This window comes from Anastrepha obliqua, chromosome 1, assembly GCF_027943255.1.
Source record: "Anastrepha obliqua isolate idAnaObli1 chromosome 1, idAnaObli1_1.0, whole genome shotgun sequence".
Taxonomy (NCBI): Eukaryota; Metazoa; Arthropoda; class Insecta; order Diptera; family Tephritidae; genus Anastrepha; species Anastrepha obliqua.
Window position 1 is genome coordinate 35,672,619 of NC_072892.1, and position 144,179 is coordinate 35,816,797.

Sequence of the window (144,179 nt, forward strand, 5' to 3'; positions counted from 1 at the left end):
CCATGCAATGCAGACAAACTCACAAGATGCCAACTGCAGACTAAGTAAAGCAAGGATGGCGTTCGGTCGACTTTACTCCCAAATTGACAGATTATCAGAATAATGATGGATAGGCCACACTCTCTGAAGCGCTCCAGATAACTAAACCCAAATGGTCCTAGACTGGGATCCCTAAGGAAATGTGTAGAGCGCGGGATCGACCCAAAACTAACTGGCGAAGATCGACCTTCGACCTCGATATCACGTGGGATAATGCAAAAACAACACCAACCAAGCCGTCTGGCCTTGTTGAGGCACCTGCAGATTTTGCTGCAAAGATGAGGAGTCCACAGAACATCTCATCATCGAATGTCCGGGGTTGACGCATAGAAGGAAAAGGTTTTTAAACAAGTTCATGCTTACAGATAAAGACCTTCAATAAGTCCCTCAGAAGGAGCTGGTACAATTCATAAGCATACTTAACAGTCAATAGACAGCATAGGGTTCACAATAGGTCAATATGATCGCAGTGCTAAAGGCCCATACCTTAACCCTATGTGTCCAAGTCGAGTGATGAAGGAATAAAACAAATTATAATTTAATAATTATGTAGCGAGTACTCGCTATTAAAGAACCATCTGAGGTTCGAAATTAGTTTAAAATTGTACCTCCGTCCATTTGTAGCACAACATCAAAACGCACACCACAAAGAGGAGGAAGAGCTTGGCCACACACCTCACAGAAGTGTGCGCGCCAATTACAATAGTTATTTTTATATTTTTTTTTATATTCGTACTACAAACTATTAGATCATTTACGCCTACCATTAAAACGCAATCACTATCACTTAACATATCTGAAGCTATCAAGGAACGAAGCGCGTTGAACCGTAAAATAAAAAATAAAAAAATCTAGAGAATTACTCTAATCTTAGTATCATTAGAGAGTTTAGCTCTTTGGAGGGTGTAATTATTCATGTTCTGGTTGGAGTCGATGGTCGATCCGTGAAGCTGCGCCCTACAATATGTGGATGGTAGGATAAGATTTGCTCTTCTATTCTCTCGCTGAATTTTTAAAAGTGACTCAGAGACCCAATGAGAAGAACCCAATAATCTGTTCCGTTGCTTTTTTCACTTTGACCTGAGTTAATGGCCGGCATATTGGGACTCCTACCATCTTTCTAATAGTTCTGCAGTATAACTCTTGTCTGAATAGGCTCTATACAGACGCCTTTGGGATACGCCCTTTGCGGGATCTTAACACTTTCGTGGCTTCAACACCCTTCACGTAATGGAACTAACCACAATGGGGGACCTAGAAAAGATAAAGACCCTTAAGATAAAATACTTTTTAACCCAATTTTAGGACATAAGCAGAAATTTTCAATAGGGTTTTGAAAAATGGGGTTGGCGTGAGGAGCTACAGCGAAGCAAAGACAGCCAAGGGGGCCAGGTGGATAAAAGTGTGTTTCGAAAATGTTGTCAATATTTGTCTTTGTAATAGATTCTAGATTTTCGTTAATAATATTGTAAGTATAACACTGTTCCAATTTTTACTACAGGGTAACCACTTGCATGTTTGAGTAAAATATAAGTATGTATATATCGGATTACGTAGGCTGGTATGTGTAAGCGTATTTGCTACCATTACTGATAAGTGTATTTGTATAGGGGGCTTCAGTTTATTTATTTGTTTGTGACAGCCGCTCAACGAGTGCCAGCCTCTGCGCCAATAAGTATGCAAGCGTACATGCATTTACGTGACGGTTGTTTATTGGCTTGACGCCTACGTATGTATATCTACTCGCATGTGTTGGAATTGCTATTATTTGCTTGATGCCTAAACACACTCATGTGCGTGTGTGTATGTGTGTGTGCGTGTGTACATCAGTTCGACTTAGTGTTGTTGTTGATTTTATTTCATTATTTAGGATTTGTGTAAATGCCCGCAGCCGGTCAAATAGCTTATCAACATTTGTGACACACAACCATACTTGCCTGCTTGCGCACACATAGCTATGTGTGCATGTTTTTGTATTTGTGGTTTTGTAATTTTGCACTTGAGGTTTGCATTTCGTATGTGTGTGTGTGTGTGTGTGCTCATTTACATTAATATGTGCAGTATAAGCATTTGCGGACAATAATAAGCATGCCGGAATTTGGAATTTGGCTTTGAATCGACGAGCAGCCAACAATTTCAACGAATATCAAAACAAACAAAAATTTAAAACTTTCGAATAACCATTTCTTCAAACTCAAACGGCCAACAAATCGTTCGAGCCAACAATTAGGTGTGCTAACCCATATTTGGTAATCGAGCGCTGACCGACTATGGTTTTATAATCGGCATTCAGCTGGTGAACCAAAAACTATCGCCGGGCAAACTTGCGGGAATTCGTTTTAGGAATTTAAAAATTATTACACCGTGCAATAGTAAAAGTTATACAGAAAAATTTCATATGTAGACATAGAAACATCGTTGAACTCTCTTCCTATGAAATAAGGTATGCGCAATGGATACTACAAGGTGGCGCAAAATTAGTGACCAATCGTGATTTTAAATAACTTTTTACTAAATAAACAAAAATGAGCTTGACTAATGAAGGTCTTTATTTTGACCTTTACACGTTGCATTGCTTGTCTGTGTGCATACTGCCGTCTGATTCACAAGTGTCAAGGATGTTTGACGTACGACACCATTTGTAAAAATTATAAATCTTCCGATAGAGTGTTTAATTTTGCGCCACTTTTTATGAAAAGTCTATATTTATCTTTGCGAAAATTAAGCAAACTATTTTTTTCAAAAGCTGAACATATTCGCTTTCATTTGATATCCATATTAATATTACAGAGTGAGTGAAATATGCAAATAATTTAGCTCATGAGCTTCGCGTGCTTATGCCATTTTTCCAGTTCTTCAAATAATAGAATTTGCAGACTTATTGACCCTTATTGACTTTTATAGATTTACTGATTTCCCCTTGTATGTTAAAATTGTTTGCTTCTATTTGTGCTTTGTGACGCTGGAAATAATTCCTCAAAAGTATAGACTTTTTCGTTTAATATCAGTGTACGACACTTTTTATGACTACTAAAATCAGCCCAGACTTTGTTAATATTTTCTCAAAAAATATACCCTCTCGTGCGCCTAAGAAGCACGCTAGTAAAATTATCCGAAGAGTAATTTTCTAGAGCATTTTAGTTCTTCAACGACTTTCCAAATTTATTTTTAAGCTATTTCTTGAAATAGGGAAAAAAGCGAATCTTTTAGCAGGGAGCTAATGGCACGAGAATATTTCGCGTGAAATTTTACTGTGAATATCTTAACATTTCATTTCACTCAGACATATATTTGAACAATTTTTCCACTTTTTTGGAAAAAGCATGGCCGGGAAATGTGAACTTTATAGTCCGGGAGCCAGGGGTCGATTTTAGACTGCGTTTTTATACCGTTAAACTCTTGACTATACTTGTGATTTAGCTTTCATGAAGAACGAAAGTGAACGTCAGCTGGCGCACCCGCGGTGGGTGTGATTGTGGGATGGTACGAAACGTGTCGAAAAAAAAATTTCTACCAACTCATTTAATACCGGCTGACATTTTTTTTGTGTATTGTTGTCATTTAGTATCATAAAAAAAAAATAGTCAGCTACGCCATAGAGAGGGGGAAATACGTCAGCTGAACAGACGAACTTGTAAAATAAATTAAAAAGTAAAACTACTTTACGCCGATTGAAATTTTTTACATAATTTTGGACACATATGAAAATATAATAATGATGGTCAGCTGCGTTTATAGCGGTAGAAAGACCGTCAGCCGAAGCAAGAATGTATCATTGCGTTCATACATCTCGGCGGCGTCTGCCTTCAGTATTAAAATCAGTCGGCATGAAATTATGAGGTCAAAATGACCCCTGGCTCCCGGACTATTAATAAAACATTGAAAATATTATCAAAAGCAAGACAAAGGTAGATACTTATGAAATGAGACTTTCAGTTATTAGTCCATAGATGTCGCTAGGAGTATTTTTAAACCTTCCCAAATGTCTTGTTTTTTTCGTCTGTCATCTGTCAACAATATTCAGTTCATTGTTTGTTACGTTTCATACAACAATGCATTTTTGTCACTCTTAAAAATGTCGAATTTTGTGCCTTCAAATTACGATTTGTGGACATCGTTGATTTTCTGTTATCAATTGAAGAAAAATGCTTCTTAAGCTCATCAAACGCTTCTAGAAGCTTATGGTGGACATGCTCTAAGTAGAGAACAGTGCTTCAGGTGGTTTGAAAAATTCAGAAATGGTGATTTTAGGGTGGAGAACGAGGACCGTGGCCGGCTAGCGAAAAAATTTGAGGACGTCGTATTGCAAGCAATGTTGGATGAAGGTGATGGTCAAACGCAAGAAATGATGGCAGAGCAGTTGGGATTGACCCAAAAAAGCCATTTCCAAACGTTTGAAAGACATGGGCATGATTTTAAAGGTCGGAAGATGGGTGCTGCATGAACTGACTGAAAGGCAGCAAGATAACCGAAAATCCACTTGTGAAATGTTGCTCTCCCGGTTCAAAAGGAAGTCTTTTTTGCATCGAATCGTTACGGGTGATGAAAAATTGGTGTATTTCTCCAATCCCAAGCGTAAACGGTCGTAAGGTCCGCCCGGCCACAATCCAAAAACAACGGCCAAACCAAATCGGTTCGGCCGCAAGGCAATGCAGTGTGTTTTCTGGGATCAGCGTGGTACGATTTGGTACAAGCTATTAAAACCAGGTGAAACAGTTGACGGTGCACGCTACCAACGACTACTGGCTGCTATACACCGAAAACGCCCAGAATATGGCGATCGGCGTCACAAAGTAATTTTTCTTGATGATTTTCTTGATGACAATGCACCGCCATATCGAACAATAACGACCCGGGAATTGGTGGAGACGTACGATTGGGAACCGCTGGTGCATGTGGCTTACTCACCAGACTTGGCGCCTTCCGATTAGCTTTTGTTTGCATCGATGGGCCACGCACTTTCCGAGCAGCGTTTCAATTCTCACGAAGAAGCCAAGAAATGGCTCGATGATTGGCTTGCGGCCAAAGATGGCCAATTTTTTGGCGCGGCATCCACAAATTGCCTGAGAGATGGGAAAAATGTGTCGCTAGCGTTGGCTATTATTTTGAAAATTAAATTTGTAACCATTTTTTGTTAATAAACGTTTGAAATTGAAAATAGTCTCGTTTCATAGGTATCTACCCCTTCTAACATTTTTTATGGTTCAGAGCGCACCTTAGTACCAACGTCGAAATCACCACTTTCGAAACATTTGAGCCAATTTTTGTTCGACGCCGGCCTCCTCGAGCAAACGATGTACATCATGTTTGCTGTTTTTTTATGTTTTCAAAAATGGAAATGAAAAAAAAAAAATTGCGAAATGTGTTACTATCACGATGAATTTATGTGCAACCTATAAAAAAATTCCAGATATTATAATCATTTATGCGAGTCGCTAGCCACAACTACGTGTCAACCTCGGAAAGTTAGTTTGACACCTAATATTTATTGTAATCCCATATTGGTGGATCGTGTTTCCTGAAAATGTATTCGTCTAAGGGAAGCTGCTTGTAATTTAAATATAGTCTCAAAAAAAGTTTTCAGCTTTGCTAAACCTCTTTCTCTATATATATAATTGGCGCGTAAACACCCTTTTTGGGTGTTTGGCCGAGCTCCTCCTCCTATTTGTGGAGTGCGTCTTGATGTTGGTACACAAATGGAGAGACCTACAGTTTCAAGCCGACTCCGAATGGCAGATATTTTTATGAGGAGCTTTCTTCATGGCAGAAATACACTCGGAGGTTTGCCATTGCCTGCCGAGGGGCGACCGAAAAATCTTTTTTTTAATGTGTTATTTTGATATGCAAAGAAAAATGCTATTTTTAATATAAATGATCGGATGTTTTTTTTTCATTATAAAATGGAAGGTATGCCGTTAATAGAGGAAAATAATATCAGGCAAATGACCACCACGACCACGCTTACAGGACAATATCCTTTTCATGAAAGTTTCCATGACCCAATTGCAAAGTGGCTGCCCTATGTCCTCGATAGCCTCACGAATTCCGAATTCCGAATTCCATCTTTGAGGTCTTGAATCGACCCTGGGCTGTTGGCGTAGACCTTCTCTTTCACGTGGTCCCAAAGAAAAAAGCCACAAGGTGTTAAATCACAAGATCTCGAGATCTCCGTGACCAAGTGTGATCACCTCTTCGTGAGATAACACGGTCCGAAAACTTTTCCCGTATAAGATCAATGGTTTTGTCGCTTGTGTGGCACGTAGCGCCGTCTTGTTGAAAATAAACGTTGTCCAGATCAATACCATCCAATTCCGGCCACAAAAAATTGTTAATTATCTCTCAATAGCGCAATCCATTCACCTGTAACACCTGTTATTGGACAACCCTTTATTTGAAACCTACACTGATTGTTATAGAAAATATTTTTTAAGCTAACTCTTTCATAAATAAAAAAAAAAATAATAATTAGCGCGTACAGTTCTGTGAGTTGTCTAAATAAAATCACCGAGATCTTTCAATTGATATATCACATGTATCTACAGATACTGTGGAGATATACCACTTTGTAATAATGTAACGGTTCTAAGCATAAAATCAGAATCCATCATTTTATTTTGAATTGCCATTTTGATTTTGGTTACGATCAACAAAGAATGCCAGTGGCTTTACCTTTCCCGCGCCAACTACAGACATCAACCGATGTCAAGTTCTTTGCTCAAATGGCCCATTCACTGCCAGAATACTCGCGTTTATACGAAAGACATCAGTCCAAAATAATACTTGTCGGTGTAAGCTATGCTCCACTGGATTTTAAATCTGGATTTTAACAGCACGATTATTGAAGCTGAAGACAGTGATGTTTTCGGCAAGCTTTAGCTTTCAGTAGGTTAGATTACGTTGGACTTGGCTGACCCTGTAGATCGCAAATGCACCAGAAAAAGATCCGTAGTGATACCGAGAGTTTAAGAACTTTATATTTCGTCTTTAATACACAGTTTAGATAACTGAAATAGGCTGCTAATTTTTTGATCTGCCACGCTTTCTAAGGTTGCAAATGATGCAGAACCTTAATAGTTCATTCGTGTTATTGCTAAGTGCAGGTGAGTGGCAGAGTAGGTGTACTAGAATTCCTCTCTTGGTTAGCTTTCAGTAATATGTACTATAATGGTCAAATAGCTTGAAAAGAAGATGCGAGTATGTGTTTGTTAACTTATGGAGAGGGGGTGAAATCTAGGATTTGGGAAGTGTTACTTGAATTTTTCGGTGAACTCCTTTGCGGGTTTATATATTTGAGCTTCATAATGCAGAAGGTTTGTTGGTGGAAGTACTGTGGTTTGGTTTTTATGGCTTGGGGACTCTGCGGAGAGCTATAGCGATGTGCTCGACAATTGAAATGGCATACAAAAGTGCGATTTGCTCCATCTTACAGGCGGTAAAGAAATTAAGCGTTAAGAGACAGAGTTCTTAAGCAATTAATACAAAAAAAAAACGGAAAAATTAGTTATTTTGTACAGACTGTGTCAGTAAATTACAAATATGTATGCATATATAAAGGGTGATTTTTTAAGAGCTATAGGAAAGTTTTTCAATTTAATTCAAACTTTTTTCTTATTTAAAGAATAATTTCTGGAACTTTCAAAAAAAAAAAATTATAACTCCTCCATTGTGACGTCATTTCCTGTGACCCCTCGAAAAAAAGGTGCGTCCGCGTTGTCAGCATAACTCCTGACAGGCTCATCAAAGACATTTTTGCAAAAAAATGAAAATTTCTGTCAAATTTGCTTAACATTCTGTTTTTTTAAATACTTGTAATTTAAAAAAATCAAAATCCTTCGTTCAGGCACGAGTAACATGTATCTCGAACACCTGTGTAAAATTTCATCAAGATCGGATGAGTAGTTTTCGAGAAAATTTGACAACCGACTTTGAAAACACGGTTCCGAGAAAAACGCGTTTAAAGTATTGACTAACAATAAAAGTGGCTTGGAGCGCACACATTCCGAAGGCTGTATCTCCGAAACTATTATTCCGATCGACTTGAAAATTTAAGATAATATTCTAGAGATGTTGTAGAAATTAATAGCAAAAAAAATCGATTTTTTGAAGCCACGAAACCCATGTAACCTCTTAAGATTATTTCATGCAAATATTGACCGCGACTGCGCTTCAAATGGTCCATCCGCTTAGTCTAATTTTGGCATACTCTTTCCAATGTTTCGGCCGTTATCTCACATATAAATACTTTAATGTTGTCTTCCAATGCGTTAATTGAAGCAGGCGTGAAATAAAATGTTCACCGAACTCGCCTCTCAACAAGTCCATTATTACGTATACTGTGTGGCATGTGGCACCGTCTTGCTGAAACAATATGCCATGCAAGTCAAGCTCTCACCATTCACAGTTACGTTACGATTCACAGCATCTTTGAAGAAGTACGGGCCATGATACCTCCAGCCCATAAACCGCACCAAACTGTGACCTTTTCTGGACACATTGGTAGCTTTTGCAGTTCTTCTGGCTGATCTTCACTCCAAAATCGACAATTCTGCTTATTTACGTGCCCATTGATCCCAAAGTGAGCTTCGTCGCTGAACACAATTTTTCGATAAAAAAGTGGGTCTTCGGCCAACTCTCCAAGAGGCCATTCACCAAAAATTCTGCGTTGCGGTAGGTCGTTCGGCTTCAATTTTTGCACCAGCTGTATTTTGAAAGGCTTCAAAGCTAAATTCTTTCGCAAAATTTTCCATTTGTTGAGTAACAGAGGCCCAATTGCTGCGAACGGCGACGAATCGATAATTGATGGTCATCATTAACACTGGCCGATGCAGCTGCGATATTTTCTGCAGTTCGCACTCTACGTAAGCGTGCTGGTGGTTTGATGTCCAATAATGTAAATTTGGTTCTAAATTTAGTCACAATAGCCCGAATAGCCGCTTCAGTGGGTCGATTAAACTGACCATAAAATGGAAGAAGCGCGCGATAAACTTTCTTAACAGAACACACAGTTTTATAATAAAATTCAATGATTTGCAAGCGTTGTTCGTTTGTAAGACGATTCATGGTTAAATTATAGACCAAACTGAAGATGTTTGACAGTGAAACAAAACACGAAACGTGCGTCAGCTTTTTAAACCAACTGTTTAAAAAGATAATATTAGCTAAAAAATCACCCTTTATATAGATAAATATTTATATTATACAATATATAAAAAATAGATACTAGGATTCGACTAAATGTTGAGATAAAAGATAAAATTATTATCTATTTACATGAAATGTTATTGCTTTGCATGTACGAGTAATTTATTTATTTATCTCCAGAATTACTTGAAAACTTGTATATTTTTTAAATTCACCAAAAGGTATGCTTGCTGGGTTTATTTAGTTAGTTAGCCATATAAACACACATACACACGCGACCAATTTTTGATGCATACCACATCGGTTGCCGCGTTGACTAGCCGTTAAATTTCGTGTGGTTGTCGCTATTTCTATTTCTCTTTATGTTGTTTTTGCTATTGCTATAGTTTTCACTGCTACTTAGCTCGCCGTGGTGGTTGCCGAATGTTGTTGTTGCTTGATTGCATGACAGTAAAAAATAAAATTATAATAGCTTTAGTAGTAATACAATATTACAGCCACAACGATGCTCAGCCACACTTGCCCTGGTCGTGGTTTATTGGTTGGCTGCTGTCGGTGTGGTTGTAATACGCGTACATTCATAGACATATGCATACATGCACACACCCATGCATAGTTTGAAGTTATTATTACTACAAACATAGCAAAGCTTTTTGTTATTGCCGCTCAGAGTGCTGCTAAACGTTAAATGGCACTATTTTTATGCTCTGCCCAGTTGTTGTTGCTATTTTTATTTTGGCATTTTAGGCAGTTTATGTGTTTGTTGCTCATAACGACATCAATACTAATACTCGTAGTGCAACCAATTCCAATACCAATTGTACATAGTAATAGAAATAGGAGCCATAACAGTAATGCATAAATAGCAGGCGATCAACTAGAATGAATCAAAGAGCATGACGTAAAAGTGTATAGAGGAAAAGAGGAGAAATAATAAACGATAAAAATCGAATGCTAACGCATATAAGCACGTACGACAATTGAGTATTGACACGCTTGCGAAAAGTAACACAAATGCGTGTGACCACATACACACACATATACATGCATTTGGACTACATTGGCTATAGTTTTGCAAATTTACGCACCCTCATTTAGCACGAATAAACTATATGATTTTTTGGATTTCGTTTCGTGCTTTTTTCTTCGTTTTTGTTATTTTCACTATGTCATGAATGGATGATGACCAAACATCGTTTAAGCTGAAATCAATGAGGAAATTGGTGCTTCAACTGAGATAGGCAAATAATGGAAAAATTAGTTTAGGTTAAGAGCTTGTTTTTGACCCCAAAACCATTTCGTTCCTAAGTTGATGAAGGAGAATCTGAAGACTTTATACTTGTATATACATACAGATATACGTCAAGCTCCAGTCTGCCATAGTTAATGTTCGAAAAGTAATTTGCTAATCGACTTAAAAAATGAATGCAATTCAAATACTTGCATGTTTTCGACAATGTAACTCATGAGAAGCTTACAGGTACACTTTTCGACACATTAGAAAGATATATTAAATTATATTGAAATGAAAAGCGACTGAGAAAGTCATATTTTTGTATATGGTTACCCTAAAAATATTTAAATGTACTAGGTAATTCAGTTAGTTAATATAAATAATTTAATATCAGTATCAAACGCAAGGTATTTAAGGGGGTAGTATGGTTAATTCGGTGTAAAACAAGCATATTTTTCGAAATTTTTTTTGTCGACACAGTTGATTTATTCAAAATTTTAAAATTACTTCATTATAAAGTCATATTTAAAGAATATTGTGTGAAATTTTCATTGATTTTTATGAAGAAATGAGTTGGTGGCAGCGAATCTTCGCGGACGTCTCATAAAAAAGTTGTCCCTCAGAACTCATTACTGGATCAACTAAAATCAAAAAACCAAATTGATTTCATCAGCTAATAAAGTTTCGCAGGTAAAAACGTCGAATTTTTTTTTTTTTTTTTTAATTTTTTAAAGCGCTTTGAAGTCAAAACACCGATTTTTCATAAAAAAAAACTTGAAAACTTTGTTGTTTTAAAATATGACAAAATTTAAAAAAAAAAACTCGACGTCATTACCTCGTGAATAAAGTAAAGAAACAAAAAAACCAAATTTGAAAAGAATCGGTGCAGTAGATATGAATCTGCAGTGGACACCGACCGTAAAAAAGGCAAGTGTGAGAAAAACGCGTTTAAAGATTTTCGGCAGCGTGAAATCCGGTTGGAGAGGTAGATACTTAATCCTTTGTGTCTTTGTCAATTTTACTCTAATGCACTTCAAACTTTCACACAATAATCTTAAGATGTTATAGAATAATTTAAAAAAAAAAAAAAAAAAATGAAAAAAAAAAAATACCATACTACCCCCTTAAGAGGAAGTTACTCCAAAAAATTGTTCAAGTTCTCTAGACAAAGGGTTGCCACCTCTCAAGAGAAAAAATAAATTCATTCATTCAATTTGTGAGTATTGCACTACGGCTTTTAAATGCAATTAAATTTCAAATATTTTTAATAGGGTCTAAAAAACTATAAAATGTAGTAGTTTTTATTGGTATTAAAAGCGGCTACCATTCGTTAGTGCCCAGACTAGTAGTGACCCCAAATAGGAGAAGGAGTTCGGCTAAACACTCAACAAATAGTGCAAGCGCCAGTTAGGTTAAGTTAGGTTTGGCAGCCGCATCGCACATGGAGGGAGCGATGCCACTTAAACCACGAAATGGGTCCGTTGTGAGCCGCGGGGGCTGGGCACAATTTCCCTTTCCATATTTAACCATCCTGAGCTTTTGACAAAGCGTAAAAGGTTGTTGATACCTAAAGTGTATAGATTATCTATATTCGTTAAGAAGCAGGATTTTAAAAATCGGTTCCTGCTTCTGGCTAGAGCCAAGCATATGCAAGAAAGGTGTCGAATTTTTTCCAACTCTTCCTCATTCCTACAGCTATGTCAGAAATCATGCGCCTAATCTCCTTGCATGAAGTCTGCTCAATTTTATAATACTCTCGGACAGACATAGATTTAGCCTTGGCCATGTTTGTCTAGCAATTTCACAGGTATTAACGCTAATCCATCTTTGATTCGCAGAACTGATTAGTGCGTCCTTAATGAGAAGCTTACAAGTTGCGAGAGGCATCTCCATAAAATTACCTCTTTCAACCAACCCTGATCCTCCATCGTGAGCTCACTTTGAGCCTTAAAGCGGAGCAGACCGCTGAGTATTTGCAGAAGAGATCTAGGGGTGGCAGATGTAGCATGATGCCCAAAGCCATGGATGGCGTGGTTTTCATGACCCCCCTGATCTCTGCACCTTATTCAATAAATTAGAATAGGTTTTTTTCTGCATAGCACACCACCAGACAACATTTCCATATAGAAGAATAGGTCTGACGACAGCAGTGTAGAGCCAATGAGCAACCTTAGGTTTAATTCTCCAGGTCTTACCTAAAGCTCTCTTACAGGCATAAAAAGCTAGGTTCGCTTTCCTGACTCTTTCTAAGATGTTTGACTTCCAAGTCAGTTTCCTATCTATGTTTAGTCCCAAAGACTTGGTTTCTACCGAAATCACAAGAGTTTCCTCTTGAGCGTAATTTGACTTAGCTGAGGGATTCTGTGTTGCCTAGTGAACAATATGAGTTGTGTTTTGCCTGGGTTGCTTCTTAGACCACACTTTTCTACCCACCTAGAAAGTATATCTAGAGGATTTTGTATTAGGTCTCTTAATGTAAATACAAATTTACCAGAGACAGCAATAACAACATCATCGGCGTAAGCTATCACCTTACAGCCCACCTATTCCAGTATTAACAGAAGTTTATTTACAACTGCGTTCCATAAAAACGGTGAGAGGACTCCATATTGCGGTGTACCTCTACTTACCAATCTCCTGAGCACCGATTCTCCTAGTTTCGCTTCAATGATTCTGCTATTTAGCATTTTGCCAATGAAGCCTACCAAATAGAGTCTACCCGAAGATCAGGGAGTGCTGCAGTAATTGCACCTCCTGTTAAAGGCCCCTTCAATATCAAGAAAAGCGGCTAAAGTAAATTCCTGTATGTGCAGTGAACTCTTTGCCGTGTAAATAAGGTTATGTAAAGCTGTCTCTACCGATTTCCCTTTCGTGTAGGCATGTTGTGACGTGGAGATAAGATTTCTATCATAGTTAGGCTTAAGTGAAATTCTATCAACCTCTCCAAAGTTTTCAATAGAAAAGAAGAAAGAGATATCGGTCTTAAGTCTTTTGGATGGGTATGTGAGTTTCTACCAGCAATCTTTGAAGATTGCTAGTAGCCAGTGTGTTAGATATCCGGCGGCCTTTTGCAGTTTCGCCGGGTAAAAACCATCTGGACCCGGTGATTTAAAAGGTGTGAAACTTTCAAAAGCCCATAAGAGTCGATCCTCGGATATAGCGTCTTTTCTGACTTCACGACAGTGTACTGTATCTTCCATGTCATGCCCAGTAATGTCTGAGCAGCCTGGAAAATGAGTGTCTAGTAAAAGTTCTAAAGACTCGTTACTGGTTGTAGTGAAAGTACCATCACTTTTCTCTAGCAGTTTCCAATTTCAAGGACTTCCCGCTAAAATCTTACGAAGTCTGGAGGTCTCAGTTGCCCCCTTAACCTCTTCACAAAAGGATTTCACAAATTGCCTTTGGGCATTTCTGATTTCCTTCTTATAGATTCTCAGAGCATCTTTATAGCCTTTTCAATCTTCTGCGAGACGTGTTTTCTTTGCCTCATTAAAAGCGCTTCTGCTTGTTGTTAGTCAGTTATTTATTTATTTTATTTTATTAAGCAAAAATATACGATGCACACGCGCCGAAAAAATTTTAACAAACATAAAAGTTTATTGGTAGTAAATGAAATGGGCTTGAGAATAATTCGATAAGGACATTATTATTAATAGAGTTACAACATATTTATGTATTTAAAAATATATACAAAGTGTAAAATCAATATAAGTATCAAACTAAAGGTATCGGGAAAAGGTCAAAGGAATTGTTTAGTCTCTCAAGAGACAATATCCCGAAGGTCGTGGCTTGTTTAACCGGTCATTGGCTATGTGGCAGGCATTCCTCAAGACTAGGAGTTTTCTCCCATGAATATTGCAGAAGTTGTAGAGATGAGGAAGATGAAGAAACAGTTGAGCACCTCCTTTGCAATTGTCCAGCCCTAGCTAAAATCAGGTTGTCTAGGTAAATATTTTTTTAATTCTTTTACAGAACTGTCTGGCGTGGGGTTGGGATAAATTCTATGTTTCATAAGAGCCACAGAATGGTTCCACGAAGGAATATAAATGGGGCCCCCGTGTAGCACAGTGGTATCAGAACGGACCGGACAGACCGACTACCACCATAACTTAACCTCGGGGGGCAATTCAATCGAAAAATACTTCCAGTAGGGGCACTAAATATCTATAAAACTAAAGCTTATTAAATGTGGTAGTTAACTAAAATATTGCAAAATTGGGATTAAATTAAAGGAGTTCGAGCAAGCTTTAGTACCCTCGATTCATTGAATAGAGTTGCCACAGTTATAAAAAAATGTAAGTGAATTAAATATTTGAATATCGAACGAAATTTATTTAAGAACAATACAACCCACAAATTTTCTTAGCAAAGTTGTCACCTATCTATATATTAAAACTAGAGCCTTTTAAATGTAGTAGTCAGTTAGTATCATACTTTGCTCTCAACTAGCTTACAATAAAGAAGTGTTTTTGGTTTATTATAAATTTATATGTAATAAAAGCAAACTATCTTAATTTTTGTTACAATAAATTCATTGTATTTGTTTGTTGTAATTACTATTATGAATGTCTTGCGTAGTGCACTTAACCTTGTCATTTACCTTCAATATAAAATAAACATTGTAAATAGTATCAAATTAAGTAACCAAAATTAGTGCAAGTGCATTAAGTTTGAAATTTGTATCAAGTGTTTAGTAAAGACTTTGAACTCGATTTAATCACTCTTGCTCGGCTCTTTGGTTTGATATCAATGTCAGGCATATTGACAATTAAAACTGTTTGAAACCAGTTTGGCGGCAGAGAAGGTTAACTGCATACTAGAGGTGGATGCAGTCGTTTGTATGTGTATGCCTGTTTATGTGCATGTGTATGTAACATAGCAGTAGTTTACTAAATTAATTGTGCTGCCAGATATTGCCAGAGATATTAATTTGATAAATATCAGAATTTATCAGTACTTAAAAAATTCTATTTCTTCTTTTAAATTTAATTAAATGTCGTTCTATTGTGTTGCTATTTGTAATGGTTTTTGTCATAGTTATAGTGTGAATTTAATTTATATATATTATTAGAGTGCCAAAAAACAAAAAAAAAATTTTTTGTTACCTGCTAAATTTATTGCTCTATGGTCAAAAAAAATATACTCCTAGTTCTACTTATTTGTTTCTTCATATTCTAGAAACACAAGGGTTCGTACAGACATTACAATATTTATTCGCACAATTATAAATAACTACATAAAAACTTCTTTAATAATAACCTTAATTATATTTTATCAAAAAAAAAAAAACAAAATCTTACAAGAATTTCAGAGTAAATTATTTAATATTATATTTACTTCCTCGTAGCTCTTAGCTTGTTTCTGCTCGTTACAGAGGAAGAATATCGTTCCATGCGGAATTTAAATATTTTAATATTTTATTTTTCAATTGCTATTTTTAAAAATTCCCTTAATTAAAGACAAAAAAAAAATAAATATTTCTTATAAAGATTCCGAAAGTCCAACAAAATTTTAAAAAAATATATATCAAAAATATATATAATATCTTTTTCTTGCATTTTTCATATAATTTTCTAGGCATTTGTGAAGAGAAATAAAAGAGTAAATTCCACCCGTACCATCCGTTTTATACCGAAATTAGCTAAACCGCATTTTTCTCATAGAAATTCAATGAGAATTTTCAAAAAAATATGTGCCGATTCCTGTTGCCATTTTAGGGGGGAGGCAAATCTAGGAGGTATGATTAAAAAAACCTGTTTTTAGCCATTCTACTGAAGATTGAGCTGCAGTGTTAAAGAATGATCGTGCATGTGATGAACAGTGATTTTGAATTGGTGTGAGTTTTCCGAGTAAAATGAACAGCCGTTATCTCGCGCCTAGAAATACAGCTCATGTGATTAGATGGAATTCTCAAAACAAAAAAAAGAAAAAAAAGCTGTTTAATTGAGATAACTCCTAAGATTCGACTTGCCATTGATGTAATTGAGCTGATACCAAATTATTCGTCATATCTTCGGCATTCACAGTCGGATTTTAGGGTATGATTACCGATAGGCTTGTCTTGAGAATAATTGTTTTTTTTTCTTGTTTCAAAGTTGTTTAGCTCAAATACCTCGTTCCGGTATTTGCCCTCCAGATCTCAGAACGGACTATCCTAATGCTAGTAAATTTAAGAGATCGTCAAAAATCATTCAGCTTTTGCGCAAGAATTTTTTCATTTCGAAGGCAAGTGTTTTTGTTTTTATTTAAATTGTTCTTCAAGTTTTCATGGGTATAATATACTAAACTGATCTCTAATGAAATTATGTCAGGCGGTAGTGCTCCGGTCCAAAGACCACCTTCTCGATTTGAACTATTTTGGAACTGAAAAAAAGTCGTTGAGCCCGAGATGGTCATTTTAAAACTTTTGCATTTAAGAAAATGTAGTTTGTTAAAAGAAATCACATATATAATACTACAACATGGGTTCCAAGATAAACATTATTAAGAAAAATCTTTTACGAACACAATTTTTTTTTTGTAGAATTTTTTTGTGATACTATTGCAAAAATAACAATTTATATATATAGATAGTTACAATTTTTCTTGGATAACAAACAAAGTTGATTTAACCGCACGGTAATATGTATAAATAAATATAACTATATATATTTTATACAATGCAATTCTTTTGTGGTGAGGGTAGGATATTCAACCTTTCTATGGGCAGCATTTCTTCCACAAAATATTTTCCCAGAGAAATTTATTTTCAGGTGGTATAAGCCTGTAGGCACCTCCAGGACAACATCACTACGCATACTGCAAATTGATCAATCAACAGTTGCGAACACGAAAATAACAGTACCAAAAATATATTAGATTTTTTCAAAAAATTTTTAATCTAAGATGTGTTTAGAAAGTTTTGAATATTATTTTGAAACATTATTATATTTTTTTAAATGAACACATATTTAAATCAATTCTAGAGTTTGGCATTAAGAGCTCGTTTTAAGTCACCCCACAGATTTCCTATAGGAATGAGGTCGAGCGCTGAGGTCGCCATTCCATAACCTCAATTTTGTTTGTGCGAAACCAGTCTTTGGCCTTCCGATTCGTCTGCTTAGGAACCTTGCTGGTAGACACATTTTATTGGCATTTTCTCTCTGCAATATGTCAATATAATATTCTGCATTATTTTTACATAGTTATTGGTGTCCATTATGCCATTAATTTTTGTGTAAGGGGCCATGTGCGTCATAATATAAGACGCATCCACATACGATTATTTTTAAGCCCCCATGTTTAATGGTCTTTAGAGTGTATTGTGGCTGACGACTTTCTGTGTCAGGTAAACGTCTAACACATTGTCGTGAACCGGTGCCGCCATACAAAACTATTTTAGACTGGTCAGTCCATAAAATATTACGGCATAGGTTGGACAGGTTTTCTTGCAAATTCCAAACATTTTGCCTTACGTTTTGGTGTAAGGAGTGAATTGTTTTCGTGGGCTGCGAGCTGCTTATCCTGCTTCCCGTAGTCTTCTTGTCACAGTCATGTCATGTCAACCAAAATTTATGTTCGCCTCTTTTTGATTTGTATGGCTGACTTCATGGGATTCTCTTTGGAGCACCTTGCAAGTCTACGATCGCCTTGCAGGGAAATTTTTCATTCTCCTCTTCTTTTTTCGGCTTTTCGACAAACTCAATTGCATTTGAAATCGTTTTTGCTGATCATGAAATATTATGTTATATTTTTGTGTAAGATCTTCCATCTGCTCTCAATTTCGGAATCTGCCCTCCTTGTTTTGTGGTGCAATGTTTCGCTCGACCCACTATAGTCAAAACATAAGAAACATACGAGCATGCATGACATTCACTGCAATTTAAAAAATATGTAAATAAAAAATGAAAAACGTACTTTCGTTTAAATCTGTGCAAAATTTTATTAATGTCCCTTGTATAACCTCAAAAAACTGAATGCATTGCTATTCCAATGCATTGAAATATTTTCATCACATCACAGCATATTTTTCATAGCTTTATAATAAGTAGATATATATATGTTTCCACACCCTGTATGAGCATATTATTGTCACGCCATAAGATCACAAAAGCAAGAGTACACATTTTGAGACAGATCAGTAAACGAATATAATTTTGAAAGCCGGAAATTTTGGATTTCATTTCCCTAGATTGTTTGTATGAGTTGTATAAAATATTTTAATGGGGTTGTCTACCTCATAACCTCTTTTCTTTCAACTTTTGCTATACTTTTTATGCGATTTATTTATTATTATTTTTATTTATGATATTATCATTTTTCTTTACTTGCAGTGACATAACGATTTATCAGCTTAAATGTAAGTAACGAAAAATTATTGTATATATTTGGAAATTTTTGTAAAATTGTTTAAACTTCGCAGCTTGTAAATTTTATGGAAGGGCTAATGTTTCAATGCTCAACATTTTTGACAACAGATTTGTCCAAACCTTCCGAAAAAAGAAGGAAATGATTCTTCATCTCCTATGTAAATAATGTTCAAGGACTGTGTAAAAGCAAGTTGCGGTAGTCCCTTTTTTGAATCAGGTGGCGAATATTGACTTCAAATGCCTGATGATGTTTATAATTTATGTATGGTTCAGCAAATGATATTAAATTAAGGTACTACTACGAGTCTTTATTACTGGTCTAAGGGGCTGTTAACAGGGCGAACGACCTGTAATAGTCCTGCGGTGAAAAGTAAAAATACTTAGCTAACATTCCAGTTCATGTACTGGTGTCTGATGGAAGCACTCATACAAGTTCGAGTGTTACTAGAATTGTGGGGTGGGAGCTGGCTTCCATTCGAAGTCCCTCAACCTATCTCAGTCAATTCGTCTTCCTGACTATGCCAGCGTGTTCCAGGCAGAACTGTTAGCGATCAGAGAAGCATGCCAATCACTAAAACTCTACAAGGAAGTTGGTGCAAGAATCAGACAGTCAAGCAGCTATAAAGGCCTTTGACTCCAACTCCATTTCATCCAAACTAGTCGAACAGTGTAGAGAGGAGCTGGAAATACTTAGTCATTGGCTTGAAATCACTTTGATATGGGTTCCCGGTCACAAGCACATACGGGGTAATGAGATAGCGGATGAGCTAGCAAGAAAAGGTTCGACACTAGACTTAGCGGAGGTGGTGGCAGTCTCCACCCCACTGAACACAATAAAAACAGCCATGGTTTCACACTACCATGCTTTAGCCGAAAGAAGATGGAAGCAACTAACTACATGTATTACAAAAAAAAACACATGGCCGTCATACAAAATCTAAAGGACGAATGATCTGTTAGGATGTTCTCGGCCAAACATCTCACGCATCACTGCAAACCTTTCAGGCCATTGGAAGGTAGGGGATCATGTAGTTAGACTCAATCTACCCTTCAATCCCATCTGCAGAAGCTGTCAAGCGGAAGGAGCGGAGGAAAGTCTTTTCCACTACTTATGTGAATGTCCAGGGCTAGCTATGGCACGACTCCGCTCCTTTGGTAAGCCTTTCTTACAGCAAATTAATGAGATCTCAGTCATCGAGATAAAGAATTTGCTGCTATACTTGAACCTTACTAAATGAATTTGACTTAGAACAAAAAAAAAAAATAAATAAAAAAGAAAAACATCATTCTACGAGGACGGTGGTAGTAAAACGGTGCTGGTCACTAATTAGGATAACTTCAGTGGAAATACTCAACCACTTTAACAACAACAACAACAGTATTGTGCCAGTTGCAAAATGACTAATTTGCTTTCGGCATTTTTCGATAGCTGACTGCAGTGGTTAGCGCTACTCGAAATAGACAGATTTAAAATTTTTCAAAGTAAGCTTGAGCATTTGTTTACATGATCGTATGAACGCGTTGATGAATTTGTGTTTCCTTATAAATTCACTCAAATTCAGTTCTCGGTTAAAGAAATCAATGTTTTGATTTTGAGTTTGCATTCGAAGAAAAACGACCATAGTTTCAATATATAAACGGCAAAGCTATCATACGGTAAGCATATGAGTACATATATAGCCATACATCAATGAGTACACATAGACGAGTGCAAGTTTTTCCATATCATTCATTAATTTTGTCTTACCAAGTATGATAAGGCTTGGCCTCATGTTCTTAAAAGGGTGAATACCTACTCGATACAGATACAGCGTTTTCACTCTTATAAAGAAGTTAAAAAATAAAAAAGTTCTTCCGGAACATGGAAAAAAGTAGTGGCAAGCCGCTCATAGTACTTCGAAACGCAAACATGTTCGATCTTTCTTAAAATAACGCATAGGTTTTTGTGGAAAAATGGCGGAAAAATGTACTCTTAATAAGCAAAATAAATACTCTTCTACATATTATATATATATATCTATACTAATATTATAAAGAGGAAAACTTTGTTTGTTTGTTTGTTACGAATAGGCTCAAAAACTACTGGACCGATTTTAAAAATTCTTTCACCATTCGAAAGCTACATCATCCACGAGTAACATGGATCATATTTTATTTTGGAAATAGGGCTCGAGATATAGGTCAAAACGTGGACCCGGGTAACCTTCGGATGTGTATGTACAATATGGGTATCAAATGGAAGCTGTTGGTAAATGCTTTAGTCCAGAGTATCTTTCATGCCGCTCCGTGACTAGGGTCTCGAGATAGAGACCAAAACGTGGACCCTAGAATGTGTTTGTACAATATGGATATCAAATTGAAGCTGTTGGTGAATGCTTTAGTACAGAGTATTTTTCATGCCGCTCCGTGACTGGGGTCTCGAGATATAGGTCAAAACGTGGACCCGGGTAACCTTTGGTTGTGTATGTACAATATGGGTATCAAATGAAAGCTGTTGATAAGTGCTTTAATACGGGGTAATTTTCATACCTATTGATGACTGGGGTCTGGAAATATATGCCAAAACGTGGACCCGCCGTGTCTTTGAACCGAATTAAACCAAACTTACACACATTGTTAAGGAGGTATTGAAGATGGTTTCCGTATAGTATGGATACCTATTGGTAGATAGGGTCTCGAGATATAGGTCAAAACGTGGACCCGGGTAACCTTCGGATGTGTATGTACAATATGGGTATCAAATGAAAGCTGTTGATAAGTGCTTTAATACGGGATAATTTTCATACCTATTGATGACTAGGGTCTCGAAATATATGCCAAAACGTGGACCCGCTGTGTCTTTGAACCGAATTAAACCAAACTTACACACATTGTTAAGTAAGTATTGAAGATGGTTTCCGTATAGTATGGATACCTATTGGTAGATAGGGTCTCGAGATATAGGTCAAAACGTGGACCCGGGTAACCTTCGGATGTGTATGTACAATATGGGTATCAAATGAAAGCTGTTGATAAGTGCTTTAATACGGGGTAATTTTCATACCTATTGATGACTAGGGTCTGGAAATATATGCCAAAACGTGGACCCGCCGTGTCTTTGCACCGAATTAAACCAAACTTACACACATTGTTAAGGAGGTATTGAAGATGGTTTCCGTATAGTATGGATACCTATTGGTAGATAGGGTCTCGAGATATAGGTCAAAACGTGGACCCGGGTAACCTTCGGATGTGTATGTACAATATGGGTATCAAATGGAAGCTGTTGGTGAATGCTTTAGTTCAGAGTATTTCCATCCGCTCCGTGACTAGGGTCTCGAGATAGAGACCAAAACGTGGACCCTAGAATGTGTTTGTACAATATGGATATCAAATGAAAGCTGTTGATAAGTGCTTTAATACGGGGTAATTTTCATACCTATTGATGACTAGGGTCTCGAAATATATGCCAAAACGTGGACCCGCCGTGTCATTGCACCGAATCAAACCAAAGTTACGCACATTGTTAAGTAAGTATTGAAAATGGGTTTCGTAAAGTTTGGTTGTAATTCGGAGCACTGGCAACGGGTACAGCGTTCTTTTGAGCCAGCCGTAATGTCGCTTACTTTTTTAACGCTTGGGGCGGAACTGAACTGTCAAATTGACAGTGTGAGTTACAATGTGTCAATATTTCTTTCTGATTTGGATGCCATAAGGAAAAAGCGTAAGTGCAACATGTAAAAATTGTTTGTGAATTTTTTTGGAGTGGATTTTGGAACAGTGAATAATTTCTTACGAAATTTGAGAATTTAATGTGAAATCCGAATGAAATTATGTGTTCGTGGAAAAAACAATTTTTTTCGTTTTTTTTTTTTTTTGAAAAATATTAATGGATAATGGTTAAAAAAGCTCCAATGCTTAATAAAACATATAAATTGAAACGAAAAATTCATGGATGATCAGGAAAAAGACGGTTGTTTCTTAGTTATTCATTTGCGTTGATTTGAAATTTAAAAACAATCTTCTTTTTTCCTGATTTTCAATTTGTATTTTATATTTACTCAAAAACAAATAGAAAAACAAAAAATATTGTTTATGCCAAAGCGATTGAATAAAGAATAAAGAAATAAATAATATGAAAACCATATATTTTCTGTTCTAAACCATATCTATTCTATTTTAGTGTGCCCAGCGAAGGGGGCGGGGTTTGCTAGTATATATATATATGTATATACATATAATATATAATTGGCGCTTACACCCTTTTTGGGCGTTTAGCAGAGCTTCTCCTCCTATTTCTGGTGTGCGTCTTGATGTTGGTGATGATATATTTTTATGATAAGTATTAATAAAAAGGCTCTTCAAACGTTCATAATACACGATGTGAGGATTATATGAATTTATACATACGTCGATGGAGTCAATCATTTACTTTTTGGTCCATTATGAACTAGTTTGTAAACTGATATATTGCTGATGCAGAAGCTGAGAATTGACATATGTATAATATAATATTATCTGGTAGAGAATTTCATGGCATTTATTTTTTTGAACACAATATCCGACATATGTCCGCCGCGGCTACGAGTTACATGGTCCATTCGGTCAGTCCAACTTTGATTACTTTTTTTAATAAATTCGGCAGTGTGAAGCCAATGGAGGCTTGAATATTGCAATAAATGGATTGTTAAGCGCGTTGTAGGGCCGTCTTGCTGGAACCAAATGCCGTCGATGCTTAGCTGATCAATTTTTTGAAATGAAAATTCAGTCAGCAATGCTCGCCACTCACCATAACGGCAGCTCTACCCTTATTTCGACAAAAATATAGACCGATGATGATGCCGCCGATGCTCTATGAATTACGCGAGCAGAGTTTTTTTAAGTAAATTTCCACAATTTGGAAGAGGTTCTGGCGTTAAACGATTTATGATGACTTGCCAAACCTCATTGAACAGAAATGTCAACACAGTTAGCCATTCTCAGATGTCAAACCATAGATATCGAAGTTTTCATGCTGCTAAAAAAACACCCGATATAAGTATATACAAAGTGGCACAAAATTAATCCTTCAATTTGGTTTTTTAAAATAACTTTTTTACTAAATAAAACAAAAATTGATGACGGAAACCTATTTTATTTTATCTTTACGCGCTTCACTATTTTTTTTTTTGTTTTTTTATCGGTGAGGTTGGGTTAAAACCTACTACGTGTGTTGGGACTCTACTAAAAATATCCCTCCTCTTCTCTTGGATTTTTTTTGGTAGAGGGCCAAGACGGCGTCCTAAGAAGGACACTTACTTACTCACCCTGCGTCCAGGATCGCCTGTTTTGAGATACCTATTCTCAATGCTCTTCGGCGTAACTTTCCATTTCGCGCTTCTTTTTTCGGATAATATCCTCCACAAAATTTGCGACGGCATTCCATTTTTCTTCGCCTATCATCATCCACTGTTCGCCTTTTTGTATACTGCAGCTGTCTAGCAAGTTTACAAGTGTCAAATATAATCGACAAAAATTATAAATATTCTGGCAGGGTGATTAATTTTGAGCCACCTTTTGTATTGGGTTGGGAGAATCCATAACTTTTGCGTAAATGGTTTAAAGCTGTTATACTCGATCTTTAGCTCCGGAGAGGATCTACGACTACTAACATGCCGGTAAACTTCGATTATTTCTGTGATGCTATACTCATTTTTTTTAACATCAAAAATGCCTGAACGGAATCGACGAAATCAAAATTGCCCGTAATTATCTGTTACAGTAACGGCACCATAAACACCATTCTCGGTTTCAACGGCCTGGCTCGCACTTTCGCCTTTATCAAAAAAGGCCTGTAAAATGTACCGAATTTTTGCTTTGTTGACGTCCATTGTTAACACCCTGTAACTCCAATCTGAATCTTCTTCTTTTCAATTGTTTAACAAAACGCGCCAGTCGTTTCTTTCTCATGCTAACCGGCGCCAGTTAGACACACCAAGTGAAGCCAAGTCCTTCTTCACCTGATCTTTCCAACGCAGGGGAGGCCTTTCTCTTCCTCTGCTACCACCAGCTGGTACCGCCTTAAATACTTTCAGAGCCGGAGCGTTTGTATCCATTCGGACGACATGACCCAGTCAGCGTAGCCGCTGGATCTTTATTCGCTGGGCTATGTCTATGTCGTCGTAAAGCTCACACAGTTCATCGTTCCATCGTCTGCGATATTTGCCGCTGCCAACGTGCAAAGGTCCAAAAATCTTGTGCAAAATCTTTTTCTCAAATACTCCAAGCGTCGCTTCATCGGATGTTGTCATCGTCCAAGCTTCTGCGCCATACGTTAGGACGGGCATGATGAGAGCCTTGTAGAGTGTTAGTTTTGTTCGTCGAGAGAGGACTTTACTATTCAATTGTCTACTTAGTCCAAAGTAAGAGAGATTCTACGTTGGATTTCAAGGCTGACATTGTTATCGGTGGTTCCTAACTATACGAAGTCTTTTAAAACCTCGAAATCGTAACTGTCAACAGTGACGTGAATGCCGATACACGAGTGAGCCGACTGTTTGTTTGATGACAGGAGATACTTCGTTTTGTCCTCGTTCACCACTAGACCCATTCGCTTTACCTTTTTATCAGTTTGGCGAAGGCAGAACTAACAGTGCGGTTGTTAAGACCGATGTCATCGGCATACGCCAACAATTGAATGCTCCTATAAAATATTGTACCTGAGCGATTAAGTTCTGCAGCTCGTACGATGCTCTCCAACATCAGGTTAAGGAATTCACACGACGGCGAGTCACCCTGTCTGAAACCTTGTTTGGAATCAAACGGCTCGGAGAGGTCCTTCCCAGTTCTGACGGCGCTGCTGGTGTTGAGCAACGTCATCTTACATAGCCGTATTAGTTTTGCGGGGATACCAAATTCAGACATCGCGGCATATAAGTAACTCCTTTCCGTACTGTCGAATGCAGCTTTGAATTCGGGGAAAAGATGGTGTGTGTCGATTCTCCTTTCATGGTTCTTTTCCAAGATTTGGCGTATTGTGAATATTTGGTCGATGGTAGAATCCAATCTGAATAGAACACAAAAAAAAAAGCAAAAGAGGTTTTTTAGGGTGAAATGTCACTTTGAAAACGAGAATAAATTTTAAACTGTTCGATCGGTACTTTACGAGAATAGGAATTTTTAAGCCACCCTAAATTCGCTTGCCTTAGTAATGAGACGTGTACAAACAAATGCTGCAGTGGTACTATTAAACAATTCTTATAACCGTAAAATATGTGTATGTACCTAAAACCCGTATTGTTAAATTCTAGAATTTTTTTATGAAAATATGATATAATTCATTCTAATACAAAACCGTCTAAATCAAAGTTTCAATTTTTGTGAAAATTGCAAAAATAAAATAATTTCTTCAAATTTTCGAACTTAGGAGTCAGAATTTCTATAAAAATTATATAGAGTACACAGTTCTAAGAAAGAGTACACATCTTTATAGCCCATTGATTTTTGGTACAATGAAGTACAAACTCCAAGCAGGTAAAAATATCATTGATTTTTGACAATTTTTTTGATGGCGTGCTTGTGCATTTTCCTCATATAACGTATGCTCGTTATTTAATACCGTAACTGTAGTGACCTTTGTTAATATTTGATCATTCAGCCAAGCAGAGGTAACTTATAAGTAATTACTAATACTATATGAGAGCATTAACAAAGAATTGTAGTTTCATTGAAGGAAGTGACTAGTTGTTATTGACTTTTATTAGTCGGACTTTTGATGGCGCCTCGCACATTACGCGGTGATAATTGGCCTAATAGTTTTATTCAACATTTTTCTAAACAAAATACCATTGAAAATGTCTGCATGTGCATTATATTGATCATGACATTGAAATGTTGAGAGATAAAAATATGTGCACAAGAATGACATAAACATAAAAGTAAATAGCCAACTAACCGCAAACAAGAGGACTAATGCCAACAAACTCAAATAAGTTTTGATATAACTAAAAAAATAAATATGGATAGTTGTACTTATGACTAATTTGTCGCGGCCATTTTGCATTGTTTTCCACTTTGAGGTTTTTTGTTGCGTATTTTATTTAGTATTTTTTTGCTTAATTTTAATTTTAAAGTTTCAATAGCATCAGCATTCAATTGAAAATTTTCACTTATCGAAAATAGTTTTTACGCTTCACGGTTAGTTGCAATGGCGACGCCATTAAGAGTTCATGGCCAACGGTTGGATTTCAGTTGCAAAGCCAGCGCACACAATCAAATAATAACGCAAGCATACTTGTACTCAACGAAGAGTACCAGTTTATTGAACTGGTTCGCTTATATTACATTCGGGACCATGACTAGTTCGCGTTCCTAATATGTTGCCCAAATATGGGTAGGCGATAACTTATACATGTCTGTGTATGTGCTAGGAAGTATCAATTGTCCCTACGAGTGATAAGCTTTTTCTGGCAGCTCGGAATTAGAACTGAACTAATAGTTCAGAAGTATCAGTAGATAGCTGAGATCTAGTACGCTCTGCATTGCTTTTTCTGATCAGTTCCATCGCTGAACTAAAAAAATCACCGTAACCGAATACATAGGCTTGGGTATGACTACCATATGGAAGGCCTAGGATTCGAAACTCGCTATGCGCATGAAATACAAAATAATGGAATAGTTTTTTCTAATAGCAGCCGCACCCGAGAGGCAATGACAACACAACTCTCCGAGCGTATTTCTGCTATGAAAAAGCTTCCTTTTCGAGGTTGGCATACAACTGTAGGTCCCTCCATTTGTTGAACAACATCAAGACGCTTACCATCGTTTGGCGGCTCGGCCAAATATCCAACCAAGTATGTACGCTCCATTTCTGACAGTTTTTTCATGCCAGACGATACTTCGATTTCTTACGGTCTTTTACCTACAGATTTATTCGCTTCGGCTTTTCATCCTCTTTGCCGAATGTAGAGTAGTTGGAAATTATGCCGGCATATATGTATTAAAAGTTGGCCGCTCCTATAGAAAAGGCAGTCCTGCAGAAAAAGTGTCTGAACGATTCAGTTCAGCAGGTCGAACAATCTTTTCCAGATGCCGATTGAATAAATCATGTTTATTGTATAGCTCAGGATGTCAGGTTCGCCAAATCCCACATTTTTCCTCATGACTCCATTGCCCTCGATGGTCGTTTATTGATTAATATTTTCTGAGAGCGGTGCTCAGATTCGGGTGGTGAGCTCCTGGAGTTATGCTACGATCGTAGCTTCTCGACGTCGAGCTTTTCCGATGTATCTAGCTTTTATTTTGCTATATATAGACATGAGCGAATATTGCTTGCAAGAGTGCAGTGATCTGAGTCGCATGATCGACATCGTCACTAGTTTTTCTTTTTTTCCTTTCTTTTTATTGAAACCTGTTGTTATGGGAATCGGCGAAGTCGATCAGCCTCAGGTTATTGGGTGCTTCAATTCATTTATTCCTTTTTTGTTCTTATTGATCTTGCAGGCATGCAAAATGCTTAAGGAACGCGGGAGCGAGGGAGATATCAACATTTTCTCCGATAGTCAAGCCTCGATTAAGGCTCTGACGCCGCCGTGGTGCAGAACGAAATTAGTGAACTCCTGTAAAGAAGAGATCAAATCTCTTGGGTGTGCAGGTAACATTTCTCTGATCTGGGTTCCAGGACATAGGAACATAGAGGGAAATGAGATGACTGATGAGCTTGCCAGGAAGAGGACTGAATTGGCCTCAGAGACCTCCTACCCGGTCATCGGCATCCCATTAACAGCTGTTAAAGGAAAACTGCACAAATTATTTCTCAGAAACGCGCAGAAAAGATGGTGCTCCTTTGCTGCATGTGCTATTTCGAAAACCCTTTAGCCCCAATACGATATACGAAGGACTGAGAAAGTTCTTTGGACTCCTCGCCATTCAATTACCAAACTCGTAGCTGTGTTTACCGGTCACTGGACGATCGGCACACACGCAGAAAAGCTAGGGTTAGCATTTAGAGGAGGAGACTGTAGAGCATTTTCTTTGTAAATGTCCGAGTTTGGCAGCTAGAAGACTAAGGTCACTAGGAGCTCCTTTCTTCGACAGCCTGGAGCAGTGCGCCAAACTTCAACCATTTCACCTACCTACCTACCTGCCCTTATTGAAGTCGCCAAGCATTTCTTTTGCATAAGTGCTCTCAGCGCTCTTAGAAACGGTTTTTAGTCGCATTTGCCTCCTATTCCATAGTGGCGTGGGCACAATTGAGCGAGGTGCGGACAAGCCGGCCGCCTATCGGACTGCATTAAAGTAATTCCACAATCATCGAGGTATACTTCGTTTTACACGACTGTTGTAGCAGAAGTCGCAAGCTCCAAAGGTCTTCTTATCTTGCCGAATATAGACATTATCCATTTTGTGGTACTGGACATTCCTGGAGCATGCTTACAAACGTTTGGCGAGATCTTCAGAAAAAAAATTTCTCTCACACGCGGATTTATGATATTTTTCATTGGAAGTATGTTTTTTTGTAGGATAGAACTTAAGCGCAGTGGTGCAATCTTTTTCTAAAACGCTTTATGTGAAAACGTGAAGAAAAATGTTTCTCAGGCAATTGAAATAAAATGAAGTACCATATTAAGGCTGTGCGGTGGATGACCCTATACTTCGAAGGACATTGCCATGTCAATCGCTAATGTCAAAAAGAGAATAAATATGCACTACTAATGGTTCTAAATTCTCTGCTGGGTATACGTATTTGCATGTATTGGTTATTACTCCCAAAACGGCGTTGCGGAGAGGCTTGTGCGTTAGAGTCGTGTAAGCCACTGTTTGCCGTGTTAATGACGTGTGAACAATCAAGTGTAATTACTCGTACTTTATGTAATTATTTCTACAATATTTATTATCGCTATTGTATATATGCTCGAAGGCAAGCGTGTGTGTGTGTGTACTTGTATTTGCCATTGTGTCGAGTTTTTTGCTTAAATGCATATGTGTTACAGCCGCGTAAACGGCTGCAGCGGTTCGCATATCATTTTTATGCGTTTGCCACAGTTTTGTGGTTAGTTGAGTGGCACAGTGGAAAAAATGATTAAGTAAATAAAGAAAAAAAACTATTGATTATATTTTGATGGGAAAGTATGTAATTTGAAAATGAAAGCGGTTTTAAGAAAAAAGTAAACAAATAATATACAAGTTTTCCACGCAAACACCTCTTGGATAGGAGGCGAACCAGGATCTACTATTAAATATGCAAATCAATCAAATGCATCTCGCTGGACGTCGCCAATCTGTTCTAGGTACCGGGGATGTAATGGGTTTTCTCGCACGGAGCAGACGAGTGTGCAAAGAAAGAATCTGAGACAGGATCTTGGGAATTGAATTTAACCATACAAATATTGCTCGGTTTTCGATTTCCGTAAGTTGCAATGACTGCTAGAGTAACTGCTAACTAACAGGAAGAAAACTTAATATATTTGAACTCATATACTTAAGGCATCGCTTTTCCTTTGCTGAGTTATTTATGATTGAAGAACGTAGAACTTCCTATGACTATCTTCCCGAGAGTGTTAGGGGGAACTAAACTAATGGCTATATGACCATTGGTTTCGAGCGCAAATAACGCACAACGATTTCTGTAGGAGCTGCATAGATGAGAAAAAGCTACAGTATATTCTATACGAATGTCGCACATTTCAAAACATACTTTTAAAATGGATATCTTTTTTCTTCTTAGACAAAGACTCGCTGGAGAGAGTAATTCAATTCGCCAAAATATCGGAATAGGAATCAGAATATCTTTCTAAGACACAACAACGGGTCTCTGTAGCCAATGAGAGAACTCATTTTTTAAGAGCAGATTCTCTAATCCAACTAGGCGTCAGGGTGTGTTGACTTACAAGTATAATCGAACTTCCTACGCCTGTAAATCTATGTTCGGCAAAAAATGGGATATCAGTTTGGTGGGTAGCTCTTCAGAAGGGCTACAACAGCACCAAACTAGAGAGAGTGCAGAGAACTGCATGTGTGGGCATCACTGCTGCTTGTAGAACATGCCCTACTGCTGCGCTCAACGTTATTCTGCACTTACTTCCTGTGGATCTGCAGGTTAAATCCATTGCTGCTCAGAGCGCTATCAGGTTGAAGGAGCTTGGCCTCTGGAGACAATTTCCTATAGGACATAGTAGCATCTTGAATCAGATCTCCCCTTCCTTCTCTGTTCTTTGCACTACTCTCTTCATTCGCAAACTGTGTTTTGAGGGTTGTGCTAGGGCTATCTTTCCGAGCAGGCAAGACTGGAAGAAGGGGAGAGTCGGCACGGATATAGGTACCTCTGTTTTCACTGACGGATCCAAAATGGAATCTGTAGTGGGAGCGGGGGTTCTCTCTAAATCAGCCAGCATGTCGGTCTCCTTTAAACTGCCTGAAAAAAGCAGCGTTTTTCAAGCAGAGGTCTGCGCAATCCGGCAGGCATGCAAAATGCTTCGGGATCGCTGTTGGGAGGGAGACATTAATATTTTTTCCGATAGTCAAGCTGCGATCAAGGCCCTGTCGTCGCCGTATTGCAGCTCTCTTCTGGTGAACTCCTGTAAGGAGGAACTCAAACATCTCGATCGAGCAGGAAACATCTCCCTTATCTGGGTTCCTGGGCACAGGAATATAGAGGGAAATGAAATTGCCGACGAGCTTGCCAGGAAGGGGTGACAGAACCGGTTTCAGCTGCCCCCCTCGCAGACATCGGTATCCCTTTGTCCGTTGTTAAAGGGAAAGTACACAATTTCTTTCTAAGAAAAGCGCAAGACAGATGATGGTCTTCTCATGGTGCGCTATTTCGAAAACACTATGGCCCCAATACGATACGATAGAAATAGAACGCTTAAGGTGATGGGAATCCCCCGCCATTCAATTTCCAAACTCATTGCGGTGTTCACTTGTCACTGGGTGATCGGAACTCATGCGAAGAAGCTTGGAATTCCGTACAACCCGTATTGCAGAAGCTGTGGGGGGGAGAGAAAGAGACTGTGGAACACTAGGCGCTTGAGATTCCTTAGCGTCCGCTTTGGGGATGACTTGAAGAAATTCTCCAGCCTAGATCCCTTTCTCTCCTCCACTACATCAACAGCACTGGATGGCTGTCGAAGGTTCTCTTCCCAAAAATTTTTCTTTGCACAGGTAATGGTCCACATTATGGTATCAAAATGGCACGTAAGTGCTACGTGAAGTGGGCCTGTGGCACTCTTGCCATTTTACCTACTTACCTACCATAATGGAACTTTTTTTTGTAATTCGCTTGCTCTAGCAAAACTCGTGGGCTGCTGTAGCGCAGTGGGAATCTTGAAGCTAAAGTTCTAAGTCTGTTTAATTAACAAACCGGTCGTGAACTGATGGCATAATTGATTCCACTTCCAAGTCGTACAAACAATGATCCTCTATACAACTCCTACACTGATAATTTTTGGTGGTATCTTAAAGCTTAGCTTCCCAAATATTTATTTTCATTGTTCGAGCTAAATAGTCTTTAATCTCTTTTCGTTTTTTGTGTATACAGAATAGGGAGACCCGCGTAAGCTTAATTGCCAAGTCTTAATCCTATACAAATAACATGCGCCTTCCCGTTAAAAGTAACTTTTACCAAATCAGCATTTTAAAAAACTTTAGGATCTGCTCAGCAGCATAAAAGACCTACTTCCAAGCTGATCACTTTTTCTCCATTAGCCAGTACGCCACATTCAAGATGGCATAGACTTCCGTAAGGAATAACGTGGCCATCTGTCCTGTGGCATAGGAGTACTTAGTGTCTTTGTCTAAGTACCATCCAGAGCCGCTTCTATCACTGGTTTTGGTTCCGCCGGTGTAGAAAGTGTGCTAATATCCCGTTAATAGGTTCTCTGGACTTAATCATTGATCTCTATCTGGAATCACAACATCATACTTCCTACCGAAGCTAACGACAGGCACTGGCATCGAGAACAGTGTGTACCGCTCTGACAACTGGTGGTATATCTGACAGTGGCCAGTGATTACTTCATTTCCTCAGACTCCGTTTAACTTGAGCCTGTACGCCGCCTTTATTGCTTCCTCTCGAATTTGAAGATCTAGAAGTGGCAAGTTCAGAATGGCATTAAGGGCATCACCAGATGTTGTGCTCATGGCACTTGTGATACCCAAGCACACACTTCTCTGTAGCCTGTTTAGGGGTTTTACTCTGGAATTAACTATTCTGGCTTTTCACCATACTACAGAGGCGTATGGAATAATCACCATACGGGTGTGCTTAGGTTTGAATCTCCGTGCATGAACATGAAATAATAGAGCAAGTTTTTTCTGATAGCGGTCGCCCATCGGCAGGCAATGACAAACCTCCGAGAGTTTTTCTGCCACGAAAAAGCGCATAATAAAGACCATTTGCAATTCGGAGTCGTCTTGAAACTGTAGATCCCTCTATTTGTGGAACAATATTGAGACGCACTCCAAAAATAGGAGTAGGAACTCGGCCAAACACCAAACAGAAGCGCACGCGCCAACTATTTATTGGATTTTTTCTTTTATTTCCGGATAGGAATAATAATTGTTTTGTATGTAAGCAAAGCGATAGTTTTGACGCTCGTCCGATTAGCCAATTGCCGGTACTTATACATTAAGTCTACCACGGCACGCACTGTCACAATTAGTATACAACTCGCAGCCGTACAGTAACGTCGGTAGTAAATACGTTTTAGTCAGAAGCAGTTGAATTGTCACTGGTGTAGAGTGATGAGCAGTTCATAGACTTCGGTGCATTTCGATTATTTTGCCCGCGATAAATATATAGCAAAAATGTATTAATATGTGGTGACCTTAGAATTAAGTCTCTCTCTTTAGTTTGCCAAAGTTTGGCAATTCTGTGGAAAAACGTCAAGTTGTAGATTGCGACAAAACGAAAGATCTGCCGACAAAAGAATTAATTGACTTAAATTAAATAATAAAAACTATATTATAAGTGTAAGTATTAATTTCGTGTACCACGCCACAATATTATGTGTAATTAATTAACGTCCACAACTTTTTAGTAGTAGTAAGAATCATAATAGTGCTAATAATTTGCTCTTACGCCTTTCATTGGGAGTTTGGCTGAGCTCCTCCTCCAATTTGTGTTGTGCGTCTTCATGTTTTTTTTTATAAGTGGAATCAGAACTTTTCACTTCCCCTAAAAACGTTTGTAGTGCAATCAACTTAAGCAACAGTTATTTCGTTACAATTTAATTAAAGATTCAATACCTAATGCGACCTAAAAACTATTTTACGTGACCTGAATCAAATTACGATCCTTTCCTAACGTATGCCATTTGCTTCATAAAAAAAGAAACCGCGAAACCTAAATAACAAACACAAATTTGTCAATGAACCAGCGTAACATTGTCGCCCGGAATGGCGGGGGGGCGTAAATCGTAATAAGTTGTGACAATAATAGTTGAGAAAGCGATTTGTTAACTAGGTACTCGTACATGCGCATGCGCACACGTACAGTTACTAGCGCAAAGTGAGGTTGATTTGCGCTGCTTCATCGACAAGTGCTGCGTTGTTATTGCTGTCACTTAGTTATAATATATTTTGAATGCGGCAAAAACCGGTTTACATCCCACAGCCAACAGCCGCTTACCTTTTAACGCTTCGATGTAAATTTGCTTACTTTCTTTATTTTTACATTGCTTTGACTGCATTGCTGCTTCTTCTTCCTCAATATTCCACATATTTTTGGCAGCGTAAAATGCCAGGTGTTTACCGTAGGCGTTGCGCGCAACCTGTGGCAAGCAAAGTGGTAAATATGCGCTAATTATTTAATGAGCTGTAAGCGTTGCTATGAAATTTAATTGAAAATAAAAAATAATAAAAAAAACCCACTTCAGCTTTGTGCGGGTGTCCAATTGTTGTGAAAAAAGCAAACGCAAAAAAAAAAATATTACAAAACAAAATCAGCTGTAAAAGTCAACAATTGCAATACTTGAAAATAAAAATGGGGAAGCAGCCATTTAGTCATGCAACAACACCAAACAACAGTTGGCAAATATATGTATGTATGTATGAGTGCATGGACGAGTATAAGTGAATGCGGTAAGTTGCAATGCATTTTTTATTCCTCACTGCCGCCGTAACCGACACATTGTGTTGCAGCGCCTGTGTGTGTGCATGAGTGTTTTAGTGAGCAACGTCGACGCCAGCATTTTTGCACTGCCGGCGTTGTGTAAAGTGGCTGCCACGCCACAATAAATACAATGCATACATTTTACGCTATACAATGCGGCAACAAATAGCTATAGAACAACAACAACAACAATAGCAACAGTGCACACTTTGTATGAAAGTGCGAGTATTTGTTGTTTTGTACGAAAAGCGAAATGCCCATGGCAGCAAACCAACACAAACAGAACTATCAACGAGAGCAAAAAAAAGCATAAATGAAAAAAAAACAGCAAAAACAAATAATGCCAAAAATCGCGCGAAATTGGCGCGAAAAGAGCAGGGGCTCCATTTAGTAACAGCAACAACAACAATGTATGCATAAAATACGCCAAAAATGCAGCAGTACAATACAATGGACCAAACCTGCGAGCGAACGAACTGTGTAACTGTCCGACCGGCTCTGGTCTGAGGCGGAATGAGAAAGAGTGAATGCTTGGATACGCTAAAGAGTACAACGCAGCAGGATTGTGGTGCGGTGTGTATGAATGGCAGCTATTTTGGTGGACGTGTGTTGCACGGCTGCGGCTTGCCGCTGGCTGTGTAACTTTGTTGGTTGGTCGTAGCAATTCTTTGGTCGTTGAATTGGTTTGGCGCAAATGTCGTTTTGTAGCATGTTCCGAAAGTGCCGTTACAACGGCGATGGCGACGGCGACAGCGGTGATAACGGCGTCGGTGGCCATAGCATTATTTTTGTTATTGGCGCGCTTTTGTGTTGATTTTACATTGGTCGTCATTGTGTTGCGGCGTGTTGCAGTTTTTATAGCCACTAATGCTCGCTCTTTGGAGACATTATGCCTTTATTGCAAAAACTTACAGCAGGTATGCAATTTTACTACAGCGAAAGCGATTAGGGATCCCAAAAATTAATTTTAAAGTCAAGATGCCAAGAGTATAATGGCAAGGGAATATATTTCTTCTGTTAGATTTATGTTTAAATTGCTTATCGAACCTTTGACCTGCTATCGGTTGATATCTACAACCACACACGACTGCTGCGGTCGGCTATCAGCAAATTACAGATAGCAATATGATGTAGTTTATTTGGCGCACCTTGAAGTTTGCTTAATTTTGCGGGTGACAGATTCAGTTATGGTGGCTGCCAGTCTCTATGACGGTGTAGAATACCTGGAATAAGCCTCCAGTTGCCACAGTGAAATTACTAGTTTGCGCTCAAGTTCTCTCTCCATTTCTCAATGCAGTGAAACCACCTGTTCTCTCTAATAACCGTTGAAACACAGTGGATGAGTGCGAATTCTAAGACTGGCAGATAAGCAAAGAAGTAAAACGTGTTCAGGGATGTCTTGTTCTGATGAGAGCGGGACAGTGTTAGAGAAAATGTTCAACGTAATATTCACTACCGCGTTCCTGCAGCTGCAAAAGAACATTTACCATATCTTCCCATCAGTCAGTGCGGGGTGACGGTACCAACTACTCTACTTGAAGTTCAATTTATGAGATCGTGCCTCTCCCTCGGCTGATTTCCACCCTGGGATGGCTGTAAGCATTTCGTGAAAGTGGAACAGCGATTATATAATATCTATTAACAGAACCAGGTACCTGCGTTGCTGCGTCCAGATACCTATCTTGTGGACGTATGGAGATTTTACGCCGGCTAGTATTCACTCCTCCCTCTGTTCTCATAAGTGCTTCTGGAAGAAATGAACTATTGGAAAATTTTCGATAATGCAATATTTACGAACTATCGTTTTGTATTCTGTCTGTTGTTATTGTGAGTGATTTACTCAAGTGTCTGTGTTTATCGTCGCCCTGTCCAGAAACAGTTTATCTCCATGCCATACTTGCAACTGTAGCCGGTGGGCATTGCGCTCCCATTTCATTAATTGAAATCGTAGCCATATTTTTTCGCCTCCAACTTAGCACTGAACGAGCAGGACTAGGGGAGGGTCCCAAAACTCTTTGAAGTATTGCACGTTCTCCTGCGAGGCGATCACAATGTAAAACAACGTGTTCCGCCGCGCTGTCGGTTGCCTAGGACAGGTTGGGTATTTTATTGCCTCCTGTAGAGGGTAAAAAAATGCCTTAAATTTGATAAGCGGTCCCTGAAATTTTAGACTCCTGTGCCCTTCTATGCATTTTGTCTGAAGCTGACAAATTTACAACGGAAGAGATAAGTTTCAAAGTTTCCAAGCTCAATTTTCGAGTCTCTTATTAAAACACGATTTGCTGAAAAAGCTCCTATAGCGAGATCTATGCAAGAATTTGATATTATTGTCGAAAGTATCATCCCTGAAATTTAGTTCACAGTGCTTTATTTCCTTTGTTCGGTCTATTTACCTGCGCCCACATTATATCAAGTGGGGTATATAAACTGAAACTCCATTCAAAATTGCGAAATATTCTTTTTTGTAGCAATTGCGTTTCTTGTTGTTGCTAGGACTACCTACAGTTATTGGTGCTGATATTGCTAATTTCATTTTATAGGGGGTTTCAATAGGTGCGTTTGAATTTTGATAAGTGTAAAATGCAGGAATACTTATTTTGTCTTGACATTTAACCAAGGATTGTTACGAGATGCAACAACGCATTGAAATTGCTGAAAGTTATTATGAAAATAAGTCAAGCATTCCGTAGCTCAGGGCGTTTGTGGCCATAAAGAAAAAGAAATTTAAAAATTACTTTACGTTAAGCGGTGGAGGAAACCCAAGGTTGAGCAGAAATTATGACATTTTATTTATAAAAGTACGACCTGCTATGAAATGCTCTATATAGATAATATATTTATTAGCGTAAATACTCAGATATATATATTTGATTTGACGTTTGCACTTCGTCCTCGTGGTCTTTTGTGCCCTGTACTCGTCACAGTACCTTATCCAAGCCCAGTTCTCTTAATAAACTTAAGATAGGGCTGGGTTGAGCTGTGTGTGTATGACTTTCTTCTGGTCGTATATGGCCGAGATGTCTCAGGCTTCTCCGCGTTATAGCTCTGCATTCGAGGAGAGGTGTATTGGAGTCTCCTGGGATTGGTCACAAAAACGACAAAAGTCTCTCGATACACTCAAGGACCACTGAGGACTCAATTTTTCAGGGAGACAGTGTCTTAAGTATCGCCTGATTATCGTTTCGAATGGCGATTCGCGGATGGCATACACCTCCGCTTGGAAGATGCATGGAAAACTACCCATCGGCAAAAAACGCTTGGTTCTGGGGCCATATATTCCAGCGACTATGGCTTCTGGTGTCTGCGAGCCATCCGTATTCCAGTGCAGGGTACATTCTTGGAGTTTCTTTTCAAATGCAGGTATACTCCTGTTTACCTTGTCCTCCAGTTCAATACTGAACTTCTTTTCGAATTTGTTGACTTTAGTAATATCATCTTTGGGTAGCTGGGTGAGTGGGAGAAATGACTCAGCAATTCCATGTTTTTAGATGACATCAGTTTTTCTTTATCGAATCCTGCCCTAGTAATATTCAACAGGGAACGCTTGGCTGATTGCTGAAGCATCACCTCCGTCGTAGGTGTAGGGCCCTTATCGTCCCCTCGACACGCTTGCTAGGCGCTGCCCCTCGGTTAGAGCTGGTTTCCTTAAGTGAGGAGATTTTGGGGTTCGGCTCCGAATTCCTACTGCCGCCTAAAGTTTTTGGGTTTGTTATTGCGTTTTGAGTGCATGTTTTATAAGGGTGCCCACTCGGAGCCGCTATCCAAGACTCGAACGTGTAGTCGTCTCTAAATGATCCCACGGTTATTTGTGCCGAGGCAGGGAGGCCGTGCTTGGGTTGACGCATACCCTTATAAGTCATGCGTTCAGAGCCAGATCGGACGGAGTCATCACAACCGCACCTACACCACTAACCCAATGGCGACGAGTTTGGAACGTACTCCGAGGCCTGCCAGGGTTTAAACGGGACGGGGGCAAGCACGGTATTGGCCCACCAGCCATTTCGGTTGAGTTTCACCCCAACGTACGCAACCGGCAGCTCAGGAATCAAAGTTCAGGTCCAGAGAGTATAAACGTAGCCAAAGAGAATGCAGGGTCACCACTGTTCAGGTTTAAGGCCGTTAAGGCCGCAGATCATTTGGCGTTACCCAGGGTGCACCACGCGGAGGCGATCTGCCTCCGAACATTTTTGGGGATATTCATCAGGGGCCTCTTAACTCTGAAAAAGGTACTGCCTGGGTGTGAATTTTGGTTCGGCGGTATCATTTGCCTCTCCCTCTTTTGCGAGTATGCACAAAGAACAGGGCTCACTGCCCATGGCTGCCATCTTAAAGTGGCCCACTACGATAGAAGTAGATCAGAGCAGCAGTAAGTAAGTAAATATGTAAGTAATAATGCCATCGAATGCATAGGAGTATAAATCATCTTACCAATAGGGTACGCCTTAACAATTTTGCCGATGAGTTTTTTCTCTTTGACTCTTTTCGTGTTCTCAGCAATTCGCTAAGCAAAAATTTGTCATACATAACATACATAATTACACAATTCTGAAGGTAATGCCAACCAAAAAAATAAAAAAATAATAGTCCCGTACATTTCTGTTAGGTGCATGGCCCAGTTCCTCCTCCTATTTGTGGTCATTTGTCTTGTTTTTGTTGCACAACTGGAGGGACCTACAGTTTTATACCGACTCCAAACAGCAAATGGTTCTTATGAGCAGCTTTTTCATGACAGAGATACACTCGGAGGCAATGCCAATTGGCCTTTAAATATATCGGTCTGAGAGTTTTATAAGCGCTTGGGAAAATGAAAATGCGTTTACCGCCATTTTAAGTTGGCCTGCAGAGTTAGAGGTTAGTTGAGAAAACGGACTTCAAGTTGTTTGTTTTATTTAATTTTAAATTTTTAAGCACTCATAATAAAATACCCTATATTATGTTCTATTTCTTTGTGCTTTGTCTGCTTTATTTTCACTTTTTGTGCTGTTGTTGTTGCCGCTTCTTGCTTGCCATTTTATTTCAATTTTTTCGCTGCACGCTACACTGGCATAGTCCATCAACAAAAAACAAGAATAAAAAAAATTAAATCGTTGTTGTTTTTGGTTGTGTTTGCCATTTTCCTGCCACATTTTACACTTAAAACATATTACAAAATTATAAAATAAAATAAATTTCACGCCACATACATTTGCCAGCGGCTGCCACAGCTCATATGGTGCGCGTGTGCACACACACCCATGCAGCCATTTACATAAACGCGCCCATGCACACTGGCGCACACATATCCATGCATGTGCATATCTCTATTTTTCACACATTTTCATTTTCATGCTCGTCGCGTTTGCGTTTCGCGTTTGCTCGCCTGCGCCCACTGTAACACTCTTGCAAACAAGCACATTAAGGCGACGTTGATGACGATGCAAGCATGCAATGTTGTACTGTTGTTGCTATTGTACTACTTTGCTATTTTTCCAATTTTTCATTTGCTGCTGTTGTTGTTGTCGGTTTTTTTTGTTTTTTGTTTTTTGTATGATCTGCACGCGAACACAAAAGCTATTTGTGGCTCTGGCATGTAACTGTTTTGAGCTGCTGCCTGCTGCTACTGTTGCCTGTCGGGTCGGAAGAGGAGCTGCCAACATTAGCAATGGCGGGTGGGGAGTGTGCATTGTAGCGCCATTTAAGCGACCATTGAGCGCGCGCCACTCACACTGTCACACATGCACAAATACATATACAAAAAGAGCAGAAAAATAAATATCGGTGTGTGTAAAACCAAAAGGGCAGTTCGTGTGTGTGTGTGTGTGCGGCTGTGTAAGTGGCTCAAAGTTCGCAGCTGTCAAACTGCTTTGTGTCGCCAAATAGATGAGCTCATAAAAGTAGGCTATTATCTATGAAAGTTTCAATAATGCATTATTGAGTGAGTTGTGGCATTGAATGGATGCTATTTTTATGAACTCTGCACTGCAAAGGAGCGCTTATTTTTGAAATATGTTGCTATGCAATTTAGAAGTAAATATGATGGCAGGAGATAAGAAAGTTAATCGTAATAAGTTTGAGTAATAGGAAATTTTGCAATTATTTGAAGGAGTAAGTAAACAGAAGAATATTAGTAAATGAAATAAACTTTCTACTTAAGAAATTGCATTATGTTGTCGTGCACTTTGTAAAGTAAATACTGAGGTCTAACAGGACAGAAGAATGGAGCAACGGAGTGCAATACAAACGGTTATCTATTTGAAAAAAGGAAATTCAAGACTGCACTAGATAAGAAGCACGCTAGTGCGAAACACCAGAAGAACAGAGTAAATGCGGTACATGGTAAATGTGCTATAGAGGTGGGTTATCTGCTAAAGCAGCTCTTTTTGAAGACTAAGAACATTGAAGTAACTTTACTAATCAGGAAGTTTGACATTATCAGAATATTAACAAAGTAATTCCTATTGGTGTGCGTCTTGATGTTGTTCCACAAATGGAGGGACCTACAGTTTCAAGCCGACTCCGAACGGCAGATATTTTTATGAGGAGCTTTTTCATGGCAGAAATACACTCGGAGGTTTGCCATTGCCTGCCGAGGGGCGACCGCTATTAGAAAAATGTTTTTATTAATTTTGCTTTCACCGAGATTCGAACCAACGACCTCTCTGTGAATTCCGAATGGTTATCACGCACCAACCCATTCGGCTACGGCGGCCGCCATTTGTGGAACAACATCAAGACGCACACCACAAATAGGAGGAGGAGCTCGGCCAAACACCTAACAGAAGTGTACACGCCAATTATTTATTTATTTTTTTTTTTAATTCCTATTGGTTTTTCACGATCTCTGCCATGCGATCGTGCAGTAGGCTTTTTTTTGACCTCAGCAACAAATTCCTGCCATTATAAATTGAATATTGTAAACTCTGCCCAAACATTTTTAAGTAATGAGTGAGTCAAGTAGTGAAGATAAGTAACAAATATCGGCATTGAGTAAATGTCTTTTTAATTATAATTATTTCAATTAAACACTAGATTGGCTTAAGTGGCTTAGGTAAGGTTAGGTTGACCTGGCTGACTGAAAGCGATCACATAAATCTATCGGTAGCAAATGGATCTTGACCTTTTCGTTACTTTGTACTAGAATTCTAGTAAAGCCCTGAAACCCCGAGAGACGTTCTAACTTCTCATATTGTAGAGCTTCTAAACATTTCATTCGGGTTCTAACTAATGCAGGGCAAGAACATAGAAGATGTTCAAGAGTTTCCCGATTTGAAAAGAATCTTTACGGCATGCCTTGCGCATGCTTATGTTCCACAATTGTGGCGTTTGGTGAAAGTTGTATTTGTCCCAAAGCCAGGCAAGGACAGCTACGCTTTACCGAAAAGTTTCAGACCTATAGGCCTGACATCGCTTATGCTTAAGGGTCAGGAACGTATGGTGGAGAAGCACATTAGGACGAGGGTTCTAAGTCGAAACCCTCTCAACATCAGACAACATGCTTATCAAAGTGGGAAATCTTGCGAATCAAATCTCTGCACGAGTGCGTTAGCATAATCGAAAAAGGGCTGGAAACAAGAGAGTACACTCTTGGTGTGTTTGTGGACATTGAAGGGGCTTTCGACAATGCTACCTTTGACTCTATGTGCTCTTCTATCAGAAGTTTTGGAGTAAAAGAAATCATTGTCAGATGGATCCACTCTATGCTATCCAAAAGACTGCTTACCATGGATAGAGAAAGCAATGAAGGAGTCAGGGTTGAGGTTAAGAAGGGTTGCCCACAAGGCGGTGTACTCTCTCCCCTTCTCTGGTGCTTCATGGTGGACTCTCTTCTTAATGATCTGCAGAAAATTGGACACATCCAAGCCTACGCAGACGATGTGTGCGTATTAATCTCAGGACGACCACTTGAAGTTATATGCAATAAAATGCAGGTAGCTCTAAATAAGATTGAGTATTGGTGCGAATTACATGGTTTTTCGGTGAATCCTGCAAGAAGTACCTTTTCACTAGGAAACGCAATATGAAAGGTCTGTTACTACCCACATTAAAAGGGGTAACACTGCAACTGTCTTCTGAGGTTAAATATCTAGGAGTAATCCTAGATAGTAAACTTACCTGGAAGAAGCACGTCACGCAGAAGGTCTCTCGAACACTAAAAGTCTTCTGGCAGTGTAAGAGAACCTTTGGCAAGACATGGGGTCTAATACCGGCGATAGTACACTGGCTGTATATCACCCTGATTAGACCCATTATTACATACGCCTCTGTAGTATGTTGGAAAGCCACAATGGTTAATTCCAGAGTAAAACCTCTAAACAGGCTACAGAGAAGTGTGTGCTTGGGTATCACAAGTGCCATGAGCACAACATCTGGTGATGCCCTTAATGCCATTCTGAACTTGCCACCTCTAGATCTGCAAATTCGAAAGGAAGCAATGAAGGCGGCGTACAGGCTCAAGTTAAACGGAGTCTGGGGAAATGAAGTAAGCACTGGCCACTGTCAGATATACCACCAGTTGTCAGAGCGGTGCACACTGTTCTCGATGCCGGTGGACAATCGGGTGCCTGTCGTTAGCTTCGGTAGGAAGTATGATGTTTTGATTCCAGATAGAGATCAATGGTTAAGTCGAGAGAACTTATTAATCGGATACCAGCACACTTTCTACACCGACGGATCCAAAACCAGCGATGCAAGCGGATCTGGATGGTATTTAGACGAAGACACTAAGTACTCCTATGCCACAGGACAGAGGGCCACGGTATTCCTTACGGAAGTCTATGCCATCTTGAATGTGGCGTACTGGCTAATTGAGAAAAAGTGGCGGGGCAACAGTATTGGAATTTGTAGTGACCGTCCAGCTGCACTGAAAGCCCTTGCTAACCCACGCTACTCTTCGAAGTTAGTCGGGGAATGTAAAACAAAACTGAACAGTGTTGCAAAACACAACAAAGTTAGTCTTATTTCGGTGCCTGGACATTCTGGTATTGCAGGGAACGAGTTAGCTGATAAATTGGCAAATGAAGGCTCTGCACGTATGCCACTAGGCCCTGAACCCTTTGGGGGTCGTAGACAGCCCGATATGCCTATCCTGTCTTTAGAATGACGACACTGCAGAGCATTTTCTCTGTAGCTGTCCCGCATTTTCCAGAATCAGACTTTGGATATTGGGTTGCAATACACTCAGTATGGGCAATGTTCATACTCTTCCTTTTCCGAATCTCTTAAAATTCATCAATGAATCCAAGAGATTTGTGGAAGAGTGACCTTAAACCAATTTATCCGTTTTTACCATCCACCTTTTATTTTTCCTATCTTAATTCTTTCCACTGATTTCTATCCGGGTGTAGTACAATGGTCTACTGACTGAGTGCTTGGACTTGTCCAACCCCCCATAAATCTAAGCTGATCTAATCTATAAGTCAAAAAGCTGTTGCAGATTTTCTTTCCCCTAAGCTTGGTCGAGCTCCAACTTTAACCGGAGCAATTGAAAACTGCTCCAATTACCAAGTTTTTTAAGGCCTTGTTTACGCGCTTCGCCAATTTTTTTTTAGTATTAGGCAAATTTTTTTTATTTGCTGATCCATACATACATGCAATTCAAATATTTGAAGAATGTTATCGACTGGGTTTGATTAAAATCGAGTAAAAGTTCTCAGTACTACAGGCGAAAAATAAATTAATATACCCAAATCCCGTACTCTACCTTGTCGAAATATTTGGTTACAAGGCAGCTTTCCGTATATCCTTAAACCAGATAATATGAAATATGCCTGTAAGTAAAGATAAATCAGCAAACAAACTTCTGTCAGCAACATTATGAGCAGTAAGCTGTACTTAAGAGGCACTAAACTCTGAAGGGTGGGCTCTCGCATTTAGCACCTATGGGTTGCGGCCGATAATATCATATACGAGAATGAGGTAGCAGATGGTAACTACTAAACTTGTAGGACCTGCGGGCTTAATAGAGAAGGAGACAGAACCTGCATTGGGTTAATGTCAAATTAAAAAAAAAAATGCAAAATTTCTGAAAGAAAAAATTCAACAAATCAACTAAACCTTGGGTAGGTTAGATTAGGTTGAAAAATACAACAAATCAACTAAACCTTAGATAGATTAGGTTAGGTTGAATCTATTGTCCACTAGGGGGCACATTGTACTTGTACTTTTTTCTCCTGAAGCCAGCGTGTAGAAGGTCCTGATTTCTATAGTACTATGATCGGAGGGTCGTGAAGGTATCTGTGATAAATAACCCAGTAAAGCTGTGGAAACCATAAAAGCAGCCTTCGCCTTTTTGCAGGTAAGCCCTTCCATGAGAAAGATATCATATATGAAAAACAGACAACTCATAGTGATAGAATGATGTCCATAAACCAAAGGTAAATTTTGGACCCATTTGTGGCGTAAATTGTTTTGCTATCTAACCATTGGGACATCTGTGGGTGACCACAATTCGAAGGCCGCTGCTCACATTCCCAGTCGCGCCAAAAGCTGGTGATATTTGTGATTGATTAATATTCAATACTCTTAACGATTATTGTCATTTTAGGGCATCACACTAAGTTTGGATGATAAGATTAAATCATCACAAAAGTAGTGAGTGCTGGCCGCATAGATAAATGATGCAATAAATTATTTTGCAAAGCCTTTTGTGTATTAATTCTATTCAATTGTGTAATTGGCACTCCGTAGGTGGTGCATCACAGTGCTGTTGAAATCTCATTTGAAATTATTTAAATAGTGGAATGCTTTGTGTTGATAATAATTATTCGGCCTAGAACTTATATACAAAGTTCGATCTAAATATATGTTAGCCAAAGCGATTTTTAAAGAATATTAGCAAGATTAGAATTCACTAGTATTAAAACCAGTGGCTTTTCATATACGATATAAGCTTATGAATATCGCATTACACGCACGACTATACATATAAATATACACCATACACTGAGTATATATGTAGGTATTGTTTATAAGCCATCAAAAGCATTGGCGTCTCAGTTTTGTTGAATTTTTTTTTCTGTGATGGAATTCAAACGTAATAGTGTGATTGCGTTATATTTGGCTGGAAAATCACAACCAGCCATTGTTCGTGAGCTCAGTCACCTCAAAGTGAAGAAAATGTTTGTGTATCGCACTATAAAACGTTACAATGATACCGGTAGCATTGCAAAACGCTATGGAGCTGGACCAAAAAAAAAACCGCAACAACGCCAGAAATGGTTCGGAAAGTGAGGTGCTCGACTTGAACGAAATTCATGTCAAAGTGGAAGAAAAATGGCCAAAGAACTGAAAATATCGCAAGACAGCTTTCGACGCATATTGAAAAATGAGCTCAAGGTCAAGGCTTACAAGTTCCAAAAAGCACACGATCTTTCACGCCAGAAAAAAAAGTTCGGTGCGAAAGACCAAAGGAGTTCTTGCGCTTGCACGAACGTGGCGAATTTCCTAACATTGTGTTTTCTGATGAAAAAAATTTCCCAACTGAGCAGTTCATAAACACTCTAAACGATCGTGTTTACTTGACCGAACGCTCATACGAGAATTTGAGCCTACGTATGGCCACTCGAAGCAATTTCCCATCGCAAGTAATGGTTTGGGCCGCAGTGACCGCTGATAAGAAGCTGCTTTAGAGCCATGGACACGCAAACATTTCGGTCGTAGACCATGAACGTTCCAACAGGACTCGGCACCGTCTCATAAAGCTCGTGTGAACCAAAAATGGTTAAAAAATCATGTTCCACACTTCATTTCGTCCACACAATGGCTTTCGAATTCGCCAGACGCAAATCCGGTGGACTATTCCATCTGGTTCATTTTGGAGAACAAGGTGAGCACTAAAAAATATGCCAGTATGGATGCGCTGAAAAAAGCGATTATACGAGAATGGGCCAAGATTACATTCGTGCAGCATGCAGCTAATTTTTTGACCATTTGAAGGCTATAGTCAAGGCAAAAGGTAGTCATATCGAGGTGAAAATGTCGATAAAAACAAAAAAAAGAAGAGTGACAAAAGAGTTATGATATCACCCAGAAGATAAAGATCGACCATAAAAAAGTTTTCAGCCATTTGCCCGAAAAATTTACATAAAATACTAATATTTTAGTTTCAGTATTTCAATGGTATATTTCACACCAATGAGAGAATCAAATTAGAGTTGAGCGCTATGCTTTTATCAGCTTGAGAAACAGTGTCATTTTCATACAATGAAAAATACGCTGAGAACGCTATCATTCACTACTTGAGGTCCTATTCAAAAACATTTTGGAGATTTTAGGATTTCCTTTTTTTCAACTTAACCTCAAGTTGAGCTCAAACCTAAATGTTTGTTAGGATGAAATCAAAGTAGAGAAAGTAGATTTGTCATCAAGTGCCGTAATTCGTGAGCATATTCTGAAAAATTTGTCTTCACCGTAAGGCCAACGATGAAAATATTGGAATGAAATTATGTGCCATGTTTAATGCAAAGTTCACTCTTTAAAAAAGGCAGAAAAAGCTTTTTGAAGTATACTCAAAATTCGTTTACTTATAGCAGAGTTCAATAAAACTCTATGCGATAAATGGACCACCCTATGTACACATGTATAATTTCCCAAAAGGTTATGCAGTCGATTTCTACCCTTGTTTTTTATGTTAAGGTTTTAGTTTAAGTTTTTATAAATTCACCAGTCGTTGTTGTTATTCCTGTTGTGGTTATTGTTGCTGTACCACTTTTTCTTGTTTTTTGGCTTTGAGTTTTTATAAATTCACCACTTGTTGTTATTGTTGTTGTACCACTTTTTTTTATTGTGTTTGAGTTTTGAGTTTTTATAAATTCACCACTTGTTGTTGTTGCTATTATTGTTGTTGTACTACTTTTTTCTTGTTTTTTTGTGTTCAAGTTTTTATAAATTCACCACTTGTTGTTGTTGCACTACTTTTTTCTTATTTTATTTTTTGTCTTCAATTTTTATGAATTCACCAGTTGTTGTTGCTATTGTTGTTGTAACACTTTTTTATTGTGTTTTTGTCTTCAAGTTTCTATGAACTCACCGGTTGTTGTTGTACTACTTTTTTCTTGTTTTTTTGTGTTCAAGTTTTTATAAATTCACCACTTGTTGTTGTTGCTATTGTTGTTGTTGCACTACTTTTTTCTTATTTTATTTTTTGTCTTCAATTTTTATGAATTCACCAGTTGTTGTTGCTATTGTTGTTGTAACACTTTTTTATTGTGTTTTTGTCTTCAAGTTCCTATGAACTCACCGGTTGTTGTTGTACCACTTTTTTATTGTGATTTTTTTTTCAAGTTTCTATGAATTCATCAGTTGTTGTTGTTATTGTTATTGTTGTTGTACCACTTTTTTATTATGTTTTTGTCTTTAAGTTTTTATAAATTCACCAGTTGTTGTTCTTATTGTTGTTGTACCACATTGTTTTTTGTCTTTAAGTTCTTATAAATTCATCAGTTGTTGTTGCTATTGTACCGCTTTTGCGCGCTTTAAACACCTACAATTACGTTAAAGCTTACAAGAGTTGCTACTGTGCGGCTACTGCTGCTGTTTACATTGTTCATGTTGTTTTTGTTGCTGTAATTGTACGCTTTCATTGTTGTGCACTTTTGCGCACTTACACTCATGCATTTTCGCTATTGCAGATTGTAGTGCATTTTTTAGGCGCATTCGGTTATATTCTTTGTTGTGGGAATCTGCATGTGTATGTGTGTGTGTGTGTGTGTTTACCCCACTTGCTTGTTGTTGGTACTCGGCCTGTTTGTTGTTTAGCTCACTTGTCAGTCACATTTATTGCTGGTTGCTAGCGTTTTCAATGTGATTCAATTAGCCAACAGCAGCAGCAGCAGCAAAAACTAAATGCATGGGAGGGAATATCCAAACATATGCATTTATTATAAGAATCTATGTGGGTTTGTATGTATTATATTTTGAGATGCAACAGCGATAACAACAAGTGACCATGTATGTATGTATGCATGTGTGCGTGTATGTGCGGAATGCTAAATATTTATATGCATGTATGCACCAATCATTTCATATACAATTACATACATACATACATACATATGGTACATACATGCATGTTCACACATATTCGCATTCATGTCCGTTTCTGTATATAAGCATAAATAAGCATGCGAGGCATAAAACCTACTGGCACACTTCTACGCATACTGACATGCAAACAAATACATCTACATATGGGCTAACGCTATTCACATGCCAATGTTTTTTAAAAGTATTTGTGCGCTCATATCTCTGCCTCATATATCGTACTACTCCTATCAGCCCTCTTTGTTTTACTTTACAACAGTCATACTGCCCTCCTTTGCCACGCTTCCTGCCCTGTGTCTGGAGCTGCTTTGCTCTGGTGTCCCAAATTGTCTGGAATGGATTGCCGACTGCCTGACTGCTGGTCGACTACTTTCAGTTCATTTGTGTGTGTGCTTTTGTGTTAATGGGTGTGGGTGTAGGTGCGTGCAACATGCTCGCTACTTTCTTCTGCTGCTTCGCCACCCATCCTCAAATAATCTCTGCTCTTGCCCTTCTTGCTGTTGATGCCTTGATGCTCCTGTTGCCGCCTTCAACGATGCCACTGTGTCAGTCTGTTAATGGGTTTTTAGTGTTTTAGTGTAGGCTTTAGTTTATATGCCATCGTCATTTCTGCCAGCGTTTACGCTATCACCATTATTGTTGTTATTGCTCTTGTCATCGCTTGCTTTTTGGCAACTTAGTAATTCAACGTCAGCACAAAGAAGCGGCAACAGTCGAAATACCAACAAAAACTTCTATAACAATAACAGTAATAACTAACATGCTGCGCGCCACACTATCAACAGCGGCATTATTGGACCAACGCCTGCTCGTCGTCGAGTGCACTGTCTGTCTGTTCGCTTGCCCGCCTGGTCAGCCATCAATGCCAGCGCTCACACCCACTCACACCGCCACACACAGCAGCCTCAATTAACGCAAAATAATCGGCTCAGCCTTTCTAGTGGTCGACGGTTAGTTCACTGTTGTGTTGCTCAGGATCTGCTTCATCTTTTCATTTTCCTTTTCGTTTGCCTTTTTTTGTTTGCTGTTGAAACGAAGCGCGTAGACGCGTTAATTACGCGGCTTTAGTGATGATCTCCCTCATTCATTCGTGAATTCATCTTCAACATTATTATTTCACTTACAGCTTATGTTTGTGAGGCTTCGTTGTTTTGTGGCGGAGAAAAAAACTTATTATTAATATTCACTTATATGTCTTTGCTCATTAAAAGAGGCATCATATTTTATATAAAGTTATGAGTAAATTACTTGTTAAATAGTTTAATAAATATAAATATTTATTTGTAAGTCCAGAATTTCTGTATAGTCGTGAAAAGCCAAAGTATTGAAAAGGGATTTCGTTCAAGCAGCAGCGTATTTAAGCCAAGAAAAGGGCGCAGAATACAAAGTTTGGTTTTAGAAAGGCGATAAGTTGTTTCTTTGTCACTAACCAATGTGAACACCTATAATTAGTTTAGGTTAGGCTAGGTGAAATTTCTGTCTTTCGACGCACCTAGAATAGTAAGAGGCCCCTTGTGATATGAACGGTACTATGATATCCTTACTATACTTGGTTCGCTCTAAACCAATGTGTGGCTTTTAAAAAGCTGGCTAAACTAGCTAACTTAAGATTCGCAACATTCGCAATGTTGTCCAGAAAAGCGTGACCGAGCAAACTCAACTATCTTCTACACAGAGCTGTACACCCGCATAGAAGGTGTTAGACTGTACCTTCCTCTTCTTTATCCTAACAGCTTCTACAAAAGTCATTGGATCATGGCCCTAATCTGCTGAGATGTCTTCCTATTAGACAGTGCGCAGATAGGACACCTACTACGATTCTTACATCCTTCCTACTTAAGGTCTGGAGCTCGAAAATTTAGGGTATTTTCACGAATTTCTTTTTACAATAAAAAAAATGAAAAACGATATTTAAATTTAGGTTTTCATTTAACTTATTTTACATACAAAAATTAAAAAAAATTTATTAAAATTAAAAAAAAAAGATGACGATAGCCATTGATGTTGTGTGAATTAAAATTTCAGACGATTCGGTTGAATAGTTTTTTTTCTGACAACAACAGATCGAAAAGAATAGTTTCGAGATAATTGAGTTTAGGGTTTTCAGATTGTCCGCGTGACGAATCTGCCTATACCTGCTATAACGGCTGTAGCACCGAAAATACTGGGAATTTCCTTCCAAAAATGTCACACTATATTCTTAAATCTATACTTTCACAACAACAAAAAATCGATTTTTTGAAAATTCTAGACCACCAGAACCCCTTAATTTAAGTAGACTCTTAGTGCGACTCGGGCCACGTTGGCTACTGATAGCGCAGCTGTTTAACTGGTTCCAGTTGAAATTTGCAAAAGTAATCATGTGTCTGTCTATTAAAGTTTACATCGTGCCAAGAGCATGGATATGTCGACGCCTATGCTTTCTATACTCGTATTTAGACGTTTTAAAGCGTTTGCGCGAGAACATTCGTCTAAAAAGGAAGGAATTGTGGGACAACAAGTCATGGTTCTTGCATCACGATAATGCACCAGCTCATACATCACGTCTTGTTCGCGATTATTTGAACAAAAATAATGTTAATATCGTTCCGCAAGCACCGTATTCGCCTGATATGGCTCCATGTGACTTTTTCCTGTTTCCCAAGCTCAAGTTGCCGCTCCGTGGAAAACATTTTGAGACAATTGAAGTCATAAAAGAGAATTCGAAGAAGGAACTGAAATCCATACCGAAATCGGCCTTCCAGAAATGCTATGATGATTGGAAAAAACGTTGGCATATGTGTATCGCCTCCAATGGAAGGAGGTTACGTCAAAATAGTTGCTAGAATATATTGTACACATCCTATGGGTTTCAGGGTGCGCAGGAATTACTGGAAACGAATTAACAGATAAATTAGTCAGGAAAGGGGCGTCACCATTTAAAGGTCCACAACCATTTTGTGGCCATAAGTGGCACAAAAAGCGAAGTAAATATGTTATATTTTATCGGAGATGGAAATAAAACTCAATAAAATAGGATAAATACTAAAATTTACAGACGGCTCAGAGCAATACTTTGAATCCATGAAGTGAGCTCAATAGTCCTTTTAAGTGGCAGTGCTAAATCCCTTTAATAATAATAATGTCGTGCTCACATTTTTCCAAACAGGAAAATTTTACATATCGAGTTTGACATTCTAGAAAATTCAAGCAATAGCAGAATACACGTTTTTGTTGTGCTGCCTCTACTCTACCTTATTGATGTGCTTTGGTTGAAATCTAAATAAATTCATTTATTTTTCGCGATTTCATTCAGAGTCGTCTGCCATTTATTGAAATATATTCACCAGACAGACAAATATTTGCAGCTGAGGTGGATAAATACAGTGAACTAAGCCATATACAAAAATATACAAAAAAAAAAAAAAAAAAAAATCAAAGGGATTTTTCAATTTTTTGCGAAGCTTTTTTAATGGCATAGGTTTATAATACCTATATCCTTATATTTTATTTTAATTTTTTATTTTTATATATTTTATGGAAAAAATGCTCCTGATGGTATTTTATATATGTATACAGATTTTAATCTCAGATTTTTCGAACAAGATAATTTTACCGTAAACAAAATGTTGACCTCCATGGCCCGGATTCTTTGAGAGTTTTAATATCTATATTCACCCGACGCCACGTTCTGAAATGCAATATCTCACCCGGCTTAAAAATGGTTCCTCACAGTGATCGGCTGTTTCCATTTGCAAAAAGGTTGAGTTTTTTTGGAATAGAGGGTGTACATTAAGGTGGCCATGATTTGAATGAGAAACAAACACATTCATTTTTTTGGAACACCCTCTAGAAATGATCGGTTATACGACAAAACAAAAACAGTAATAACAATAAACATGAAATGTTAAGCCATTCTTCAGTTTTTTCCTTATTTTTTCAATAATAGCTTAGACCTCAGTAGCTACTTAATGCATTCAAGTTTTATAATGGCATTTCCATAATTTTTGGAGTTATATTCAATTAGGAGCAGTGAATAAGTGAAAAATATCGCTCTAGTGAAGCACCAGTACCCGTGCTAGAAATGAAGACACCGTTTTTTTTCAATTATTTAATTTTTTATTTTCCCCTCCTAGAAAGATACACTTCTCCAAACGCTCCGACCATTTTTTTAATCCCTCGAAGAAACAGGATATGTCGAAATCTCCAAAATATACCTCGGCCTCGGCGACTGACTTCCTCGTTTGAACTAAATTTTTTTCGGGCGAGCCATTTCTTCATATTAGTGAACAAGAAAAAGTCACGGGCAGTCAGATCGGGTGAATACGAGGACAACTTCGGATGAAGGTGCTGGTACGTTATCGTGGTGAAACAGCACCTTATTTTTCGCCAAATGCGGACGTATCTCTTTCAATTTTTGGTGAAAGCGGTCTAATAACTCACTGTAGTATTGTCCAGTGATCGTTCTTCCTTTTTCTAAAAAATCCATGAGGATGACGCCATTTGTATCCCAAAAAATCGTCACCATGACTTTTTCGGCCGATGGGACAGTCTCGCCTACTTTGGGGCAGATTCACCAGGAGAAATCCATTATTTTGAATGTTGCTTAGTTTCTGGTGTGCAATGATGAGTCCAGGTTTCATCAACGGTGACAACTCGACGCAAAAATTCCTTCGGATCTTGCTTAAATTGCTCCAAACATTTCTTCGAAGCTAACAGCCGCATCCGTTTGTTGTTGCTTGTGAGCAATTGTCCATCGGGGTGACCATTTTTTTAGCGCCAACTTGTCATACAAAATATTAATTGCCATTCCGGCAAACACACCTATGCGTTCTGTTACTTTGCTCACTTTCGTTCACAGCGACAATCATAACGTGAACTTTTTGAATGATTTCCTCGGTAACCACGTGTGCCGAGCGTCCTAGATGTTCGGATGTTCGCCCACGTTTAAATTCATGGTCAGAGATGATAAAACGTCTCCATAGACATCATCCAACTTTGCTTTTATCTCCTCGATTTTTTTCCATCCCAAAACAAAAACGAATTACCGAACGATACTGCTTTTTTTCCATCTTAGCAAAAATCACGAAACAAGCCAAATCCAAACTAGTACATCAATCAGTCTGAAATTTGTTTTGGCGTCGTTTAAGGGGTTGTATACCTTGTGAGCCCGAAAAAATGGACGATTGTCATAATTTTTTTTAAATATTTTTTAGAACTTTTATTCAAATGAAGCATATATCATACTGAAGGGGAACTCTCGAAGAATACATTTGGTGTTTTTATTTTAAAAAATGTTACTATTTATTGTAGAAATCGCCCCTCCCCTGAAATGTCGTTTTTTAGAAGAGGCTTGCGGTGGTCACGGTAGCGCATGAGCAGCTCAACTGAAATCAAAAAAAATTAAATGATTATTGTAGAAAAATGTTTTTTTAGTGAATCTGAACAGTTTATTTACCCAAAAAAATTTTTTCTCGATATGAAAACCGCTTTGCACCAAAAACACGATTTTGAGGGGTTGAAAATTAAAAAGAAAAATTAATTCCAGCGAACTATGCAAATATTTATAAAAAGTGAACCGTTCAGATTCACGAGGTTGTAACTTCGAATAATTAAAAAAAATTTTATGCAAATCGGTCAAATAGTTTTTGATAAATAATGATCTCCGCGACGGTAATTTTCAAAAAACACGACTTCGAGATAATCGCGTCTAAAGTTTTGCGTGCACTTCATTTATGGATAAGGTCGCGCGCTTCCATGGTCTGTAACTTTCGTTCTAGTGCTCCGATCTTTATGATTTTTTGAATTTATATTTTTAAGATGATGCTTTTAGAATATGCCATAAAAAAGTTTCGATTTTTTAGTCCAACACAAGGTATACAGGGTTTGATTGAAAAGTAATGAGCCTTATTGTTTTACGCAGTTTTATTAAACCTTTTGGCTTATACAACTAATATTCTTCAAAATTTCTTCTCCCTTGAGCGTCAATACACCGCTGGTAGCGGCCCTTCCACTACAGGAAACATTTTTTAAACTCGCTTTTGTGAATTTTTTTTTTGTCGGCATTTCGTTAGTTTGCCAACGACCTTAACACTGTAAATATATACTCAGAAAAACCCAAAAAAAGAGCTGGCAAAAAGTCTACAAAAATAGAATTTTGAAAACGTAAAAATTGAATGGATTAGCTAAAATGTTGCTTACAAAGTAAAGGAAAGTTTTAACAATTTTTTTGTTTTTTAACTTTAAAGGCTCAAGTCGGGGCCTCCAAATCTAATCCGATTGACTTCATATTTCATATCTAGTAGTTTTTCTGATAATCGCATATTTCTAGAGGGTGTTTCCAACAATGTCAACAATTTCCGAAATAGGGGACACCCTAGTATACATGGTATGTATGTGCACGTTCGTTTATGTTTGCATATTTAATTGACGGTTTTTATTATCATAATATTTGCGCAGTAGCAATTGCAGGCAATACTGTTAATTGCATTTACCGCCGCTCCGCACACGCACACGTGCACACGCACATGTACGCCTACTGCAACGTGCTCATCTCTTTCTTTTTATGTGCGTTTTTTTTTATTGCAATTTTTGCCCTTTGTTTTAATATGGGTAAATACAACCAATTGGCCGCGAATAATGAAGTAACCGCTTTTGTTTGGTTAAACGCAACCACAAACAGAAACCACACATAACGAACCGTTTGTAACCGCATTCACAACCACATTTCCCGCATAATAAATCGCAAAATAATTGTACATTTTAATTACATGAAAATCCTTCAAGCAGTCAATTATATACACACATACATACACTCACGCTTGTGTGTGTGTGTGTATGTACATACATCCATACATAGATGCGCTTAATTCTCCAAGTATATAACAGTATGTGCCAGTTGCTTTACTTAAGCATCCAACGATGTTTATCTGTCTGTCTGCGTTCCTCTCTCCCGCCTAACTTTAACATTTAACTATCCGCCCTTCACTCATTCATTCCTCCTTCTTCGTTCCGGCTAAATAGTTGTGCATCTGCCGTTTTCTGCTTGTCTACCAATTACTTTATTTAATTACAATAATTTCCCATTCTCAAGCATTGTTTTCCTAACTCAACATTCAGCTAAAATACATACAAACACACATTCGTACTCGTACATTTTGGTTTATTTGCTTTAGTCAGTTGCGTTGACATTTTTATTACTTTGCTAATCCTATGAACATCTTCTTCTTCTTCTTCTCACATTTAAATCAATTTTTAGTTTTTGTTGCTTTTTGACATCAATTTGTAAAATCTGTAATTTGCAGTTTCCGCCTTGCCCATGAATTTGCATAATGTTTTGTTGTTGCCGCTTGTAGGTGGTAGGGCTTCAGTTGCTCTGCATTAACTGCTCTTTCAAAGCTATGTATGTATATATAATATATGTATATATATATATATATGTATGTGTGTGTGCATCCATTTAATTTTGAGGCTTTACAGCTCATTGGCCATATTCTTCTAACTTTATAACAGGCAGCCGCTTTATTTGCTTGTTGGTTGGCAATTAAGTTTTATTACGATTTTTATGCGCTAATAATTGTGACATTACTTTATTTACTTAATTAGTTGACAGTAATTAAGCGCGTGCATTGCTCATTTGCCTGTCGACAGAGTAGCTGTCATTTGTGCTTTTTACTCTGTTACAGGCCGTACAGTGTTTTGGTAGCTTCCACAAGGACAGTCATTTTCATTTAATCGGGCTGAATTTCTATTCTATGCAGATGACTTGCAAATTCTTGGCATAATTCGACTGGAGTATCAGAAACAAATCATCGCTTAATATGAGTAAATATTTCCACCTGACACTCGGAAAATTTCTAAGTTCAATGACTTTTATTTATAACATTTGAAATGCTAGTCTTTCCGTTGTAAATGAGTAGGTGTTGTTTTTTACTCAGGATGCTGCTGTTTTAATCACATTAGTTGCATTATCGCCTAGCGCCAATTCCAACTTGGGCTTTCTGTGACGCTATACCCGAGACTTTGTTATAGGAAAACGATTTATAATTCTCTCATTTGATGAATAACGCTTTCCGCGCATGAATTTTTTAAGGTTTGGGAACAGATGGATGTGGCTATTGGCGAAATCTGGTGAATACAGTGACCCGGGCATTGTTCGCATGAAAAATAATTTTTTCTTTTGCAAACTGGGTCTTTTTCAGCTGATCTAAGAGGTCACAATAATATTCAGAGTTTATTGTTTTACGAGTTTGCAAGTAACCAACAAAATTCCTTTCCCATCCCAAAAAACTGATGCCAACATCTTTTTCTTGGGCGTTTTCTGGATGCGAACTCGTTCCGGAGCCGAAGAACCAGGTTCACACCACTCTTTAGCCTCTTGTTTTGTTTCAGAATCATGGTGATAGACGCAACTCTCATCCATAGTGAGGAATCAATTTTGTGCGTCGATTCATCATATCTATCATGTTATCCTTTCGAAAACGCTCGAAATGTTGCTCAGAATGTCGCATTCGAATGTGTTTTCATTCCATTGTTAGCGAATGCGGCACCCATTGTGCACACAGATAGACTCAAAAAACCCGAGTGTGGTCTGTTAGCCCTTTTCTATCTTCGATAAGAAAAAACAAGAAACTGGTTCTGTCGACAGGAAAATATGTTGAGGCAAATGCAGCAAAATGCAACACTGGAAGCACAAAGTAAGCAAAAAAATTGTATTTTATTGATTCACACTAAGCAAAAACCCCATCTTACATCTATCAAGTTGAATGTATAATAGTATTTAAAAATATGCTTGAAAAATTACATATTTTTCTTACTGGCCCGCATGTTTGAAGAGGCGAAGAAAGGCTATTTGATAGATCGCAAAGAAGATCAACAACTGAATCAAGAGTATCAAGCTGCCGCAGCTGATAGCTCTTCTGCTGACGATCCAGATTTCAGTAATTTTTTCACCAACTTATATATAAATATATAATTAGCGTGGACACCCTTTTTTGGTGTTTGGCCGAGTTCCTCCTCCTATTTGTGGTGTGTTTCTTGATGTTGTTCCACAAATGAAGGAACCTACTGTTTCAAACCGACTCCGAATGGCACTAAGTTTTTATAAGGAGCTTTTTCATGGCAGAAATATCATACACTCGGAGGTTTGCCATTGCCTGTCGAGGGGCAACCGCTATTAGAAAAAACTTCACTTCACTATGGTATTTCACCGAGATTCGAACCTACGTTCTCTCTGAATTCTGAATGGTAGTCACGCACCAACACATTCGGTTATGGCCGCGAATAAGTTTCAGTAGTTTTAACGTGTTGTTCTATTGTGTAAAATTCTATATCTGCCTACTCGTCAAATGTCAAGGATGACATAAAACAAAAGGTAGGAAGTACAAGGAATTATTCACCATTCGTCCCTTTTGAAAGACCATTTATAAGTATGCATATTTATTTATTGTAATATATTCAAATATACATAGTTCTTATATAAAGGGTGGTTAAGTTTCAAGGGCCGGTGTTGACTTTGAATAAAATACAATTTTTTTAGGAAATTATTATCAGTTCTCTTTATTGTGATAATATTATTATGACTCAGTTACGTTTATTGGCCAAATGGCCGCCGCGGCCTCGGCGGCACACCTCCATCCGATGGTCCAAATTTTCGATGCCGCTGAGGCATAATTGAGGTTCTATGCCGTTAATGTGCCGAATTATCTTATCCTTTAGCTCTTGAATTGTTGCTGGCTTATCGGCGTACACCTTTTCTTTGAAATAACCCCAAAGAAAGAAGCCCAATGGTGTCAAATCACATGATCTTGGCGGCCAATTGACATCGGCGTGACGTGAGATTATTCGGCCATCAAATTTTTCGCGCAAAGGAGCCATTGTTTCGTTAGCTGTGTGACAAGTGGCACCGTCCTGTTGAAACCACATATCGTCCACATCCATATCTTCCAATTCGGGCCATAAAAAGTTCGTTATTTATCATCTCACGATAGCGAACACTATTCAGAGTAACTGCCTGACCGCCCTCATTTTGGAAAAAATACGGCCCAATGATGCCGCCGACCCATAAACCGCACCAAACAGTCACTCTTTGTGGGTGCATTGGTTTTTCGGCAATCACTCTTGGATTATCATTCGCCCAAATGTGGCAATTCTGCTTATTGACGAATCCACTGAGGTGAAAATGTGCCTCATCACTGAGGATGATTTTCTTCGAACGCCCGTTTTGATTTGAACGCCCGTTTCCATAATAAGCCTGAATAACTTTAACGCGTTGCTCGATTGTGTATCTTTCCATGGTTCGAATTGAGTTAGCCTGAAATTGAAGAATGTCAAATGAAATGTAGAGAAAAGCTTAGCGTTTAGGTGGGGTTCACATTCAAATTGGCCTTTGACATTTAACCACCCTTTATAACTGTTATGTGAACAAAATTATAATACACAAGTGCCCGCGTGTATAAAAAGGATCGTACTCTAATTTAATAACGAACCTAACGATTGACCTCCTCTCGCACAGCCGACCAAAGAGTGCAGTCCGCATGACTTCGGTAACGTTTTTGTTTGAAGGCTGAGAGAAAGGGATCTAAACGAGATCTAAAACAGGTAAACTACAAAATGAATTTATTAGCTAAATAAAAAGCTAAGAGGTGCTCGTGATGGTGATAGTGATAGTGCTGAAATATGAATTAAAATCGAATAAATATACGAATCGATATGGCATACGAATCTCTTGATATTCGAGAGGGAATATTAATGTTAATAATAGCCAAAAGATAATGGATTAGAAATCGACTCTGCCAACAGTTTACTCAAAAACATTATTTCTAAGTTTTTTCTACGCCTAGTAAGAGTGGAAATGTTGATGAGCATTAGACAAATATTGCATCGGGGAAGATCTAATAGCGAATCCTATTGAAAATTTCCTAAGCCAAGAAATAAAAATGTATTCTAGCCTCTCTACGTAAAGTCGGTAATGCGGATTCCAGACTACCGAACCATATACCAGTACAGTTTTTACTACATAAGGTTGTAAATTAGCTAATTCTTATTATTTTTTTAGAAGCGTTGTATAGTTGCACGTTGCGTATGTAAAATAATACTAATAAACAATTTTCATTTCATTTCACTGCTATCGTTGTGAGTTTTAATTCTTAGTTTTAGTCTTAGTTTTTGTTGTAAGTAAGTTGTTTGTTGCGGATTGGTAAGCTTGAGCGCCTACCAATGAGGATATATAGCTTATTTAATTTCAAGTCAGGCTCTTCTCGAAAAATGGAAATTCGAAATAGTTAATCTAAGGCTCTCACTCACCACCTGTGTGACTCCGAAGCCATTTGATATAACAAAAAAGCTGAATAGATCTTTCAAGTCATTTCTTAGAGAAGCTTTTCAAAATGCCTTACGAATTTTATCATTGCCCGCCGAAGATATAGAGCAAAAAAAAGCAAAAACAGATCTTGAAATATTTACTTGCCAACAAATGGTAAATAGTCTCTGTTGCATTGATTTCTATTGCCATCAACATTTTCAAACACTTGTTTTGCAAATCGCTCCACTGTGTCTCTTCATATTCCATAGAGCAAAAATTAGCATAAGCATTGGTTTTGCAGCATTTAACTGATGCATAAACAAATACATACTTACATATATGTACATATGTATATAAATGTACATGGATTTGGTTTGGACTTTAATCTCGTTTTCGCTCATTACTTTTCAATGAATACACAAAGGGTGGGTAAGTGAAATGGGATAACAAAAACTGCATTGCTTGTTGGACGAAATTCAATTAAATTGTGGAGATGCATGTGATATTTTGCAAATGATTTATTTGGTTGCATTGTTTGTAAATATTTTCACACACATAAATGCAATATAAAAATATGTATGTACTCTTTTATGCTGATGTGTTCCCGGCAGGGATGCCAATTAAATTAGCTCGCATCCCATTCAAACTGCCCCAGACAAAGCTGCAGCGGTAATTTTTGACCTTATACTCATTGCAGACCTGTTAATCAATTGGAGATCTGTTACAGCAGTTCTACTGATCTCTGAGCGGTGATACATCATGAATGATCAATTAATTTTCGTCGAGCTCTCGTGGGGTCCATTCATATGTTATGCCCTAGCCAGCTATGTCTTTGAACTGTGATGAAACTAACAACAGTTTCTTCTCTTATAAGTGGGTCCAGTTCATGATTCCATCTAATCGCCATTCACCTTTGTCTTTGATTATACCGAAGATTATCGCAATATCACCCAATTTCAAAATTTAATGAAGGACCAAGTTGACTTATACTTAACGCCATTATCGATTACATATAATACATAATACTAGTAGAAGCCATAATAAGCACCGCAGTTTTCTATACTTCCACCATGCTTTGCTTTGGGGCAAGGAACACAGTTGTGGGCTGTTGTTTTTGTGCCGTTTTATGTGATAGTCGACATCTGTTAGCTCGCCCAAAATCGACCTTCTCCAAGTAGGGTAAGACTCCGTCAGAAAATATGAGATTTGCAAGTGGTCTTTCGATTTCTTTGAAACTTTGGGAAATATTAGTTCTAGGTAAGATACATTCGAGCCTAAAAGGATTTTAAAAAATTTTCAAAATTGAGTCATCTGCGCCATGTTGAAAATCGGGACCGTGTTTTTTTCAAAAATCAATATTTCCTGAACCGTTGGATGGATTTCAATGCAATTTACAGACAATATAGAAACAAATAAGTAGTTTAAATTAGTATTATGTTAAAAAAAAAAATTTCGAAATTTTGACCAAAAAAAAGTCAAAAAAATTTTTTGAATCAATTTTTAGTTGATTTGGCCAGTTTTTTAGATTTTCTGTTATACACGTAACGATTCCTTATGATTTAACCTTTATTTTGAAAAAAAAAATGTTATGGTGTCTATAATAGTTCTCGAGATATTGCGATTTTAGTGGAAGCGCGCACGCACGGTTCGCGTACGCACGCACGGTTCGCACTGCGTTATGTGTTCCTGTATGAAGTGACTGGAGCAGACTGCTGCAGGTCTGTGCGCGTTTTTCTACTCCCGCGCTGCGTAACCGCGAACTTCACGGTGCGCGCTTCCACTAAAATCGCAATATCTCGAGAACTATTATAGACACCATAAAATTTTTTTTTTCAAAATAAAGGTTAAATCATAAGGAATCGTTACGTGTATAACAGAAAATCTAAAAAACTGGCCAAATCAACTAAAAATTGATTCAAACAATTTTTTTGACTTTTTTTTGGTCAAAATTTCGAAATTTTTTTTTTAACATAATACTAATTTAAACTACTTATTTGTTTCTATATTGTCTGTAAATTGCATTGAAATCCATCCAACGGTTCAAGAAATATTGATTTTTCAAAAAAACACGGCCCCGATTTTCAACATAGCCTAGATGACTCAATTTTGAAAATTTTTCAAAATCCTTTTAGGCTCGAATGTATCTTACCTAGAACTAATATTTCCCAAAGTTTCAAAGAAATCGAAAGACCACTTGCAAATCTCATATTTTCTGACGGAGTCTTACCCAGTATTCCTTGGCCGATCGCGACCTCTGTTCCCTTGCGGGTTCCAGTCAAGTTCCAGTAAATTCATTACTTAAGTAGAAAATTCAAAGAAGACTTTTGTGGTCTTCAGCACAAATGTGAATTGATTCCATTTTATGAGTTCAAACTCACACTTAAACAAAGTTCAACAAAGCACGCCAGTTTTTTCATTCTCGTGCTAAGCGCCGGCAGTTGAAACACCAAGTGAAGTCCTCCTCTAGCGTGGAGTAGGCCTTACGCGTCCTCTGCTACCATCCGCATTGATTACTTTCAGAGCCAGAATGACGTGACCTAGCCACCGGAACTTATTCCCTGCGCTATGTCTATGTGGCTTATACAGGTCATTGTTCTATTGTGTCAATACTCACCGTCGCTAACGTGCAAGGTCCAATAATCTTCCGTATAATCTTTCTCTCAAACATTTCAAGGGACGCCCCATCGGATGTTGTCATCGTCCAAGCTTCTACGTCATACGTTAGTGTTGGTTTTGTTCATCGAGCGAGGACTTTACTACTCAATTGCATAATTAGTTCAACAAGTGCTACGTTGGCAAGAGAGAAACTACGTTGGTTTTCAAGGCTGAAAATTCCATACATCTTCAAGGGGGAAAACAAAAATCAAGGAGAATCCTGAACCAATTCAAACTTACACTTTATTATACTAAAATTGAATGGGCTATAAAATAGCGTACCCAAATTTTTTTTAATTCTGGTTAAAGTGCTTAAAATTTTTATGAGAATCTGTTGAATTTTTATATTGTAAATAATGATAATGATAATTAAAAAATAAATAATTAAGTATTCAAAATTTGCCGAAATGAAGATGTGCATAGATTGGTTTTTTGGAACACCAGACAGCTGCAGTATACAAACAGACAAGCCTCGACAAGTCACGCGTAAAGGCCAAAATAAAGACTTCCATCACATAAAATATTTTTTAATTTAGTAAAAAATTTATTCAAAAACAAAATTAGGTGGCCATCTTGTATATATGTACTTATGCCTACAGATATGACCTATTAAATATAGCCAGGGCTTTATCACGTTGGCTATGCGTTTCAATGATTATGGAGACATCTAACGAATATAACATATGTCTTTTAAGGGGGGACCCTCATTTAGACGGTCGAAAAATGCATCATTTTTGGGAATTTTTTTCTCAGGTAAAATAACTTCAAACGTTTTGTAATTCATAAAGTACTTTAATAAATGTCTTGACTGTCTACAAAAATTTTCGGAGAAGAAAAAAAACATTTTAAGTATGGAAATATACACCTCGTCCATGGCACCTCATTCTATCTGTGTACATTCTAGCGCTCTGAATTTTTTTCTGAAATAAAAAAACCAAATTTTTTTAAAACTTTAGGATAATACCTTCGATGTGACATTTTGATTTAAAAAAAAAATGTCGAAATTGATATTTTTTACCCAGTTTTATGTTAAAAGTGATTTTTCATGCATAAAAATTGACTTTAAAATTACAAAAAAATATGAAAATCTTTTTTTTTAAAAAAACTCTTAATGTCACATTGAAAACAATTTAATTATCTTTAAAATGAGCTATTGTAAAGCCTGATTGGTTCAATACAGCGTTCTCAATTGTGTACACAAAATCGAAAAATGATGTTTCGAGAAAAACGCGTTTAAAGTTTTGGATACAGGCGATCAGGCCACCCGTCGCGTCCTGTTAAAAATTTTGTCACTCTTTCAAAAATACAGATATCGACTTGAAATTTTGAAAGTATATTCTTAAATAGTTGTAGAATAGATTAAAATTATTTCCAAAAAATCGATTTTTTTGACCCGATAAATGAGGGTCTCCCTTAAGGCTATTTGATCGGTCTTGATTTCATCACCCCAGCACACAGACACACATTCGTCATTTGCTGGTAAACGCTTGGCGGAATCGTTGTTAGAATTTTTATTTTGTTCGATAGTTCTGACTAATATTAATCGAGTTATGTTGGTGTAGCCTGTGATATTCGTACAGTTCTCCAATTTCACTTGCCTTAGAATGGCGTCAGCGGTGTAATTTTATTAATATAGCATTCAATAACTTTTTTTTAAATAATCTCAACGGGTAGCAATTTTTGTTGACACTTTGGAATATTACTCAACAAATAAATTATTGCAGCGCAATTCTAGCAATGCAAGGTTGTTCGCAGTTATATTTTAAAGGGTGGTTAAGTTTCAAGGGCCGGTCTTGATTTTGAATAAAATACAATTTTTTTAGGAAATTGTTACGATTTTTTTTATTATTATAATACTGGTATGGCTCAATTACGTATGGAATAAAATATCGGCCAAGTAGCTGCCGCGGCCTCGGCGGCACACCTCCATCTGATGGTCTAAATTTTCGATGACGCTGAGGCATAATTGACGTTCTATGCCGTTAATGTGCCGAACTACCTCATCCTTTAGCTCTTGAATTGTTGCTGGCTTATCGGCGTACACCTTTTCTTTTAAATAACCTCAAAGAAAGAAGTCCAACGGTGTCGTTGACGTTTAGGTGTGGTTCACATTCAACATCGGTCTTTGAAATTTGACCACCCTTTATTTTACTTATTTGGATGTGGAATTTGGTTAGAACTAATTTATACATTTAAAAAAAAATGTAATGATTTCATTTAGTTATGTGTGTGCCGCAAAATATACATACATATATATATAGCACTTAAGCTCTTTATTGAGTGTTTGGCCAAGCTCCTCCTCCTATCTTGATGTTTTTCCACAAATGGCGGGGCCTACAGTTTCAAGCCGACTCCGAACGGCAGATGGTGTTTATGCGGAGCTTTTTCATGACAGAGGGACACACGAAGGTTTGCCATTGCCTGCCGACGGTCGTCCCTTTTCGTCCCTTAATAGAAAAAACGTTTTCTGTCATTTGATGTTACATGCGTGGAGACTCAAACCTGGGCACTTGCGAATGGTAGCCTCGCACCAATTCATTCGGCTGCATCGGTTACACACTGGTCAGTCAGCCAAAAAGTTTATGTCTAGTGATTTTGTTTAAAGATTTACAATGTATTTCGTGCTACATACATATTTTTCGCAAATGTTGTATGAAAATTAGTTTGTAGTGTAATAAAAGCCGTATGAAGCGAAAATGTTGCTCAAAAAACAAAGTAATTCATGGAATTTTAAGCAGATTCGAACTTTTTACCCAGAATTTTTAATGTTTTCTCTGGCAAGCAATTTTATAAATCATTTAATTCTAGCGTAATATACTGTGAGGGAAAAATTGTTGAAAATTCGGGTTGGTGTTTAAACATTTTTTTTCTGACGATCTCTGCACTTTCTTCCCTTCAAGCGTCCAAGCTTTGTATGAAAAAATATGTATAGAAAAGATTAGAAATTTTGAGGAAAACGTTCAAATTTTCTCGCAAATTTTATGAATTCGTTTTAATGTTGTACAAAGTTTGAAATTTTAAAATATGTTGCTTTCATCGCAGTATTAACTATATTTTTATTCAAAATTAAAAAAAAAAATTAAAATTACAAAAAAAGAAAAGAAATAACTGTGCTACAACATTTTCACTAATTCTTTGTACTAGAAATACTTCAAAATAAAAAAACCAAAAAAAGAAATAGGTAAAGGAGCATGTCGGCACTATTAAGCGCTCGCATACGCCGAAAAGCCAGATCCAATGGACATCTTGGAAGTCTAAATTCGCAGAGCTATTTTTCTCAATGGAGAGATGCTAGCGAAATATTCTCTTAAGTGGAACTTGGACTTTCTGCATGTGTTTTATTCAAGTCCATTACGGCGTATATATTTATATGAAATTATATTTAAATATTAATATAAATCAAGCTATTACTATGGCAGCACAAATGCTTAGCACTACTTCAGGGATTGCACCACAGGGCGTATAAATGCATACCTTTCGACACATGCCTTCCATATACGTATAAAAGGGTGAGAGCATATATGAGCATATAAAAAATCTGTAGAAGTACATTGAAGTACACTTCAAATCTATCATCTGTTAGAAATGCCAGCGCCTCGGAATGACAATGTGAGCTAACTCTGAAGAGCACCACAATGGATATTTTTTCTATAGTAAATATATAGCGTTCCATCTTGATTCTCGAGTTAAGTGAAGACAAGTAAAGTTAGTTAGATAATATAAAAATGTTTGCTAGGAAAATGATACATAACATTGCCTTGGCAATTGTTTCTAGGATAAGGTACATAAGGGCATCGGCAAGGGGTATGATATCGCCATTACAAATGGCGCTGAATTTTAGTGAGCAATACTTTTTAAAACATATGACTCGCAATATTGTAATTTTGTCTGAGATCACAATCTACTATAACTTAGAAGGTGGCGCAAAATTAATCACTTATTGGGAGATTCATTGTATCAGTCATATTTGACACTGATGAACAAGACAGCTGCTGTATAGAAACAAACAAGAAATAAGGCGCGTAAAGGCAAAATAACATATAAATAACAACACTCAAAAACAAAACCGGATGATCAATTTTGTATTATTTGACGATAAGTATACTATAGCAATATATAAAAGAGCTAAAATAGAAACGACAGGAGCTTTGTTCTGATAACTTCGAGTTTATTTATTCTCTCTCTCGCCTCGATACACTGTTTTGCGCAATCTAAAAGCTATTCAGCTATTCAAAAGAGTCTTTTAGGTCGGTGACCGAAATTTCCTTCAAGATGTTGGTACAAGCCTTTTGGATGGCCTCTACGGACGCAAAACGTTTTCCTTTCATAAACAAATGCAATTTTCCGAATAGGTAAAAGTCTCAGGGAGCCATATCGGGCGAACACAGTGAGTGATTGATGGTTAAAATGCGATTTCTAGTTAAAAAATCAGTCACAAGAGTGGATCGATGAGATAGTGCATTATCATACAAGAAGCGCCAGCTTCCTCCTTCCCGACATTCAGGGCGAATTCGACGAATGCGATGCAACAAACGCTTTAAAATGCCAAGATAGAAAAATGCATTGACGGTTCGGCCCGTTGGCACGAACTTCTTGTGGACAATTCCTTTGGAATCGTAAAAACAAATGAGCATCGAATTGATTTTTAACTTCTCCATACGCGATTTTTTGGGTGGTGGCTCATCTGGGGCCTTCCATTCGGCACTTTGACGCTTAGTTTCAAGTTCATGTTGGAAACACTACGTTCCATCACCAGTTACAATGTTTCAAAGGAAGTTCTCGTCTTTTCTCGCCTCTTTAATGAGGTCTTTCGAATGTTGAATTTTGAGCAATTTTTGGTCCTCAGTTAACTTGTGCGGAATGAAACGTGCACAGATCTTCCGTAAGTCCAAAAGTGCGATAAATCGATGTTTTGGAGATATTCAACTGCGATATGTGTATATATGTATGTGTTGTGACTTATAATATCACAAAGTTTATCGCGCGCTTCTTCCATTTTATGGTCAGTTTAATCGATCCACTGAAGCGGCTATTCGAGCTATTGTGACTAAATTTAGAACTAAATTTACATTATTGGACCACCAACACGCTTACGTATAGTGCGGACTGAAGAAAATATCGCAGCTGTATCGGCCAGTGTTAATGATGACGATCAATTATCGATTCGTCGCCGTTCGCCGTTCGCAGTAATTGGGCCTCTGTTACTCAACAACGTGGAAAATTTTGCGAAAGGATTTAGGTGTGCAGCCATTCGAAATACAGCTGGTGCAAGAATTGAAGCCCAACGATCTACCGCAACGCAGAATTTTTGGTGAATGAGTTCTTGGAAAGTTAGCCCAAGATCCACTTTTTTATCAAAAAATTGTGTTCAACGACGAAGCTCATTTTAGGATCAATGGATACGTATGTAAATAAGCAGAATTGTCGATTTTGAAGTGAAGATCAGCCAGAAGAATTGCAAGAGCTACCAACGTATCCAAAGGTCACAGTTTGGTGCGGTTTATGGGCTGGAGGTATCATTGGACCGTACTTCTTCAAAGATGCTGCGAATCGTAACGTAACTGTAAATGGTGAGCGCTACCGTGAAATGATATCCAAATTTTTTTTGCCCAAAATACAATAGCTTGACTTGCATGGTATATGGTTTCAGCAAGACGGTGCCACATGCCACACAGCACGCGTAACAATGGACTTGTTGAGAGGCGAGTTCGGTGAACATTTTATTTCACGTTCGGGACCTGTCAATTGGCCACCCACATCGTGCGATATAACGCCTTTAGATTATTTTTTGTGGGGCTATGTTAAAGCTCATGTCTATTCAGACAAGCCTGCTGCAATTAACGCTTTGGAAGACGATATTAAAGCATTTTTATCCGGCCGAAACATTGGAAAGAGTATGCCAAAATTGGACTAAACGGATAGACCATTTGAAGCGCAGTCGCGGTCAACATTTGCATGAAATAATCTTCAAACATTAAATTATATGGACTGTACTATCGATTTAAATAAAAATTTCATGCTTTGTTCTGAATTTTACGTGTGTTTTTTTGAAAAACTTTCCTATAGCTCTTAAAAAATCACCCATAAAGTATATATACATATATGTGTAGAGTAAATAAAGGTTGTGTGGCATAGAAAAGATTTTCTGGAAAGAACGAGTCCTCAAGTCGTCCGGTAACATCTGCCGTTCATTGTGCGATTCGCTCCACTCGGCCGGCTTAGACGCCACGTCATAATTCGAATTCAAATAATTTGAATTTTGAAAAATCCGTAGACCAGGATACCCCCTTACATTTTTTTGTTGAAATATTTTATAAAACTTGAGTTTTTGTAAAATTTTTATAAGACACGTAACAAACTTCACATTTCCGGCTGAAAAAAGTGCTTTCAAATATCTATCTGCTCGTCCCTCGAGTGTGACTAGTAAGCGTCTGCTCAGTGCGGCAAGTCACCTTTATACTGATAGGCAGTGCCGCTTGCAAGTTGAAAATCCTGACAAGCTTTACTTCTATATACATAAACAAAAATTATAAATCTGTGAGTATTTCATTTTAGAAGGTAAGCCAGTGTAGTCGCTTTTCCACCTGACCACCCTAATATACACGGCCCCACATGCATATATGCAGCTGTAATTGAACATTTATTAGCTCTTAAACACGAATAAAATGCTTGACAGGTACTTAAATATTTTGTGGATTTTGCTAATATTATTAATATTTGATATGAATAATCCATAAATAATTGATGTACTCGCATTGCTCGGTTAAAGAGGTTAGTTTGCATAGAAAATTAAATTTATTACGTAGGGGTGTATATACATACATACACACATACGTATGTACGTAGCAACTATATTGCATTTAAATATGAATAAACTTGCATCATTGGCAATTATGTGTGTGCGAATTGCGATAAGCTACTTAGACACGATTTTATGTAAATTTGTTGCCGGCTACAGTAGCGACAGGGTTTGAGCGTGATTACAATTCGGTTTGAGCGGGTACTGACACCCACTGAGAAGAGTAAAGTTATTTCTAATAGCGATTGTTTCTTGGCTCAAGGGTGCTTCTGGTATGAAAAACCGGTTCATTGTTGCAGGTATGCCATTGTGCAAATCCAAACTGGTCAACTGCCGTAAGGAAGAGATCAAATATCTTGAGTGTGCAGATAACATCTCTGTGATCAGGCTTACAGGGTATGGGAATATAGAAGGAAATGAAATTGCTGATAAATTTACCAGGAATAAGTCGACTGACTTTGTCTCAGAGGTATCCTATCCAGACACAACAGCTCCCCTTGACTGTTGTTAAAGGGGAATTGCACAAGCCAGAAAAGTCCAGGGCAGATGGAGCTCCATTTCTTCGTATGCTATTTCGAAAACCCTTTGGCCCCAGTACGATAGACGTAAGACGCAAGAGGTCCTGGGTACTCCCAGGTAAAAAGCTATGGGGACCATTCAAGAAGGAGATGAACTTTTAGGCTGATAACCTGGTAGTATACATAGCAGGCTGGCATAAGGAGACCACTTCTAACCGCATGCAACAAGCCCTTAGTATCATATTATAAGCAAAGGGTGCACCGACCAAGGGCTCTCTATTAACCCATCGAAAACTGCGCTGGAGCCGTACACCACCATGGGAGCATTATCGTACATCTATGTATATAAATTATGGAGCAATAAACCACGGAATGTGCTAAAATGTTTAAAAAGTCTTAAAATATAGGGTATCTCAGCAGGCGTTGCACAATTAATCTCTTTTGGTCGCAGTGCGCAATAGCCTAATATTAGTAATAGTAATAAGATCACTGGCGCACTCCTTTCTTCGACAGCCTGGTGCAGTAGTCCAACCTAAATCCCATTAATTTTCTCCATCGCAGCAACAGATCTGGTTGGCTGCAGATATCTGCTCGTTGGAGGTCTCAAAATGGTATCAAAAAGGCGCTTTAGTGCTACTAGGGCAGTGCCAGACTGGTACTGCAACTATGCGCCTACCTACCTACCAATTTAGCTCATATCTAGAGCACATATCATTTATAAAGGGTGGTTAAATTTCAGGGGCCGATGTTGAATGTGAACCACACCTAAACGTCAAGTTTTTACTACATTTCATTTGACATTTCTCAATTTCAGACTAATTCAATTTGAACCATAGAAATACACACAATCGAGCAATGGTCAAATGGTGGCAGGAAATGGCAACAGTTAATGACCAATTTTCAAAGAAAATCATCTTCAGTGATGAGGCACATTTTCACCTCAGAGGATTCGTCAATAAGCAGAATTGCCGCATTCGGGCGAATGATAGTCCAAGAGTGATTGTCGAAAAACCAATGCACCCACAAAGAGTGACTGGTTGGTGCGGTTTATGGGCCGGCGGCATCATTGGGCCGTATTTTTTCCAAAATGAGACCGGTCAGGCAGTTACTGTGAATAGTGTCCGCTATCGTGAGATGATAACGAACTTTTTATGGCCCGAATTGGAAGATATGGATGTGGACAATACGTGGTTTCAACAGGACGGTGCCACTTGTCACACAGCTAATGAAACAATGGCTCTTTTGCGCGAAAAATTTGATGGCCGAATAATCTCACGTCACGGCGATGTCAAGATCATGTGATTTGACACCGTTGGACTTCTTTCTTTGGGGTTATTTGAAAGAAAAGGTGTACTTCGATAAGCCATAAACAATTCAAGAGCTAAAGGATGAGATAATTCGGCACATTAACGGCATAGAACCTCAATTATACCTCTGCGTCAACGAAAATTTGAACCATCGGATGTACGTGTGCCGCCGAAGCCGCGGCAGCTATTTGGTCGATATTTTGTTCCATACGTAATTGATCTATACTAGTATTATGATAATAAAGAGAAATGACAATAATTTCCTAAAAGAAATGTATTTGATTCAAAATCAACACCGGGCCTTGAAACTTAGCCAAAATGTACTATTTTCTAAGTGTTATAATTATTATTATTATTATTATTTTTCTTGTTTTGTTATATTGTGAGTCTGGAAGACGTCTCAAAAGCGGAGCTCCCAGCCCTACTAAGATTCGCCAAAAGCGCTGACATCCTACATGATGTCTACTTTAGGTATTCATAGAGGTCGGTCTCCAACTGGTATCGCTAGGGACCAAAAGGTCTATGCGTGTCTTATTGCCAACCAGGCTAACCTAACCTAACCTTTCCCGCTTTCTCCGATTGTGGTAGTTTGCGCATTTGCTCATTTTGATGATTTGTTAGTCGTTGTATATGCTTGATGCTGTATTTTCTAATTGTGTCATCTATTGTGTCGATGTTGAGGTCGCTGCGGATCACGTCGTTTGGTATATACCAGCTTTTGTTATTGTTTGAAGTATTTTAGATTGCGTCCTTTGAATTATTTTGATATTGGTTTTTTTTGCTGTGCCCCAGATTTCTATGCCATATTTCCAAATGGGTGAGATTATAGATTTATATATCACTACTTTGTTGTTAAGGCTTAGTTTTGAATTTTTAGCCAACAGTTAGTATAGTTGTCTAAACTTGTTTTTGATTTCATTTCGTTTGTTTTCTATATATTGTTTCCAATTTAGTTTTTCATCTATAGTTATGCCAAGATACTTTGCACTAGGAAAGATTTTTATTTCATTGTTTTTTATTGTTAGTTTGAGTTTCTTAGGCTTTCTGTTTGTATATATTACTTGTACCGTTTTATCTTTGTTGACTGCTATTCCCCATTTATCGAGCCATTATACAGTGTCATTTATTGTTTTTTGAAGAATGTCAGTAGCTTTTTTTTCTATTTTATCTGATTCCATTAAAACCGTGTCATTCACGAATGTGGCTATCATGCAATTTTTCGTTGTTGGGATCGGTATATATATATATATATATAGTTGGCGCGTACACCCTTTTTGGGTGTTTGGCCGAGCTCCTTCTCGTATTTGTGGTGTGCAATTTGATGTTGTTCCACAAATAGAGGGACCTACACTCGGAGGTTTGCCATTACCTGCAGAGGGGCAACCGCTATTAGAAAAATGGTTTTCTTAATTTTGGTGTTTTTCACCGAGATTCGAACCGATGTTCTCTCTGTGAATTCCGAATGGTGGTCACACACCAACCCATTCGGCTACGGCGGCCGCCAGCGGATCGGTATATCTGCTGTAAATATCAGATACAATAGAGGGCCTAGGACACTACCTTGAGGTACACCTGCTGTCATTTGCATCATTCTTGAGCATTCGTCTTCAAACTTTATAAAAAAATGTCGATTTTCTAAGTCCCTTTTGAGAATGGTGAAGTTATTTCGTGGTAATATTTCGCTTAGCTTATGCAGTAGTCCATTACGCCACACCCTGCAAAAAGCTTCTGCAATATCCAGGTAGACAGCTATGCAGAACCTTTTATTATCCATATCATTTAGTATTTTGTTTATAACTCTGTGTTGCTGTAACTTGTTGCACAGTTGAATGCTGTCGTCTAAATCCAAATTGATGGCTTGGTATTACACTTTTTTCTACCAGAATTTTGTCTAATCTGGCAAAGAATATTTTTGCAAACACTTCTGAAAGAATGGGCAAGCTATACAACTGTATACCAAAATGTTTCTAAAAATTCAAAAAACCTATGAGGTTGTAATTAAAAATTTGTGGAATTTTTCTAATTTTTTTATTAAATTTCTTACTTTGATTTATATGGATTTTGTTAGGTGTAACTTTAAATGTAAAATAAAAAAATATTAAACGTCAAAAAACAAAAACAAAAAACTTATTACAGCTAATCAAAGTGTTGATGTGCCATCGTTTGTCGCAGGTGCAAGGTGGTGCAAAATTAATCATCCAATGTGGTTTTTGAATAACTCTTTTACTGAATAATAAAAAAATGGTGAGTGTCGAAATATTTATTTTGTCCTTTACGCGCTCCATTGCTTGCCCGTTTGTATGCTGCAGCTGCCTAGTGTCTAGTGTCACAAGTGGCGAATATGATTGACATAGGGTGATTAATTTTGCGCCACCTGATACTTATACTTACATACTTATAAATATATATCTTATTGTTAGCACTGAGCGTTTGTTTGCTCCTCTTGATGTCCATTGATTACGCATATAAATAAATGCGCACATACACACATTTAAACTTCACAAACGAAGTGGCCATTATTGCACTGCAAATACAAATAATTAATTAGATACTGCAAAAAGCTCCTACAGGCATAACTACCAAATTGAATGCCTACGTATGCACATATGTATATATGTAAATATATTTGTTTGCATATGTACAAGTATATGAGCTAAAGCCAGTAAATGATTGCACTTTACCTTTACCTTAAGGCAGTGCTACTTATGTACCAGCTAATAATAACAAAACAATTAGCAAGACTCATTCGCATTTGATGATGATCTCACTTTGTTCACAAATATTAGCAATTTAGTTGAGCATTTGATTTTCGACCTGGGGCTTCGAAACTATAAAGCCTATCAAGCCGATCGGCAAAGCCAGCTTACATATACATATGCACATGTGAGATAATAAATCAATGAGTGTATAATACTATAAATGAGCATCTAAATACTTTTTTTAATATCAATAAGTGAGCTACAAAAACTCTTAACAAATCGCCATGACATCTGAATGAATTTTCTAAGCTAGTTTGAATGAGCTCAATGGCAGGAATCTCATTTAAAACATGCAATTTGAAGTTGTGCTTATTTTGTGATAAATGTAATAATTTTAGTGCCAATTAAATTAGGCAGAACACCGATGGCGACGCAGTATGAAAAATATTAGACAGTTGCTTTTTAAAGCACTCAAACCTTTTTTATGGATGCTTTGGTCTTGGCCAACTTGTTGGCTGTGGAGTCTGGCATTAGAACAACGTTTGAGGAAGTTTTGGTTTTAAAAGAGAATGTCGCACAGCCGGACAAAGTTGTTATCTTCTCGGACAGCCAAATAGCCTGCAAGCTCTTAAAAAACAATTACTCCAGCAATCACTGGATCGCTCGGTTTCATGTGAAGCTCTGAGAGTTCGAATTCTCAAATATTCATGTGGTTTGATGAAAAAGCAGATCGAATTTAAAAAAAACAGCAGATAATGGCACTATCATCGAAGTTGAATACACTTTTGAAGAAGCTTTGAGAATATTTCGTAGTAGCATTTCTCTGGTATGGTGGATTTCTGTCATCTGCAATTAATCGACTTAATCTTTTTGCATGAATTTTGTTTTCTTCACAGTGATGTTAAAGATATAAAACTTATCAACAGAATATTGGCCGCACTTACGATGGCAGTTACTTTCACATGATTCGCGCCATCGACTCGGAGCTATGAGAGTGCGGAGTGGTAAAATCTTATAGGCACCAAGTTTATCTTGTGTCAGGCTTAATCCAATAAGGAGTAAATGTAAACTATTCGATAACTATAAATAGTAAATTTGTTCTCGTTACTAAGGAAGCTATGTGGATTTGGCTGGCGACATGTGGATTTTCATCCCGCCATTTAAATAAATGTGAAACAAAAAATGTGAGCCTTGAAATCCCATGGCCAACAAGAACTATTTCGGTCTAAGTAGGTAATTCCAGGATAGCTGGTTGTGCGCTGGGTTTGGGACCCGCTACTTAAAAATCCCCCCCAATGAAAAGATTAAAAAAGCCTCGGATGAGAACTGCCTTTACTGATGACGACCCCTGCAAACGAAATAAGGAATATGATTTGAGGGCATGCACCTGGAATGTCCGGTCCCTTAATGGGGAAGGTGCCTCTGCCCGGCTGGTTGATGTCCTCGTGAGAGTAAAGGCTGACATCACTGCCATCCAAGAGATGCGATGGACGGGACAAGGAAAGAAAACCATAGGACCTTGCGACGTCTCTTACAGCTGCCATGTAAAGGAGCGCAAATTCGGTGTCGGATTTGTTGTGGGAGAGAGACTTCGTCGCCAAGTACTGTCGTTCACTCCGGTGGACGAGCGTCTCGCAACAATCCGCATCAAAGCCAGATTTTTCAACATATCGCTAATTTGCGCCCACGCCCCGACGGAAGAGAAGGACGATGCGACCAAAGATTCCTTCTATGAGCGCCTGGAACGTTCCTATGAGCGCTGCCCCCGCCACGACATAAAAATCGTGCTTGGCGACTTCAACGCCAGGGTGGGCAAGGAGGGAATTTTTGGTCCCACAGTCGGAAAATTCAGCCTGCACAACGAAACATCCGGTAACGGACAGAGGCTGATCGACTTCGCCGGGGCCCGAAACATGGTAGTCTGCAGCACCAGATTCCAGCATAAGAAAATCCACCAAGCTACCTGGCTGTCCCCTGATCGAAAAACGCGAAACCAGATCGATCATGTTGTGATAGATGGAAGACACGCTTCTAGTGTATTAGATGTACGTACGATCCGAGGACCCAACATCGACTCGGATCATTACCTTGTTGCAGCCAAACTGCGCACCCGCCTCTGTGCAGCAAAAAACGTGCATCTACCTACGCAAAGAATGTTCGACATCGAAAAGCTGCAATCACAACAGACAGCCAGAAGATTCGCCACTCGACTCTCACTCCTGCTCTCCGAAAGCACTGCCCAACAAATCGGCATACGCGAGCAATGGAGCAACATTTCTCGTTCCCTACGTACCGCCGCCGAAGAAGAAATCGGATTCCGGCGAGCCCGAAAAAACAATTGGTACGACGAGGAGTGCCATGCTGCCGCAGAAAGAAAAGATGCCGCTTATAGAGCCACGCTGCGATCGGGTGCAACGCGAGCCATGTGGGATCGCTACAGAGAGCTGAAAAAGGAAGAGAGACGTATTATCCGACAGAAGAAACGAGAGGCCGAAATACGTGAGTGCGAGGAGCTTGAGATGCTGGCCAATAGGAACAACGCCCGAAAATTCTACCAGAAAGTTCGGCGGCTTACAGAAGGTTTTAAGACCGGGACGTTTTCCTGTAAGAACAAAGACGGCGATCTGGTGACTGACGTACAGAGCAATCTTAAATTATGGAGGGAACACTTCTCGAACCTGTTAAACAGTGACAGCTGCGCATGTCATAGAGAATGTGAAGATCCCGATACCCCAATCGCTGACGACGGAATTGTAGTTCCGTTACCCGATCATGACGAGGTGAGAATAGCGATAACGCGCCTAAAGAACAACAAAGCCGCGGGCGCCGACGGACTCCCGGCTGAGCTATTCAAACATGGCGGCGAGGAGCTGGTAAGGTGCATGCATCAGCTCCTATGCAGAATATGGTCAGATGAAAGCATGCCTGCCGATTGGAATTTAAGTGTGCTCTGCCCAATCCATAAGAAGGGCGATCCTGCAATTTGTGCCAATTACCGCGGGATTAGTCTTCTAAACATCGCCTATAAGGTTCTAGCGAGCGTATTGTGTGAAAGGCTGAAGCCCACCGTCAACCAACTGATTGGACCTTATCAGTGTGGCTTCAGACCTGGAAAGTCTACCATCGACCAAATATTCACAATACGCCAAATCTTGGAAAAGACCCACGAAAGGAGAATCGACACACACCATCTTTTCGTCGACTTCAAAGCTGCATTCGACAGTACAGAAAGGAGTTACCTGTATGCCGCTATGTCTGAATTTGGTATCCCCGCAAAACTAATACGGCTATGTAAGATGACGTTGCTCAACACCAGCAGCGCCGTCAGAATTGGGAAGGACCTCTCCGAGCCGTTTGATACCAAACGAGGTTTCAGACAGGGTGACTCACTGTCGTGTGACTTCTTTAACCTGATGTTGGAGAGCATCGTACGAGCCGCAGAACTTAATCGCTCAGGCACAATATTTTATAAGAGCGTACAATTGTTGGCGTATGCCGATGATATCGATATCATCGGCCTTAACAACCGCGCTGTTAGTTCTGCCTTCTCCAAACTGGATAAAGAGGCAAAGCGAATGGGTCTGGTGGTGAACGAGGACAAAACGAAGTACCTCCTGTCTTCAAACAAACAGTCGGCGCACTCGCGTATCGGCACCCACGTCACTGTAGACAGTTATAATTTTGAGGTTGTAAAAGACTTCGTGTATTTGGGAACCAGCATTAACACCTATAACAATGTCAGCCTTGAAATCCAACGTAGAATCTCTCTTGCCAACAAGTGCTACTTTGGACTAAGTAGGCAACTGAGCAGTAAAGTCCTCTCTCGACGAACAAAACTAACACTCTACAAGACTCTCATCATGCCCGTCCTGACGTATGGCGCAGAAGCTTGGACGATGACAACATCCGATGAAGCGACGCTTGGAGTGTTCGAGAGAAAGATTCTGCGTAAGATTTTTGGACCTTTGCACGTTGGCAACGGCGAATATCGCAGACGATGGAACGATGAGCTGTATGAGCTTTACGACGACATAGACATAGCGCAGCGAATAAAGATCCAGCGGCTACGTTGGCTGGGTCATGTCGTCCGAATGGATACAAACGCTCCGGCTTTGAAAGTATTCGATGCGGTACCAGCTGGTGGTAGCAGAGGAAGAGGAAGGCCTCCTCTGCGTTGGAAAGATCAGGTGGAGAAGGACTTGGCTTCACTTGGTGTGTCCAATTGGCGCCGGTTAGCACGAGAAAGAAACGACTGGCGCGCTTTATTAAGCTCGGCCAAAATCGCGTAAGCGGTTATCGCGCCAATTAAGAAGAAGAAGAAGAAGGTAATTGGGAGCTCCGCTAGACAAGTCAACCAGAGACCCAAAATAATAACTTTTTTAATATTTAGGATAAAAAATGTTATCTTATTTTAAAATTAATTTGTGTCGTCTACGCATAATATGTAATTATTTACTGGAAATATCTTTTTCCGTCTTTTCGTACACATATTAGATAAATGCACAGGGTCCCTTCAACATAAAGGGTTTATCAAAAGACGCACCCTGTTTTAAAAAACAACATAAAAATTCAGATTCTTTCAGGTTTTATTATTTTCATTCAAAATATGACTCTCAATAATTACATGTGAAAAATTACATTATTTAAATGTCTACTATGAGTACGTCTACAGGCTGTTATAAGAGAATTAAAATTTTCAAGCACTCGCTCACACATTAACGCACTGAGTTCAGTTAATCTCGATCCTAATGTTGTGTTTCAGCACTGGATTCGTTGTTGGCTTATTCCCATAGCCTTGGCTTTTCGAAAAACCCTACCAAAAGTAGTCTAGTGCAGTTGGATCGCATGATCTGGGTGGCCCCTTTATGTCACCATTACGTGAAATTAAGCGTCTATAGCGATGCACATTGACAGTAACAACTCTTCCAGTTTTCATTTTCGAAGAAAAATGAGCCAATTATTTCACCAGCCTAATAACCACTCTAAACAGCACATTTTAGAGGCTTTTCTTCTCCCCAGATCCGGTAATTTTGTTTGTTGACAAATCCATCCAGTGCGAAATGAGCTTCATCACTAAAGATTTTGAAACTGGTCTGTTGGCTTCAATTTGGTGTAAGTGTCTAATGTTAAAATTGCACATCTTTCTACTTGACAAATGACATAAAAATGGTATCATCTATTATTCACGACTGACATTTAGGCGTCGCTTTTGAAAAATCTTTTTTGTAAATCGACACAATCAATAATATCGACAACATAAATGTTTCCGAGTTTCTAATGCTGTGTAACAGCTAAGACACATAGGCGCATGACAATAATCGAAAACAAGCTGGTTCAATATTTGTTTAAGGCTTACATCACGTTTTTTGGCATATTTTTTTTAAATATTAAATTTGTAGCGTAGTTAGAACGTTCGAATGTTTCACAAAAAAATCACCCAAAAAATTTCAGAAGGGTGCTTGTCATAGGAAAACAGAGTGCCATTGATTTGTTTGTAGCACTTGAAATTATGGCACAATATTATTGAGATATTATATAATAGGAACTCGCAGTCGGCGCCTTCCTCGACATTGAGGGGGCTTTTAATAACGTTCTCCCGGAGGCAATCACTAAAGCTCTGGATAGGCTGGGGGTCGGAGCCGATCTTTCTAGGTTTATCTACAGAATGCTCAGCGACAGAACGGTCGTGGCAGAGTGGGGCGGCGTCTCTCTCCGCCGGCAGGTGAGCAGAGGCACGCCGCAAGGCGGGGTCCTCTCACCATTCCTCTGGATCATTGTTATCAATGACTTGCTGGAGGAGCTGGTGAGGAGGGGCTGTAGGGTGATTGCCTACGCGGATGATGTGGCATTAATTGTTAGAGGAAAGTTTTTAGATACCTTGTTCGATTTAATGCAGGGATATCTGAACGTAGTTGTTCGATGGGCAGCAGATTGCGGCTTATCGGTGAATCCTCTTAAGACGGAGCTCGTCCTATTCACGAGGAAATATAAAATACCCAGAGCTCAACTCCCCTCGATGGGGGGCGCTCCGCTGGTGCTTTCTGACAAGGTGAAGTACCTAGGTCTAATCCTTGACAGCAAGCTGACGTGGAAGCCCAACATTGAGGAGAGAGTAAGGAAGGCAACAATCGCCTTGTATGGGTGCAAAGGCGCAATTGGCAAAAGGTGGGGCCTCTCGCCCAGAGTTGTATTCTGGCTCTACAATACCATAATAAAGCCAATTTTGTTATATGGAGTCACTGTCTGGTGGAACTCACTGGAGAGGACGACATCAGTTAAAAAGCTAGAGAGAGTCCAGAGGTCTGCTCTCATTGGAATCAGTGGGGCGCTTCGAACTACTCCTACTCTGGCGCTTAATGTAATGTTAAATGTGGTACCTATAGATATCGCAGGCAGAATTTCCGCTGCTCGTACCGCAATCAGACTGAGGGGCTTTGAGTTCATCCCCTCGTCGACGGACCAGTTTGTGCCTTCGCTAAGTCCGAGCGGAACTTTCTCCACCTATATTCCACCAAGGGAGGAGTGGAGCGGGGGCAACACCTGGGGACAGGGCCTCGTGGTAGGGTTGGAGGAGGAGTATTCTGCAAAGAGCTCCCCATCAAACTCAAATTCAGGCTACCGGATCACTGTAGTGTGTTCCAAGCAGAGGTGGCCGCAATTAAAGAAGCAGCTGACTGGCTACTTACTTGCGCAATAACTGCTAAAAAGGTAAATATTTACTCCGATAGCAAAGCGGCCATTAAGGCTCTAGGCTCTATTATGGTGCATTCGAAGCTGGTCAGGGAATGCCTGGCCTCACTCTCGATTGCATCAGAATTCTTCGATATTAAGATAATTTGGGTACCTGGTCACAGTGACATTGCAGGAAACTGCGAAGCCGACGAGCTGGCCAGACAGGGTACCTGTGAGGCACTGTGTCTTGACAACCTGCGCTCTACTCCTGGAAGGATGGGCTATGCACCAACTCAGCGAACGCTGGGCAAGTACACGAACGTGTAGGGTCGCGAAGTCCTTCTGGCCACGTTTGGATAGGAGGCGCTCGAGGGATATCCTGGGGATGACAAAATGTCATCTCTCAAATTTCGTGGGCATCATCACGGGGCACTGTCCGCGAGGTACACATGCCGTGAGACTCGGAATTACTTCGAGTCCTTTTTGCGTCAGCTGTATGGAGGATGAGGTGGAATCATCTCAGCACCTGCTCCTAAGCTGCCCAGCCTTCGCGGGACTAAGATTCAAATATCTTGGTTCTCACTTCTTTTCTGCGCCTGCTGATATAGCAGGTGTTGATAACAAAGATCTGATGAACTACATCAGCAGCATAATGAGGTTAACACAACCGCGGACTAGTCACCGTTCGTAGTCTACAAACACTCACCACTCCCCATCCCTTCCCTTCCTCCCCCCTCTTTGTCCTTCAATGGTATCACAAAGGACGAACTAAACTATTTCGTCCAAGTGGGCCCTACCCTCTGGGCAACCATTACAACCTATATAATAGGAATCATAATTGGCTATCACATCCTTTATTGGGTAGTTGGCCGAATATTCTTCGATTTGTGAAGTGCGTCTTGATGTTATTCCACAAATGGAGCAACCCAAAGTTTTATAGCGCCTTCAAAACGCATGCGGGTTTTTCGGAGGAAATTTCGTGTCAGAAATAGTGTTGGCTTGCCATTGTCAGACGAGGGGCAACCACTATTAGAATAAACCTTTTTTATCACTTGATGGTTTGAGCCACATTCAATTGTGGCGGACGTCAACTTCAATACACTGTAAAACAAACCGTTGTGCCACTTGTTTTTCTATCTTTTTTCGTCCTTTTACGTTGCTTAGTAGTATTTCTTATCTTACAATAATAAATCAGTAGATTTTTTTTTATCCAGAAACAGTTAACTGGGCTCAAATTGCTGCGAAAAATTTAAAAATCGAAAAAAAATCTTAGCTTCTTTGACAAATCCATTTTATTTTATTGTTCGTACAATTTTGTTGCAAGTTATGACGTACACTGCTGAACAAAGTTTTTACAAGGCGCCTCCGAAGATTCGCTGTTTCTCGTTAAATTTTCAACACAGCGTTTGATTGAAAAGTAATGAGCTTTATTTTTTTTAAGCAGTTTTATTAAACCTTTTGGCTTATACAACTAATATTCTTCAAAATAGGACCCTTGAGCGTCAATACACCGCTGGTAGCGGTCCTTCCACTGCAGGAAACATTTTTTAAACTCATCCGCCGGAATCGCGTTCAATTCGGCTGTCACAGTCAAAACCTTTGGAACCAATTTGGCACACACTTTGCGCATTTCAAGTTTTCCGGCCACGATTTCCTGCACATTGTAATAAGTTAAATTTAACTCTTCACTGATCTCATGTAGACTAGCACGAAGGTTAATGTTCAAAAATTCACGAACCCGGTTCACATTTTTGCGTCGTCGAAGGCCTTCCAGATCGCTGTTCGTCTTCGACGTCCTCCCGGCCTTCCTTGATCGACTTGTGCCACCGTTTTACCTGGGTACTGGACAGAGACTGGTCCCCGTAACCCTCCTTGAGTAGCCCAATGGTTTCGGTACTCGTTTTGTTTAGCTTTACGCAAAATTTGATCGAGTAACGTTGCTCCAACGATCGCTGCATTTTCGCCACTGCAAAATCCTAACACACTTCTAAAACAGCTTTCACACGCGGAGCTATGTTGACTGCACCGCTGTTGCCAGCGAACTGGGACCGGTTTCTAGTGAAAGGGGAAGGTCCAACGATAAATTTCCCCCACCAGCCGACCCAGCAGACGCGCCGCGCGGGAAGGCTCATTACTTTTTAATCACACCCTGTATTTGCAAAAATCATTTCCCCAAATGTTCCATAGGTATATGGAAAGTGATGGACGAACTAACACCAACTGCCATGCGTTTTTTCACCGAATTAACTTTAGCATCCGCCCTTAAAGCAAAATGCGCTTATTTTGAGTAATTGTTTTACCATAATTTTTTAGATATGTTTTTGAAGAAAAACCGAAACACTAATCAATTCTAAAAAATCGTGTCCCGTTTCGCCAATTAATTTTAGATCAGAAATTGTAGAGTTTTATTTTCTAAACTAATTTCATAGTATATCTGATTTTAAGCAGCAAACAACAGCATATTTACCTTACCTGATAATTTTAATTAAAAACAATTTTCTCCATATTTTTTGCAGATCTTTGCAAATATTTGATTCCAACCACCAACGCCATCCTTTCTCTGAGGAAGAATAGGAAGCAACGAAAGAAATGATGAATAACAATATAAAGGAATTCTCCAGCATAGGGGATCAGTTTATCACGCCCGTTCTAGGTAAGTGGAAAAAAAAAATAAAAAAAAGATTATGATCAAAACAAATTTACATATAATGTTTTTTAAACAATTCTCGAGTGCAAATTCCCAAACAAAAAGCTATAAGCAAGTGAAATGCGAATTTAATTTACTAGTGCAAATTGTCTGAAGTCAATTTGAGCACCACTTCCACCATGAATTACACCAACAAACACCTCCGGCAAGGGTGACAGTTTGTGTAAAAATAAACTACAACAATGCAGTCATGAGAGCAGTTTTAACGAGTGAAAATAAATTATACTCTACATATTGTCTATTGTGTAAAAATTTAGTGCTTAAACTACAATAACAACAATACATCACAACAAAGGCTAATGCTGTTGGCGCTGGCGCCAGCGACGGCTATGGCGACGGCGACGGCGACAATGATGACGATGATGATAGAGATGATGGAGTTGACGAAAAAGTGCGCTTGACTTTTGCTTTGCTTTGCTCTGCTTTGCTTTTTGCCGGCACAGAACAATGTGTGCGCGGTTGAGTGATAAATGATGCGACATAGCAGTGACAACAGCAACACAAAAGCGGCAAAAACTCGAACACAATAGCGAAAATAATAAACATGTTGTAGTTGGCGTAAAATCTGGCTGAGAACTTTCAAGTTGTCGAAAAATATGAACTACGAAAAAATGGTGCGACTAAAATATGGCGTTTAAAAAAATATTACTAAAATTTCAGATTGTCAAGTTGACGTATTTATATTTTTGTTGACGTTTGTCAGTTACTTTGTGGAAGGCGAATTGTATGCGACTGGTGGCACCAGGTGTGAAATTGAAAGGTTGTAATATTGTTAAAGTTAGTTGGGGTGGGAAAAGGACATATGCGTAGGAGTGATTGAATGGAGCTACTAAGTACAGTTTGCGCCTCGGAAGCGTTCGTCGTCGTTTTAAAAGCTGTAGCCTATGTAAATGTTAAATATGAATTTAAGTTTTAATTTAATTGTTTTCATTGCGGGCCTGAGTCTGCCTTTGAGGTTGAATTTGAATTGAAGTTTATAATTAAGCTTCCGAATGGACTTTAATGAAAGTTTGAATAAAAATTTTACGAGGGCGCTTCAATAAGTACCCGTGTTTGATGACAGATGGTATTTCTGAGGGAAGTTGGTGTTAGCATTGTATTGCATCAAACGACAGCAAAACAAATTTCAGACTGATTGACAGGTTAGTTTGGATTTGGCAGCTATTCAAGAAAGATGTGTTTTGTGATTTTCGCTAAGATGGAAAAAGAGCAGTATCGTTCGGTAATTCACTTTTGTTTTTGGATAGGAAAAATGCGAGGAGATAAAAGCAAAGTTGGATGCTGTCTATGGAAACGCTTCGCCATCTATGACCATAGTTAGATATTGGTTCGACGAATTTAAACGTGGACGGACATCCGTTTTCCATGAAGAGCGACCAGGACGCCCGGCAGACGTGGCTACCGAGGAAATCATTCAAAAAGTCTACAACATGATTCTCGCTGATCGACGAACGAAAGTGCGCGAAGTAACAGAGCCCATAGGAGTGTCGACCGGAACGGTAATTAATATTTTTCAAGTTGGCGATAAAAAAATGGTCAGCCCTATAGACGATTGCGCACAAGCAAAAACAAGCGGATGTGGTTGTTAACTTCGAAGCAGTGTTTGGGACAAGGAATTTTTACGTCGAATTGTCACTGTTCATGAAACCTGGATTCATCATTATACACCAGTAACTAAGCAACAATCAAAATAATGGATTTCTCCCGGTGAGCATGCTCCAAAGAAAGCGAAGACGGCAAAAGTTATGGGACGATTTTTTGGGATTCAGATAGCGTCATCCTCATGGATTTTTTAGAAAAAGGAAAAACATTCACTACAGTGAGTTATTGGACCGTTTCCACAAAAAAATTGAAGGAGACGCGGCCGCATTTGGCGAAAAAGAAGGTGTTGTTTCACCACGATAACGCACCAGAACCTTCATTCGGAGTTGTCTCCGCCAAACTGTATGATTTGATTTATGAAAAAAAATTTAGTTCAAAAGAGGAAGTCCTCGCCGAGAGAGAGGCGCATTTTGGAGAGTTCAACACATTTTTTGGAGGGATTAAAAAATGGTGGAGCGTTGGGAGGAGTGTATCTTTTTAAAAAGAGACGATGTTGAAGAATAAAAATAAAATTATGGAAAAAATGGTGTCTTCACTTCTAACACGTCTACTTATTGAACCCCTCCTCGTAGTTAACGTTCTAATTTAAACTTGAAGTAGAGCTTGAAATAGAGTTTGAGTTTCATTTTGAGTTTGAGTTTTAGATTGAATTGAGTTTGAGCGAAAAATTGAATTTGAGTTTGAGTTTAAAACTGAGTTGGTGCTTGAGCTTGAATTTGTGTAGGAATTTTACTTCTAGTTTTAGTTTGATTTTCCATTTGGCTTGGGTTGAGTTTGAGATAGAAAGATAATTTGAACTATTTGAATTCGAATTTTATGTTGGACTTAATTTGGAGTTTGAATTTGAGTTTATACTTTAGTTTGAGTTCGAGTTCAATTTTGAGTTTGAGTGTGGGCCTCAATTTCAGTTTTAACTTAAAGTTTAATGAAAGTTTGAAAAAAAAATTTTGTTTAAATTATAATTTAAGCTATAGTTGAGCTGGAAGTAGAATTGGAAATAGTTTGATTTTGAGTTCAAGTTTGAATTTGAGTTATAATTTGGACTGAGCTTGAGCGAGAGATTGATTTTGAGTTTTAGTTGAGTTCAGCTAATATTTCAGTCTCTTTTAATTTACCGGAAGTGTCCAAAGAAGGAAAGAAGGAACGGTCCAAAAAACCGGTTTCAGTTGCCCTATCTCAGACATCGGTGACCCCTTGCTTCTAAAGGGAAACTGCACAATTTCTTCCTTAAAAAAGCGCAAGTAGTTCTACTTATCGTTCGCTATCTAAAAACCCTTTGGCCTCAGTACGACAGAAGCAGGACGCTTGAAGTGCTGGGGATCGCTCGCCATTCATTTTCCAAGCTCATAGCGGTGGACACCGAACACTTAGTAATCAGACCTCATGCTGAGAAGCTTCGACTTCTGTGCAATCAACATTGCAGATGTTGTGGAGATTCGGCAGGGAGAGAGAGACTATGGAACACTTTTTTCGCAAATGTCCAGGTCAGGTGGTTAAGCGCTTGAGGCTCCTTAGTGTGTCTTTCGGGGATAGCTTGCGGCAGTTCTCTAACCTAGATTCCGTTTCTCCTCTCTACTACAACAACACTAGATGGCTGTAGATGGCTTTTCTTCCTTTAAGTTTTGTAATTTTTCGCAGCTAAAGGTTTACATTATGATATCAAAGCGTCGTCACTCTAGTGCTACTTGTAGTGTACCCGTGGTACTCTTGCCATCTAGCCTACCTATCTTCAGTTGAGCTGGAGAGTGCGCTTGAGATTAGTGCAAGATTCGTGAGGTTGTGGGAGCTTTACTTTAGGTTTGAAACTGATTTAGAGTTTTATGATGAATTTGAATCTAAGTCTGAATTAGGGTTTCGTTTTGGGGTGAGTAGGAATCTGAATTTGAGATGGAATATAGTCTTGGAGTTCACTATGAAAAATCTGAAATTGAGTTAAGTTTGAGCATGAGTTGTGATGTGAGTTTGAGCTTAATTTGGAGTCAAACATCAAAATTAAATTCTAACTATGAATATATGACTTAGGTTGTGATAAAATTAATTCTGTGGTCTAAGGGATGTGGAAGAGAAAAGGACTTTTGGTCATTCTTTGGTTTGGTTATTTTATTGTTACGAGGGTATGTATGTATGTGAGAGCTTCTGCATAGATTATTGTTTTCAAATATCAAAACTTCGCTTGTGTGAATCCTATACGTCGTTAAATATCTATAATTAACTTGAATGCATTTATGGTGATGCTGCCTTTCGGCGGCACAAAAACTGTGTATAAGTTGAAAAATAGTTCAACGTTATGCAGCAGGCTCGATTGCGTGTGCATAACCAAAGGATCGTATGGGAAAATAATAAAAAAGTATTGTTTTCAGCTGAATGTCAGCGCTTTTGTTATGCACGTCCTCACCACCCGCAATACTCGAGTGGAGTGTGTCGCCGCAGTGACTGAAGAAGCTTCGCCCACTCCAAGCAGACCTCTTAGCGGGTAACGTCGAGTGGACGACTTGGAGAGCGCTTGAAATGCATTAAGCCAATTAGCATAGGCAAACACAAAAGCACTCCAAGCAAGCGACTAACAACAACAACAACAAAAACAGCAATATTCACGGCAACAATGCAGGCAAGCACAACAACCGCAACATTTATGCCAACCAAAATGCAACGCCGGCTGATGTTATGATGTGTCAGCGTAAGAGAGATTACACACGTGTGTGTGTGTGTGTGTAACTAATTTTGTGTAAGTGTGTGTGCATATGTGTGAGTTGTGCCATGGATATTGTCATCGCCTGCTGTGCGCACCGAAGCGGTGCAGCGTTGGTAGTATCCACATGACTGACTGGATGCCTGGTTGATTCGCCGGTTATTTGGCCAACAGCGAGCGCGCTATTCGACTGCCTGCCAGCGGTTTGTCTGCATGCACGCTGTTTTTGGTTAGGCAAGGCCACTTGCTGATGTGTAGCCTCTGCTGGATGGAGAAATTACCCCGCTCACTAACAAACTCTGGAAGCAAGTCTGTGCGCCCGCCCGCTGCCCTGTGCGCTGTTGATGTGGCTAACGCGCTCAATGTGACTGCTGATTGACTAAAGCTCCTTGTTGTTGTTGTTGTTGTTGTTGTTGTTTTCGTGGCTGCTAGCAATTTCACTGATATTTGCACAAACAAATACACATACACACGCTCACTCCAAACATATGTATGCCTGCGGAAGTATAGGTGTTTGCCGAAATTGTAAAACGCTGATGCACTTGCTGCGCTAAAGTGTTCGCTTCAGTGCGACTACTACGGTTTTTATTGTGGTTGTTGGTTGTTTGTGAGCTTAGCAGCTGGGCCGCGTCACAATGCTAATTTCGAGTGTTGATACAAATGTTGGAGGGAACGCGAGGCTGGCAAATGCATCGAAGCTTATTTGCATCGCATGTGTTTGTGATTAACGATATCGACGGCGAGCAACAAGAACAACACCCCAACGTCCGCTGATAACAAGCTTTAGTGGTGGTAAAAACACTTCAGATAACAGCAGTAATCATGGACTTGTGTCGGGGACTTACAACGTACATACGTTCGGATGAGCACAGGCAGGCAAATGTCGATTGGCAATTAGGTTTCCTACTTCAATGCACATGCGCACACCTATCCATGTAGTACGCATCGACCAATTACATAATAAAGGCCTAACAGCGGCGGAAAAAGATTTGTGCCGATAGGTTGTGTTAGTTTTCGGTCGCTGGCGCACTTTACGAGGTGCAGAGAGCCACAAAATGGACTATTGTAAAGTTACGTCATCTCTTTAGTTTCGCAAGTGGTGAAAACAATTGGTTTTTTGAATGAAACTTTGGGAAATCATAATCCGCTGGGCGTTCATAAAAATATTCCATAGAATGGATATATTGTGTTATTTTCAGAGCGGTGTAGTGATCTCCTATTCATCTGCGAAACTGTGACAGAAGCCATTTGCGTGCGTTTCCGTCCATTTCCTTGAGGCAAAGTGTAGTGAATCCTGGAATTGAGGAACAACTAAGGGGGTGGGAAATTTAGATTTTATTTCATTGACTCCAGGCCATATTTGTTTTGCCACACAACAAGTGGGTTTCATTGTTCAGAGTGGGAGCAATGCTAAAATGATGTGGAAAGTTTACTGACTGCAGCTTGGTACTCTTTCTTGCCAGTTCGTCGTCGGTATTGTTTACAGTGATGCCACCGTGCCCTTCACAGCAGGTTCATTCTACTTTGAGAGAGGCGTTGTTGCAATCCAGCTATTCCTTGCAACCTCATTGTCAGAATAAATGGTTTTTATAGCAGCATCGCAGAGCCGTAAAATCACCTCTTTGAATAAAGCTAACTTAGACTGACGTCACGACAATGGCCAGGGAGCTGTTGGCTGATATTTACCGAGAGATTTTTCGAGTAAATCTCACTGCATACCTTACCGCCTAGCATCGAGCCTCAGACTGTGATTCCAGGTCCGTGGTGTTTTCTTATTCACTTCGCTCGAAGAAAATTCCGGAGATCACTAAAACAGAATTTCGAGAATGTTTAACGAAAATATTTTTTGCTAAAAATTTCGTTGATCATAAATTGACATTCTGTAATTCTAAATACATATAGACTGCTACTCTTTATTGTTTGTCGAGCCTTTTTACCCATCTGGGTACCTGGTCACTATGACATTGCAGGAAACTGCAAATGTCAGATAGTTTTTAGGGTATTTGGATTTGGAGATCTGGTGAAAGGTTTGCTTCGTAAGGTCGCGAAAGCGTTTCGGCCGCGTATGGATCGGAGGTGCCAGAGGGAACTTCTACGGTTGAAGAAGTCTCATCTCTCGAATTTCGTCTTTACATCACGCCATCCACGAAGTATGTACACTGTGAGACTCAGTAATACAACGAGTCCTTTTTGCGTCAGTTGTATGAATGATGCCCAACTTTCACGGCGCTAAGATTTAGGTAGCTTACGTCTCATTGCTTTGCTACGCTTGCTGTATAGCAGGTCTTTATACCATATTAACCACCGCTGTATGCAGGTTAACACAACCGTAGCCCAGTCATTATTCGATCGACATTCACAAATTTCGGCTATCTATGAATACGTCTGGACGTATTGCGAAAACCATCAGTGTTCATCAAATGGTGAACAAAAATTGGACCGAACTCTTCGAAGCGCTGCTAGCGAATCTGAGGTAGTCATTTGAATGATGTATAACTCCATACATACACAGAGGCATGAACGTAGTTTGAAAATAAAACTTGGTGTTTTATTTAACTTCTTTTCATATCGTTCTTATCTGTCACCCCTTATAGTGGCTAACCGATTGGCTTCAAAGTAGCGCATCTCTCCATCTAAACTATTCAATTCCTCGTCGGTGGTTTCTGGACCTGCTTCCGAAACGAATGAACTGATAACCGTCTTAAAGATTGGAATAAATTTTGGATTAAGTTTTGCTGTAGCTGCTGGGATGAGTATAAGTAAGGGGAGTAGAGAATTTCGAATACTACATCCGGCGCCTGGTTCTGGCCACGTTGCGGCACTGTTTAACAAATTCAGTGCCTCAGTTGCCAGCCGCAATCAGCGATCGTATGATTATTTGTGTACCTTAACTAGATTTATGATCTTCGGCGTTTTATACCTAGCGTGTAAATAGCACCGGGAACATACCAACTTGCAGAGGTGTTTGAGATAAGTCGATGGATTAGGTACTGGAAGGAGTAAAATACTAGACGCGCTCTGCCCTGCATGGAATTATAGGAAATGCACTCAAGTTCTATGAAAAATGTCTTTCTAGCCTATTAAAGGATGTGCTAAAGCTACAAGAGCTATCAAAACTTGGCATTGCCTTGAATAAACTTGCAGCGGTGAGTTTTAAAATAACAACCACTTCCACTTACTTGTCCATCACTGTAATCGCGCAGCTAAATGGCAACAAGATGTTTACATCACTGCTTTGGCTGGCTTGTGCTTTTCACAAACTACCGCAAGCTGACGTGGCTGATGCTAACATTGGAGAGTGACGAAGAGAACTGTAAGAGGATGCAGGTGATGATTATGTGCTGTTGAGCATTGATCTAGCGGTCGTAATAAACAAAATAACAATGACTGGGCGCTGTGTAACAGTAATTGCAACAAAGAGGGCAATAACAATAATAACAACAATATTTGTGACAAATATTTGCCAACAAACGCTTCGGCCACTTGTAATTTATGGTGTCATCATGACAGCAACATTGAACAAACCAAACGCCAGCTTTAGAGCGACAGCGTTACGACCATCTCAACCAAAGTGTCACGCTTGCAGAGGGAATGCATAAGTACACTCAATGTACGTGTAACTGTATGTGGTGATTGTATAAAAAATCATCACTTTCGATGTCAAGTTTGTCAGTTTTGTTCACTCAGCCAGTCAATCAACGAATAGATTTAACGCTGTGCATATTATGCGAAGGAAAATACCCAGCAGTGAATAGAAATAGGTTTAGACCGGCTCGAAGAAAGGGCATTCTGCGCCGACGCTGATAGATTGATAGATAGCTAGATAGATTTCTAAGGAGGTAAACAATTAGGTGTAATAGAAATAAGATAACTTACAAGTATCTGTGCATTGCAACTGAACGATTTATGAGTATTTCCACTCTCTTACCTGCTTAAAGCTTCGTCCAAGCTGTGGGGAGAGCGATTATGATACGTGATGAGCTTAAGATTTTCTACCATCTTCTCTTAATATTATTATTATTATTATTATTGTTATTATTTTTGCTGTTGTAGTAGGTACTGAAAACCTTCCCCGTAAAATTTTAGAACCTCCGTTGAAGTTATAGTCAATGGCCGGATATAAATTCAGTCATTCCCCAATTGCCAATGGAACGTTTCCCAATTACTCGATCGTTCTTTTAAATTTTTCTTAAAGAATTTACATTCTGAAATAGGTTAACAAGCTGTTTGCATCTATATGCTGTATTTTAGAAGTTTCTTTACGCAACCTTGTCCAGCTATCTGATACATTTTCTCTTTCTCAGAGCAGTCCTCTTCTTGTCTGCGTTCTCTTCTAATAGAAAATGATCCAATTGCGAAGCTGATCCTAATGATGCTGTTACCACCAACCTTCTTATAATCCCATTTGCTTGCTCATGTCTGTATAACTTGGGACACTGCAAATTTGGATTGTAGTTGTGTGTAGTTAGAGGATTTGAAAGAGCTTTATTTCAACTAAGGATAGATCATTCACTCATTACACACTTTCATTTAGGTTGGCATTCAATAATAAGGCATTCAAAAATCGTTCAAAACCTGTCTTTACTTCTGTAGTAAGAAATATTTTAGCGAAAGCGAGTGCGACCGATATAGAACACCCAAGAGATGCCTAGATGCGTCACCCAAAGAAGCCATTTTGAAACAAACCTCCTGTGGTGATGACTATATTCACGAACAGACGACAAGCACGAACGCGTGAGGTAAAGCCTCAAGACGAATCCAAACAGACGAAAAGTCGATATCGAGTAACAATATTGCAATTTTCCGATGCCACATTGGTGACAAACCAATGGATGCTATCGATAGCGGATGACCCCAATACGCAATTAAGAGAGGAACCTGGACGCAGGTACCTCCACCTTGATGAAATTGCTTTTAGCAGTCTCAGGGTGGAATCAGCCGAGAGTTGAGGAATGTTATAGGATTAGTGGGAGCATGCCCCACATACCACTGGTTTGACGGCACCTTTGATGATGTTTCTGACATTTTCAATTTTTTACCTCCTCTGCAAACAAAAAAAAAACAAAAAGTTACATTTCCTTGATGTTTAGTAGAATGATGTTGTGGCCGACTTGACTTTCTATTATACTATTGCAAAGTAGTGCATTTGTGCACCATCGAATAGGTTTTGCACTTTCCGATTCCATCCTGTAGTGCTATGAGGAAGGCATATAGAAAACAACCTGCACACAGTCGAAAGCGTTCTGATTCTCAATGATCAGTTGATATCGCACTATATTCCTATGTGACTATATGCTATGTGATAAGTTAATATTAATAAGAGGTATGTATGTACATGGACCTGAAGATCAATAGTTTACAATAATTATCCCAGGCCCAATGCTTCTAGGATATCTAAGAGAATATCGAATTGTAGAGATTGTATGTGACATTCTTCCGCCACTTGGCAGTTGGTGTTTTTTATGAGGAGCTTTTCCGTGGAAGAAAATACGCTCGAAGGTTTGCCATTGCCTGCCGAGGGTTGTTTGAAATAACTTTTGTTATCATTGGGTGCAGCTTCGAACCCGTGCACTTCCGAACGATAGTCACATATAAACTAATTCGGGACTTGTGAGAATGTCTGTAAGCGTTCTCAAAGATTTAACTGGTGGTAGATTTATAAGGTATTTAAACCTATTGAGGTCATATCCCCTAGAGGCGAAGCTTTTGGCGAAGTCCCAGAACACGATGCCAGTGAAAGTTGTTTGGTATATTCAACTTTCTTCTAAATAGTTAGTATAGGGTGGGCCATGTAAAATTTGCTTTTTGAATCGGCTATTCAAACTTTTTTTTTATTTTGAGGATTGAACATTGTTATTTATGATTAAAAAATAATATCGTTCAAATGACTGCTACGACTGGATTTACAGTTCGATCAACCCAATTTTTGAGCACATTTTCGATTGTTTGGGCTCCAATTTCATGAATGGCAACTTCGATTTCGTGGTTTAAAGCATCAATCGCCTCTGGATGGTTCGCATAGCATTTGTTCTTAACGACTCCCCGCAAAAAATAGTCCAACGGGCTTAAATCACAGCTCCGAGGCGGCCAATTGATATCGGAGTTTCGGCTGATTATTCGGTTTTCAAAAACGGTAGCTAAAAGTTCGAGTGTAACTTTGGCAGTGTGACAAGTTGCACCGTCCTGTTGAAACCAAATGTCGTCCATGTCGTCCTCTTCAATTTTTGGAAACAACTCGTTGAGAATGTCACGGTAACGCTCGCCGTTTACTGTAACCGCGGCTCCTCGCTCATTTTCGAAAAAAATGGCCCGATAATGCCGCCAGACCAAAAACCGCACCAAACAGTGACTCGTTGTGGATGCATTTGCTTCTCTACAGTAACGTGTGGATTTTCTGAGCCCCAAATCCGACAATTTTGCTTATTGACGTAGCCACCGATGTGAAAATCAGAAAAGAAGAAGAAGACTCACCACTTTGGAAATAGGTTTTCAATATTTCCAAATTTTGTTGAAGCGTATAGCGTCCCATTTCGTAAATTTCAAGCCTTTAAGTAAATTATGAACACATTTGACATGTCATTTGTGTGACCATTCTCAAAAAAATAGGTGGTTTAAAAACCAAACGCTATATGGCCCACCCTGTAGTTTGTTATTTGGTTGATTTGTAAAGATTTTAAGCTTTTGATGTGCTCACATAAAATAATTTGCTTGGTGGGGTGCTAGTATATGCAGATATTTTAATCCTTTCCATGCGTTTCTGCGTTTCATATTAAAGATATGTTGTCACGTAGCTACCATTAATCCTGGGCCTATTGTAGTTGTTATGTAGTATCCACGCTCTATTAGCCAAACTATCAGTTGTTTCTTCAACTTAAAGCTTTAGTGGTCCGTGATCTGAAAGAGCTGAGGTAATTGCATATATGTAGCTAAGCTTTTTAGCCTCTCTACGCATTCCGGGAATACGATTTTACTTCAAAGTTTGAAAGAGCTTTCAAAGCAGTTATATTTTCACTAAAAATAACAACAAATAATAATACAGACGTTTTTCTGCACACCGACTGATGGCTCACTGGTGTATCATGCATTCCTATACAGGAATAGGTTAAGGATTGCGGCTGTACAGCGGTATAAGCTAAATCGAAAGGAATCATTTATTTACTGCGCTTCTTAAGCAACTATCACAATCTGTATTCATTTAGTACCGGATTGGGGATCTTGGTGACATCAAATCGATCACAAACAGCCCTTTGTGTTTCCCTTTCCTGCCTGTTTGAAAATATTTACAAAATGTATACTTTGGGACTAGTACTTGTATGCCACTATTCCAATATTAACTGCCCGCTATTTACATAAATACATATACAAGTGTGTGTGTGTATATCTGCCTGCAGAGATATGTAGGGAACTTAAATTATACTTATGCGTTGTGTAGTGTAATTACGCGCAGGCGCAATGCGTGCGTTCGAGGAAAATTCAAGCACAGCTCAGCGCTTTCAACATTTGATTACTTATTTGCTTCGTCCAAAATGCGCATTCATAATGAATCTCGTTTGAAAGGAAGAGGTGGTTGGGTGGTTGGCGCAGACGATAGCGAGTCACTTGCATAATTTTATGAGTATCTCGAATGTGTCATTAAGCTGGTGCGCATTTTTTGACGTAGTCACATCACATACATATATACTTAGATTTGTACGTATGCATACTATTCAAGTGCACACATGTGCTTGTTATGAGTGGGCGTGTATATGTGTAATGAAGCATGTTAATACATCTATTTTCGCTTAGAAACCAATTTATTCTGCAGTATTTAATGCTGACTGCGCCAAATCTTTTCATAAGCTTTCGATTTAATTTTTTTGGTGATAATATTTTCCTGAATTTCTTGCAGATGAGACGCCTATACAGAAATTTTATAAGGATAAGGGTGTTTTCCTCACCGGTGGAACTGGCTTTTTTGGAAAAAGTGAGTATTGCAGAATTTCAAGTTAATATTTAATAAGATAAGAATATTTTGTGATATAGAATTAGTTTATTTTATTTAAGCCAAACTAAACGAGTAAGCAATTTGAAAAAGAACAAAAATAGTTTTTGAGAACAGAAGCGTTTTTTTGATTAAATGATGATTAAGAATAGAATGAATATTTGAGAAGAAAAAGAGAAATAAATGAAAAAAGACAGAAAGGGTGGGTAGCAAATACAAGATGGTGGACTCCTTATAAATGGTGGTTAAATTTCAAGGGCTGATGTTGAATGTGAACCACACCTAAACGTCAACGACACCGTTGGACTTCTTTCTTTGGGGTTATTTGTAAGAAAAGGCATACGTCGATAAGCCAGCAACAATTCAAGAGCTAAAGGATGAGATAATTCGGAACATTAACGGCATAGAACCTCAATTATGCCTCAGCGTCGTCGAAAATTTGGACCATCGGATGGAGGTGTGCCGCCGAGACCGCGGCGGCTATTTGGCCGATATTTTATTTTATACGTAATTGAGACATACCAATATTATCATAGTAAAGAGAAAGGGCAATAATTTCCTAAAACATCGTATTTTATTCAAAATCAACACCGGCCCTTAAAACTTAACCACCCTTTAGATAAGGAACTATTAGCATTTGGTGGTCCGTGGAGGTGTGCCGCCGAGGCCGCGGCAGTCATTTGACCAATAAGCGTAATTGAGTCATACCAATATTATAATAATAATAAAGAGAAATGAAAATAATTAAAAAGAATCGTATTTTATTCAAAATCAACACCGGCCCTTGAAACTTAACAACCCTTTATTAAAAAGCTTATCTTATTTCTCTGGCATTAAACTTTTAAATCCTCTAAATTTAACATTTCCTTGAAAAATTCAAAAAAAAAATCAGTTCCGCAATTTCTCAACACAAAAGAAGTGCGACTTCTGCGGTTAGATTAAGTTAGGTTAGGTTATAAGGCTACACTTAAAGACAAAATTGGACAGCCCACTTTTTTATCATAAGAAACAAAACATAGGGACGAAAACAGATAGAAACGAAGGATGCGTGCAGGCAGTGACTAATTGAGATTTTGGATGGCAAACCGCTGCGTACTGACAATAAAATGCCGCAAATAAGGAATATCCTCGTTCACTAATAAAAAGCGTGCGCCAAGTTGTCGGAATCTTAGCCTTAAAAATTAAGGGTAAGTGAGAAGTAGATGTTAACTTGACTCACTTAATCCTTCTCCATGTATGATAGTAAATGCAGAACCGACTTGAATCTGAGTTTAGTCTTACCCTCGTTACTGACAAGAAATGGGACTTAGTTGGGGTCAGACTTTGCAGCGATCGCCATTGATACGAGGGCGGGTCAATAAGTCCGTGACTTTTTGTATTTCTGACCTCTTTACTGAAAAAGAAATACTGCTCCTGTCAACAGGCATCTGGCATCTGTCAGTTGACTCCTGTCAAAATTTGAACGTGCTGCATCAGTTAGTTTGTGTTTTACAGCTACCTTTATCAGAGTACCCAGTAATTTGAGGAGAAAATGGAAAAAACTGAATTTCATTTACTTATTAAGCCGATTCACCCTTAGAAACCCACGGTTTCGACTCTTGTTTGATCTCTGGTGTGTGGCGATGGATCCATGTTTCGTCCACGGTTACAAAACGGCGCAAAAACTCCTCCATATTGCGATTAAACAACGCTAAACCTTCCTGTGAAGTTGTTACACGATTGCGTTTGTGGTCGACTGTGAATTACTGGGTAGTCTGATAAAGGTAGCTATAAAACACAAACTAACTGACGCAGCACTTTCAAATTTTGACAGGAGTCAACTGACAGATGCCAGATGCCTGTTGACAGGAGCAGTATTTCTTTTTCAGTAAAGAGGTCAGAAATACAAAAAGTCACGGGCTTATTGACCCACCCTCGTACATCCTAAATCGGAAGATATTTGCAATTCGGCAATACAACGTTCTCATCCAGAGTTCCCTAAGAGCAGACCCAAAGGACCGAAGAGAAAGTGATAGCTTTTATTTTATTGTTCCACGGGATGGTACGTTAGTGGTGCATTGCCTGCTTATCAGCACTGCATTTAACTGCAAAGTTTTTCTAACCAGGCACCCATATGAGTTTGATTGTGAAATATTCAGATGCGTCCGAAGAGATACAAACTATTGACCTTCAGACTATATATTTAGCCCTTTCCACATTATTACACAAGTCCGCCACCAATTGACTGCATCTCTGAAAGCGTTTCCTTCACTTGGAAAATATTGCTGCGATTGGGAAGTTTACATACTCGCTTTATGGAGGCTTCCTCCAAGAAAACTTCTCCTTTTGACTTCGATCCTTCTATGAAGAAGTTCACTCGGTCTTCTATTTAAATATAATATTTCGCCCAATCCTCCTCGCGGAAACATGGATGGATGCAAATATACTGTTCGAGGAATAATTCACTTTTTGGTTTCTGACAAACTTGAATGCAAAAAGATCGTTCACAGATGGATTGCTTATGCCTAGGATTTTGGGCGATTTTTCCATCTATGCCAAATCTGGACTATTTTTCAATCATTGCGGCCGTTGAAAGATCCAGCAACTGCACGCCATTCCTGTCTACTGGCCTAAAGTAATTTTGGTCGAACGGATAACCAAGTAGCTATTTTTTTCAAAAGCTGAACATACATGCTTGTGTGTGAGGCTCCTTTATAACTCCGTTTAGAGTTTAGCAAGACAGTAATAGTACGTCTTAAGATGATAAACTAAGACAAAGGTGTGGATCTGAGTCCATAAAGACGTTTGCCATGACGGGGCTGATCTCAGTGTATTTTACTCCGCAGTAGTACGGTTTTCGGCACATAATAACTTATTATCGTTTTTACAACCTCAACATAGTAACACTAGGCTGGATTCCGGGGCATGAAGGACATGAGGGAAATGAAATGGCTGATGACCTTGCAAAACAAGGAGCAAATATGCAACTTACTGGTCCTGAGCCTTTCTGTGGACTCACAAAAGGCCACATTAATGATTTCCTTAGGAAATGGGAAGAAAGAAAATTTGCTGCACACTGGCTAAACTGTGCCGGTAAGCGTCAAGCCAAACTATTCCCAAGTCCCAACAAAGGAATATCTGACAAGCTTCTCTCACTAAGCAGAGTAGATCAGCTTCTTTTAACAGGATATCTTACAGGCCACTGCAGCCTGAGGTATAATCTAAATAATATTGATCTCTCTGAGACCAATGTTTGCCGCTTTTGCGAAATGGACATAGAAAGATCAGAACATGTGCTTTGTGAATGTCCTGCGTTGGGCAGACAGAGACTTCATCACCTTGGTGGTATCGTAGTATCTCCATGCAATCTTTGGAACAACAAACCCAAAATTGTGCTACAATTTTTTAAAAAGCCTAAAAATCTAGGGTTACAAAAATAAGCCTTTCACAATAGATCAGCTCTGGTCGCAGTGCGTAATGGCCTTCTAATAATAATAGTAAATACTACTGAAGGTTGTTATTTGATCATTTATCAAGCTTGGAGCTAAACGTCCGATTGGAGAGAAAACATAGCTATAAATAGGCACTTCAAGCTTCTATTGAGGTTTTCGCTGGTAGAGATCGAGATTGTCAGTATCTCAATCCTGAAATGGGGTGAGCTATTTGCACATTGCACTGGAAATTTGGTTTCAGTTTTATATATGAGATGTACTTCATTCATCAATTGCTATTCTATCTCCTTTAAAGTAGTCCCCTCAGATATAATACACTTGTGCCAACGTTTTTTCCAATCCTCGAAACAGTTCTGATATGCACTTTTTTGTATGTCCTTGAGCTCCCTCAGCGATTCCGTTTTTATTTTCACAATCGTCGCAAAACGCCGTCATTTCATGGGTCTCTTCAATCTTGACAACAGGAAAAAGGCCCCAGGGGCCAAATCTGGTGAATACGCTGGCTGAGGCATAATAACGGTGTGGTTTTGGGCCAAATAATCTCTCACAAGCAAAAATGAGTGAGCTCAATTCGGGGCGTTTTTCTCGTATTGCTTCACGCAAACGGTGCATAACTTCAAGGAAATACTTCTTATTTACCGTACGACGTTGTGGTAAGAAGAAAATGGCCAAGGAATGGTAATCGAAGAAAACAGTGAGCAAAACCTTTACATTTGATCGAACTTGGCGTGTTTTTTTTTTCGAGTATTCTCACCGTATGCCACTGCCAACATTTCAAGTATTTTTAAGGACTTAACTCCATTTTTTACACAAAATTTGATGCAAGTTCTTTGATTCATTTGTTTTCGATAGCAGAAAATCGCCGAACATGCAAAACACTTGTCTTATTTATGCCTCTCACGAACAACTAAATATGCTCTATTGCTAAAACCCTAAACATATCTTCGAGACGAGTGTACCAATATAAAAATAAATAATAATAATCGAAAGTGGAATGTACGTATACCGGCGGAATTTGAAAATTCACCTTATTTTTTATACACACCTCGTACATCAATCTTTTACTCGTCTGTGCCCCAATATAACTACGAGGGCGGGTCAATAAGTCCGTGACTCTTTGTATTTCTGACCTCTTTACTGAAAAAGAAATACGGCTCCTGTCAACAGGCATCTGTCAGTTGACTACTGTCAAAATTTGAACGTGCTGCGTCAGTTAGTTTGTGTTTTACAGCTACCTTTATCAGACTACCCAGTAATTCACAGTCGACCACAAACGCAATCGTGTGACAACTTCACAGGAAGGTTTGGCGTTGTTTAATCGCAATATGGAGGAGTTCTTGCGCCGTTTTGTAACCGTGGACGAAACATGGATCCATCACCACACACCAGAGACAAAACAAGAGTCGAAACAGTGGGTTTCTAAGGGTGAATCGGCTTAATAAGCACACGAAATTCAGTTTTTTCCATTTTCTCCTCAAATTACTGGGTAGTCTGATAAAGGTAGCTGTAAAACACAAACTAACTGACGCAGCACATTCAAATTTTGACAGGAGTCAACTGACAGATGCCTGTTGACAGGAGCAGTATTTCTTTTTCAGTAAAGAGGTCAGAAATACAAAAAGTCACGGACTTATTGGCCCTCCCTCGTATCTGCAATTAAATGTGGATTGATTTAAAGTTCCTGCTGAATTCAGCACCTTACTAAGCAGGGATCTTTCCAGAATACCTCTCTTTGTCTTAGGAGCATTTACTCACATTCCCCTTTGAGGTCTGGTATAAATCTGGGTCGCTCTTTTAACTTATGCAGAACTGACTGGCAACTAGCGAATTTTAATGTTTCACTGTATCCTTTTATACGCGCGGTCCTCTCCACAAGGCAACTATAATTTGGTTCACATAACGGTTGTAAATAACAGCATAAAGGAATCGGTATAGATATATCCACCCAAGATAAACTTGGCACATGTATTCCTCCCCACCTAGATTCTAATAATTATTATTGAAATCGGATAAAACCATACCTAATTTTTATATGCTCCGTCCGTCCATCTGATGTTACAAGTTACAACTGTCAGCATCTCCGGGTATACAAATTTACACCGAATTTAGCCTTCCTTATTTATTTATCTTGCATTTGTACCTAAGACTACCTAATTTTTTTCACTATTTTAAATTTCTTCCATGTTGTAATCCTTATATGTATTTTTTCCATTTTTTAACTTTTCAGTTATAATCGATAAATTGCTGCGCGTCACCGAAGTGAGTCAAATCTATTTGCTTATACGCAGCAAAAAGGGTAAAGATGTTTATTCCCGCATCGAAGATCTATTCAATGATCCTGTAAGTACGAAGGCGCCACAACCTAATTCCAGTGCTTTAGTTTTCTTTCCTTGCAACACCTTTTTACTTTCGTCATTAATATTCTAAACTTTTCTTTCAATATTTTCATCTTTCATTTAATATTTCCCTCCCGTTTGCCTGGCAGGTGTTTGAGAAATTGAAAAAGTGCAATCCCAAGTATCGACAGAAAATCACCATCATCAGCGGTGATTGCTCGCTACCCGCGTTGGGCATCACGCAAACCGAACGTGAGCTAATCAAGGAGAATGTGAACATTGTCATCCATGGGGCGGCGACGGTGCGTTTCGATGAGAAATTGAAAATGGCCATTGCCATAAATGTGAATGGCACAAAGGAGATACTGCAGTTGGCTAGAGAGATTGTCCACTTGAAGGTAAGCTGACCATAATCGCACAAGGATACAACTAGCACACGAACACACTCGCCTGAGACATGCTGTGGAGTTGCTGCTAGAGGTTTTGCCATTTGTAAGCGAATCACAAAGCTAGTGATTGTATGTGTGGGTATGTGCGTTCGTTAACCTGGCTTTGTTATTAGGAAACGATTTCAATTTGCCCGTCACAAATACACCTACCTACGTATGTGTGCCATTTAGCTATCTATGCTTATGGATATGTCTTGGCATGCGTGTGTCTGTGCATGTGCGCTAACCAATTTATGTTTCTATTTGCTGCTTTGTTGTCGCATGTATCTCACTTTCAATTCATTTCATTTCAATTTCTTTCATTTCATGTTTGGTGCTGCGCTATGCCGCCTCCTCCTGCATTACCCACTTTGGTCATTTTCCTCCAACCAGGCACTCGTCCACGTTTCGACCGCCTTTGCTCACTGCAATCATCGCTATATACAGGAGCGCTTCTATCACAGCGCCATTACTGGTGAGAATGCCTGCAAGCTAGGTGAATGTCTCGACGAGCATACGCTCAACGCGCTGGCAGCGACCATAATCAAAGGATATCCAAACACGTACACATACACCAAAGTGCTAGCTGAGGATATTGTACAAAACTATGCGGAGAAATTGCCAGTGACGATATTTCGGCCAGGCATTGGTAAGATTTATTTAATGAAATTGACATTTCTGCCTCTGCAATAACAGCAACAGCTACAACTATGTACAGTGGCAGTAATGGTGACAGCAACAAAAAACAAGAAAAGCTATGAGTATGGCAATAACAACAAGAGGAAACCACAAAGCTAGGGAATTACGTTTGTTGTTGCTGTTGCCCAAAACACTTCTCGGAAGTACCAAGTAAGAGTTTGGTACGTTGTTCAAATTGCACAAAGTCGATTTTCTAGGTGATTCAAATGGTTCAGGTGACTCAGGTGGCAAGCACTAATACAAGTGGTAATCCTTGTATGGCAAATAGGCCAATTGAAAGTAATAACCTCGGACGATTTTAGCAAAAGATTTGATGGAAGGCAACAAGGATTTTCCCAAACGTTTACAAAACAATTCATTTGACAGGCGGAAGTTAAATAAGGATTTAGCTGGGAAAGTGAGAGCATTTTGTATTTGGCCAGTGGCATAAAAAAATTCGATTTCTGTGCTTTGCAAAAATGAAATTTCTAGAAGTGCTATTTGATATAATCTTCATTCGGATATGAATTTTTGTAATTTCAATTAAATGCAATTGCATGCACATGCGGGGGCTGCAACATACTTATACTAGGAGCCTGAGAATAATAACACTGATTTTGATAGGAAATGGGTTTGTTGTTTTTCTGATTCTCCACCTTTGTGTGCTGTACGCGTTCATACCATTTGTAAAGTTATTTTTTTTCATACCGCTTTCCAAAACTTGGTTTTTGAAGGCATCAGCGGCAGTTGGGCGGAGTCTTATTAATTAAAATTTTTGTGTGCCCGATAAGCTATTTATTTGAGTTTGAGAATTATCTTGTTTTTGTTGTAGCAGCATAAACATTAAAATAAAGGGTGTTTTTTTTAGAGGTTAGGTTTTCAAGATGAAATAAAACGCATATAATTTAATGTTATGGCCAAGAATTTAGCTTTATTATAAAGATAAGGGTTTGCCATTATGTTTTAAAAATGATTTCGGGCAAGTGGCCGCCGCGGCTGGCTCGAATAAATTCCAGCCGAGAGGCCCAATTTTCGACCACTTTTTGCAGCAATTTGGGCCGTATATCAGCAATAACGGGCCGAATATTCTCTTCCAAGACGTCAATCGTCTCGGGCTTATCTGCGTAGACAAGCGACTTCACATAGCCCCACAAGAAATAGTCCAGCGGTGTTATATCGCACGATCTTGGAGGCCACGCTACAGGTCCACGGCGCGAGATAATGCGCTCACCAAAAGTTTCCTTCAATAAATCGATTGTTGCGTTGGCTGTATGGCATGTAGCGCCGTCTTGTTGGAACCAAAGGTCGTCCACATCAACATCGTCCAATTCAGGCACGAAAAAGTCATTAATCATGGCTCTATAGCGCTCTCCATTGACTGTAACATTATGGCCGGCTTCATTTTTAAAGAAATATGGACCAATGATTCCCTCTGCCCATAGAGCACACCAAACAGTGACTTTTTGAGGATGTAACGGCGTCTCAGCAATGGCTTGTGGATTATGTTCACTCCAAATGCTACAATTTTGCTTATTGACATACCCATTCAACCAAAAGTGAGCTTCATCGCTGAACAAAAGTTTCTTGTGAAAATCGGGATCGGTGGCCATCTCGTTTTGGGCCCAAATTTGTACGATTTGCAAACGTTGTTCAGGTGTAAGTCTATTCATTATGAAATGGCAAACCAAACTGAGCATAAATCAAGTGACAGCTGTCAAAAAGACCATCTACGAAAAAAGTAGTGCCAACTTGAAAACCTAACCTCTAAAAAAAACATCCTATACATGTACAGGGAATGCTGCTGGAGTGACAGTCCTTGGCCGGACATAAACCCGGGTAGAACCAACTGTCCTGGGAACGTGTGGAGTTATAAAGTAGAAATAGTCGCTTCTGGGGGCTGACTTTCATCATTCCTCCACACACTTTGGCAGGAAAATTGAGTTTACCATTTGAAATCAACCCTTCTACATTACCCCTATACGTTGCAGCGAAATTTTCCTTACAACAATTTGCGGTTATTCGTTTCGTACTGCATCGAAAGTGACTAAATTTTGTTAGATTTGGTTCGCCTTGAAATACACTTACAAGCAGAATACCATTCAGTTTCCGGCTCTAACTTTAACTCGGCAGCCGCCCGGATCTTATAAATACTGTTTTGGCTGTAGCAGTCTTATAAAGTATCTGCAGGTTCACTAAGTCTTACTAAAGAGGTATGCCCAGGAAATCTCTTAATTTGACAGCGTTGGACTTGTGGGAGAGAGATATTAGTTATACCTTATGTATGTATGCTTATCTAAGTGCATTGGTTTTGCCATAATTGGTGAAGCGCTTTGCCTATTTTAAGTTCGGTTCTTTTTCAAGTTCTTTCGATTTACGCCACCAAATAGTGATACTATTGACATCGAACTTTCAAAAATTCCACCAAAGTTTGTTATTCCATCATTTTTCATAACTTACTGGAACCTTTGAGAATAACCAAAACGAGAGACTTGGCGACTGAATCATCTCAAACCGGGAGCGCTGCGATCACATCACTTGATGTTTTTTCAGAGGCTACTTCAAGGCTTGTCCTATGCGAACAAGCTAGTCGGTTTAATTGAACTCGAGGTCAAAATTCTGGAACCATAGTCTTGATAGTGCGACAAACATTTGCTCGAGTCATAAAATTTAGTCTCCCAGAAAGAAAGCTGCACTGCAAACGGAAGCGAGGTGGTAATTTCACCGGCTTCAAGTTATAACAGTACTCCCGTTCTATACACAGGCATGTTAAAACTTGTTGATTCAAATAGTAATTTTTTATCTTTTATTGACCTACTTCAGTGTTCTATAGGTATACTTATGTAATCACGGAAACGAAAGAGGTGTAAAGTTTCTTAGAAAATATGCCATACACCGGGAAAATCTCAAACCCTTCGGCGGGGATCCTCCCCATTTCATTACTACTTAGTACTTCTCTTAGACAAAAGTATTTCTCGAAAGCTAAAAGAAAGGAAATATTTAGTGTTAATTTTTGGGTCCAGTGTCTTCACAGTTACCGTAGTTTTGCAACCACTTCCACTACTTCGCAGCTATTTTTGAAGATGCTGCTGATAATTCAGTCCTTGGTTGAACATAAATTCTGTTCGTCATGGAGTCGTTGGTCCGACTATTATGCAGGAGTAACTTTGTTTCCTGAATCTCATTGCACAACTTGCTGCAGCTTAATGGAGTATGCGTCTATGAACAGTTGATAAGGATCGCGTAACTTAAAGCCGCTGTACGAAAGTTAGCTTTGAAAAATACTTGCTTTTACTCTCCAGTATCTCCTGAAAAAAAGTACGGAAATCCAAACTTTAATCCTATAGAAATTTCTGCAGCAACGTCGAAGAAATGAGGGAAACAGCAAGACTTTGTAAGTTCCTTCATCTAGACCGCTCAGTAAGGCTGGATTCCATTCGAACACCTGATGGTTCATACACCATTTCCAAATCGGAAACCCATTTTCAGGGTAGTACAAAGTGGCGCAAAAGTAACCTTGCGATGTTTTTTGGCTGTAATTAAAAAAAAAAATGAAAAACTTTGATTCTTCTTGTGGATTATTTTTATTTGGTCTTTTAATTTTTTTTACATCAAGTCGAGAATATGGTGTCATGTAAATGGCCGCCGCCACAGTTGATTGCCATTTGAGCCCTTTTTATGGCATTTTCCATCACTTTGGCCAAAACTTCCGGCGATAGGTCCTCACATTCTTGACGGATATTGTCTTTAAGAGCTACAAAAGCCTGAGGCTTGTTGACATAAACCCGCGACTTCAAAAAGCCTCACAAAAAGAAGTCTGGAACGGTCAAATCAGGCGATCTTGCTGGCCAGTGCAAATCGCCAAAACGGGAGATTAGGCGCCCGGGAAATGCATCCTTCAGCATATCGGTTGCGGCACGTGCAGTATGTGCCGTTGCACCGTCCTGTTGGAACCACATGTTTCCCAATCCCAATTCATCAAGTTGCGGCAAAAAGAACTCGTTGATCATTGCTCTGTAGCGCTCACTATTCACAGTAACCGTTTGGCCCGCGACGTCTTCGAAGAAAAAAGGTCCGATAACTCCTCCAGCGACAACAGCCCACCATACAGTGACTTTGAGCGGGTGTAATGGCTCTTCGTGGGTTACACGCGGATTTTCAGTGCCCCAGAAGCGTAAATTTTGCTTATTTATGTACCCGCTAAGTAGGAAATGGGTCTCATCACTCATGATTGGCTGTCAGCAGTTAACAGCTGATGCACCGTCTGGACTTTGTACGGAAATATCTTCAAATCCTGTACCAAAATTCGCTGTAAAGACCGTCGACTGATACCCATTTGCGTGGCACGTCGTCTGGTCGATGCCGACGGCGCTTCTCGTGTTGTGCCAGTCTCTTCGAGGCGAACGGCTAAATAGTCAGCAATTTTCCGCGTTCTGGAGCAGTGTAGCGTAACATTGTTTATTAACGTGTACTTCGCATGTGTTTACTACACAAATGTCAAAACAGAATTGACATTAGGGGCCAATCGCAAAATTTATAGCATTTTCTGATAGGAGGATTATTTTAGCGCCACCTGTTATAACACTCTCTGAAGTAGAGAGTGGCATGAACAATAACGGTAGCAACGGTGAAACCTCTAGGTACAGCTGGTATATTGCTAGTCGGATAGTGACAAAAGAATCGATAAGGTTTTCCTTGTCTTCTTCAGAGAAATTTAAGTCCCCTGCACCTGACGGAATATATCCAGCAATGCTTAAAAAAGGAGGAGACAGGCTGATTGAGGCCCTGAAAAGGATCTTCACAGCCTGTCTTGCACTTGGTTATATACCATCCCAATGGCCACACGTAAGAGTAGTATTTATTCCGAAACCAACTAAGGACGACTATTCTCCATCAAAAAGTTTAAGACTAATCAGTTTCAAATTATTCGTGTTGAAAAGTCTGAAACGAGTGGTGGAGAAACATATTCGAGTGGGAGTATTGCCGAGAAGTCCACTTAGTAGAAATCAACACGCTTACCAGAGTGGAAAATCATGTGAATAAGCCTTACACGATCTTCTTAGTAAGATTGAAGCCGGGCTGGAAGCTGAAGAATACACAATGGGCGTGTTCGCGGATATTGAGGAGGATTTTCATAATGCCACGTTCGACACAGAGTTAATCAAACCATTGTAAAATGGATATGTTTCATGCTCTCTGAGAGGCTGTTAACCGCTGGTGAGGACAGTGACGAACTAATCACCGTCAGGGTCAAGCAGGGATGTCCCCATGCGGGTGTTCTTGCTCCGCTGGTGTGGTGCTAGGTCGTAGACTCTCTACTAGCGGAGATGCAGGAACTCGGTTTTCATGTCCAAGCATATGCGGACGATGTCTGTGCGTTAACATGGGATAAACCCCTAATGAAATCCAAAATCGATGACTGGTGAGTGAGACAAGATCTTTCCGTTAATCCGAACAAAACAACCATAGTCTTCAGATAAAAGAAAAGAATTGGATGGCGGGTCAAGCAAGTCTTATTGGAAGTAATAGAGCCGAAAATAAAACGCAACGTGTTGCTTCACAGCTTTATTATAAACGACTAACTATAACAATATGTAACAGAATGAGAATAAGCAAGTTCAAAAAATAAAATATTCGGATTGCCTTTGCAGTGTTTATGTACTATGTTAGCTACTTTTTCAATACAAAGCCTTTCTATGGCTCGATTTTGATATGAATTGAACAACGTTGGCCAGGGATTTTAGTTTTTCATTTGGTAATCTTTGGAGCGAATCTAAATTTAAGGGGCATAACCCAACATTAGCTTTTGTGGGTGCTTAAAATTTTAAGTTTAATCAAAGTGCATGACTTGTATGTATATGCTTTCTTTCCTCCTCTCCCTGCCAGTTATCACCACCTACAAGGAACCCATCTCCGGTTGGATCGATAACATGTATGGACCGTGTGGCATAATAGTAGGCATTGGTTCCGGCGTGTTGCGTGTCTTCAGCGGGAAGGTTGACAACAAAGCCAACATCGTACCAGTAGATTTGTCGGTAAATGCGCTGCTGGCCAGTGCCTGGGATATAGCGCGTAACACGTAAGTCACGCAAACAAGTAACAAATATTTTTCGATATTAGTGCCTAAAAAACGTTTTCTTTTAATTATTATAATTTTATTAATTTTTAATTTAACGAATCTGTTCGTTATAGTTACGATGAACCGCCCATCTACAATTATGTGCCTGATGCAGACAATATGGTCACTTGGAAAGAGTATATGGAATATGGCTTCGAATATGGCTGCAATATACCGATGCGAAAATCCATTTGGTATCCACGCTTCACAATTGTACCCTGGCGTTGGCAATTTGTGATTTTGTCATTTTTCTATCACACAGTGCCAGCCATGTTTATGGATCTGTCCATGCTTGTCGTTGGAAAGAAACCAAGGTGCGTATAAAAATAATAAAACTTTCCGTGTAATCAGCGCTCGTTTTAGTTTGATGAGCCATGGGTTTATCGAATTTTCACTAAATCTATCTTCACTCAATCGAATTTTTTAATCAATCAATTTTCCACGCTTAAAACAAAAAATCGCAGCTAAGAAAAGTTAACTTAAATTTTTTATTTCTTTGATGCTCTTATTTTAATCGATTCCTTTACTGAGCAATGTCTTTTAAAATAAAAAAATCGAAAGCCGATTAATCGATAGAAATTACAAATTTATCCAAATAAAAAAATAACATTTCATGAAACATCCAACAAATTTTTATTTTATCTCCTTTTTACAGAATGTTAAAGATTTACCGCAAAATACACAAATTTTGCTCTGTGATGGAATACTTCAGTTCTAACGATTTCAAATTCGATAATAATAATGTGCGCGCGTTATCAGAGAAATTGGAAGGTGCCGATAAGCAGCTATTTGGCTTTGATATGCGCCATCTCGATTGGAAGGAACTCTTTCGAGTCAGCTTGGTGGGGCTGCGCCTATATGTGGTGAAGGATGATCCACGAAGTGTGCCGGAATCGATAAAACGTCATGAGCGGTGAGTTATGAGAAGAAATGACATACAAAGAAAGTATGAAGTAACAAAAAGAAGAGGCTGGCAACAAAGGTGAAATTGGTTAAAGTAAATTTCAGATTGGGAATGGAATTCTAAAAATGGTAGGAAAAAGAGAAGGAGTGGCAGGCGGGGAAGCGGCAAAACAGAAGAAATATTAGGAGAATAGGACATCAATTGAATAGAACAAAACGCTCATCTGGTGGAATTTGTTGGCTAAGATGGCACAGGTTAAGTAGATATTGAGGGTCCAAAGAGTTACCCCCAATGGAAGTAGTGGGAAGCTGTGAACCACTCCTACTTGGACACTTAACGCAATGCCAAAATGAGGCACTCGTAGACATCGTAGATAAAAAGAGCGCAGGCTGGGTTGTTATTGGACTGCGAAGCGCGGACTGCAGGTTTATTCGAAGCTTCGGGTACTCCAGCATTCTTAAAAAACTGCGAGTTCATCTATATACATGACGATGGATTAAGGGACTCAAAAGAATTTCACGGTAATCGCACTTTGTCGGCTGTACTCATCTATCGCGTGTTTTTGAAAGCTCAAAAACTTAAAATGATAATACAAAACAGAAATACTGTTAAAGTGATTTTCTTTTTTATTGAGATCTGGTAGATAATTTCATGACATGTCATTAGGCTTCAATTCCCGCACGCGCTGTATTTAATAGGTACGTAAGCCAAGATCCTTACGTAAAATTTTCCAAGAAATCGAAGGGCAGCTTGTTGGCCAGCTGACAACGACGATGAATTGACATTTCGCTGGCTTTGCTCAACAGTTTGCTCTATGAACGTTGATGATTTTAATTTATTTTTTTCAAAGTAAATTTCCACAATGTGGAAACATTGTTCTGGCGTTAAACGATTCATGATGGCTTGCCAAAACTTTTTGAACAGAAATGTCAACATAGTTTGCTATTATCCACTGTCAAGCCATAGTTATCGATGTCGATTATTCCCCTGCAGCTAAAAAAAAAGCACCCGATATTTATTGCGACACACACGAGCATAACTAACATACGAGTTCGTATGGTGCCGCTTTGTTAAGGGGTAACACCACTCTAGAAATTTCAAAAAAATTGATTTTTTTTTATAAGCTTAAAAAATTCTTTGAACCTTTTAAAATACAGAACAAAAAGTTTTATACGTTACCGAAGTTTATTTCATAAATATTTTAAGCTTTTAACCAAGCGTTAGTGACTGCTACCTAACGACTTCTCCAAATTTCCAAACTTTAAACGCGTTTTTCTCAAAACACGTTTTCTGAAATTGGCACGCAGCATAACTCAAACAATTTTAAATATTTTTAATCAGGTTTTTCACTACGTCTGAATAATAACCTTCTTAAGAGAAGAGCGTAGGGGATTTTCGATAGATTAATTTAAACGATTGTTATAATTATTTAAGTGCCGTTTTTTTAGTCCTTCAAATGCTTGCTAATTCCACAAAAATAAATATTTTTTAAATCCCCTACGTGTTTCTCTAGCTATTCTTATCTAGATTAAGAAAAAAAATGTTTCTTTGTTCCAGATTAAAATTTGCACCCTCTGTGCTGCGTGCCGCGGAGCTCCTTCAAGAGAAACCACATTACAAAAATGTCTCCAATGCCGCCATTTTGTAAAATTTTTCGATCAAACTTTGTAGTTTTGTATTTTAGTATATAAGTAATAACTTCCCAAATCAATCCCTTTCCTTCTATACAAAAAAATTCTTTAAAAATCGTGTTTATTTTACGCGTGTACAGTGGTGTTACCCCTTAAGTCGAAAAGTTAGGCGATGCCATTATGAAACTTGCTGTTAACAAAAAATACCCGAGATGTTTCACGAAAATTGCAAAAAAAAAATCTTTAACAAAAAGTTTTCACAAAAAATTTATTACAAAATTAAATGTTATCTTATAAAATTAAAACGAAAAAGTTTACGAAAATGTGAAAAAGAGCCAATAAAGTTATTTCACTTTAAAAAACCAAAATTTTCAATATGGAATAAATCACAAAACTATTCAAATTTTTTGCTTCTTATAATAGTCAATCCTACGCACAAGTAAATTTTTAGAATAAGTGACGATGACGTCCAAAGTATCTACCTGGATTATTCTCTATCATCTGATTCTATGCCATCGCACAATCTTTGATTTCTTTCAACACTCAGCAATAAAATTTATTCTCCAGAACAGTTTTAATTCTTGTATTTTAATGTCGGCGCCAGATCTCTAAATACAAGTCGGTTGCTAACGCTTGGCGAAAAGAAGAGGCTCAAAGTTGCTAGATCAATGCTAAATCGTTGTTGTTTCTTATAAAAATTTTTCAAACGGCGAGCAGTGGAATTTTGTAGCGAGCACAGAAGTCATGAATCGAAAGTGGCGAAAGTGTATCAGCTCAAATATGGGCCCATCCAGATAGACACTCATCGGATTAGTTACGGATTTTTTAATGGTTTATTTATAGTTACTCCTATTAAAATAGTATATCCCTTGAATAAATGTAATAAAATTACTGATGAACTCGCTAGGGTGGGGTCGGCAGCAGATTTTCACGGTCCAGCACCGTACTGTGGTATTCACTGGGCAAAAGCTGAATGCAGTGAAGAATGCAGTAGGTAAATATACAAAGAATTACCCACTGGGAATTCACACAAGAACTGCGTTAAGCCAAAAAGCTTCTAAGACCTTTTATCTACAATGGGGAACTGCATAACATGCGACAGGTCACTATTACTTAAATTCGCATCTCTCGAAAATTCTTTTTGGGAATGAGACAGAGTGCACATAGACTTTGTCTGGAGGATGAAACCACAGAGCATATCTTGTGCAACTGTATTGCCTAGGCCACGACAAGTCTGCACATCTTTCATTGAGATCAAATGGATTCGAATGAAATCAAGAATGCTTCTGCTGCAGATATCTTCAAATTTATCGGCAAGGCGGAAAATTTACTGATTACAATCCCGAATCTGAGGCAGGGGACATCTAGATTAAATATAACCTGATGTAAGACATTTAAGGTAGTAGCGCCAGTCAATAGGACTACTTCCGTTGGGTACAGAAGGTTATTTATAGCCCTTACTGCGAGTGAAAGGTCCGATAGCTCAAACCGAATAAATAAATAAAATAAAAATAATCTCTTTATTGATAACCAGTTGTTAAATATTTACTTTTCTCTATCTTTTTCAGTCTAAAAGTGCTGCATTATACGACGCTCTTCATTGTCTACTCGCTGGTGTTAGCGTTATTTTATAAAATTTTTAGTTATTTCCTTTTCTAGTATTTCATTTAGCATACCAAATTATTAATTAAAAGTATTTTCTAAATTTGCATGCAGTGTACAAAATAAAAATAAACAAAATAAAAAAAATATATAAAATTTTACATCAAAAGCTACTATAAATTTATACCTACAGATATGCAAAATTAACAAGCACATTAACGGGCTCCGAGTTCCGAAAATTGCGGGACTGTTGGGAAATTAAATTAATTTTAATAAATGAATGAATTAGTAATTTCTTACGAAATATATGAAATGGCGAAAGAAAATTCTCCTTATAAAGCGGGGAAGCAACACTGACTTTATGGTTTTCACAAATATGGATATTTTTGAATGTTTTTGCTTTTTTTCTTTCGTTTTTTTGCTTGATTTTTTATTTTAAAATAAGCGAGTATATATTCGAACCTCTTTCTCTCCACTTGTTCCACTTAAATTGCACGAGATAAAAAATTTTCAATCACAAATTATATCCAATTACTCTTAGGTCTTTTGCTTCGATATTAAGTTCATTTGGGTTCCCATTCACGGTGGCATAGCGGGAATCTGCTGGCTCTTCAAGTAACCTTCGAAAGGGTTTCATCGCACAATAAGAAGATTGGGAGCCCGCTGAGAGCCTGTGGTCTGCTCCTGCAAAGATGGGCTTCGTGTCAACTCAGCGAGCACTGGGCTAGTGCGCAGATGTGCAAAGCCGCGAGCTCCTTCTGGGCACGTGTAGATTGGGAGCGTTCGAGGGAACTTCTGAGACCAACAAAGCCATATCTCTCTCGAATTTGTTGTGTGTCCGGTGGAGCTTGGGATTTGCTCAAGTCCTTGCGGTAGAAGCTGTATGGAGGATGAGGTGGAGCCGTCCTCGGCTGCCCTGTTCTCGATCCAGATATAGGGACCCTCACTATTTTCCTACACCTGCGGATATAGCAGACCTTTAAACCATATTAGCCTCCTGATGAATTTCATCAGCAGCTTGAAGCGGTAATTAGTCACCGTTTGGTCTTCACCCTTCAATCCATAGCTCCTTCTTCCTTTTTCCCACTGTTCGGGTTTTCCTCCTCTGTATGACATCACAATGGACGAATTTGATTATTTGTTCAAGTGTGCGCTCGTTTGGGCAGCCATTTATGCTAACCTAACCTAGGCCTTTTGCAACGACCTTTTTGCGACATACCTTAAATTAGTTTATCTTTTATGAACATGCTTAAGCGCCATCTTTTGTTTTGTTCTAATGAAAGAATTTTCACTTTAAGTGAAAAATTAGATTTAAAACGAATTTATTTGTTATTTATTACAAAGGGTGGTTAAGTTTCAAGGGCCGGTGTTGATTTTGAATAAAATACAATTTTTTAAAGAAATTATTATCATTTCTCTTTATTATGATAATATTAGTGTGGCTAAATTATGTATGGAACAAAATGTCGGCCAAACGACCGCCGCGACCTCGGCGGCACACCTCCATCCGATGGTCCAAGTTTTCGATGACGCTGAGGCATAATTGAGGTTCTATGCCATTAATGTGCCGAATTATCTCACCCTTTAGCTCTTGAATTGTTGCTGGCTTATCGGCGTACACCATTTCTTTCAAATAACCCCAAAGAAAGAAGTCCAACGGTGTCGTTGACGTTTAGGTGTGGTTCACATTCAAAATCGGCCCTTGAAATTTAACCACGCTTTATGTGGCGAGCTTCCCAAACAATATTGATGGAAATTTTTTACAGCTAGGTTAGCAGCACAATAAGAAATATCCAAATTCGGGTACCGCGGAATTGTAATAACGATATTCCGAACATTTCGGGATCGTAAAAATCGAAATAAATTACATCCCTAATGTACACATAAGCGACGAACTTACATATGTATTTTCTGCGAAATTTTTATTCGGGGTTATTGTTGGTACACAAATTTTTATGCCATTTTAAATGTGCAAATTGTTTGTGCTGCTGTTTTTACAATTTTGTCTAATTTTACTGCATATAAATTAGTGAGTAACAAATGGCGGCATTGAATTTGCTTTTAGAGTAGTATTTATATAATATAAATAATGATAAACACAAAAATAAAAATAAATTAAGTTGATGAATAATGGAAATAATTTCAATGTTTTTGTATTTCCAAAAAAATGTCCAAGAACTTAGCAGTAAATATTAAATAAGAAAAATAATTCTCGAATACATTATAATAAAGAATAAATGAAAAACTCATAAAAAATATTTTATTCTTTTACTTATTCTTATTGTACTACCTTCATAAGTATGTATGTAGAAGTTCAAGCAGTCGTCGTCCCTCTCTTGTTGCTTGTGTAATTCCCTTTCGTATTTCTTATTCGCCCGCATGCAAACTCAAAGTTTATTTACTCATTTGTTTATTGCATTTATAAACAGGCAAAACTTTTCAAAGTATATGTTATTCTTGTCATCTCTTAAATCTCACCTGGCGCTTCGGCAGCCCCAAAGGGATTTACCAGCTCGCTTACTATTTACCTAACTCAGCGTTAAAGGTCGCCTTTTAAACTTTATACGCCTTTGTGTGCTTATTTATGTGGCATTTATATGCATACCTACTTAGCACGTACGCACATACATATGTAGATATTGGTATGTATGTGTATGTGTATGAAGTTGAGCAGCGGCTTTCATACAGTTGACGCCTGTAGGCATCTTCAACTTACGTGTCTTCGCACTCAAATGAGCTGGCGCTGGTGTATCATTCGTCCAACCAAAGAAATTGAACGTCTTTTGAAATTTGCCTTAGGGTAAATTCTGTCACAGGTAAGTTACTGAATTTAGGTGACGACGGATTTGGATTTTATTGTTAAGAATTTTGAGTTGATGAATTTGAAGCAAATTTTTTGGCAATAAATTTTAAAGAGTGATATCAAGTAAGTAAGCAATTTTTTAAGGCTCCCCGCCAAGAATAAGTAATAAAGGAAAAATGATATGAAGGTGAAGGTGATAAGTTTAGGTTGAAGCACTTGCTCAAGTAAGCAAATGTTTTTGATATTTCACTTTTTGCATTTCAAAAAAGTGATGTCTCTTCCAATTTTTTTTTTTTTTGGTGGGTGTGGTAGGGTTCATAATGCCTTCGCACTTACGGCGACCGTCGTCTGCTGCGTCGTATGGTGTGGCCACTAAAACGATCCCTTCTCTCCTTGTGGGGAGACACTCTTCCCGGAACTGCCCTCTGTATTACTTCGGGAGGGCCCAGAACGGTATCCAGTTCTATTCACCCACGTCTGGGTCCACCATATTTGTAACCAGGTTTCATGCTATAGGCTCGTCTTCTTGTGTCTCTATCTGTGCGGCTTCACTTTGCTGCACTGTGTCGAGGTTGATCTTTTTTCCCGTAGTACGTTCTCGATGTATTTCTGTACCGCGTTCCAGCTGCCCTCGCGTTCGAGCATTTAGCTGATTATGTTGCTCGGTGCGATGCCGCCAATCTGCTCCCTCATAGCATTTCTTTCCGCGAGCCATCTATTACAACTAAAGAGTGTATGTTTAGCGTCATCGCTCAGCGCTTTGCAGTATATGCACTTCCTGGCCCATACGGGTTAGGTATCTCCGGAAGTATCCGTGGCCCGAAGGTCTTGCGTTGTCGTTGTGAAACAAAACTTTGCGTCTATTCACTAAAGACGGTCGATTTTTGTTAAATGCCTCATTCAGGTTTGATAGCTGATGGGAATAATAATCAGCAGTTTTGTCTGGTTTGGTTACAGAAGTTCATAATAAACAATACCGGCCATATCCCACCAAATAGACAGGAGAATCTTCTTGGGGTGAAGGTCATCTATAGGAATCGGTTCTGGTGTTTCATCTTTATCTAACCATTGGCGTTTGCGAACAGGATTATTGTAAAGGACCCATTTTTCATCACCAGTAACGATACGGTTCAAAAAACTTTCATTTCCAAGCCGTTGCAGCAGCTGAGAACACACATTCACCCTCTGCTGAAGGTTGACGACGGAAAGTCTATGCAGAACCCATTTCCCCAGCTTTGAAACTTTTCCCAACCAGATGCCTGTGAACTGTTCCATGCGATGAATTTAACCTCTGAGCTATCATATCGACTGTCAAATTTGGCTCAGCTTACACGAGTTCGAGCAAGGCGTCGGAGTTAAAGACTTCAGGACGAACAGCGCGCGGGGCATCCTCACAACAAGTATGTGTGACACGAAGCAAATACGTGTGCCACCCGACACGCACACATATAAGCTGCTGGACAAGCATGCTTGAGCGTCACCAGGAGCTATATGGTGGTGTGAAAGACAACATGTTTACGTTGTGAGCTCTACATTTTCTATGGACATTTTTTTATATGCTGTAGAGTTCTGAATCTGTTGGCCCGAATTCCAAGGCATGCTCCACAATATGTCGAGCTCTCGAAATTCGAATATTAAATATTTGTTTTCTTTTATATTGTTTTTTTCTGAGTACGGCTTCATAATGGAAATGCGTCATCGCCGATTATTGTATAGGGAAGTATTTATCTGCATCATCGATAACAAGTCGCTCTGTAACAAAATGCCTGCATTAGTTGCCATAATTTTTAGATATATAAACCATCCTTCCATAAATATTTAAACACATTATTTGTTAGGTCGATGTGCCCACTTGTCGGTGGAAAGTGTGCGCTAACTATTTACAGCAAATTATTGGCAAAAATATTTTTTTGAACCTTCATTATATTTATACGGCCAAAAGTAATGCCTCTTAATAGATGTGTTCACCTCGCTAGCTTGTTGTTGTATTCAATCTTTCCCTCAATTACATATACACGTATACACTATACATACATACTAGGCCGGGTCGACTTGTGGGGAGGCAAAAAAATCGCCCATTGCTCTGTGAAAATCATATTCTAAAGATCAAAATAAGAAACTTTGCCGAAGGAACCATACCTCTAAAACTAATTCTGATGTCCCCCAATTTGGGTCGAACTTTTTAGTTTCTTTTCTATAACTCACATTCATTCATTTACATATGTTCTGACTAAATAAATTTCTTAAGAGAAAAAATAGATATTATAAATAAATAAAAATAAAAAAAAAAAACATAGCCATTTAGCTGATTTTTTCATGTAAAGGCCAAAAATGGTGATATTTTGAAATTGGGGGACATCAGAATTCGTTTTAGAGGTATGGTTCCTTCGGCAAAGTTTCTTATTTTGATCCCTAGAATACGATTTTCACAGAGCAATGAGCGATTTTTAAATCGACCCGCCCTAATGCATACATAAGAATAATACGTTTGGAAAAAAATTTCATCGGAAAATATGACTAAAAAATTTCATACGTTCTTAATCATTTTGCAGCATTTACATAGCAATACGCATAAATATATAAAGCCAAAATCAAAACGAAATGGATGGAAATATTTCCAAAAGGGATGAAGTGTTGAAGAGAACAACATTAAATCCAAGTGCCGAAAGTTTCGGTTCACTCCCTGAAAATACTTTCTCAACAATTTGATTTAATTCAACCCTACTGCTTCTTAATGTGTTGCAATGTGTTTGTTCGTAGCAATACAACAATAAATCAACAGACAGAATTTTATGGAATGCTAAAAAGCAAACACAATTAAAAGAATAGAAAAGCAAAGGCAATATGGCATGACACCAGACAAACAATCACGTTTTGTATGCTTAGAATGAGTTTCTCTTTGCAGTCTGTATGCCAGGCGATGCACGGAGGCATTTGTAAAGGGTACTTATTCCATTTTATGCGTAGCTTATTTTTTCGCCTAATTTTTTAACCAGCATTCGAGTGATCCAAGGCTTTAGTGTAAGATCGGACTATTTAGGAAATTTAGTGAAGCTTGATTTGCTTATGTGAGCTTTAAGAATACTCGAAAGTAAATAAGTCGTTTTAGTTACGTCCGCCGTCGTTTTTGTGTGTGTGTGTGTTTTTTTTTTTTTATGGAGGTGGCATAAAGCATTGAAAGCCGAAAAGTGTGAGACTTGCCTTTCGGCTCACCCACTAAAAACCCACCCCAACTCCGTTTCCCTTCCGCGGGATAACCGTTAAGTAGTACTTCACGTGGCTTGAGACTGTAGGTTCCTTCATTTGTGGAACAACATCAAGACGCACACCACAAATAGGAGGAGGAGCTCGGCCAAACACCCGAAAAGGGTGTACGTACCGGTAGATACCTATGAAATGAGACCTTCAGCTATTAGCCCATAGATGTCGCTAGAAATATTTTTAAACCTTCCCAAATATCTTGTTTTTTCGTCTGTCATCTGTCAACAATATTCAGTTCATTGTTTGTTACGTTTTATACAACAATGCATTTTTGTCGCTCTTAAAAATGTCGAAATTCGTGCCTTCAAATTACGATTTGTGGACATCGTTGATTTTCTGTTATCAATTGAAGAAAGACGCTTCTCAAGCTCATCAAATGCTTCTAGAAGCTTATGGTGGGCATGCTCGAAGTAGAGCACAGTGCTTCAGGTGGTTCGAAAAATTCCGAAGTGGTGATTTTAGGGTGGAGAACGAGGACCGTGGCCGGCTAGCGAAAAAGTTTAAGGACGCTGAATTGCAAGCATTGTTGGATGAAGATGACGGTCAAACGCAAGAAATGATGGCAGAGCAGTTGGGAGTGATCCAAAAAACCATTTCCAAACGTTTGAAAGACATGGGCATGATTTTAAAGGTCGGAATATGGGTGCCGCATGAACTGACTGAAAGGCAGCAAGAGAACCCAAAAACCACTTGTGAAATGCTGCTCTCCCGGTTCAAAATGAAGTCGTTTTTGCATCGAATCGTTACGGGTGATGAAAAATGGGTGTATTTCTCCAATCCAAAGCGTAAACGATCGTATGGTCCGCCCGGCCACAAACCAAAAACAACGGCCAAACCAAAACGCTTCGACCGCAAGCCAATGCTGTGTGTGTTTCTGGGATCAGCGTGGTATAATTTGGTACGAGCTATTAAAATCAGATCAAACAGTTGACGGTGCACGCTACCAACGACAATTGGCCGATTTGAACCGCGCTATACACCGAAAACGACCAGAATATGCAGATCGGCGACACAAAGTAATTTTTCTTGCTCATTTTCTTGATGACAATGCACCGCCACATCGAACAAGAGCGACCCGGGAATCGGTAGAGACCTACGATTGGGAACCGCTGGTGCATGCGGCTTACTCACCAGACTTGGCGCCTTCCGATTATCATTTGTTTTCCGAGCAGCGCTTCAATTCTCACGAAAAAGCCAAAAAATGGCTCGATGATTGGTTTGCGGCCACAGACGGCCAATTTTTTTGGTGTGGAATCCACAAATTGCCTGAGAGATGGGAAAAAATGTGTCGCTAGCGATGGCTATTATTTTGAAGATTAAATTTGTAACCATTTTTTGTTGATAAACGTTTGAAATTGAAATACTCATTTCATAGGTATATATAGTTACGTCCTTTTCTGCATAAACAGTTTCCCATTTTTCCCATAAAGAGCGCTAAAATTAATTTTCAAAACATTTGATAATATTTCACTAATATTATTTAGTTCAATATTCAAACAACCTTCAAATCAACCTGTCAATCAATGGGCACAAATCCAAGATCAATATTTATACCAACAAAACCTATTAAGGCCTTTTATTGAAACGTCTAAAAACGTAATCTACTTATAGACAGATGCCAGAATCAGACCAAGTAATACCATTAATATACGGGATTAAGCCATTTTTCGTTATAAGTGCAAGATAGTTATCCACTGGTCTCATATATGGATCTCATATATTGAAGTCTCCTAAACTGATGATTTGTTGCCTTTTCCTTATTTAAAGCGTGAAAATTCTTGAAGAAAATGTTCAAAATGAAGTTATATAACTTTTTGTTTGTACTAAAATGTGTTTTCTGAGCGCTCGCTAGACTGTAACGTGTGACTTCGCACTCATATAAAGTACATCGTGTATGAAAACTCCTACACCACCAGGTGAATAGGAATCATTTGCATAACATCTTTGCCTGTATCTTGGTGTTTTCTTATATTTCTTGCTAGAAGCGCCACTAATTATTCAATAGGCTTCAAATCTGGTGAATTTGGAGGTGTTGGCAATAGCTTGGCGACATTATAGAGGAGCCATAACTTTCCTATAAGAGCTGTATGTTTGGGCCATTGCCTTGTTGAATGCAGTATTCACCACCAGCTGGTGTACACTACCACACAATCGACCCACCACCAAAATCTTTCACAGTTGGTAAGACATTTTCCTTCATTCAGCACTGTGCCAGATAACATAATTTTTCTTCCTTCGATACCAAAAATGCAAAACTTGCTTTCATCCGAAAAAAATAATCTTTTTTACAAAAAATTGGTGGCTTGTGTAAACACTCCTTTGCGAGAGCAACGAGTTTTTGCTTATTTATTAGACAAGTCTTGCAGCTTAGCCGGATTTTCTTAAGAATCTTCTGGAAATTTAAGCACTAATATATTTTTGAAACTTATTCCTTATTTCATCTTTTACTTTTGAAGCACTTATCTTTGCATCTTTCTTCCCAAGCCATATAATACTGCGTTTTCCCTTTCTATTTCTACACGGACGCCATGCTCTTGGCCGTGAAGTTATAATTTCGGTATTTTCTGAGCTGATGTCCATGTTCTTTCTACAATTTTATTATGATTTTCATATCGCCAATGTCCATTTCCTTTCTTGTCACTTCCATTGAACAGGCTCGCGCAAATTTATATTGAAAAACGATAAACTAGGATGGGGTAAATGGCTGCCCCCCCCGCGAGGGTGTCAACTTGGACAAAGAATCAAAATTCGTCCATTGTAATAGGGAAAGGAGGGAAAAGAATCAAAGGAGGAAGGTGCTTTTGAATAGAGGATGAAGACCAACAGTAGCTAATTACGTTTGTATTAACCGTTACAGAACCCAGATGTCTAAATCCTTGCCCGATGAGAGCAGGTGAGAAGGTGCTGAGATGATTCCACCACCTCCTCCAGACAGCGGAAGTACTTGAAGCAATCCCAAGTCTCTCCGCATGGACACCTAACTGACAATGTCCGGTAAGGATACCCACCAAATTCGAAATCTGCGGCTTTGTTGGCCTTAGAAGAAGAATCTCGCGACTGTCCACGTTCGCGCAATAGCCCACCGCTCGCTCAAAGCGCGAGCGGCCCATCTTTCCAGGAGTAGACCACAGATTCTCACGGGAACCCCAATACTCGCAGGCCACCGCCTATCCAGTTCAGCCGATAAACTAAAATCTTATTAAATAAAAATTATAAATTCCCTTACCAAAAAATCGCCTGAACAATACAAAGAGCGAATCCGCAAATGATGACCGCACACTTTTGACACGTATTACCGTTAGAATCCATATTACATACTTCGTTTTCCCATAATTCAATATTGGCGCGGATTTTAATATTCTCAAGAACCTGAATTCAGTTCTGGACTGTACGTAGAAAAGGGAACTTTCGGGGAACTCCACAAAACCAAATTTCAGCTTTGAAGCGGTCGAAATTGAAATTGAAATTTGAAAAGGTCAAGCCAAGGAGCACCAGGAGATTTGGTGGCTCCTAAAACACTCAGGCTAAAAAGCCCATTGTATTTAAAGCTCTGGAAAGGGGGTAGATAGTCAAGGAGGGAAGGAGAAAAGTATTAGAGAAAGAGATAGGAAAGAATACAGACAGAGATAGAGATAGTTAGTCCTGTGAGATATTTCCAGATTCTTTGACAAATCTGTAAGTACCCTCCAGTTTCAGAGAACGAATATTACTTATTCTCATGACATCGGAGCCCAAAACTCGTAGGCGTGCTCTAGCAAAGGCAGGACGCTCACAAAGAAAGTGATCAGTAGAAAGGTTGACAGTTTTCTGTTCGGACTGGTCACAATTCGAAGCGGTCAATTAATATTTTTATGATGGCGTATAACGCATTTACAAAACCTTGTTTGATAGATAAACTGATATACTAAGCCTGTGTTTGCAAATCCAACCTCCAAGAACTTGGTGACCTTATTTTGTAGCGTTCTCCATTGACCGAAGTGGCCATTTGGGCAACATGATCGAAAGAAAAGTAGTGATTTCATCACTGTAAAATCTGCACAACACAACCAAACCCAGTGCATAAATTGGGTTTTCCAAAATCATATGCGAGTCTTCTGATTACCATTTGCGTATCTTGTCAATAAATAAATAGAAATAGTGTAAAAATATTTCTAGTTCGAAGTTATCATCTTCCGACCAATTGCAATTAGTTACAACGTAGATATGAGACGAGCTCAGAAGTGATTAATTCATGCCTTCATAGGCAATTTGATCTTATGAGCGATCAATATTTGTGGAAAACTCTTACAGGGTTTGATTGAAAAGTAATGAGCCTTCCCGCGCGGAGCGTCTACCAAGCGATCAACCGAATCGGCTGGTGGGGGAAAACGAGCGTTGGACCTTCCCCTTCCACTAGAAACGGGTCTCAGTTCGCTGGCAACAGCGGTGCAGTCAACATCGCTCCGCGAGTGAAAGCTGTTTTAAAAGTGTGTTAGGATTTTGCAGTGGCGAAAATGCAGCGATCGTTGGAGCAACGTTACTCGATCAAATTTTGCGTAAAGCTAAACAAAACGAGTACCGAAACCATTGGGCTACTCAAGGAGGCTTACGGGCACCAATCTCTGTCCAGTGCCCAGGTAAAACGGTGGCACAAGTCGTTCAGGGAAGACCGGAGGGCGTCGAAGACGAACAGCGATCTGGAAGGTCTTCAACGACCCAACCAGACGAAGATGCACACCGCCTTCTTCTGCACCTCTGCATTGGCCAAGATAGGGGTTCCGGTGCTTCCCCACCCTCCCTAAAGCCCAGACCTGCCCCTCTGGACTTCTTCATGTTCCCGCGCCTGAAAAGAAAGCTGAAGGGGAGGCGTTTCGACTCCATCGAGGCGATCCAAAAAACTGTGACAACCGAATTGAACGCGATTCCGGCGGTTGAGTTTAAAACATGTTTCCTGCAGTGGAAGGACCGCTACCAGCGGTGTATTGACGCTCAAGGGTCCTATTTTGAAGAATATTAGTTGTATATATAAGCCAAAAGATTTAATAAAACTGCTTAAAAAATAGGGCTCATTACTTTTCAATCAAGCCCTGTATCTGTGCGGCTTGTGCAATCTTGGTTTGCTAAATTTAATGACCACAATCTCCCCCGGGTCGGCCAAAATTAATATCCAGATCATACGATTTTGTAGAACGTCACTGTCGCTAACTACTTCAATAGCCTTCCAATTTCACGAATTTTCTATAAAAGGTGCTCTACTTCAGGCAACACTTAATTGCATTGGTCTCAACGAAGGCATAAACTTTGCGGCAATAGAATGCATTGCTTGAAAGTGAAAGTAGAAAGGAAATTTCATTTCCAAATATGATTCAAAAATAAGTTTTAATTCAATTACTCTACACTGCTATGATGCCTTACGATACCTTATAAATAATTGCTCAAGCTGTTGTGCAAGGAATCATTATCACGCCCTCAAAACTTCAGCTAAACTTATGAAAGTGCCCATGCAGTATTCAATACTTAGCAGTAAGTCAACACATCCGAAGGATCCTAAGTACATATGCACATTTATATAAACCCAAAGTGTTGCGCAATATATTGTATGTATGAAATATATATGTAATATATGTATATGTAAAGCTGCAACAGCTTTGAATCGAGCAATTCGGATTTAGCTTTAAACACCCATTTATTCAATAATTGCAAACAATGAAATTGAAACTGAGCACAACGTCTACACATTTCAACGGCACAGACTTACTAAATTCATGTAAAGTAAATATGCACAAGTATTTGTGTATGAATTACCATTCGACTATTGTAACAAACATAAATAAATATACGGTATCAATGGAAAGTCTCATTACTCAATTGTGAGCAGCCATTCAAACAGACGTCTAAGCTGTTAGGCAGACAACCGCTTTTGTAGATGAATAAATGGTAAAATTTAGTCGGGCGCCGAGCAGGAAAATTTTGGTATTCTGAATTACGATATTTGGAGTTGAGAAATTTGAAAGGATATTTCGATAATATGAAATAAAATAAAATGTTCAGGAGTGTCCACGAGTAAGTCATAGCCATGGTTATAGTTATATGTAGTTATAGTTTTTTTTAAAGCATCGAAAGCCTTAGTTACTGTGGGTAACACCACTAGTCTGCCAGTTCATCCTACAGGGTTATCGATTCGGTAATTGCGTCAGGAGGCTGTCGTGAGCAATAAGCTCAATCCTCAGTTACATTCGTCTGCTGTTCGGCTTGCTGAATTTTATCAATACGGCAGCTGTTCTTGTATTGCTGCGTTCGTCTAGCAGCATTTCTTCGCCTCCAATATATGTTACGAAGTTCCACGATAATTCGTGTTGCAAAAGCTTGTATCGCCTTCCACTTTTCAACCGACTTAAGCATTTGTGGGACTAGATTATACATATACACGGCCCGCCATCTATCGTTACGGATTAGAACTAGGTATTATTTGAAGAATGATAACACTTAGCTGTCATCTGATTTGACAGAAAATTAGTTTTATTCTTCCGCTGAACGAAAATGGTTGTTCCGAGAAATTGAAGAGGAGGATATTGGTGGCATTTGGTTCCAACAAGATGGCGCTACTTGCTACACAGCGAATGCTACGATCAATCTTTTGCGCACTGTCTTCGAAGATCGCATTATCAGCCAAAATTCTGATATCGTTTGGCCGCCTCGGAGCTGCGATTTGACGCCGTTGGATTATTATCTTTGGGGTGCCGTCAAAGACCAGTGTTATGCCAATAAACCAGCAACAATTGATGCACTGAAGACCAACATACGCGATGTCATAGCTGAAATACAGCCGCATACAATCGAAAATGTGTTGAAAAATTTGACCGATCGTATGGGATGGTGTATGGCTAGCCGAGGTAGCCATATGAATGAAGTTGTGTTCCATCATTAACCGGAAGGATTGTACTTCAAAATAAAAAAAACAGTTTGGAAAAATGTTGAGTAGTTTCTTTTTTATAGCATTTTTTTTTAATTCCGTAAAGTTATATGGCGGACCCTATATATAATTGGCGCGTACACCCCTTTTGGGTGTTTGGCCGAGCTCGTCCTCCTATTTGTGGTGTGCGTCTTGATATGGTTCCACAAATGGAGGGACCTACAGTTTCAGGCCGACTCCGAACGGCAGATATTTTTATGAGGAGCTTTTTCATGGCAGAAATACACTCGGAGGTTTGCCATTGCCTGCGGAGGGGCGACCGCTATTAGAAAAATGTTGGACTAGATTATGGGGCGTTAAAAGCACACCAGTTTTTATTTGCTAGGTCGTTGCGTTTCTTGGCGAACCTGCTGTAATAAAAGGTCATATGTTCGGCAGTCTCCTCTTCGTCCAATTTACAAGCTAAGCTATTTGATAGACTCCTCGGATTCTCTTTATTTATCGTGGCCACCAACTGATATTGATAGCTGTTCTCTCTGCATGCTCCAACTGATTAGCGTCAGTTCTTTTACCAAGAACGAACCGAATACCACCCCTCAGCCATCGAATTCATCTGATATGTTTGCGCGAGTCAAAAAACCACTACCGGGAACGCGTTTTAACAGAGTAAAAAGAACTAAAGAGAAAATCGAAAAAACGGCTCTGATGGCTATGTCGAAAACAAAGTTCCAGAAATATTTCGGGAGCTGCATCAAATGCTGCCATAAGTGCGTTGCGGTTGAAGGGGAGTACTTTGAAGGAGATAATATCACTTTTGAGGTATGAACTGGTATTTGGAATATATTTCTGAATATATTCCCGGAATTTTTTGACCAAAAATGTTATTCAAAATCATCATGATATAGTATCGAGCTCGGCTTACAACAATCCAATCAGAAGTTACAGGAAGTCGAAGAATAAATCATAATCCGAAGATTTTTTGGAGGTATATGAAAATAAATGCGCTCTAAGAGTAAAGGCGAGTGAACTGTCCCACTCATAATACTCGTATCGAAAACAAATCAGAGTGAAAGTACGCTTCTTCTACTTAATAACGATTTTAAGTTTAGTAATACGCACCTCGCATTATATGAAGGAATTGGATCAGTGAAGTTTAAAGATTTGAGTGCAAAACGAAGACATTTCTTTTGAGTCAGTTCCAGTTTACAAATGTGGCATTGATGATATAGCTTCCAAATAAGGACGGCATACTCCAGCTTAGATGGTACGAGTGAATTAAATAGTGATTTTAAGGTTTATGGATCCATCAAATCGGTTGGTGATTGGCAAAACTCAAATGACTACGAAACTGAAAAGCGGAGTCTAAGATTACTCCAATGTCAATAATTTCACTAAAAGTAATTTTTTTTTTTTAAATCCATTTAATGCAAACAATCTTTCATAAAAAATAGTATTTAGTGTTAGTTATAATTACATTTTAAAGAACTTTAGCTTTGCGTAAAAACACCCAGCAGAGTTCGTTGAATAATTCTCCACACTATATATGTACAGGGTGGGCCAAATAAGACCTACTAATGTTAAACACAAATAACTTTTGCACTAATCATTTATTTTGGTTAATTGTTTTTATACATTGAATATATTTTATGGAAATTATGTATGAAATATTACATCAGACAAATGTCCACCATTTTCCTCGATACGAAGATTGGCTCTTTTTAACGTGTTTTCCATTACACCACATAATGTTTCTGGTTGAAGGCTCAGTATTTCGTCTCGAATATTTTTCTTCAGCTATCTAATAGTCTCTGGTTTATTAAGTTACACTTTGTCTTTTAAATATCCTCATAAAAAGAAGTCGGGCGCAATCAAATCTGGCGAACGAGGTGGCCAAGGGAAATATGAATTTTTGGAAATCAGACGTTCGCCAAAAATTTCACGCAGTAGGTCCATAGTTTTTCTAGCAGTATGCGCAGGTGCTCCATCTTGTTGAAACTACAAATTAGGATACTGCCATTGGCCGCAAAAAGTTTTCAATCAATGTTCTGTAAGAAGCTCCTGAAATCGATTCCAGAGTTTCATCTTCATTTTCGAAGAAATATGGCCCGATAACTCTAGTGGCCATAACACCGTACCAAACAATACATTTAGATGGGTGCAACTGATGTTGGTGTGTTGCTCTTGGGTTTTCAGAGCCCCACAATCTACAGTTTTGTTTGTTGACATAACCATTTAAATGGAAATGCGCTTCATCCGACATCAAAACATTATGTAAAAAATCAATTTGTGTGGCTAATTGTGTAAAACGAATAGCGTATTGTAGTCGTTGTTGGTGGTCTTGCGGTAGCAGTGCTTAGACAATTTGAATTTTGTATGGGTAAATCTTAAGATCCAGATTTAAAATTCTACGCAATGTCGTTCTGGAAATGCCCAATTGGCTGGAATGACGGCGAGTTGAGATATATGGATCATCTGCAACACTCTGCTGCACAGTTTCCACGTTGTCTTCAGTGCGAATATTTCGATGGGCACCTCGTCCAGGACGGTCGGCCACTGAACCCAGTTCCTCAAAACGACCGACCAAACTCCTAATCATGAAGGCTGTGGGAGCTGATCTGGAATCAAAATGTTGCCGATATTTACGCTGCGTTAAAACAATTGATTGTTGACAAGTATAGAAAAACTCGATAATTTTAACGCATTGTGTTGTACTGTAGGGTTCCATAATAAATTTCCAACAATTCAATTACAACCTTGTAGAGAAAAATAAATATGTCAAAAAATAAAAAAAGTTATCTGTGCTTAACATTAGTAGATCTTATTTGGCCCACCCTGTATAATCTAACACGAGATATAAATTGTTTTATACTTATGCATTTTTAAATATTAAATCCTTGCATTAATTCATTAGGCATAAATTATTTTAATCTTCGTGAAGTGAAGTTGTTATTAAAAAGTTTAGTTGCTCGAGGATTTGAATCAGTGTCAAGCCGACTGCTGTATCGCTGACTAATTCAGCTGATTTCTTCGTAAATTGCCGTAATACAGGGTGGCTGATGAATTTTGCTACATTAAGAAACTCAAATAACTTTTGTTTTAGTGTATGGAATTCATTATTTTTTTTTTCAAGTTGAAGGTCATTAAATTTTATTAAATGTAGCTTAACTAGTTTTAAAAATAATTGAATTTAAATGCCCCCCATGCTCGTTGACACAAGTGCGGCATCTTAGTAAAAAGTTGTGCATTGCTGCTTTGAGAGTTGCGACAGGAATAGCCGCAATTGTTGCCCGAATGGATTGTTTTAGTTCATCCAAATTTGTTGGCTTTGTTTTATAAACTTCTTGTTTACATAAACCCCACAAGAAAAAGTCAGGTGCAGTAAGGTCAGGCGACCTGGGGGGCCAACGAAATTCGGAGTTTCTTGAAATCAGTTTATTGGGAAATTTTCGTCGTAACTCTGTCATAACAGTCTGGGCTATGTGAGACGTTGCCCCATCTTGTTGAAACCACACAGAGTTGAAAGGAATTCTCTTTCGGCGTAGTTCTGGATAGAAAAATTCTTTCAGCATTTTCAAATAACGGTCTCCAGTAACCGTAACGGTGTGACCATTTTCTTCAAAAAAATAAGGCCCGACAATACAGCGTGAAGAAACCGCACACCACACTGTCACACGAAGAGGATGCAATTCCGTATCGTGGAGTATCTGTGGGTTAGAAGTACTCCATATTCGACAATTTTGTTTGTTCACATTGCCGTTTAAATCGAAATGGGCCTCATCAGACATGAAAAGGCAGTTTAACATGTTTTGGTCTTCTTCCACCATTTGCAGGATCTTCTGGCAAAATTCCAAGCGAATCGGCAAGTCTGCTGCATTCAGTTTGTTAACCACTTGAATTTTGTAGGGAAATAAGTCTAAATCTTTGTGCATTATTGTTTGCAAAGACTGTCGGCTGACACCAAGTTGAGCAGATAAGCTTCTTGTTGAAACCCTTGGATTGCTTTGTATAGCTGCAGCTACAGCAGCGATCGTTTCCACCGTCCGAACTGGTGGGTTTCGATGATAAGGCCTTCTTGCGACTGTTCCTTGCTCAGCAAAATTATTCACCAGTCTCATTATGGTCCATCTGCTTGGGGGATCGCCGCCAAACATCCGCCTGTACTCTCTCTGTACCAAAACTACGGACTCCAGTGCGTGATAGCGGCGGACTATCCAAATTCTTGTTTGCGTGTCCCAGTTATCCATTTTAATAAATTTTAAAGATCAATCTGCAAATTAAAATAAAAATGGAACAGATAACTTAAAAAGAAAAAAAGTTATTCAATTTTTTTTTGGTAGCGGCTTTCATCAGCCACCCTGTATTTAGATCTCGGTGCAATGCTTCTTTTCTCTCAAACCATGGCGCATTGGCACACATGCGCATTGCAGCCTTTCCAGGTTAGATTTTGCGGTCGAGCCCTATATTTTAACTCCGTACGTCCGAATTGGTTTAAGAATTGTTTCACATGTGAGGACTTTATTGTCTAGTGATAATGCTGGCTTGGAGCCAGGTGACCAGTAAAGTGAATGGAGTTTCAGCATAAGTTGTTTTCGCTAAAAAAATATATGCGATCGCCACGTGAGACGCCTGTCTAGCAGAAAACCTACACATTTGGCATTAGTAGTAGTAGTAGTATTTATTGCAAATAAAGTAAAATATAAAAAATTTGAAATTTATTTATTGTAATATTAAGAAAAAATAAATATTTACAATAATTTAACGACAATGGCATGAGCCGTCTGTCGATTTATTTTCCGACAATTATTCGACTTACGGTTTTTTAAAACCAGTTAAACTCTTTTATTAAGTAATTTCTGTATCTAGAGGCATATCTAATGAAACGCAAAAGTTTATCCCAATGATCATTTTCCCTATTGAGAATCTCAATCAGCTCTGAATCATTTAAGGTAAATTTTCCGAAAAAGACTTTTCGATATTCTCTTAACATTGGGCAGCGCGCCAGGAAATGTGCTATGTTTTCAAGCTCGCCTGAATTACAAATTGAGCAAGTTTTATTTTCTGTGCCAAATCTGTTCTTATTTAAAATTACGATGTCACTTCTAGAGCTCATTATCCACATGCTTGATTCTACATCATATTTTTTTAAATAAACTAGACCTTTTGACCAATTTAATTCCTTATTTATCCTACTAAGCTTTTTGTATGTACATATTCATCCTAGCCTGGTTGTGGTTTGTTAAAAGCAATTTTGCATCTTCTATACAGCTTTCTGATTGTATGTTAGCTGTTCGCCAAATGACATCGTTTTTACTAAACAAGTTCTTTAGATCTCTAATTCAGAAGACTTCTTTCTTTATAACAATTTTGGACAGATAATGTGGCAGCCGATTTTCTGAGTACATAAACAAAATTCTGTGCATATACTTAAGGAATACGAGGGGTGCCTTTTATATGTCGGGATTAGAGAACAAAAACAAATTTTAATCATCAAAAATCACTTTATTGTTTTTCAAAATATTCTCCATGAAGATCTATACACTTTTGCGCTTGAACCAATTGTCGAAGCAATTTTGCCACTCTGAATGAGGTACCTCCAAAACATGCATTCTGAATGTCGCAACCGCTTCTTCAGGTGTCGAAAAACGTTGACCTATCAGTTTGTTTTTCACGTATGGGAATAAAAAGAAGTCATTCGGTGCCAAGTCAGGACTATACGGCGGATGACCCATTAATTCGATGTTTTGGGTGCTCAAAAATGCAGTTGTTTGAGCCGATGTGTGAGAGCTCGCACTGTCCTAGTGAATAGTGATCCGTCTTTAGCGATTGGTTTTCCTAATTTCTTGGAAGACAACTGGCAAACAAATGGTTGTGTACCACTCAGAATTTACTGTTCTGCGTTGTTCTAGTGGTACGGTTGCGACATGTACAGTTTTTCCGAAAAAACAGGCGACCATTTGCTTGGAAGTGCTTCGTGCGCGAACAACTTTTATTGGATTTGGCTCATCTTGAAACACCCATACAGTCGACTGCTGTTTACTTTCGGGCTCATACGCGTAAATCCATGATTCATCACCTGTCACGATGTCATAGACGTGTTTCGACACGAGCCTTTTTTTGAGCGATTGACAAATTGTGTGGGATCCAACGCAAACAAATTTTTTTGACAGTCAAATGTTTATGCAATATTGAATGTATGCTGGTCCCACTAATGCCTAAGATTGTCTCAATCTTACGATAGGTCACATGACGATCTTGCAATATCAGTTCGCGCACAGCATCAATGGTTTTCGGAACAACAACTGATTTTGGACGACCTTCACGAAATTCGTCTTGGAGTGAACTACGACCACGATTGAATTCACCATACCATCGATAAACACTGGTCCTTGATGGAACTTCATCGCCAAAAAATGAATTAAGTTCATCCATGCAATGTTGCTGAGTTAATCCACGTCGAAAGTTGTAAAAAATAATCGCACGAAAATGTTCACGATTTAATTCCATTTTTGGACCGATATGAATCTTTTAAGTTACTGTAAACAACACAAATAGCGCTGGTATTTCAAAACGTTCTGAGTACGTAAAAGCCAAAAAATGTCAAACTTTGCGATACAGCTGTCAGTTGCCAGATTGCAACACCAGGGTTGCCAAATCCCGTCATATAAAAGCACCTCTCGTAGTTGTAAGGTGAACAAATGATTTTCTTGCATGCCGGTTTCCAAAAAAAAGTATATAGGTATGTAGGCATATGTATGGCAATATATCAACTTCTTCAAACCACCCGAAACCCCACACCTGTGCTGCGTAAGATTGTATTGAACGACAAACTGCAAGAAAAAGCTTCCATTTAGCTTCAATTGAAATTTCTTTCTTTTTTAAAAGACAAGTCCACAAAGAATTAATACGATTCTTTTCTGCAGCTGTTCTGTTTTCAACATGTTTTTTTAAATTCATCTGAGGTGTTATTTCCACTCCTAAGTATCGAGACACAGTCTGTATTTCTTCCTTAGTATAATACCATTTCTCCTCTTTACTAAGTTTCCCACCGTTTCTGAACACCATTATTTGAGACTTTAAGAGGTTTACTTCAAGATTCCACAGGTTGCAGTAGCTTTCAAGGTTATTAATCATCACTTGTAGTTTGCCTGGGTGATCCGCTAACAAAATGATATTATTCGCATACATTAGAAGTCTAATATTTTTCCCTTCTATGCTTAATCCTCCTTCTAAGCTTTCGTAAGTTAACTAAGTCGTTTATGTAAAGAGCAAATAGTGTTGGCGACAATTAGCATCCTTGTTTGACGCCTGTCTTTGTATCGCTGTATATATTCTCTATGAACTTCACTAGTTTCGTTGCAAGACCAATATGGTGCAGCTTATATATCAAGGCGTTTCTTGATACTCTATCAAACGCCCCTTTAAAGTCGACAAAATACCCGTAAACTTTCTTCTTTTCTTCGAATTTTAAATGGACAATAGCGGCTAAATTGAATATACCTATTGTCGACTGTGGAGTAATTCTTCCTGAAGCCGGCTTGATACTCGTTTAAAATACTGTGCCTTTCAGTCCAAGAAGTTATTCTTTCGTTAATTATGCCCATCATAACTTTAGCAGTTCATGAATGAAATTCCTCTGTAGTTTCCTACTAGGGCAGGATCCCCTTTTTTGAAGATAGGAAAAACTACGCTGGTTCTAAAAGCCTCGTCTACTTTGCATTTTTCGTAAAGATTTGTGTAAGCACTTGCCATAGCCGCTATGAAAGTATCGGAAGCATTTTTTAAGAACTCGAAAGGAATTCTATCAATCTCTGAAGCTGTGTTTAATTTAATTTTGTTTAGCACAGATCTAACTTCGTCTGGTGAAAAAACTGCCTCAAGCTGATCGTCAGCGTGGAAGTTATGTGCAAATGTTCTTGTCATTAGCAGTAGAGCTCAGAAAATTTTCAAAAGGAACCTTAAATTCATGTGTTGATATGGTGGAACTTATTTCCAAAGCTTCACCCTTTATCTTCTTAACAAATTTCCACCAGCTAGCGTTATCTTTAATGTTGTTAATATTTTCTATAAGCCTGTTATACCATTCTTCTCTATTCCTTTTACATACTTCTTTAAAATATTTATTTGCTTGTAAGTATAACAATTTATTTGTTTCACTATAGCTTTCTCTAAGGGCACTTAAACTTTGAAATGACGAAATTCTTGTTTCTTCACATTCTTTGTTAAACCACTCATTCTTTCCTAACCTTTTTGATTTCCTTTGGTAGCTTATCGACGACTTTTCTATTGCTTCTTGGAGATCTTGAATATTAATATCTTTTGCTCTACTTATAATTCCTATATTCTTATTTAAGTTTTCTTGATACTTCTCCATTTTTTGGATATTCCAATTCAACTTTGGCAATAAGCAACATTTTGACATTTTGCAGGCTCTTCCACCCAACTTTAATTTAATTGGCAAATCTGTCTGCATTATCTGTCTGCGGTATTAGATCGTTGTTTAGAGTTACGACAGGGCATGAGCAGTAGCGAAGCGTGAAAGTAATCTGCATAGATTTGGTTTCGTTAGCTTTCATACGCCAGGTTTTCAACCAGCAACTAACACCAATAGGGTTTTTTTGTAAGTAGTGAGAAGCAATTGAGGCATGGCTGCTTTTGGACATTATAACCGTATCATCATAAGGTTGGGTCTGGTTAAATACTAATTTTTTATAGATATTTTTTAGGATTTTTGTTTAAGAAAATAAAATGCGATCATTTTGGTTTTATAGTATGTTATTATTGACAAATCAAATAGTATAGAAAAACAATTTAGTTTTTTTTTTTGACATATGTTTTTGTAGCAGTGTGCCACCAAAGTAAGCGTCTTAAAAAAAAAAAACACCAGTCTAACGGTTAGACGCTATAGAAGTGAAACCTTCCGTAAAACAAACTGAGAGAGAATGAGACGAAAGCAGCATTAGGGGCGGGATAATTATAGGTTCATTATAATATTGCTATAAAGTTCATATTTTATTTTCTTCATTTTATTATTGTATTATTCATCCTCAATATTTTCAATTTCAACAAATGATACGAGTGGCTTATGATAGCTAAAATATGATACAAATGCTTTGGTTTCGATGTTGTCAACATGTCTTTGAAATACCGCGTTAATGGTTGTTTTTGATCGTGTTGTCGATTCAGTGCGATTGTTACACATTTTTAAATTGAATGTTGTATTGAAAACGTCAATTAAAGGAACCGCTGTGTCCAATGCAAAATTTACGTTAAAATCGCCACTTAAAATCATTGGAACTTTATTGTAATCTTTTCTAAGTATCCGCGATACTTCTGGTGTATACTTTATTAAATTTTCGTGAATGAATTCCGTGATGCTATTTATTGATTTTTTTTTCTGTCGATATTCACGACACTTTTCTGCATTATTTTTCGGCATAATTGCGGTAAATATTTAAAAATGAAAATATTTACGAATATAAAAATACAAACGCGGTTGCTATTATGAGCGTCCCCAGCAAAACCTGCGTGACCGAAACTCTAACACAATTACATTTTTTTGAATGTTACAAACACATATGCACGCAGGTTTTGCTGGGGCGTGACCGAAACTCTAACACAATTACACATATGCACTCGTATTTGTTTGAAAATCGACTTTTTTTTGGTTCTCCGTCACCTTTGGAAAATGTGTAAACAGTAAGCAAACTTTATTCATATATTTTTCCTCATTTTTGCATCAGTAAAATTAAACAAACGCCGTAGCCGAATGGGTTGGTGCGTGACTACTATTCAGAATTCACAGAGAGAACGTCAGTTCGAATCTCGGTGAAAACACCAAAATTAAGGAAAACTATTTTTCTAATAGCGCTCACCCCTCAGCAGGCAATGGCAAAACACCGAGTGTATTTCTGCCATGAAAAAAAGCTCCTCATAAACATATCATAAAATAAAATAAAATAACTGTATAAAAAAAATTTTTTTCTTGTGATTCGAACCAAGGATTTTGGATCGGAAGCTCACATTGCTAGCCGCTCGGCTATCGCGCCATGCTGTCGGCGCTGACCTAAAAGTTATTTAGTTCGTCGCTACGTGTATATGTAATATTCGTAGCCAAGAGTGTCGCTTTTTTCGTTTCACTTTTTCTCAAATCACTCCCAACGATTCTAAAGAAGTTTTCACTTCAAAAAGATCTGAGGCTTGTCAACAGGATTTTGGCTCTTCAGGACATCTGAAACGAAAAAGTTGAACTGATTATTATTCTGTAGGCGTGTCATTCTGGCAGGTGCCACCTTCGTTTCTTTTCAGCCCTAACTTTCCGTACTACAGTCTGATTTCCACCCGCTTACTTTGGGTCGGCTGTGAGCAAAGTGTACAAGACGGGTTCCTTGCTTTAATTTCGTGGAGATTGGTAGTTTCGTCGTTTATTTTGACAAGAAAGTGTCTACTATTCAGGTACGATTTTAGAAGCATAGGTATAGTAATTATGCGGTAGGCTCCTTTTAAGCTTATATAGTAGGCCTTCTTTTCAAGTGGTTCTCTAGCGAATTCGTACACAATTAACCTGCTCTAGAGTGGAATGATGTTTGCGGAATCCAAATTGGAGTTTTGGCATGAGTTCTCTTTGCTTAATCATCGGATTATGTCTTTTCAGAAGCAGCCTTCCAAAAAGTTTAGAAACAATAAGCAGGAGGCTTATTGGCCTATAGTTGGAAACAACGTTCGGAAGATTCCCAGGCTTTGGAATAAGTATAATTTCAGCAACTTTCCACTGAATGGGAAATTACTCGTTTTTGATCTGCACATCAAATATGTAAGCGATGTAAAAGTAATTAGATGCGAGTTTTTTATAAAATATGAGGTAGAGATTAAATGCTTCGGCTTAGAAAATGGCACATGAGAGCAATTCTTAATATTTACTATAGGTGAAGTAGATTACTATCACAGCATGCGACGTCGTTGTTGAGGTCTGATTGAAGATTGTATGAAGCAGACAGGCTTATTGTAGCTAAATTTATGTCGTCTACATATAAAAGAAATTTAGAGAAATGGTAACATTCAGATACGTCCTTAATCAAATTTACAAAGAACAAAGGACCCAAAATGCTGCTCTGTGGGACACCGAAAGAGACAATAAAATTATAAGAGGATCCATGCTCGATTGAAAAGGTACGACCTTATCCATTTAAGAAAAATCGCGTGAAAACTAGTAGTTTGGAGGTAAAGGTTGAGCGGCAGACTTTATCGAAAGCCTTGGAAAAATGCGTATAAGCGCATCAACCTAAAGACTTTATTGAAAGTCGTCATACAAAATTCTCAAAAAATAACAAGATTAGTAACAGCTGGGTGTAGCATAAATGATTGCAATCGAGTAGGGTAGCTGTTAGCGACAGTTTGAGAGCGGGCCGTCCACAGCGTATGCCGCTCCAGAAAACATCGAAAAAGTGCATGATTTTTTGACTCATAACATAATTGAATTTTTCCCAATAGGGTATGCAAGCACATACAAGTGTGCATACATAAGAGTGAGTGTATTACTGTTATATCATATAACTTTTATTACATTGACACAAGCACAAACGCAAACACACACGCACATAAATAATAAACTGCACGCAGGCGACTGAGACATCGAGAATGCAATTATCCACTTGGTTACAGTGCAAACACAGGCGTGAGAGGCGATATTTTTTTTTTTTTTTTTTTTTTTATCCGAAGGGGGAATCTTACATAGATACCGTCAATATAGATGGCATGCACGATTCATACTGATCGCTAAGGGTGCACCTCATTCGGGACCACGCACAGTCAGTATTACTACTAAACTGGACTTGCGAAACAGTACACCTACGTACTAAACCCTAACTCCGACTTCTGTAGCGTTAGTTTGCCCTGCGGTACCGCCGTTTAAGCATTGCATCGCAGGGCCAAGCTAGCCATTATGGCTCTTCACTTATATCTCTCTCTCCGTCTACCCTTCATTATTTCTTTGTCTTCTTTCTTTACTGCGTTCCCATTCCTTTTTTCGCAGTTCCTGTAACGCATTTGCGGACCATTCTCTCATCTTGGCCCACACCAACTTCGACCGCAGCATGTGATCTACAATGTTGCCTGGGGTTATTTTTTCTTTTATTATTTCTTCAATGCACATTCTTTCAGATGCGTATCTCGGGCAGGAGAAGAACACATGTTCCACGTTCTCACTACCGTTGCCACAGAGCGAGCAGTCAGCTGCGTCCTCGTGGCCGAGTCTTTGGAGATACTCTCTATAGCATCCATGCCCCGTCAGGAACTGTGTGAGGTAGTAATCTGTGTCACCATGTCCTCTCTCAACCCAGGCCTGTACGCTTCTGATAAGCTTATGCGTCCATCTTCCTTTTGTCGCTAGGTCCCAGCGATTTTGCCACTCAGTTATGCTCCCCAATCTTTCTTCTTTACGCTCTTCCGCCGTTAATCTCCTGTTTAGGCTTTTGGCTTTGTCGTACACTCTACCCAGTTCAGAGGCCATTATATCTGGTGGCATGATACCCGATATGACACATACTGCTTCAAACGACACTGTCCTGAAGGCACAGGCAACTCTAAGGGAAATAAGTCTAAAAACTATTTCCGCCTTCTTCGCGTATGTTTTCTGTATCAGGGCTTTACCCCATATGGGTGCTGCATACATGAGTGTAGACTGGGTAACTTTAGCCAGGAGCGCTCTTCTACTCTGAGTGGGACCACCGATGTTGGCCATGATTCTTGACAGTGCCGCCGTCACCATAGCTGCCTTTCCGCATGCTTTTTTAATGTGCTCCTTGAAGCTTAGTCGAGCATCGATCATTACACCCAAATATCGTAGTGCCGCTTGTGTTGTGACGTTAAACCCATCAATGTTTAGTGTGGTCGTTTCTAACTTTTTTCTACTCGTAATGAGAACTGCTTCTGTTTTTTGCCCTGCTAGCTGTAGTTTAACCGCCGTTAGCCATTGTTTGACCTTCGTTGTGGCCTCGCTGCAGATGCTCTGAATCTGAGGGATTGTTTTGGCGACTATGGTTAACGCAATGTCATCTGCGTATCCTATTATTTGCACTTCCCTCGGCATTGGGAGTTGCAGTACCCCATCATATAGTACATTCCATAGGATCGGGCCCAGCACAGATCCCTGCGGTACTCCGCCCGTCACTGCGTATCTCTTAGGGCCTTCATCTGTATTGTACAGAAGTACTCTTTCCGACAGGTAACTGTTTATAACCCGTACTAAGTATGCTGGGGCTTTTTTTCCTTCAAGAGCCTTTATAATATGTGGCCAGTATGCCGAGTTGAAGGCGTTCTTGACATCCAGAGTGACAACTGCACAGTATTCTTTATCACCATGCATCCACCTGTCACCCTCAATAGCCTTACTTGCAATGTTTGTCACCCTCCTGACGGCATCGATGGTTGAACGACCTTTTCGGAAACCAAACTGATGTTCAGATAGCTCAGCCGGCGCTTTCTCCAGGTGCTGTTCCAGGCGTGTGCAGATTAGTTTCTCCAAGATTTTACCCATAGTATCTATCATGCAGAGTGGCCGATAAGAACTTGGGTCACCCGCTGGCTTATTTGGTTTCTGAAGTAGGACCAGTTGTTGTTTCTTCCATACTTTCGGAAACGTGCCTTCATTTATACACTTGGTGAAGTGTTCTGCAAATGGCTTTGTGTTGCGCCTGATAGCGATCTTCAGCGCCTTGTTCGGAATTCCGTCAGGTCCTGGGGCCTTAGCATTGCCGAAACTTTCCGTTGCCAAAATCACCTCTGCTTCACTGATTGTGACACTATTTTCTGCTGCGTGGCACTGGGTCTGGCTTGGTTGCATGTCTTGCTTTGGAAAGAGTGTCTGTACAATCTTTTCCAAAAGAATGGGGCAAGTCGGCGCCTGTCCTCTACCTCCTTTGACCTTGGCCATAACGAGTTTGTAGCCATCACCCCACGGGTTTTCGTCCACATTCTGGCACAGTTCTTTAAAGCTAGCTGCCTTGCTGCTTTTAATGGCTTTCTTTAATTCTTTCCGCTTCTTTTTATAGTTCTCGCGGAGCCTGAAGTGTTCTGCCAACCCATAGCTCCTTTGGGAAAGGCGCCTTGCTTTTTTGCATTCGCTTCTTAGGGTGCTGATCTCCTCGTTCCACCAGTATACAGGCTTTCTGGGAGCGCTCTGTGTTTTCCTGCTCATAGCGGCATCGCAAGCTCTGCTAACATATTTTACTAGCAGTTCTGCCTGTAGTTCCACATCGTTGGTGCTAGTTGGGTTCTTTTCTAGCATGATTTGGAACATTTCTTCATCAAGTGTCTCCACCCTCCAACCCTTATTCTGTTTTTTCTGTACGGTTTCTTTTCCATGCGAAAAGTCCACCGTAATGGCAAGGTGGTCACTGCCTGTGTAAAAATCATTCACTTTCCAGCTTGCTGATCGTATTAGAGCCCTGCTGGCGTAGGTGATGTCGATTATTGATGCACGACCATTCACTTCGAAGGTATTTTTTCCCCCAGTGTTTAGCAGAACCGCATCAAGCAGTGAGAATGCCTTAATCAAGGCATCTCCCCTTTTATTGGTATATCTGCTACCCCATTCCAGGGCCCACGCATTGAAATCACCCGCAATCACGTTTGGTGTGGTACCACGAGCGTTTTGCACAAGTTCATCCAGTAAGTTTTCGAACTCTGCCTGCGTCAGTTTCGGTGGCGCGTAGCAACTGTAGAAATATATGCCACGTATTTTTGCTCGGGTATAGTAATCACTGTGGGTGTGCGGTTTGTCCTGCAGGGTATTTCCTCCACAGGCCCAAATAGCAGCTTTACTTTTCCTATCCGAGACCCACGTTCCGGCGTTTAGATTTTTATGCTGGTCGCTGACTAGCACAACATCCACCTTATTTTCATATACCCTTTGTTTTAAGAGCTCTTGTGCAGCCTCGCAATGGTTTAGGTTGATCTGCTCAATCCTCATTTTTTGGTTTTAATATACGCCGCTTGATACAGGGGGCATTTTCTGCTTCCAATCTGATGGTTTGTGTCCTCTCGTCCATTTCTTTTACAAGCTCCGCAGAAGGGCTTCTTCTCGCATACTTTCGCTTGGTGTCCCTTTTCTCCACATTTGAGACAGTTCTGGCTTCTGTCGTCTTCGTTTTTGCATGCCCTCGCTAGGTGTCCATACTCCAGGCATCTGTAGCATCTCCTCAAGTCAGGCTTTTCTCTTATTCGGCATACTGCCCAGCCGATTTTCAATTTTTGCTTCTCAAGCAGTCGCCTTGCGTCCAGTGCTGGTAGGCTTATCACGGCTGTTTGCGTTCCTGCATACGCCGCTCTAACGCTTTTTATTGCGTTTTCACTAAATAGGTTAAGCTCGTTTACTTGCGTTCGTATAGCCTCACCTATGTCCTCCTTGGTTGTGATTTCATCTAGGTCACGGATCTCAACCAGCATCTCGTGGGTTAGGACCTTGATTTGCGCCTGGTCCCCTAGCACCTTGCCAATCTTATTCTGATATACTCCTGTATTGGCCATCTGCTCTTTTTTCAGTTGCAGCAGGATTTCGCCTTTGGCCGTCTTTCTGATGCGCGTTACGTTTTCGCCGAGTTCTTGCAGGGCATCATCTTTTTTAACCACCCTGAGAATGTCACTGTACGTCATTGTTCCGGCACGCGCAATGACAATCGCATCCGGCCTCGGGGGTGGTTTATTTGTCACTTTCTTCTTGGCTGGTTTGCGCTTGACACTAATCCAGCCATTTTCCACAACCCCGTTTGTCCTCTTGACATTACCCTCTCCTTTGACTTTCTTGTCTGCACTTGCTGACACTTTGCGTTCTTCTTCAGTTTTGCTTTTCTTGGGTGGAGTTTTTCTGCCCGGCTGTTTATCGTCGCGTGGCCTTTTCGGGGTTCCTTCAGCCATTACACTACCAAGAACAGTTCGCTTGGCTTCCTTGCTTTTCGCTTCTTCTTGAGCTCTCGAGTGCAGCTTAGTGATCGTTTCGAGGAGTTCCCTTATGTTGTTGTTGATCGAGCGTTGCGGTAGACGCATTGCTTCAGTCAACTTCCCAATCGTCTCACCAAGAAGCGTTAACGTATCTTTACCCGCTTGTGCTGCTTTCTCATTGCTTTCTTGCAACGCAGGTGGCGACGATTTTGCTCTCTCGGGCCTTTCTACACTGAGTGTCTTGATAGGACTCCGTCTCAGCTTTGGTGCGCGCTTAAAGGGATCAGCCCCTGCGATTATACGGCCTTTGGGGGTCTTGTATTCCTCGGTTAGGTCCACTAGTAGATCACTCGATCCACTTGCACCTGGTACCTTTTTGTTAGCCTCTTCCAGGCTTTCCTTTCCACTACCCATAATGGCTCCATAGATGTTACTGCTGTTGTTTGTTGTATTAGTATTTCTCATTTTATTTTCCATTCTTTTTTGTTTACCAGCGCATCGTGTGTAGGGGGGCGGGCCGAAATAAACAGGAACGGGTATACCCTTGGGGACAGTGCCCCTACCCCAGTTCCCTGAGGCCTGTTCTTCGCTTTACCGGTCCCGGAAAACACGGACGGACCGGAGCTCACCCGGGGCAACGCATACTACTACCTCTGCGTCCAATACACACTCCCTGACTAGGGCCCGAAGGGGCTGGTCACTGATACACCCCGCAGCTAACACCTCGGCAGAGCAAGCTCACATCACTCCCTTCACTTCAACAACAGAGATGGTTCTTGAAGTGATGAGAGACTCCCAGTGCGCCACGGCATATACCGGTCAGTTAGCAGCCGCACCTAACATGGTGAACAGACGCTGACCAGGAAGCCGTCCACTATGGAAACCGCCGCGCCTGGATTTTTGTTTTGTTTTGCTCCCCATGGCCTTGGGGGCCTTTGGGGGAACTATTTCTCAGAGGCATTGATTTTCGGCCTCTGTCACCGGAAGCCTCATCGGATGGGCTGTCTTTTAGCCGCATCCTCCGCTTCTGGCCGCTCATTGTCGGGGATTGCTTATTCGCTTAAACTTATTTCGCAACTAACCTGCTACTACAGGCCTTCCGGCTATCCGCAACCTGCCGACCCCCACGGTAGCTTAGAGCCCAGCTTAGTCGTTCAGCCCGGTGGAGTGAACAACCAACACTCAGGTGGTGTCTACGTGAGAGGCGATATGCATGTGTGTGTATGTGTGAAAGTGCTTAATATTTGCAACATATTTCAACATTTAAATGCCTAAGCGTCCCCCAAAGCCCTTTTGTCATGCGTCCTGCGAATGCGTTGAACCTAGAAAATTTGTGCCGAAACACGAGAAATATTGCATAGAAGTTTGTTGGTTGTTCTGCTCTGTTCGTTTGCACCAACGACGTCGGAGTTGTGTTTCGGCTGGCAAAGTTATGTTGTGGCACAAAAGTTTGCCACCCCTGACCATTGTTGATTGAAGTAATTTAAGCATCCTAAAGCTATACTTCAAAATTATGACATCAAAATGCTCTCAATTAAAGTACTTTCGCATAACTCGGAGTACGTTACGAATATGTATGTGAACGAATGGAATGAGCAAACACAAGGAGACAAGTGTGCAGGCAAATGCGAACGAATATGAGCACATACATGTGTATATGTATATGCGTGTCAGTGCTGGAATATGTGCTATGCAAGAATAGCGGGCGAAGTAAAAAAAAAGTATATGATGAAAAAGAAGCAGCAGCTTCAAGGCAAATGGGCAGTGTACAAAATTTTCAAATGTTAATAGTCGTTATGTGCGTGTAGCTGGTATTTATACAAGTAATATATATTTATGCACATATATATATATATATATATACAGTTCGTAACAGAAGTAAGTATACACCGCACACGTTTTCAAACAACCTAAGTTATAAAAAAATTGTACTTTATAATATTTACATGAATGAAATACAGAAATCATAAAATTTACCTAAGGTTCCAAAATATATACTCCTCATTAAAGGAGGATTGCACAAAGAAGTTCAGTCAATTATTTGTGTATTTCTGTTTGCAAATAATATCAAATCAGATATCAAGTACACAAAAACGCCATCTAAAAAGTGTATAGTATAAATTACTCATACGCCCTGTCGGAAAATGTATACCTTTTGCAAATGGAGTGCGTAAAGATCAAAATGAAGATATCATCATTCAAAACCTTTTTTGATTTAGTAAAAAACACAAGAAAAAAACAAAACTGGATGATTAATTTTGCGGCACCTTGTATTATTGTCCCAAAGTAAAAAAAAAAAAACATTAACAGCCTCTATATTGTTCTCTATTAGAGCTGTCAGACTGTGGAATTCTTTATCTTTACAAGTGTCAATTAACGGTATAAAAAAAGGTGCTTCAAAACGT

General features: G+C 39.0%; 1 protein-coding gene across 1 annotated transcript; it reads left to right on the forward strand.

Annotated features, from left to right (window-relative positions):
- Positions 1 to 18,721: 18,721 nt before the first annotated feature.
- Positions 18,722 to 113,054, forward strand: LOC129253183 (fatty acyl-CoA reductase wat). Its single transcript, XM_054891454.1, has 10 exons — positions 18,722 to 18,752; positions 83,298 to 83,434; positions 95,668 to 95,742; positions 101,419 to 101,531; positions 101,677 to 101,925; positions 102,349 to 102,604; positions 108,517 to 108,709; positions 108,823 to 109,062; positions 109,404 to 109,661; positions 112,852 to 113,054. Exons 2-10 carry the CDS (start codon positions 83,371 to 83,373, stop codon positions 112,940 to 112,942), a joined length of 1,539 nt encoding a protein of 512 aa, XP_054747429.1. The 5' UTR covers positions 18,722 to 18,752; positions 83,298 to 83,370; the 3' UTR covers positions 112,943 to 113,054.
- Positions 113,055 to 144,179: the final 31,125 nt, after the last annotated feature.

What these genes read in the sequence shown, in the direction of transcription:
- LOC129253183 (XM_054891454.1), top strand. Translation starts at nt 83,371, where the DNA reads ATGATGAATAACAATATAAAGGAATTCTCCAGCATAGGGGATCAGTTT. An exon ending in AACTGGCTTTTTTGGAAAAA is followed by an intron (nt 95,743 to 101,418) that starts GTGAGTATTGCA and finishes TTAACTTTTCAG; the next exon opens with TTATAATCGATAAATTGCTG. An exon ending in GATATTTCGGCCAGGCATTG is followed by an intron (nt 102,605 to 108,516) that starts GTAAGATTTATT and finishes TCTCCCTGCCAG; the next exon opens with TTATCACCACCTACAAGGAA.